The sequence below is a fragment of the Tyto alba genome, unplaced genomic scaffold (assembly GCF_018691265.1).
Source record: "Tyto alba isolate M040663 unplaced genomic scaffold, T.alba_DEE_v4.0 Super-Scaffold_26, whole genome shotgun sequence".
Lineage (NCBI taxonomy): Eukaryota > Metazoa > Chordata > Aves > Strigiformes > Tytonidae > Tyto > Tyto alba.
Window position 1 is genome coordinate 6,341,009 of NW_024881300.1, and position 144,179 is coordinate 6,485,187.

Here is a 144,179-nt window from a genome sequence, read left to right on the forward strand (position 1 = left end):
CCTTGAACCCTTCCAGGGAGGGGGCAGCCACAGCTGCTCTGGGCAACCTCTGCCAGCGTCTCAGCCACCCTCACAGAGAAGAATTTCTTCCTTATATCTGATCTAAATATACCTTCTTTCAGTTTAAAACCATTACTGCTCCTCCTATCCCCACACCCCCAATGAAGAGTCCCTCCCCACCTTTCCTGCCCCCCCTTTAAGCCCTGGGAGGCCGCTGGAAGGTCTCCCCAGACCCTTCTCTTCTCCAGGCTGACCCCCCCCAACTCTCTCAGCCCGGCCTCCCAGGGGAGCTGCTCCAGCCCCCCCAGCATCTCCGTGGCCTCCTCTGGCCCCGCTCGAGCAGCTCCGTGTCCTTCTGCTGTTGGGGGCCCCCGAGCTGGCCCCAGCACTGCAGGGGGGTCTCCCCAGAGCGGAGCAGAGGGGGAGAATCCCCTCCCTGGCCCTGCTGCCCCCCCTGCTCTGGCTGCAGCCCAGGACACGGGTGGTTTCTGCGCTGTGAGCGCACGTAGCTGGCTCGCTGTGTTTTCCATCTACTGTGTTGCTTCCTTATGCCCCCAGTACCTGCTGAGGAGTTGGCCTCTATATGTCCTGACCAAATGAAGTCTTGAGAACAGTGGGACAACCCTGAGCAGTTGTGGGCAACCTCAGCGGTCACCAAGGTTACCTTGTCTTTCAAGTTTGGGCTGTGAAAAAGAAGTGGAAAAACAAAGTGAAGTGTGATAGCTTATAAAACTCTGCCAACATTGAACTTTATTTGTTTTCTAACAAAATTAGAGTGGCTTTGCTTGCATAAATATTTGAGTCACCTCATTTAATATTTGCCTACTTACTTTTATGGCCTGAAGTATCCCTGTACTAAAAAGGCAAGTTGTGGGTTTGCAAAATATTTTCAACTTGTTTAAGAAAAATGTTGTAGAGGAGAGTATTTCACTTACTGTCTTTTAGGACTGAGCTTGCAAAGCCTCCTACCATCTCTCTTATGCAAGGAATCCTGCTGTAGAATAATCATGGTGAGTATTTTAGAGAAGTCATGATGAGATTAAATGTACCTGTTGGTCTGGTTGGAGAGCACTGCTAGTGAATGTGGAGTGGTCCAGGTTGCCTGCACAGGCTTCTCTTGTTCTGTACCATGTTTCCAACAGAAGTTTTTAAAGGAGACGGGAGGCCTAACTGACAAGCTTAACTTCACTTTTTTTATTTGTTCTAGTGTGTCATTCCTTCTTCTTTTGCTAATGATTGTTTAACATCATTATAAAGTCTAATATATTAGGAGAGATGCCACTATAATACTCCTGGAAATGAGAGAAAATTAGAAGCAGGACAGGAGAAATGAATGGTGGTAAATGTATTTAAAAAGATGTTCGAGAATGCTCCCCGCATCTAAAATGACTGATCCTCTGAGAGGTTTTCTGTGTCCCTTGCTATGGTCTGAGAATATGTGCCACATTTTGATCCTTTTGGGACTTCTGCAGCTTTCCAGCCATGTAATAGGTACTTGAAGAATCCTGCCCCAGATAGTCTCTCTCTCACATACTGAGTTTTCACTAATTTTGATCCTCAAGAACTACTTAAAGTCCAGAAGTAATGAGATAGACTTTGTGTTAGTAAAATGAGATGGAGCTGACTGACAGTGGTGAGGCACTGTGTGTTGGGAAGGAGCTTGGAAACCAGGCTCCGTTCAGTAAGTTAGGATGTTAGGGTGCTTCTCTTTCCTTCATTCAAAGCCTATAGGCAGGTTTCTTTCCCACAAATAATAGCACAAAGCACAGAAGCCTTTTGTAACTTGTCTGCTGTTAGGTCTAACCAAAAAGTCTCCTGAGTCTTAATAAAGGTTACAGTCATCCTCAGTGCAGTTTAGTTTTGCAATAAAGGCTGGTGCATTTCAGCAGCTTTTGAGTTTCCCAAAGATAGGCTTTGCCTGAGCAAGGAGACATGGGATCCATGGAAGACAGGGCATCATTTAGTCTTCATCTTGAGGAGTGGTGGGATTTTTCCACACCACCTTAGAATTTGTTATGGTGGGTTATGTCTTCAGAAAAACTAATTTATATGTCTCAAGTAGAAAGTGGATCATAAGTGCCCTCTCTTTTTACACAAAGCCACTGCTGTCAGCACACAAGGCAAATCCAGGGAGGTTTCTGTTTTCCATTTACCGTACTTTTCAATTGATTGGTCAGTGGTGTGTATCCTTTTTCAGTTTCTTTATTCCGTCTCTTTCAGACTTGGAATATCATTGCCTGAAATCCTGAGGGTAACATTATAGATTTCTTTTTCTTTCATGCAGAGACCTTTAAATACACAGCATACCTGAATTGCCCCTCCATCTAGCCTTAATTCAGTCTGGGTGTGTAGCCCAAATCACAGACTGAACACTATAATATTCCTTCTTTACACAATTTAAAGGGTTGGACGAAGAAGGGGACAATCCCTGTCGTAGGTGTGCATAATAAATATAGCATGACTAGAGACGTAAGAATGGGAGAATATCTTGATATGAGGTGTTATAACTAAGCTAGGTTTATAATTAAATCAAAATTGCATAAAGAAAGAAAAGCTCTAAAAAACATGAGGACCATGGAAAGGTATGGATGGAAAATAAAATAAGAGATTTTCAAAGCTAAAGCTTTGTAGCTAGAGAATTATACCTGCCATCCAGTGTGTATATTTATTTGAGATAAATAAAATAGTAGTTGAGACTGCTGAAATGCATATATCAATCATCTGTAAGATAAAGCTGGTGGGAAAGATTGAAAGATTACAGAACAAAGAGAAGAGTGTAAGCAAAAGGAACAAAATAAAAGAAGTTTGTGCAAAGGGATAAGATAAACAAGAGATTTGCTGAATACAAAAGAAACCAGATCACTGGAGAAAGCAGTAGAGTTTGAAACATTGCAGAGGTAACTTACCTTTGGTTGAGAGAGATATATTTTTCAGATGTTAAATGTTTTGACTCAGTTTTCTCAATGAAGATAAGGATCATACAAATAAGAGACACACAGAAACAGAAGAATAATAAGGAATAATGTAGACTCTGAATACTGACAAAATCCAGGAGTTTAAAAAACCAACCCAGATTTCTGTGAGAAGTTAAATCACTCAGAAGGAGACATGAAGATGCTGACCATGTCATGGGAAATAATGGCTGGCTGGAAGTGCCTGATGACTTGAAGTATAGTCAAAGACTTTTAATTCCTGGCAGATTTTAAGTCATGACAGATGTTTTGGATATTCTGTGGTTACAAGAGAATAGTTTTGCACGTAGCAGCTTTGCACATAGCAGTTTCCATTATCCTTTTGTACTATGTGCTTTTTTTTCTAGTTTACTGTAGAGAGGGCACCAAAATGGGACCAAGTTGAGGCTGATGCAGAGGAGCAGTGGTGAGAGGCCACATCCTCATTCTATTTAAGCAGGGTATTTAATGATAAATTTAACAATAGAGCAGTCGAAGAGGAGAAAGAATCTGCCAAAGCAAGGTCTCCCAGTGCTTTGCTAGTGCTTGTCTTCATCACACCTGTGCCGCTTTTGGCTGGGGTAGAGTTAATTTTCTTCACAGTCGCTGGCATGGGGCTGTGTTCTGGATCTGTGCTGAAAACAGCACTGATAACACAGGGACGTTTGGTTCCTGCTGAGCCGTGCTCACACAGAGTCAAGGCCTTTCCTGCTCCTCACCCCACCCGAGGGGCCGGGGGGGCACAAGGAGCTGGGAGGGGACACAGCCAGGACAGCCGACCCCAACTGACCGAGGGACATCCCAGACCGTACGGCGTCATGCTCAGCATATAGAGCCGGGGGGAGAAGGAGGAAGGGGGGATGTTTGGAGCGATGGCGTTTGTCTTCCCAAGTCACCGTGACAGGTGGTGGAGCCCGGCTGTCCTGGGGGTGGCCGAGCACCCACCCGCCCAGGGGAAGCTGGGAATTAATTCCTTGGTTTGCTTTGCTCGCGTGTGTGGCTTTTGCTTTACCTATTGAACCGTCTTTATCTCATGATGACAAAACGAGCTTTCTCACTTTTACTCTTCTGATTGTCTTCCCCATCCTTCTGCAGGGGAAGTGAGCAAGTGGCTGTGTGGGGCTTAGTTGATGGCTGGGGTTAAACCGTGACAATACCATACATAATCTAGTCCAAATTCTTCCATTACAAATACAGTATGAACAATTAGACATATGGAGTTTCTGTACAAGCAATTTTGGGTTGTATACACTCTTAAGTAGTATGTATCCTAATCATCATCATCCCCTATAGTTCCAAACACTAGGTATATGTAAATCCTCCCTAGAAGGAGAAAACACAAAGATATACAATGACATTTTTAGCTGGAAGTAGGGGTAATTTTCAGAAGCTGACTTAAAAGTCTGAGAAAACACAATGAACAGTACTTAGGAGAATATGAAAGATCATGAGTTCACAATCAAGTAAAGAATGTATAAAATATGCTTTCAAAGACAGCACAAAGCAATGGACAGCAGTAAGACTGAAGAGTTTTCAACAACAAAAGAATGAGCAACAAAAAGAATCACAGCAAACATTGGAATGCAAATACAGAGGCTTCATGTAGTCTGATGTTGGTGAGAGATGACAGTATTTGGTAATGCTCAAAAAACCCGCCTCTGGTTTTAGTTATTTTAAAAAATGTTATTGTACAAACAGACAAGGTTCAAACCTGATGCTAGTATGGTACAAGGGCAGAAAGACCTTTGTTATGTGTTAAAGTTAGAGAAAACAGGTCTGTAGAAGAGAGGAAATTAAGAGGTCATCTCATTGAGTCAGAGATAATTCTGAAGGGAAGAGGCAGGATAAATGCTACCAGGTTAGCTGAACTCTTATGAGATGCAAGGAAAAAAGGAGCGTGAACTAAAAGAAATGGACGGCAAAAATACTTAGTTGGAATTTCTTACACAAATAGGGAGCAAGTGCATATAGAAAATATTTCACTAATGGCAACAAGAGGAAGAAATAATTGAAACAGTAATTTAAAGGCTTAGTGTATCTAAAGTTTAAAAAACATAGACATTTAACATTAGCATTTAGTGAGCTGTTTTCTTTGCAAATAATTATGCATAATCTTTTTGCAAGGCAGCTCTATTTTAATAAATAGTAAAAGAAGGCAGAAGAACTTTGAAATAGAAATTCTAATTTAGAGGTGGTTATAACTCAGGTTATTGGAAATTTTTCTGCACTGATTCCCCAGCAACACAAGTATGTTGTGTGGAAAGAGGGAATGAAAATTACTTCACTAAATATATTTTTGTGTCTATTATTTACCCTTTTTGAAAACACGTATAGCAAAAGGAATTGTGTCATCAGAGGAGTTGTTTTCTTTTAAAATAATAAAAATATAATTTTACATCTGTGCAGAGGAGTACACAAATGCATACACCAACTAAAATGCAACTCAGGAATTTGCCTGTTGTAGCTCTGAAGAAAAATTGTGAGAGCACTTCAGGTATGGGTGCTTCCTGAGAACCGCCCTTTTTAACCAGCAGCTCCCCTTATGCTTCAGCCATGGTCCTCTTCTGTAGCACAGCCCTTAATGGAAAAGCATTAACTGAAATGTTAAGTAAAAAGGACACACATGCAATTTTTTTTTTACCAGAGACAAACAAACTCCTGTTCAAATGGCAAAATGGAGAATTCTGTTTGTAGTTGCCACAAACTAACATGTGCTATACTTGTTGTTATACTTAGGAGTCACTCAAAAGCCCAGATGAGGCTGTAGCATCATGCCTGGAAATGGGAGCCTTTCCACCAGAGTAATGATGGATTGTCAGATTCACTCTATCAGATAGAAATCTTAATCTTGAATTACTGAAGCTCAGGTATCATGCAAGACCACTTCTATTTATCCAAAGGTGACCGTCTGTATAGAAGCTGTCAGTAGAGGTCTCTATGGTCTGCTGAAACCCAGATCTACCATTTTTCTTTGAGGATATGAAGATGGGCAAAAATGTAAATTAGTAGTAAATGATGAAACAAATTGAAGAGTGGAGAGTGGCATATGATTATAAAGATGATTGAATATTGAATTGCTGTATACTGAAGCAGTTGGGAACATTGATTACTATGGATTTTAGATATTAGAGGGGGAGCATCCACTATCCAGGACGTGTTTCTAGTATGTGTGCTTGAGAAATTCAAATATATATGCATAACCCTGAAAAGAACTACAGACTCATAACCACTCCTGAAACATGCCTAGATTGGGTTTTGCTTCACTAAGCTCATAGAAAATATAGGATTTTCCTCCTCCTTCTCAGGCAAAGAGGGTCCCAAATTGGTTCAAATCCCGGTAATCCAGCCTGAACGAAATATTCCTGAAAAGAGGGAGTACACTGTCTGCAGGACAGATCTATGCTGGGGCTGCCGCTTTTACAGGCACATCCAATCTGGCTTTAAATTAGGTTGCTCAGCTAGTAATGTAGCCACTGCAGCACAGAGCTGGCATAGGGCAAGCTGTTTACCCAGTTTTTCAGCCATGGAACAACATTCACATCAGTGAATGCAGTGGAGACATACCCAGAATAAGAATGTGATTTATTCTTTCAATGTGAGAAGCAGCTATATGTTCAACAAAGGCTTTCCTTAGACTAATGGCCAAAGTAGGCCCCAGTGCAGCTCCTCTATAGACTGAGAAGAAAGGATTGTTTGTTGAGGCCCAACTGTCCCCAAAAACCAGTCTGCTGAGTGGATTCCGTCATGTATGAGTTCTCTGCTCACTTCATTGTCACGGGTGTTTCCGCAAGCCTGCCATGCACGGCATAACTGGGGAATTTACTACAGCAGTTGCTGATAGAGCAAATAATTCAAAGTCCTGTCACAGCTTGAAAAGAACAGATGACTACTATAAACCAGTTTAATATATATAAGATATTGTTTACCAGTGGAATACAGGACAATGTGATTTTATATAGAACCTCTCATTCTCAAGGAATGGCAAAGCATTTAATGAAGGAATGAGTTAGAGTTGTGGTTGTTCAGTCCAGAGCATGGCTAGTTTAGTGTTTCAATGAAAAATCATTATGTGCGCAGCAGTAGCTCACAGGGCCGTGGCCAGTAAGGGCTGTCGTGCTGAGACAGGGGACACTGGCCCTGACACTGTCTTTGTCCTCTTGAACTGTTTGTGGTATTGCTTACCCTCTCCTTGGATGGGAACCAGAGGAAGAAAGAAGGAAACTTTTGTTGATTCTTAGCATTTCCCCAATGCTAGTGACAATAACTTTGACTGTGTGGCACCTTTAATAGTTAATTGTAAGGGCTGCAATTGGGTGAGCCCTTGTTTGTGTGTAGGAATTCTGTTCTCCACAGCTATTTTCTTGGTCAGCATATGCCTCCTGTATTCTTGGGAAGCAAGTATGTGCTCTCCTGTTCCAGCATGGGTAGCTACCCTTCCTGAGTAGTTGAAACAGCCAAGGAGTAAAAGTATACCATTTGCTTTCCAGGGAGACTTGGCTGCAGCTGAATTTGAAAGCCATTTATGTATCTACTTAATGTAAACTAATGCTCCTGAAAATTGCTTTTTAAACCCAATTTATAACTGTCATAGTTTAAACCCAGCCGGCTGCCAAACACCACACAGCCGCTCGCTTGCTCTCCCCTGCCTGTAGGTGGCGGAGAGAATTGGAGGGATAAAGATAAGGAGACTTGTAGGTTGAGGTAAAAACAATTTAATAATTAAAATAAAATAAAATAAAAGTAATAATGATAGTAATAATAGAATATACAAACGAGTGATGCACAACGTGACTGCTCACCACCCACTGCCCGATGCCCAGCCAAGTCCTGGATAGTGATCCCAGAGGGGAGAAAATCCCCAAACCACAATCCTGGAAGAGCACAAGATTCCTGGCCCACCCTCATCTATATGCTGAGCATGGTGTTACATGATATGGAATATTTCACTGGCCAGTTTGGGTCCAGTGCTCTGGCCATGCTCCCTCCCATCTTCTTGTATACCTGTACACTAGCAGGACGTGAGAAGTTGAAAAGTCCTTGATTTCTTAGCAACAGCTGAAATCATCAGTGTATTATCAACATTCTTCTCATACCAAATCCCATAACGAATCCAAAACACAGCACTATTCTAGCTACTAAGAAGAAAAATTATCTCTATCCCAGCCGAAACCAGGACAATAATATCACTCATTTTGGATGCTACTCATTTCCAGCATTTTGGAATACTGTTTTTCTTTGCATACCTCTAGCACTGAATCTTGGATGTAACACTGCTGCATTCTTTGCTTTTCTTAATATTCAGCTTAGGCTATCGTTATGGAAAAGCAAGTCCACTCTTCCCAGCAACGATATGTGTCTCACCAATGTAATGCAAGGACATTCAAGCATGTGATGCAGAACAAATGGTTGTGCTTGCACAACCAGCTTGCATGTTTGAACTGCACATTAGCATGGGTTTTGTGCTTGCACAATTTTCAGTAAACTTGGCTGGAAGTGTAGGATGGGAGTAGTTGCTCTAAAGTAAATGTGATCAGCTGAAGGAAGTAGCATAATCTGGGAAGATTGCAGAAGGGAAAAAAAGCATGTGTTCAGTTGTCTTAGGTGAAGCTTTGTTATAAAGCTTGTGCTAGAGCAGAGACCAGTCCAAAGGGGCTAGAACTGCTGAGCCAGAAGATCACACTGCTCATGTGACACAGCAAATGATTTTCCTCTGTTCTGCTGCCTGCCATCTCTGAATAGCCCATGCAAGTTTTCCATTACTGGGGGAAATTTATTTAGTTGGACTAATATTATTCTTCTTCTGTCTGTAAATAACACCAAGGCAGCACTGAAATTGCAGCTTTTAACCTTTGAGATCTATATGGCCTGAAAACAATGGAAATTGCTTTGTCTTATGCTGTTGTCATCAGGAATTCTCAAATCACTCTCCTTAGTCTGCAGCTGAGAGTACAGTTTTTATAATGCTCTGGGAACCTGAACCACCGTGTGGGTTAAACAACGCCTACCAAAGCTTGCTGAGCAGATGCACAGCCTCAGATGTTGCAGGCTCATCTCTGAATTGCAAGTGCATCATGAGTTTCGCTCTGTGGCAAATGAGACAGAACTCCAGGAGCCGTTTTTCTGCCCATGGCTGGCCACTGGTATCCCTCTACGGGCACTTTGGCTTTATGGAAGCAGCACTCTCTAGGCAGGTAAATGTTGGGTTTCTGATGAAGGTAGCTGGAGGCAGAGTGTCATTCCAGAATGCCCTGTAGTTTCTCTTAGTGTGCATCTCAGCACAGGCTTGTGCCCAGCCTTTATGAGATTCTGACTTGGTTTTTGTCACATGCATGATATCCTGTGCAGGCACTGGCAACATGCAGCTGGCAGGACACAAAGGTGCCATGGCACCATGGGCAGGAACGGCTGGAATATGATGGCAAAATCCAAAAAGTCTGGAAAGACCTGAGTGGAGGATTTCTCAAGGGACAGGAAAGAATTTATGGAAGTCACTAGCTACCTACAGTAACTGCTTTGGAGCTGCTGGAGTCTTAGTGCATTATTAATGTGGGGCATTGAGTGTCTTTCTTCAGTGACAGTTTTCTGGTAATTATTTAAATACAAATAAAAATAAAATAAGGAAAATTGTCCATTCCAATTTTTCTAATAGTTCCACTCACTGATTGTTCAGGCAGCTCGCAGGTGTCTAGGAGCTTTGTCTTGAATAAATACGTAACAACAGAATATTTGCAGTACTGTTTTCCCCATTTAAAACATCATATATTGATGCTGTAATAAAGCAAGTGTAGGGGAGCTAATAGATTTTTCCTGAGAGCCCTGAATTTGCTCTGCCTGGAATGATAAACTTTTTAAGCTGAATTACCACAAATGCTTCAAGGAGTGAGTTTCAGGACAAATATTAAACATGTTAATTTTAAGTTGCTTGTTGGAGAATATTAATTTAGAACTTATTCTGAATGGATAAAAATGAGATTTTGCAGAAGATGATCAATTATTTCCACTTATCCCTCACAAAGAAGAGAACTATACATGCTGATTGCCAGGGCCAGTACAAGCCAACAAAAGAAACCCAGTCTGGGCATTTCGCAATAGATATTTGTATAAATACTCACAATTTATAGGCCAGTAAGGTCTCATGCTTGGAGCATGAGACATGTTAATGGATCCCCAGCTTTGCTCTCCCTGTTCCAGCCCATGCATGTCACGCAGCAGTGCCTCAGCCCCTCTCCAGCCCTGGGTATTTTCTGGCCCACGCATGGTGTGCGGAGCCCCAGAGCAGGACAGAGCTCATGACTTCATGCTCCACAAGAGCAGAATTTCTTCTGGTTGGACTCAGATCTCAGAAGGCCACTTGTTGTGCAGGTCTTCCTCAAATGTGGTTTGTCGTACAGGGCCTCACAGATCAGTACTTAGAAATGTGAGTGGTCTGGTTTCAATCCATGGAACAAATACAGATCTTTTGAGAAGGTAATACTCTTAAGGGCTCTGATTCAATCAAACACTTAAGCATATCCCTACTTTCAGCCATGTGGGCCATTTAGTTATTAATGATACATACCTCTAGAAAAAAACACAAGTTGTTCATGACATTTCTTGAACAGAAAGGGAGACTGTGTTCATCAGCTTCTTTTCTGCTGGAAATTATTCATTCAGGTCACCCTTTTCCTGTAGAAGTACGGGAGCAGGAGTGAGTCATGCTGCGTCCCTACGGGGGTGGAGTGGCTGAATGTGGGAGAGTGGGTGAGAGGGTGGGGAAGGAAAGAGTTGCTGTACCCTCATGCTCCATGTGCCCAAGGCACCGCATCGGTCGCGGTCCTCCATGTCGGGGTACGGCACGGGGGCTGCATTCACACGCTCCTGTTGCTGGCTCAGCCCCGATGCCTCCTCCTGTGTCAGTCTGGTTTCCCAGTACCTCTCTGTGACTGTTTTGCCTGCCTTCCCTCCACTGTCCCATGGCATGGGTGGCCCTCGGTGTCCCTGGGGACATGCCCTTCACCCCCCAGGCACTGCAGGTAGGGCTGCCCGCTCTGTCCCCCACGCAGTTCACTATGGGCGAAAGAGAAACTTGCAGAGCCGAGGCCTCGGGTGCTGCGAAGAGCCTTGCATTTAACTCAGCAGCTGGATGGATGTCATTGAAAGTGAGAGAAGAGGTTCTCTAAACAGGTTATGGAAAAATCCTTGTGAAACAATACCTGTTGTAGGAACGGCTTTCAGTGAGATACAAACGCCTTATCCTTTCATTTCTGCAGTGGTTCTGAGTTGCTTCATTAATAACAGACTTGTTTTGGAGAGTGACAAGATGGGAACCAGCACTGTAATTACACACTGCTCTTTTTGTGAAGACTGCCATAAAAACAACTGTGTGTTCTCATTACATCCAAAGGCAAGCAGTGAAACAAATTTCTAACACCTTGCCCTCCATTACATCTGAACACTGTTCCAGAATGACATGAATCATTCAAAAGTGAAAATGTAACCCATAGAAATGTTATCCAGTGGGCTTCATACAAAAGAAGGCATTTTTACTTGCCTAATTAAAGGAGAATGAAAAAAAAAATGTATATTTTTGGCAGTAGTTTTGGAAGTACATTACTTTTTTCTCAAAAGTCAGATCATCATAGCACGAACAATTTACAAAAGAAAAATGTTTCCTTTTCCTGGAGCTGGGTAATTAAAAACTTTCTCCCTGATCAATTCACCAAACACCGAAGGAGACATTCCATGGCTCTTTAGTACCTGGAATGCCACATTTTCTTTTCAGTTGAAAAACTGTATTACAGTGAACTAACATACACACAGCTTACCTGTGCTCTTTAAATAAAGCAGCGATAATCTTTATTATTGCAGTCTTGACTTTGTTTCAACATGCTTTTTAATGCAAATTTCCTAATCTAACTTGTAAAACATTTAATATTTAGAATATAGTCCTTTAAGATCCATCAAAAGAGGCAAAGCTGCATAACAATGCCTGGTGCTGGAGCATTGTGAGCCTGCTACAAAGGAATGAGGTGATTCTTTCTTTCAGGTCAGAAGGTCAGGCTTCACTGCATTAATTTTGCTGAGTCTCTTTGTTATTTATAACAAACAAGGTCATTTATTTTCATTTCCTTGTTTCTAATTGCATGCATCTCCTTTGGAGTATGAACTCAGTAAACAGGTGGCTGAAATGCTGGGGAAAATGCTTGAAGCTGTTCCAGAAAAAAAGGGCATGTCCCACACTGGTAAAGCAATTTGATGAGTTAGAGATTTAGTCATAGCAGGATGTGCACCTGCTTGAAAGCAAACACGCTTCTCTTTGGCACACACAGATACATGCAAATTAAAAGAGATTATTTCACTCTGAATGGTGGGTTGATATTTGATCAAATTTAACATTGTATATTTTAAATAAAGCCTTGGTGTATATTAGTGAAATACAATCTCTTTTCAGCTGCTTTTGATTTTTTCCACTTCTCTTTGATGAGTATTACAAATGAATGATATTTCTTCACTAGCTGAGCCTACAAAAAGAGTATGTCTCCGGAGGAGAACTTTATCAGAGAATCTTTATGATGAGAACTACCTCCATACACTGAAAAAAATGGAATAATGAAAAGCTAGGATGTTTGACTGACAAGGAATAAACCAGATCTTAAATTTTTAATTCTAAAACGAATTCCCACAAATTAAAGGGCATTCATTGGAGTGATAGTAATATGTCTTTTTAATCCAGTAAGACCCATGTTTCCAGGCAGCCCAAACAGAACTCTTAAATATATTCATGGGCAGCTTTTGCATAGGTGGTTATTGAATTTGCATTTGAAAATACATGCACTATATGGCTAAATCTGTGGCTGCTTTGTCCTGAAATATGAGATACATTATTGACTACCTTGATTTTAGGAACGGTTTAGAATATAGCAGGAAGCAGAAATTGTCTGGCATGACTGAGATTTTGTTGTTGATAACTGAGAGTGGGTCCAGGGTTGAATCCATAAGGAAAGTGGAGGGAGCTTTTTCAGCAAGATTTTCTCTTTCCCCAAAGAATGGGAGGCACCATGCCCTATGTCCATAGGCTCTGCAGCGAGCTCTGGGGCTTAAGCAACTGTCTCTGAGCAAGGGGAAAATGTGGGAGGAAAGCTGGAGAGATGGACGTGCCATTCCAAGGGACAATTGTTTTGTCCATTTTCTAAGATTGGGCATATGAGGGGCGTTTGGAGGAGGCTCTGCAAGGTCATGTATCCCCCTGCTCTCCCTGTCATTTGTCTGCAGATTATTTCCTAAGAGTGGGCCAGAGAAGGCAATTTAGTTGTAAGGATTATGCTACAGCTTTCATTGTTTAGGATGCATACTGTAGCCTTTCTATGAGAAGATTACTGTCCCAGGCTTTTCTTTCCATGCACAGGAAAATCCACTTCGTAATTTCAGGGAGAAAACATCTTTAAATGGTATGTTGGAGAAAAGAAAATATTTTGTATCTCTAAAAAAAGATAAAAATCCAAAACCTTTCTTCAGCAAAATATTTGTTTCTTGAATGTAATTATAAATGTCATTGTACATTCTTCCTGACTTCAATGCTTATCTTGAAGAGTTCAGTGAAAATAAATTGTTTTCATGAAAGCAGAGAAGCCATTTGATAAACACACTGTCTCAGAAAATTGTTCCTGAAGCAGAGGTCGTTCTCTCACTTTAAAAGAAAGAGAATATGTTTTAGAAAACAAGCCAGGCAGCAGAAATAAGCATTTTTTGTTTCAGTCAATTCATTTTAAAAAGCAATGTGTAAATCACATGGAAAATTCTGCATTGATTAGTTTGACTGCTGTAGAACCCTGGAATAAATGGAGTTGAAATGGGCTTATATCAAAGAACATTGCATTTAGTAGCAAGTCAGAGTGTTGTTTTAGTACTGATTTTTTTAGATTTGGTTTTGTGATCAAATGTTTTATTAAATATTAGCCATTCATGGAAATGAGGGCTGATTCCTTAAGAACAGCTTGGCACATACTGTTTATGAGCTTGGGGAAATAGTCTAGAGAACTGGATGAAATCTGTCTTCAGCTTTGCAGTATTGAAAACCCGGTCCATTGAAGCATCAAAAAAGAGAGCTCAACTCTCTAAACTGAACGTAAGTCTCCTGAATAAACGTGTAGCAGTTTGTTTTGGAGATGATATTGCAGTCCCTAGATCACCCTTCTAGAGGTCTGTTTGTTAATTTTTAATCTGATGAATTTATGTATGTGTCTATTACTATGACTGAAGTAATTTATTACTAAGTACTACAAGTACTTATAAAATAGTGGTTTGGGGTTTTTTTAATTCTCAGCTAGAATTATGCTCCTTTTAATACCAGATTTATTAATATGCTTTCAGAAGACTGCATCATTAATTAGGAGGCCTATAGGATAACTAATGCGTCCCTTGGAAGACTACTCCCAGTTATTGTATGGATCTGATCTATCCAAATAAAGCTGTATGTCTACAGTCCTATCAAAAGTACCTGGCACTGATCACTAATTAGTTTATGTTGTAACTTGTGCTGGTAGAAGGTGACATTAATATCACAGCAAGTCACTGTGACATTTGAAAGGGGCATGAGACCAACAAATAATGACTTTTATTTTTTAAGGCACAACTGTAAAACTATACATGTCCTTTCACCTTAATCTTGGCAGTGTCTCATCAAGTCCTTCAGTGGCTTCCAAGCGATGACCAAAAGCCCGTCCCTTCCACACTCACCAACAAAAGATGTGCTGTGGAGTCACTGAGAGTACAGACAACCGCTTCCATGGCTCCCGGGGACAGCCAGGGCACGGCTGCTCACACCTCCCCCTGGCACCACGCAGCTCTCCAGGGTAAGTGTGCCCCCTCCTTGGGGAAACACGGTGCTATTGCATTAAATCCACAAAATCACAGAAAGGTATTTTCTTGAGCACTCCAGGAGCATCACCACATCCTTCTTTAGAGGCTTCATAATGAAACGTGTGCACCTGAAATATATCAGGGGTCATATAGCTATATGCTGTACGTTTCAAATAATTACCTAATAGAACATTGGATGAAATTAAAACTGAAAAACATGTATGAGTGAATCTGGTGCAGATACAAGGATTAGTTGTAACCTTTCTCACCTGGAAATACTCTTCACCATATCTCACTAAGACTTTTCAGATACATTTCATTAAAATAATTCTTTCAGTAATTAGATTTGGTTCTACTGTAAAATAAAAGCTTCTGCCTATCAAATTCCTCTAGACTAATACAGAAATTTAAACAAGAACTTGGATTTCTCATGATGAGCATGTTTTTCCTTCTGTAGATATTGTCCTTGTAAATTCCCTTTAAAAAGCAGATGTCAGCAGCTTTTCCCCCCCCACACCCCTTTTTAACCATTCTTTTACTTTAAATTCTACAAATGTATGAATGTGGAGAGGGCTGGAGGGAAAAAAAAAAAAAAAACAAACACAAACATACCACACAGCTTCCACAGCTTTTTATATCAACAGATGATATGAATGCGATATATACATATATATATATAAACACACACACATACATATACACACAGCTATCTCTAACCAAGTTTCCCTGTCTTGGTTTAAAATGGCATCCCTGGAAGAAAGGAATACTTTGCAACAATTTCTTAGTTTCAGTTAAAGCTTTTATTCTTTAATGCTAATCTAGAAAGGATGCCATTCCAGTCATTGTTCTCTTAAAGAAGTCAATTTTTATATTACTGGACAGTTCCTTTTCTGTTTTCAGTACTGCAATCAGTTTGTTTTTCAACGTGGTCTTTATCTCACAATAACTGTATACTAGTATGTCAGGATACTGTAACAGTGCAGTCAATAGCAACAGGATATTCACTCTGCCAAAAAGTAATCCTATATTGTCCATTACGCACAGGTTATTTTGGAGGATTGTGGAATACTTTCTTTAAAGTGGCAGAAACCTTTTTGCTGTAACATAGTTCAACAGTATAAGTGGTTGTCTCTGCTCTGTAAACAACTCAAATACATTTTTTTTTTTTTTTCTGCTAGAATATGGTTAAAATTGTCACATGTGAGTTGAAGTGGTAAAATACTTCAGGTAAGATAAGAGACTTCAGCAATCCACAGAAACATCAAAGCAGGCACATGTAAATGTTTGAAAAGTTTAATAATTTTGTTTTTCCCAGTTTCACAAAGTAATCCATTTCCTGACTTGGGTCTAAAAGAAATAGAATGTTCACAAACCAAGATCTTCCAGTTGTGATTTTTTTTTTCCTGCAACACTCCATGCTTGTATTTTGAAACAATGATTTGTTATTTTTAAGGAATAATTATTAGAAATACTTTTTTTTAAAAAAAAATCCTTTGATCTATAGTTTTCTAGATGCAGCAACTGAGACAAAGAGAAGGTAAATGATCATCTGGCAGACAAGCACTAGACTCCAGCTCCCCCGATTATTTGGCTGCTCCCATCTGCTGGCTGACATTCCCTCCTTTACTGCAGGAAACGTGGTCAGTGACTAATAAGTGTTTATTGATCTCTGCTTGAGATACTCGCTGAGAAATGTAGATATCAATGAATATTTGATCTGAATTAATGCTAAGAACAAAAGTTTTTTTCTTTACTGCCTCATTTATATAGGATATTCATGCCTGCATGATCACTTACAAATGCCAGCTGACTACAATCTGATGAGAAGGGGACTTCAGTGAGATAAACTCTAATGAATTAATATGCTGTTAATTGTACTTTTTCTTAGTCAAAATTTACTGGTGTAGTTGTTTCTTTGAGGGGTAAGTCAAAATATTATTGATTCTCAGCAGCTGTACTTGATAAGTAGAATATAGGTCTAATTCAAAGCCCATTGCAATCAATTAAAGGGACTTCCTATTGATTCTAGGAGGCTTTAGATTATTTTCTAAACCAAACCTGCTTGGTGCTCTGTCTGTCTTTTCTGCTCCTGTATTCCATGCTTTTTGTTTTGTGCCCTTTCATCCTCCACGTGTTCTCTGGGGGGGACAGGGCTAAGGTGCTGTACTTTAACAGGTGACATTTGGGATGGTGTCTTCCTCCATCTTCTCTTGTTCTTCCCAGTTCTTACAGGAGCTAATAGACATGGACGCTGCACTGTGAAAATGAAAGCCAGGTCTTTTGTGATGTTGATTCTGCATTGAAAAACTGGAGCGAAGTGTCTCTGTCCAGCCTTGGTTCATTCAACCTTTTCCCCGCCCTTATCCCTCATGTTCCTGCCCCCTCTCATGTTTGCTGCCTGTGCCAGTGAGGGGACTGTCCGGCCCGGAACGTGGGGGCAGCCGAGTTGCAGTATCTGGGGAAGACTTGGCTGGCCATCGCAACATTTGGGTGTTGGGGAGCTGGTGTCTCTGCTCATATCTCTGAGTTTTCTTCGTGACTCCGCTATTTGCTGGAGTAAACCTCCTCCCAGTGCCTTTGACTTCTGTAGAGTTAAAAGAAAGAAAACGTTACTGAGCCTCTGGTACTGCATCTGTGTTACAGACAGGGAGACTGACATGGGGTTTGCAAAGCAGTTTGCAGAGGCTGTAAGGGTACCAGTTAAAGAAAAAGCAAATAAGCCATAACCATTAAAGACATTCTCTTGCTATGTCCTGGTACAAAGAAAAGGAATCCCAGGCTTGTGTGGGAATCAGCTACACTGGAACATTAGTATTTACCTGTGCAAGCTGAAAGGTTTCTGGGCAGCAGTGAGAATTCGTGCGTGCACACTCTCAAGTTTGTATATGACTGATTCACTCCAGTACAGTTTCTGCTCTTACATCAGAAAAGCAGTTTGAGTGTTCTTAATGGCTTTTAAAATTGAATTGTGATGATGAGTCAGAAGAAAGTATAGCTGAAGATGGAACAAAGTCAGAGTTTGTGTGTTACTGCCTGAATCATAATTGTTGGCATCAGTAGACATACATTCAAATCTTTATGGAACAGTGTTTTTCAAAAAGTTTCTTTGAAATCATGGCTACCCAGAACCAGGGAAATTACTGGAGTACTTCACTTACTGTAGATAGATGCTTACTTCTATTAAACCAGTAGAGAAGAAGGGAATACTTACTCAAAATTGCAAATACTTCATACTTCCAACTGCTCTGAAATATATAAAAAAAAAAAAAAAGTTGATTTCCAAAGCCATGGTTTTACTGAAGGGCCTTAAAGAGAATAGCTTGTGAGAAGAACTTTTTGGTATGTACAGAAAGATATAAATACTTCGGCTCATATTCCATCTTAAATGTCCTCCTGAGATAAATACATTGTTACTAACGAAGACATTTGATGTCATAAATATGGATTTAAAGTGTAGCAGAGATTCCTCATGTTTACTTATTTAATAAACTACATTGAAGAGGTGTTGATAAAAGAAAAGACACACTTGCCTAAGTTTTTTAGTGTGTAAAATTCTCTCTGGCACAATGTCACGTAAAACCTAATATTTTGTTCAAAAAGAAAAACAAATTAGCATATATATCCCAGTTTCTCTTCTGTTTTTCTTTAAGTCATCCATTAATTTCACCGCAGTCTTACTAGTTCTGCAAAAGACTTAATTTGGGCACTCATCAATGTTGCGAAAGCTAGGTTATAGTCAGGAACTGGACCTTTTTTGACTGGAAATGTCACCAAATTTCTGTGGATTAGTTTCATAATTGTATAAATAGACAGTAATTCAAAACTTTTCACCAAATAATATTTTGGGGATAAGTGTTTTGCCTATCTTATATATATATATATATATATATATAAATATATATATATATATATATAAATTCTGACTTACTCTATTTCAATTTTACATTAACTTCCTGTGCCAGTGATGTCCAGATGGAATATTCTGGGGTCTTCCTGTTCTACCTGTTCTTTTATTTCCGGAAGAATCTGTGTTTTAAGCAGTATATTCCATCAGAATACTTAAAAATCTTCATTATTTACATCACCATTATTAGCTTATCTTCTACATTTCAGACTTGCATTTCAGAGGCAGCAGCTGCCCACCCGCCACGGCACCTTGCCTGATTCTGTCGGCCACCGCCGGTGCCACAGGCTGGTGCTCGGGGCCGTGGGGTGGGAGGTGTTCTGGGCTGCTCAGGCTGGGGGTCCCCGCTCAGGCTGGGGGTCCCTGCTCGGGCTGGGGGTCCCCGCTCAGGCTGGGGGTCCCTGCTTGGGCTGGGGGTCCCCACTCGGGCTGGGGGTCCCCGCTTAGGCTGGGGGTCCCTGCTCGGGCTGGGGGTCCCTGCTCGGGCTGGGGGTCCCTGCTCGGGCTTGGGGTCCCTGCTTAGGCTGGGAGTTCCTGCTCAGGCTGGGGGTGCCTGCTCGGCCTAGGGGTGCCTGCTCAGGCTGGGGGTCCCCGCTCAGCCTGGGGGTGCCTGCTCAGCCAGCCCCTCACCAGCCAGGGCAGGAACTGGGCAGCAGCCCTGGCGCATCACAGGCCACGTGCTGCCCAGAAGCCGTGTCTTGTGTAGGTCTGCAGCCTTTCAGAGGCTCCTCTCAATATGGCAACGGTACCAAACCCTAAACTTGGAATCATTTGCTGTTCATTCCTCACTGAAGCAATTTCCCTCTGAATTCAATGGGAATATGCTTCCAGGTTTCATTAAAAGTGTGGAGAATCAGAGCAAGGCAGTCTGGAAACACCTGTATTTATAGATCAGAGCACCTCAGAACTTGGTGCCAGTGATCTGTTCCTATACCTGAGAATCTGCTTATTCTAACACGTACACTTGGGCTTACAGAAAGGTTTGTCACCCACTGAATGAAACAAAGCAGATATTACTTTATTTATCTCTGTAGAGATGAGTTTGCTGTGCCTATATGCTACCACTTTTCCGTCACTGCTTTGGAAGCATGCTCTAATGCAATGTTGCATTCTGAAACAGATTCAATACCTTTTTATTTATGAACAATTTGTTTCTCTCAGGAGCAAAAATAGTTTTTGCCCCCGATACGGGGTGTGCCTGTGTGAACAACTCTGCGCTGTATGTTCCTCAACCATTTCCCTCCTAGCAAGAGTAGATTTTGCAGTTTTTTCCCTTTGGTTAAAAATGGTTGACACAATGATTATGAAATTGGATCAGGTATCTGACAGAATATGCCTGTTTTCTTCTCTACTGATACATTCACCTAGAAATCAACTTTCTGAAGAAATGTAAGTGCTCTCTATAAATACCAATGTATATCTGTGCTATGTTTAATTCTGCTCTTAGTGCAAAATGTCACTTTAGGGATCTTTCTTTGCTTCAAACTGTGACACTTCAGGATCAGTATCCTGAATAAGGGTGATCTGGTGTCTTCTATGTTAGCAGGAGCTACTTGTGCCACCACAAATATTGAAAACAAGATTTCTAGGAATGGAGTTGGAAAGATGTTCCCTTCCTACTTGCAGCTTTTGCATGTGTTACAGTTTACTCCCAGTCTATCTAGACAGTGCAAAATCATGCCTGGGCGTGAAGCGTGGGGTGCCAAGCTCCCGTGGCCAGCCTCAGCCCAAAGGGAGCGCGGCCCCGGCCCGGCCGGTCTGTCCTCAGCGGGCACAGCAGAGATGCAGAGCGCTCCAGAGAAGGTCTTGCTGCTGCCGTACCGTTAAACCGGGTATGCTTGTGTTGTTGCTACTTTGGGACCAAATGGAGTAAACTTAAAGACAGTCTGGGGTGGATTTCCAGTTATGTTGTAACTGCACTGGAACCAGCCTTAGACCTGAGAGGCAATTCTCTCCCTGTCAGAGCCTTGAGACAGGGGCATATTTTCAACCTTCTTCCTCGCACCTTGTCTTCAGGGCACAAGTCGTGAGGTTAAATGGCCTTTGTACTGCTTTAGTGTTTCCTCCAAAAGTTCTGGAGCAGGATTTTGGGTCAGGAAAGCTCCAGGCAGGGTCGCAGATACAGCTGTGCAGCGCCTGTGACTGACTAAACAAGCTTGGCTTATCGGTGGATTGCTTTGTTTCAGCATCCAGTGACTCTGAGAGTTCAAGGGGGTTTCTGCGAGGCAGGCTGCTGTGTTTTAAAGTCCTGCTCTAGACAGTATGTTAGGAAGCGCTCCTTCCTCTGCCATCAACCTGACGCAGCAAGGCAGCGGTGCCGATCAATAAAGTGCATTACAAAAAAAAAAAAAAAAAAAAAAAAAACAAACAAACAAAAAAGAGAAATGGTGGGAGCGGTTAAAGTTCCTCACCTCGCACCCTCCGGCGGAACGGCCGGCCGTGGGCAGGGCGGGCTGCCGCCCCCGGCCCCAGCCCGGCCCCGAGCAGCGGCGCGGCCCCGGCAGCGGCCGCGGGGGGCGGCAGCGGGCGGCGGCGGGGCGGGGAGGGGCGCGGGCCCCGGTCGCTCCTCCCGGGGAGCGGTGCCAGCGCGGCGCCGGCTCTTTCGGCACTTCGCCCCGCAGCCCTGTTGCACCGACTCCGGGGCAGCGGCCCCCTCCCCGGCAGCCGCGGGGCGGCCCTGACATCGCCGTGCCCCGCTCCCCCGGCCCCGCGGGCGGGCGGCGGCGGCGGCCCGGCACCCTCCACTCCCCCCCCCCCCCCCCCCCCCCGCCTTTGTCGGTGGCGCGGGCAGCCTGCGGCGGTCGGTCGGTCCGTCCGTCCGTCCGTCCGCGCCGGGCGCGTGGCTCCTTTGTGTACAGCAGCTGCTCCTGAATGCGGAGGCAAAGCCCGTGGCTTGGCACTGAGCTTTTAAAAAACAACAGCCCTCCCTCCCTCCCTCCCTGTCTCTCCCCTGCCCTCCCTCCTCCCCTCCCCTCCTCCCGCCGAGGCGGACGGGCACCCACCTGGGCTCCGCCGCCCACCTCTCCTCTCCTCTCCCGTCTTCTCCTCTCCTCCTTGTTTACCTGCACTTTTCCGCCGCCTCTTTCCCCCGCTGTCCCCCGCCGCCTCCCGGCCCTCGCTCGTCCCCGCTCCCGGGGAAGGCTCGGCTCCCCGCACCTCCCCTCCCTCTCTCCCTCCCTCTCTCCCTCCCTCGGCGCGTTGCCCGCGCCCCAGCCCCGGGGAAGGCACCTGAAGGTGGATCTATTAAACCTCCCGGCGGTCTCTCCAAGTGCACTTCTTGGACCAAAGCACCGGCATGGATGTAAGATTTTACCCGGCTGCGGCGGGCAGCTCGCTTCCCGGAGACCCCTCCAACCTGGACTTTGCCCAGTGTTTGGGTTACTACAACTACAACAAGGTGATTATTCCCGCGTGTGTTAATTCCTTCGTGCTGCTGCTGCCAGGGCCGGTTCCCGGGGAGCCGGAGTTTGGGCTCCGTCGGGGCGGGGATGCTCGGGGCTGGGGGATGCCCGGCGCGGCGGGGTGCGCCCGCGGGTCTCCGCGGGGCCGTGGGGAGCCCGTCCCCGGGAAGTTGGCGGCGGCGGGGCCGGAGCAGCGGGAGCGGAGCGGCCGGGCCGGGCTCCCGGCTCCCGCCGGCGGGGCTCGCCCCAGGGGCCCCGCCCGCTGCCTCGGCCCGGCGCTTGGGCCGTTCCGCTCGAGTTCGGAACCCCGAGAGACCCGCCGGCAGCTCCGGGACGCGAGTCCCTCTCCCCGCGGGCGGGGAACAAAAGGCGGCCGCCCCCACCGCGCAGCGCCCGCGGCCCCGGCCCCGGCCCGCCCCGCCGCTCCCTGGGCCGCGGCCGCCCGCGCAGAGCCCGCGGGAGCGCGGGCGTCCCTGCGAGGGAGGGGAAGGGACGGCTCCCCCCGCTCCGCTCCGCTCCGCTCGGCTCCTTCGGATGATTCCGGCTCTGGCGTGGCCAGTCTCTCACTAAAGGAACGTGCCAAACGGGAGGATTATCTAAAAGTACATCAGCTGCTAGCACGGGAAGATAACAAACGTTTTGATTTGACGAGGATTGTCAGAGAAGTTGCAGTACCACTTCTATCTCTTCGCACCTTCTCTGCGGCGTGTGTAGTTTACGGAGTAAACGTTACGGTCAGAAGCAATAGTCATTTCCCAGGGGCTACCTTCGTTTACAGAAATAGGTTTTAATAACACGGGGATGATTTGTTTCACAAAGTACCCAAATCTGGGAAAGGCAAAGTTAAGAATGACACTGTGACTCACGCTATTTTGAAAAAGACTTAGCTGTTTGCACTGTGATGTGTCAATAGCACATTGAGCTATTAGCACTGGGCCCTCACACATGCACATAAAGATCCCTTTCACACTGTGTTTTTCCTGGTGCTATGTTTGTCCAACCTCTGGGGCCTTTTGTGAGGCACTGTGTGAGATGCTGGGGAAAAGAAGGGTGCTGCACAAAGTCTAAGCTGATGTTAAAACCTGAGGTTTTAGAATCCTTTCCAAATGAGTAGATGAAGTTTGATGAGATGCAAAGATCACTTGCAGAGAGAGAAATAACGCGGGCTTGAGTGAAGAGACTCAGTAGCTGAAGAAAACTTTCTCCCAGAGAAACTGCCTCTAAAGAGATGTCATGAGCGTACTTCTCTGTTGCTCTTTAGGATAATCTCCGTCCCGGCTGCTGGGATGCTCAAGTTTGTCGGTCCCGGCGGGGCGGCTGCGTGCCTCGCCGGCGGGCAGCGATGCTGGCGCTGCGGAGCGTGCCCAGCCCTGCCCGGCGCATGCTCCCCGTGCCCCGGCGCTCGGCACGCTGCTTTGTTAGTACTTCATATAGAAAGACACGGGAGCATGAATTAAAGATGAAATGTCAACCTGAACTTTGAAGGCGGCTAAGGACTTCAGGAGCTCTGAAAGGCGTAGTAAATGTTCGCTGTTGTGTGACACGCCAACTAATTTTGGAAAGTTGCAATGCTTACTGCCAAACGGCATGCTTACTCTAAATTTCACTTATTCAGGGACTTTAGTGTGTTATGCATGGTATGCGTTCTTTCAGGCTCTGTTACAGGTTATTCTGGGTTCTCTCTTTTTTTTTTTTTTTTTTAATGGCCAAAATCTTTAATTTCTTCTGAAAACCAGCAGTTTATTGTGTCCATTAACTTGCTGTAAATGCCCAGTTATATATAACCTTTTGACTGTATTTCCCTTCATCATACAATGAGAACAGAGCACGCATTCAGAAAAAGTCAAAAGTAACTAACTTCTGACCTATTCAAAAATGCATTTCAGTTGCTGTGCTCCTGAACATAATTTTGGCAAGTATCTTGTAGGCCAGGCTTCCAATCTGCAGCAGAAAATATTTTAATTAACAGAGTACAGCTCATGATGCCTGTGTGTTATAATAGATATCTTTGTATGCAAAAGGCCTGATCCTGAGCAGACCGACACACGCGGAACTGTGTTGCTGTTGCTGTGAGCTCGTCTTTGGCTCAGCTGGGAAGGCAGCAACGTGGTGTACAGGTGTTTCAAGGACAGAAGAGGAATTTGTGAATGAGTTCCTAGAAAGGAAGATTTTAGCTATGTTAATCTAATCTCCTTTTCTGCATTGTTTATAATCTGTAACTATAAAAATCATTATGATTGTGGGGTTTTTTTTAGATATTCTGAAGAAAGAGTACACTTATTTTGAAATCATCCCTCCCTCCCTTGCTTTCCATCCATTCTGTCCTTTTCCCTGTGTTCCAAAGGAAAATAAATGATTACTCTGTTAGGCAGTGAGATGACCAGAAGGCATAGAAAAAAAGAGTTGAAATATTTACCCCGCTGAAGTAAATGGGAGAACTGTTATTGATTTCACTGGGGACAGTATTTCACCTCAAGTCCTTCTGAAACTCATTTGAGTATCCTGCCCACTCATCCGTGCCTGCTTCATTGTTAGGAGCTGAATCCGTATTCTCCTTGTGACAGTGACATTACTTGTCACAACCGCCGGGAAGCAGGAAGTGTGATGGCAAGAGTAAACATGCTGCGTGGCTGTATACACGTGCAAAAGCAGAATTATTTCTGTGAAAATATTCTCGGGATCATTAAGACAGTCAACGGCATATGGCCTACCTGTGGAAAACTGTGTCTTGTGTTGCAGTTTCTAACAGTGTTGACCATAAAGCCTTTTAGTGTAAATACATTTCACCCTGTGAGAATGCTGCCTTCCACCTGCGCGCGTTAAACAGCTTTTCCCCGGGGCTGCCCAGTTTTTTCCCTGTTGCAGGTACGGCGCTGGCAGGAGTGTGGCAGGCTGGCCCCTGGATCCCCAGGCCAGACTCGGGGTCTCGGGCTGCGGCCCTGTGAGTGGGGGGCTGGTGGCCACACGTGCTTGGGAGCTGGCCTGGCCCTGCCTGCAGGGACCCTTCAGGTGGATTCCTTCTCCACAACTGCTTGCTAAGAGCAGTGTCGTGCTTTTGAAACTGGTTGTCAATACTGGATAAGTAGACCTGAGGGTAAGGGATGTCATCTTGTTGTTTTTTTTTTTTTTTTGGGGGGGAGAGGGAGCATTGGTTTTGAGGATATGAAAACGAACTGATGTACATAAATATCCCTGCCATTAGCTGTAGTATGGTAGTTTCTAGAAGATTCCAGCTTTGGATTATTTTTGTTGAGATGGTGTGCAGCATGGTAAACACAGGTAAAGAACAAAAAAGGAAATAAAGACACAGAAATATGGTGATTTGTCCAAGGTTACACAGTCAGTCACTGACATAATCAGGGCCACGACCAAGGTATTCTGAGATTCAGTCCAGTGGTTTATGCTGAATCTCATTTACTCTAATAGGATTACTTACATGTTTAAAGTAAAGCATGTGCTTAAGTGCTTTGCTGGATCAGGGCCATATTTGATAAGTTTTCAGTGCTGGTGTGAGAGTACATAACTTGACCCTGCATGTGTCTGCTTGGTGGTGGTTCTGGAGAACAGTGATCCACCTCTGCTTTGTGGAATTGCACAAGTGAAGTCATGGTCTGCCTGTTTCTAGAAGACTCCTGCTGCGGTGTACTAAAAAAAAATTCACCAAAAAGTAGCTATAAAAATTACAGGAAGTTGAAAGAGACCAGCTGTTGTAAAATGTTCTGCTTCTGTTTTGAGCCCTTTTATGGTTCTGCAGATGGAGAATGATTTTGGACATTCGCTATAGTTGAGTAGTTTTTTCTAAACAAACTTTTTCATTTATTGAGTGACTTACATGTCTCGTACTAAAAATATTTAAGGAACTACTATTCATCATAGCAAATACCTTTTTTTTTTTTTTTTTTTTATTAAAGGAACCATAATTCTTATAATACAATTTGAAAAACGAAAGAGAAAACTCCAAAACCTAAACACGTACAGCTCAGTGCTTGAGTTATCATTATATTAAATTCCAGAATCCTTACTTCATTATTTAGCTGTCTACATTTTATAATGTTTATCTCTTCTACACAGATTGTCCTTGAAGGATACAAATTTCAAACATACATACTTTAATTTAGGCACTAGCATTACATATGTGAATGTCAGAGCTTGATGTTTTTGGCTGAAATATTTTGCATTTTACAAAGGAAGCTCAGGAAGGTTATCTTGTTCCTCCAGAGGTAAAGCAAAGACAGCAGTAGTTTAGTAGCATGCTAAACCGGGACTATAAGTCATTCCTATTAGTGTGTGTTTTTAGGAAAAAATGGATTACAGTTATGCAAACGATTGAAAATTACTCTTGCAAATTCAGTGTGGCTATATGTGCATAGGTTTTTCTTTCATATAGCAGATGGTGAGAGACAATGGGTGCACGTATGCTGCTCAGATAGAAAGCTCCATGCTCCCTCATCATCTGTCCTGCATATATGGTAGTTTACATCTGGGCTCTGCTCTGCTGCAGTGGGGGTAGTCTCTGGTGACTGGAAGCTGGTGCATGCTGGGGTCATGCGTGTACCCACAGGCTGACCATGACAGAGGTGGCCCCAGGTGATGGGAGAGAGCCAGAAACCACCAAGGAGCTCCCACAAAGTAGAGAGTAGAGGTGCGTGTGCATAAGCAGACACAAATGTGGGTCTTGCTGGAGACAATTTAAGTAAGGGATTGGGAACTTTCTGTTGCAGTATCAACTCCGTAAATGCCATTTTATCATTATTATTCCCCATTGATCTTCTGGCACATGTGGCAAATGTGCTGAACTGCTTCTTTCCCAGAACAGCCCTCCCCTGCCTCTGATATCTCAAAACCTCAGGACTATTTAGACAACTACTTCTGGGGAGCAAAAAAGGTCCCAAAATATTTGGCTGTCCAATTCAGCGCTAGAAAAGTTGGACAGGATTCCCAGTGCTTGGAAGAGGACATGCAATGATCAGATGACTATATCTACAAGAATACAAATTATAATTTGTATCATCACCATGGCTTGCATTATGCTGTTTTTCAGGAGCAATCATCCTACAGGTTTCATGAGGTACTTGGAGAGCTAGATGTGAAAGGAAACCCCCATATATCAAAGGCAGGAACTGTGCACTAACCTACACTGTATAGTGATGACATAATTAGATTGTGCTGTGTATGATTTTTCTGTTGCTCAAATAATGCAGCTCCTGTACTGAATGTACCATTTGTTATCAAGACTTAAGGATTTGGTTGTATACAAAGTATGCTTAGAAGCGAAGTCAATTTTTAAGAATGTTTTTTAGATATTTTCATTACAAAAGAGTACAGTTGTATTAGTAAGATACTTGTAATAATGTACAGCAATATATGATGAGTTTGAGTTTAATGCTTAGAGGTAATCTGAAGTATTTACTGTATGTATGGAAACAATTAGTGGGTGTGTTTAAAAATAATTATAGTTTGTAGCAATCACAACTCTGATGTGTGCATGCCATGGACATGGACACCCACTTACACCCCTGGCTCTAGAGTAAGGAAATACTGACTAAATCCACTGGGATGACAAGAGCCTCATTCCCATAGCACCGCCTGCATCAAACGTACTTCACACAGAGGTACCATGTCCAGGCTAACCCTATAATGAATTAGTATGAATTTCTAATAAAATCTAAAATAGAAACACAGGAAATAACAGCTTATATTCTTTGGCAGATGCTTGAGATGAGAGTAGCTTGCGTCGACTGTAAGTTAGTTGTGTGATTCATTTGTTGCAGTTTTGTGCAGCGTCTGGCAAAGTGAGGCCAATCAAACTGTGACCTTTGGGTTGTGCTGCAGGCTTTTATTAAATTTAAAGTTAATACATGCCTATATATTTGTTGAATTCTGACACTCTCTAAAAACCTAACTAATGCTATTGAATGATGATAATCTAATTTAAGAAGAGAAGAATTTGTACAGCACTAATCCTACCTTTTTATCTGTAATCACATTTCTACTGCCATAAAATTGAGTACTGTTGTACAGACCTAATGGCAGGGTTGAATCTTCAAATGCTTCAAACTCTTATCTGATAGCCGTCTTCTATACTGTTACCTGTCTGTGTGATGTATTTATAGAGTGCCAGTCACCATAGTATCTTTGCGATGATTGCTACCAAAATTGAGAACTCTGAGGTGAAAATCTAATCAGGACTTTAGATAACAATGTCACACAAGAGCCTTCTGGTCTTTGCCACTATGCTGCGTTCAGATGAAGACTTTGATGAGATCATGCTTGCTGCTGCGTTATTCATTATTTATTTTTGTAATAAGATTTCTATTTCATATCTTTTCCACTGCATGTTAGCACATGTCAAACCAATCCAAATTCTGTTTTTGAATGTATTCTCTCCGTTTGTGCCTGAAACAATATATTGGAACATACAGGCATTACGGAGGTGCTGAACCAGCAAAACCAAGAGGGGAGGCTGTCGTTATACAACTGTTTCTGCCACAGGTACCTTGGGTATCCAAACAGATGTTTTCATGAAATTTTTCAGACACTTCGTGGTAATGGCAGACAGGCTGAAAATACTGTTTTCATCACATCAAAAATAACTGAGTTTTGAGCAGAGTGCTAGAGATATGATTGACCAGTGCTTGCAGACTCAGTTCTGTTGGAAAAGGTGTGCTACTAAAAGTAGGCAATATTAGTTTATTATTGGAAATGAAAAATGTTTTAAACGAGCTGTACATCTAGTTTTCAGTTTGTTTGTATGGTTCATGTGCCAGCTGTTGGTATTGGTGTTTTCTGTTTACTTCTACATGGCCAGTTTAACCAGCAGCCCATGTTTTGTTGAAAAGCCCTGTGTAAGTATCAAGAGGGAAAAGAAAAGCAGACCATTCTAAAAACTGCAAGCTGTATCCCTTAATATCCCTTTAAGTTTGATTAAAAAGAAAAAAAAAAAAAAATCATGGGTGGAAATCTACTATTTTTTTTTTTTTTCTTTTCCCCCTGGCACTTATATCTCAGCTTTGTTTATGCTCGTTGGAGACTGATTCAATGTGGGCATCTTTTACTTACTTATATGGGCATTAGATCAGGCCTGCCCTTGGCATTTCATGGGAGAAATTGTTACCAATTCAATGTTTTATTTTTGCTGTTGTAAAGTTATAGCCCTTCTTACTGTCTGGGTCACTACGACCATATATATCATCATTTCTGGCCAAAGACTTGTGAGAGTTAAGACAAAATCCTAGGGAAAAGAGTGGGTTGTGACATAGTGAAGTTAAAAATGAAGGGTGCGTTGAGATGACATGCCAGGATTTGGACTGGCGGCCTCTGAAGTTAGGGAAATGTTGTCTTCTGCTTTTTTTAAATTACTTTTTTTTTGTGATGGTTGTTGGCATGACCTTATCTGCTACTGGCTGAGATGAGAGCTGCAGAGGCAATAGCATGGGTATCTCCTCACTTTCTTCATCTACTTTACAAAGTATGTAATTGATGATTATGTAAAATCATTATGTTAAAGCAGAGTATTACTTGAACCAGACAAATTTACACTTGTATTTTCTTTTCTCTGTATTTAATATTCTGAAGAGTTCTGATCAACCAGGCAACCTAACAAAAGGTTGCAAATATATAAAATTACCAGTATGGTAGGATTAGTGGAAAATGAAGTCTGCATGCAGATATTTTTGGTCACTTAAGTGAGTTGTCTTCATCTCTCCATTTGGTTTTCCTAAGAAAAATTTTCAGGAGGAACTATTCTATGTTTAGGACTCAAAGTGGATATAGTCTACATTGTAATTCTGTATACAGTTAATATGAGAGAAATTAGATAGGGACCTAAAAATGAAATAGTTTGATATGCAAATTAAGAAAGTATTAATTTTTTGGTTTGGGGGTGTTTTTTTGGTTTGGTTTGGTTTCTTTTGAAAGGAACCCATGCATGGAAACAACCTGAGGTGTATGAATCATCCTTTCTATCCCAGTGGGACAAATCCTATATTTAAAATCATTGAATTATATAAAGGTTTGTAGGTTCAGGACATATTTAAACACCTCAGTATTGATTAACTGTCTAATTTTGACATGAAAAATTGTGTTAAAACCATGTAAAATCTATTCCTGAATAGTGGAGTAGCTTATTTTCAGAGCAGATCATATTTATCTGCTCTTCTTTTTATGCTACTCTCTTTGTAGTCATATGGCTTATACAAATAGTTGAATTTTGAATGGTTCAGGATACTATATTTCAGTATTAGTTTGTTATTAATAAAAGTGATTTTGTTAAACTGTACTTTTATCAGCAAACTTGTTTACTGATAAAGGATTAGCCGTCCTCTATTTTTTAAAGCAATTTGCTTTCTTAAATAAATAAAAATTTGATTAGGCATGGGAAAATAGTCATTCTGTTTGCTTTAGTATGTTAATGCTGTTGCTTTTGTGGGTTCTTGGTAAGCGTGTGGATGAAATGATGGCAATAATAGGTGGTCATGTAAATATGGGGATATCACGGTATTGATTTGTTCTAGTGAAAAAGACAGCCTACTCTAACATGTGACAAAATAAACAGAATTTTACAATATAGAACTGTAAGTAAAAATAAGACTGCTCTCAAGACTGTACACTGGACATACCACAAAAGTAAATACATTGTGAGGTGGAAACATGAAAGCTTAATTTAGATTTGCACTACGAAGTAACCATTAAAGTAAATATGTTTATACCTGTGTGACTTTCTGTTTGTGGTTTTCTTAGAGTGTCCAGTAACTGTGTTTTAAATGATAAAATGAAGTAATTTGTATCAGTTTGTTTTGTCCTGGCGAATAATTTACAAGTGCAAGATATTATTAAATAAAGAGATTTAACAGATGCTTCTGCTGTCCTTTCCTTCTGACATTTTAAAAACCTACTTAAAGTTATTTTTATGCTTCCATGGTGGTGCAACTGAGACCCAAGGAGTGCATGTGGAGTGGTAAATCAGATGTTATGTCATACAAAGCAGCCTGGCTCCTAAATGGTGGCTTGCATCGTTGCTTCTGTGATAGAGATCTACCTGTTGTTTATGACATAGCAGAAATGCTGGTAAGGAAAACCACCCTTGTTTTGTTCTCATACATTTGTCTAAGTCTTTTTTAACATAATAGCTTTGTGCTGGGAGCTGGGATGATGTTTGTGAAGTGGATAGGGTATTGCATGGCTTGTTGAAAATATGTCATTATTGTTCCAAGGATTTGACAAGCCGTACATACATGCATTCTCAGTTCTGATGGTTGTCTTACCTTGGTCTTTTTAAAGTAATGCTTGAATCAGGTGTATGCATCAGTGGCGTTAGTGAGGTGTTTCAGTACCCTATGCTCTTCCAGTTGTCATACCTTACTAGGATGATGATTTGCTTCCAGAATTGTGCCTTTGTGGAATTGGCTTTGTGGGTGCCTGTTCTGTGAGGACATCCTCAGAGTGTGCTCTGCATCAGCACATTGCTTGGGCGGCTTTCGCATGTCCCCTGGGCTCTGCTGCCTGCCCTGAAATTCTTGGAGCCACCCACAACTGGGACAGAATTTCAGTTGATGCGCAGCTCTGACTGAACAAGGTGAAAGGCAGGCAGTGTAATCTAGGGCTAAATATAACTCAGAGAGATGAATCAAAGTTCATGTGAAGGGAAAACATAGTAGTTCTGTTGAGTAAATACCTACTCAAGTAGGCAAACCAATAGCACCAGTATTTTGCATACACAGATTTCTGGTATGTCCAGTGTACAGTTTAGAGATCAATCTTGATCTTCTACCTGAAATTCTTCTCATAAAACAGCTATAAAATTGTATTGTGAGCTTCTGTGTTTATTTTGCCCGAATCTGCAACCATAGCTTGCCCAGTTCAAGTAGCAAACTGTTTTTCTAAATTTAGTTGTCAAACAACTTGTTTTTCTCTCTTTGTTAGAAAGTGTTTGAGTAAGGATGGCAAAGATTGGCTTTGACTTCTATCAGCACAAATATATTGCTGGCAATAACATATCATACAAGTATGCTGCCTATCTTCCTGTATTCTTGTCTCTAGTAAATAGCAGTTTTTCAAGGAAGGTCTCAGAATTTGCCCTTTTCTTAATAGTCTGGCAAAGTTTAGATAACAGAAAAGCATCCCAATTCTTCACTTGATAATGTATTAAAGGGGTTTTTTTTGAGCTTTGTGTTGATTTTTGTAAAGAAATTTGGCAGCTGTTACTTGTAATACATGTAACTAATGAATGTTGAATCAAAAATGTGACTCTTGTACAGTTACACATTTTTAAAGAGCAGACAATGTGTATTGGTCTGCATCAGTTGTAACAGTGTTCCACTGCTTGGAAAATGTGGGGAGAGGCTATTTGCAGCTGTACAGTGTACATAAATCAGGAGATGTACATCTTCTTTGGAGATCATGGGGCTCCTTATCATTGCTAGCAACTTTTCACTTGCTAATTAACTGAATTCCACTAGAGTGTTCTCTGCATTATATTCCATGTTATTTGTGTGTTTATGCAGAATTATTTCTAAATAAAAGTTTTTAAGGTTATTCCATCATGAGGCATAAGTGAGAGACAGTGATGATAAAGAGCTTGATTCATAATATGACTAACTGCAGGTGAACATGATGTTGTTATGCCTCATTCTCAGTGTTTCTGTGACTCAAAAATTATAATAAACTCCATTAAAATACCAATTTACATCAATAGAGTATTTAAAATGCATATGAAAATATAAAATCTAGAAACCATAAGAATATAACAGCTTTCCGTATAATTTTAGATTATATAAAGTATCTGTAGATCTTCTGTGTTTCATTTATTGTCTGCATGGGTGAGAACTGATATCAAACATACACCTTGCTTTCTGCCCCCTAGATGTAATCTTTTTCTTTTAAAATAAATGTGAAAGTCAAAAAGAAGGAGAAATTTTCCATGGAGGAAAATCAATTCTGGTCCTTCAGAATCATGAACTCAGATTGATACTTCGCAGCTACAGTGAGTACGAGCAACGTACCACAAATCTGGCACAGAATTTTGACAGTGAGAAGTCTTTAATCTCCTACTTCTTTTTAACTACAGTTTTTCCAGCTATTCTTGTTTTGTTGCGTCTTACTGTTTTACTTCATCTTCCACACTGCTGTGGTAGAAAGCAGTAATCATTACATTCTCTGTTGCCAAAGGAAATGGTCATTTGTTAATTTAGAAAGAGAATAGAGAAATGACTCTGAAACACCTTAATGAGAAAGAGGAAATGGTGGCTAGGGAGCACTGCTAAATATTTACAATTTGAGGATCAAGTGTTTTCAGTCTGCCTGAGTTCCTAAACTTCCTGCAGCTCTGGGTGTTGTTTGTTTTCTGTTGAGGCTTTTTTTTTTTTGGGGGGGGGGGGGAGGGCGGGGAGGAGAGGAGGAAGAGGGAAAGAAGAGAATGAAAATACGTGTTATTCACACTTAAAGATTTCCTATATTTTGGAGAACTGATCTTTGGTTCTCATGTGATCAAAAGAAAGGGACGGGTTCATCTGCTTCTCCAGTCAGTTGGCTTATGGCACCTAAGCAAAGGAGCTCCGATCTGCAGCCTCTTTCTGAAACTCTAGTTGCCAGGGATCTTTAAATGTAGAAATAAGAAATAAGATTTTAGATGATGTAGCTCCGTATGTACACTAGAGCAAGGCCAGTTGCTTTATTGATCCCAACTACTTAAGTTTTCCCTGTGAAGATGATTTATGTTTATCTTAAAAAAAAATCCCACAATCACTGAGACAAACTACAGTTCATGTAAGAACTGATTTAAAACGTACGCAACCTTTTCTTTGTCATCCTTACTTTCTAAAATCTTCTATGGATTCAAAAGAAATGGGTGCAATCCTGCTCTTGCACATAGGAATATACTCTTTTTGAAGAGGAGGGATGCTTCTGCTTTTGAATTGAGCTTCATAATCTTGCTGGAAAAAAATCAGCTCAGAGAATGTATTTTGTAGTAGTTTCTTGGGCACTGAACCATTCATTTCCTAAAAGGATAAAGCCACTTCTTTGTACCTGCTGACAAAACAAAGGAATCAGTACTGATAATATGTTATGTGGGGACAGGCTGTAATGTTGGTAAGCGTTACTCTGGCTGCTGAAAAGCACCACTTCTGTCTGGCCTCTCATCCTTACCAGAAGCAGCACATCTGCCTCACTGGAAATCATAAAAATGGTCTCCAGTTGGTTTTGTCTGCACTTCTACTAAATAAATGAATCATTGTTATGTTTTCTTCAGCTTAGATACCAAGCGAAAATGAAGCAAAATGCTACATTTAGCTGTTTCAAGTTGAGAAGGTCTAGATAATCTTCATCTTTGAAGTGTGTGAAAGAAGTGACACATAAAATTGCAGATCTGGCAGCAAAGATTTTTTTTTTTTTTAAATAAATATCTTACAGTTGGAGAATTTATCTTTCTTAAGAAAAGAAGACATAAGAGACCTTAAGTGTCTATGCTTTAACAATAATACTAGAAACAGCAGGGTGAGACAGAAGACAGTGTTGGTACAAGCGTGGCTGTATAAACACTGGCTGTAGGCTTAGACTGGGAATAAGCAGAAAGCCTTTGCCTTTCCAGAGGAGTAAGGTGCCAGAGTAGCCTTCCCCTAATAGTGGGGACAAAGGAGCAGTAGTCTCTGTTAAGGCTTTGAGTTTATGCTAAATATACTGTGGTTGACTGAAACAGGGACCCTGGGGTTGATCCTACTTTTAATCTTGTTTAATGTGGTTCTTTTAGTCTTTATGTTTACATTCCTAAAGATATGATATTGAAGTTGTGTTATGTGCTCTGGGATCCCAAGTGAGTGTCTGATTTGGACAAGGCAATCATAGATGTGGTAGTTCCTTACAGACTCAACAATGATTTTGGAGTTATGAATAACAGCTAGTAAAGAAAATTAATGTCTGAAGTCCAATTTTATAGTGGAAAACTATTATGAATGAGATTTATAGATGCTGGGGAGTTACCTGGTATCTGTGAACATGGAGAGATCACTTAGTTCTTCCTTCAGAAATGACATGCTTTTCCTTGGTGGTGGTGAGGAGGCAAAGGCCTTTAAGTGTCTGAAAGAGGTGATGGAAAAATCCATATCTAAAAGTTTGGCAGTCTGTAGAAGTGTGGTATCAAATTATTAGATGGTTTGTTTTGATGTGGGTGTTTTGCAAATGCACATCAGATAATCATCTGCTTCCTTACCTCTACGGTCTGCTAACTAGTAACTGCCTCAGTTCCAAGTTTCTAAAAATATTCTGGTCTCATGGATCTGAATGAGAACTTAATTCTCAAAAAGCACTTGGACAGTGGAACTAAACAGCCCTTCAAGGAGGTGTATGAAACTCTTGCAAAAATTTGGAGTGCAAAAATTTGCAGATCATCTTAGTATCCATTTGTGTTCATGAGCAATGAAAGTCTGTTTCTCTTCTCCAGAGGTCATTAAAATTGAAAATTATGATAGTGAATTTCTTTAATTTGCCTTTAATCCACGAAGACAAAGTATGTAGTCTTGTTTGTGTAAAAAGTTCTGTCTGCCAGCACTGTTGTAAGTATTCCAGCCTGGGAAGGAGCAGCTACTCCAACTATGTGGTTCTTTGAAGATACACTCCTCCACCCCAAGTTTGGACGTTTAATTACTCATAGCCTGACCTGATTTGTTTGTGTGGCAAAGGGAAAACTCCAATTCCCTCACACAGTTTGTATTTTCTGTCACTGTAGAATATCGCTTCTTAATTTTTAAATTTAAATGTTGACAGTACTAGTTGGTTTCATATATATGATAAAAGTGGAATTACAGTAGAGTAAATTAAGAATTAGAGTTAAATTATGGATTACTAGTTAATATCAAAGGTACGTAGGTACAGTATAATTCCATTCTTTCAATCTTTCCTTCAAAAGTCCAGTTTATAATCCTATTTAGGTAGCAAATTGATGCATTTATACAGCTCCATATATCATAGAGTATTTGTGCTTGCAGACATAGTGATGAAATACATATTTTTGGCTAGAGTTGCAGGGATACTTCTATCTTCGCTTAACTTTGTTAATTCAGTAAATTAATTTAACAGGAATTCAGTTCTGAAAGAGGTCTTGTATCAGTTTTCTGTAAGCAAATTAGAAGTTTTTGAAAATGCAGCATTCCCAGGAAATATGCTTCATGTTTTATCCTGTGATGTTAATTTGTATCTGATTTTAGTCCAGTGTACAAAAATAACAATATCATTTCTTACCTACTTGTACAAGGAAATTTCTACTGTCCTCTATGATGATGATTGTTATTGTTATTATTATCTCTGTATAATTTCTCTTATGATTTTTTTTTTTATATTTACTTTTCCTGGCATATTATATGATAGAAAAATATAGGTGGCATGTTTGCTCATTTTAAACAAAGATTATCTGGTGATTTCCTGAGACAGTCTTCTGGTTGAAGTATATAAAATTGAAACCTCCTCCAACTCGTTTTCTTTGAAAAGTTGCATTAAATAAGAATAAAACAGAGCAGAAGTTGTATGTCAACAGACACTATCTAGAGAATTCTTCCAACTTGGGTGGAATCAGTTCAGTTATTTTTTACAGAGGAGATGGCCTGATGTGTGATACAATAGTCAAAGACCTGGTAAATCATAGATCTTTTTGAAAGGCTATCATTTGTATCACTGAACATAGTAGGCCGTTGTTTTTGGAAGCAATCATTTGGTTGAACTGGTTTTGAGTCTCAGACTCAGGAAATCTGTAGCTTAATTTCAGAAGTACATAAAAATTTAAGAAGGAGTAAATATCTGCAAGTTCCGAGGTCTTAAGAATTGGTTGGCTCTTTCTGGACACCAGTAACCTCATTTTCAGAGGTCTGAGTATTTGCATTTGCAGCATGATTTCCTGGGAATTACTGAACTCTGAAATGTACTGTGATGATCTGCTGCTTGATTATAAGGCAGGTTGAGGTCAAAAATCTTATTGTCAAGTTTCATTGGTGCTATTTCTTAATATGTCTTGGGACAGGCACATAATTTTGTGCAATTAAAATATGATTAAAAACCAGTATACAATTTTTTAAAGATGGTTCTGGGTTTGTCTTTTTTTGAAGTGTGTGTTCATTTGTTGTTGAAGTTAACTTTGAAGCAAGTGGCTACAGCAGGTATAAAAGTTTTTTTCAAAGCCTTAATTATCTGAAGTAATGATTCTTCCTACTTCAGCTGCTTAATACTAACAATAGGATTTTATTTGTTTATGTTTGTGCATCAAATTGGTAATTAAGTATTTTATCTGGATGAAAAAATGATTAAAAAAATATTTTTCTTGTAAAGTGGACTTTAATAAAGGGGCTGGGGGGATCTGTGGGGCTCTTCTAGCACCACAGAACCCTGAATCTCAGTGTCAGTGCATTTATCCTTGGCCTAATGTATCAAAAACTTCTTATGGTGTACTGGTTTGAGAGATATGGGCTGGGGTCTGACTGGTCAGGAAGCAGATCTGTTGAAAGGGACCAGTGTGCCCTGGTGGATAGTAACATAATTGAACAATCTGGAATGAGTTCATGGAGGGCCAGGAACTTGGTCAGTCTCTGGCACACTTGCCCTGTGAGCGGAGGCTCAGGGAATGGGACTTGAACAACCTGGAGAAGGGAGGACTTCAGGAGACTTGACAGCATCCCCAGTACCTGCGAGGAGACGGAGCCAGGCTCTTCACAGCGGATGAGAGGCAACAGGCATAAGTTGAAATGAGAGGTTCAGATTGTATGTGAGGGGGGAAAAAATCACTTTGAGGATAAGGGGGTATTGGAACACATTTCCCCAAAAGGTTGTCTCTATCGTTGATGATTTTAAAGATCTGACTCAAGAAAAGCCCCAGGCAAGCATTTCCTGAATTCAGTGGGGCTTGTGCTTTGAAGCAGAGGTTGGATGGAAGATCTCCTGATGTCCCTTCCAACCTGAACGATCCTATGATTGAACAAGGTGATTGAGTGGCAAAGATTAATTTGATCCTCCCTGTACTGATCTATAAAAATGTGGATGTGAAGGAGTGGCATTGTTTTACCCTTGGCCTGGAAGGTCCATGCAGTGGGAGAACCAAGCACTGGTTTCATATCCAGGGTAGCTATCTTAACTCTTGGTGGAGAGTCTGCTTTCCAGTTGAAGAGCTGGGATGGGAATCCCAGTTGTGCAGGGTGTGAATGTGTGTACTGGTGTGAGTGAGCTGATAACTGTGATCTGTCTAGAACAAAGGGATTTAATACAGCCAGCTGGATACCTCTCCCTTTGCAGTTGCATGTTAACTCACGACATCCCGACAGAAGTTATTTTTATATGTAATCCATGTAATCTTGCTGTAAGGGATTGCTAGTTAGAGTCCATCAGTTTGGTTTGGCAGAGTAACAGTGTAGGGAACAATGGTGTGTAAAACTGTTTCTTTCAAACTCCACTCAATATGAAATACGTCACGGGTACCTGTTAGCTTTCTATATATGTGATTGGGCTGTTGCTTCTATAATTAAGTTTTATAGTTCCTTCTTCCTTCTTCAGAATTATAGTGACATGATAATTCAATTTTTATTCTTTATAGTACACTTTAGAAAAATTAATCCAGAGGAAGGTAGTTCAAGCACCAGAATTTCTTATAAACCCTGTTATTTTTGAAAAAGAAAAACAAATCACTGTAGTTTAGCACAACTTTGGAGATCTAAAGTAGTTTTCCTAGAAAATAAAACTTTGTTGTCTACAACATTAACAGAAGAATGTTTCTTGAAGGAAGCCTTTAACTTAAGTAAGTATTAATTACTGCATTCTTCATTTCTTCTTCCTCTCTAATTTGAATCCAGCCGTTGGTTACGTGGTGGCTAAAGTGCCCATGTGTGAGAGGAATGGGGAATACTGTGAACTTTAAAATCATAGATAAAATAATTTGATACTTTTTAAAGTCCTTGTTCCAACCTAAATCTTTGTGGTATGTAATGGTACCCAAAATGCTTGCATGTGGTAGGGTATTTTGGATTCTACATTTAAGGCACTAGAAAAGAATCTGACTTTCAGAGGGTGGATATTATAGTTATGAAAATGAAGCCCTTTAAAATGTCATATGTCCATGTCCAAACCCCTCCCCCTAATCACTTTCTGTATTGTAATAAATTAAGCATTGACTGTTCAGTGCAATCTGAGACTAGGAAGTGTGAGAATCATCATGGTAGTGATTCAGATCAGTAGTACAAGAGAGTAGCCTAATCAGATTGTTTTGTTTGGGGATGGGGGGCAGGTGGGACGGGATAAGACCCAAACACTAAAATTGAAAAGAACTCATGATTGTCTTGCAAAACCAAAGATTTCACTGTCATTGAGATCTACTCCAAACATTGAAAGGAGTAGTAGGTTGAAAAGAAAGTATCACCACTTTTAGTACATTTCAAAGCAGCTTTTAAATTTTTTATTAAAATATTTTATAATCACATCAATTTATTAATGAGAAACAGTTAGCTTTTCCAGCTTTAGAAACATCAGTCATACAAGTTCTAGAGAACATGGATCAGGATTTCTTACATATGGCAAAAACATGGTGCTACCCTTCTGGAAATGGAGCTTTCCCTGTGTTCTTTTGTATTAGTTAATAGAAACCCTCCTTGAAAAAGGATACTCATCAAAGAATGTTTTATGAAACAGAAAAACAGTACTCATAAACCCCCTTGGATTCCAAGAGTTATTACATTTTACATCATATACAGCTTATTTTTCCAGATGCCACAGTTCAAAATAATGTATTTTTAATACTACTTGTAGAATTCTACAGATTCATAATAGCACGTGACATGTTAATATCCTCTGTGGCATCCTACTGGTCATATCCAACTGTGATAAACAGTTGTATATGCTATAAAAGTGATATCTATTATAAAAATAAAGATAATGCAAAAGGATACAAACAATCCCTTAAATTTGTAAAGACTGTTACAAATCTTGAATGTTAATTTGAGGGAAAAAGTACATGCTAATACTAAGTTTATGCCTTCAGTTAATAGTCCTTTATTCCTTCAGGAAAAAAAAAAAAATCAAGCAGCTATACTTTAAATGAGTTTAATGAACTGCAAAGACTGACATTTTCACTATAAAAGTCACACTTCATTTAATGAAGTAGTTAAATATTGATGCTATATTAAAATACAGGCTGAATAAAAATGGCAATATGGTTTCCAAAATATGAACTTGAGATGTTTTTTTCTTGTTATATTGAAAATTTCATGAACTGAGAAAAGGGAAATACAGCAGAATATCTCCATAATAAACACAAAGCACTTTGTTGAAATAACATTAAAGTTGAAAGACACAAACCCGTAAAAGCAAGGAAATTAAGTCACTGTACTCTTAACTCAGCCTCTTTGTGGTTAAACGCTGAATCTCTTAAACAAATGGATCCAACATTATCACCATTCAATGTGCAATATTTTCTAAAATTCTTGAAAATGAAGACAGATTGTAACCCCATGCTACAGGTGGCACATAAAAGACCTAGCCATGTGTTTACCCAGGATGAATAGTTATATCATGATATTGTTTGATCTTAATTCAAAGTAATTGTGTTTTAAGTGCTATGATTTCAATAGCAATGTTCTGGAAAAGTTATGTTGCCTGTGTTGTGGCCTCCGCACATTTCTATTGATACAATTTGAATTTTCAACTTCGTTTTTGTGTTTGCACTTTGACCATAACAACATAGTATTGACAGTAGATGAAGGAGTATTGCTGACAAATGTGGCTGAGGTTTTTTCCAGCTCTAACACCTATATGATGGTAAAGGGCAAAGAAAACAAGAATGAATCTTGCCATAGATGTGAATGAGAACAATGATTGAGTGATGATATGATCGGCTTCACTGTGATGGATTGAATTATGTTGTGCTGTACTTCATAAAGCTGTACTAATTCTGACATCAGGCTTCTGTGTATAGTAAAACACTGAGGATGACGTCTTTGGCCCATTGAAGTCAATGGCAAAACTCCCATTAATTTCAGCTGTCTGTGATTTCATTCTCAGTGGCTGACTTGTAAAACAATGGCAAATTGATTTAGTACATTTTTTTTTTCCCTTGGGAAAGATCTCTGCTCCATGTAAAATGATTTGTCTTTTGACTTTCATGCTCTTACACCGAAAATATCAATTTTAATTCAGGATAAATACAGTCAGATTTCTTTCCCATACCTATTATCATATAAACAGCAAAGATGATGGAAGGAAATGGAGCTGTTTTGAAAGTGGTAGGTTGTATACACAGTTACATACGCAATTACTAATAGAAACCAATGATATGGAATGCAGCTTTCCTGTGGAAGACTATCAAATCATTCTATAACTAGCAGCTATCAGTTGTGGTCTCTGCATGTGTTGATGGAAAAGTGGTTTAGGTGTCTGGTTTTTTTTGTCTTATATGCAAACAGTTTTTCTTTACAACAACAAAAAATAAAACATTGGAATCTGAAGAACTAATTAGAAAGATGTATTTGTATTTGGAAGATATGCAGTATTTGTGTTCAGGATAGTGATCCTCAAAATTCTTCATAAGATGCTAGATCAGCATCTATTTGCATAGTTACATTTCCTGGTCTTTTGCCACAGCAAGCACTGAAATGATCTACTTAACAGAACATAACATTTTGTAGGGTATTATGTAAAATCATCAAAATTTACCTAGAATTAATAGAGCGTTAAAGAATTTCTTCCATTATTCCAGAAAAAGGAAGAAAATGGATGTCAAATATATGTTCATGCTATTCATTGTCCTAACCTAGTTCAGGTTCTGCAATAGTCATGGCTCTTGGTTGCTGATCTGCTTTCTGCATAAGGCAGTGTTCCCCTGAAGAGGATAAAGCATAACCGAAAGACAAACACTTGGTGACATGTTTAGCAACCTGTGTCCTTATGTAGGTAAATATTTAAGGAAAGAATTGCAAAAAGTAGCTGAAAAAGGTATTTCTATGTTGCAAATACTCAATAGTTACATATTAGAATGCTACTATTAAAATAGTAGCAGTGCTGCTGTCTTTAACAGTAGTATAGGGAAAATGTTTTATTAAACACTAATTTCACTAGTTATTTAAGAAGTAGCTGGCTTTGCACACATTAATCTCTTTTTCTTTTTAATTCAAGGTTGATGGTCTAGGTCTTACACATTGTATTTATGAATAGGGCACTCAATAACTATGCAAAATATCTATTTCTCCCATGGGAATCTGTGCTTTGATATATTCTGATCCTTATTAAATTTAAACAGGATCAAATTTATACAGCTTTGGCAGAGATTTATTAAAATACACTGAGTGGACAGCTTGTGGGAGTGCAGTGTGCTGTAATAACATATGCCTCTTACCAGAGAATAGTAATTATTGAGAATCAAATAAATCTGTAGGAGGTTAAGTATATATGGAAAAGATATCAATTATAGTTTTCTACAACCAGACAGAAGTACTGTCTGAAGATATGTTGCTGTATAAGGAAATGAACCACCCTTAAAAACCCCTAAATATTCAAAATGTCATTTACCAACAAAGCTAATATTCATCTAGTCTTCAAAAAATGGTAATGACATTTGCTCAGTAGCATTAAATTAATTGTTTAGTGCTCTTCATCTGCATAAGCAGCTATTCACATTTATACTAAAGATTTATTAAATGTAATTGAAAATGATGTTTGTTACAAAGTTTTGTAAATTTATTTTCTTAATTAGAATTATCATGTCCTTGGAAAGGAAAATACAGACTAATGGTTGCAGATTAACCAAAGAATTTTTTTTAAAGTTAGAATTATATTATATAATGTCCATCATTTATCCAAAGTTCAGCAGCGATCTGTTTAAGATTAGATACTTTAGCCTTTTAAACTATTGTATGTAGTAATTTCACTGGTGAAAGAATTGAAAAATGTAAGTGGGTCCATAAAAGCAATAACTTCTGGCATAGTTGTAGTTCAGATGAAGCTTCTATATTTTATGATATAATTCTTTGGAATTTCAAAGCTTCAGACATGTGAAAATGAAAATTTTGTCACTAAACAGGAAGAAAAAGACAAACAATCAGTGGGTAGGTGGGAGGGCAACAACATATATCCTATCCCTGTCTTCACTGCTCCTGGCAAAAAGATACAGGGTAGGACAGGTGGGCTTGGAGGAATGCATTCAGGTTTGTGAATCTTGCGGAGGTGGTTGTCTTGTGTTCTCGGGGAACATAGCAGAGACACTTGGGTGGTTCTGTGTCTTCCATGGTTTGGATCTTACAAACAAACTTTCTTTGGAAGGCCAAAAAAAGAGGTCTCTTCAGACACCACACTGGTTCCTTCAGTTACATATGGAGTTTGCTAACTTGTTTTCCATCAGTCTTCTCTACTGATTGTTTCAACGTAAAATAGATTTGGTTTTGAAGCAGCAGTTAAAAATATGTCATTTTTGTTCTGTAGTAATTTGTAATAAGTCATTATTATGATTTTTATGGGTTAGAGATGTCTGAAAGTTAACAGTGTCCACAAAGACTATCTGTTATGTATGTACATGAGTGTGATTCAGCTCTAATGTGACCTTCGGACCCTGGGCTTTGCTAGAAATGCTTTAAGTGAGTAGGACTTCATTTGGAACATCCTATTTGCGTTTCCCCCTGTGGCATGAAAGGAATGGAGGAATTTCAGCAGGAAATATATTTCTTATGGCTTATTGTATTAATAAAGTGACTTTTTAAAGAAAATGCATTTAGGTAGAGATTATATTTGATTTAAAACTAGTACCATCAGAATTCCTCTGCATTTTATTATGAACATCTAGTGAAAGCTGTCTAGTTTCTTTGTAAGTGTGTAAAAGATACTACTTTTGGTAAAAGTCTTTATGCTTGAACAAATGTGTCTTTTTAAAAAAAATCACCGATTCACATGGACGTGAATGCGATACAAGTCTAGTTCACTCCTTATCAAATTGGTGGCATTTTTTTTATTAGTCTTTTGATCTGTTATTCTTCTTTTGTCCTATCATTCCACATATAGTTCAAGATTTTTCTAAATAAAGTAATGAAACCTGATTACTTCAAGCTAGCAAGTGTATTCTCTTAAAATAACATATGTTCCGTTTCTCTCCTTTATTATGAGAAAAGAAATACTTTGTATTTGTTAAAATAAAAGTCAGGGCATTTGGGTTCCAATCCCATTTCAGTTATTACATTGCTGTATGACCTTGGGCAAGCCATTTATTGTGTCTGTCCCTCACTGACTTTTTCTATGAAAATAGAGATGATAATATATAGGGACCTCCTGGTAGTTATCTGAAGCTTAATTCATTGCTATCTGTGGAGGGCTCTGGGAGACCTGCCTAGGCATTACTGCAGACATTTCTATACATTTATGCATATTGTAACTGTGGGCAATATATGTTGTTCTATATGAAGTATATATGTATATACAATGTGTCAGCATGTTTCAATACCATCCTGTATAATTATAGTTTATATTAATGAGTCATTTTGTGATGCTATTGGCATTTTTGTTTCCATTTATGATTATAGTAGAATAAAGATGTAAGAAGTAGGAGCAAATTCTTTTTCTTAAATCCACAGGTGTTTTGACTCAGAATGTCTCTTTCTGTGGGTGTCAGGAATATTTTTTTTTTTAAAGTAGTTACAATATACATATGGATTTTAATTTATATGGGGGTTAATAAAAAGTGCATCATTACACTAAAAAGAGGAATTGCAAAGTCAAATCACTAGAATGGCAGTCTGCTTACATCATTATGCAGATAGTAATACTGTAGGGAAGGTAGCTGCTCGATTGTCCTAAATTTTCATGTTTAAGGCTAGATGAATCAAGTAATTGTGGAATAAAACTGGGACTCTGCTGTCCTGCAGTTCTAAGAAAATCTTCATCTCATCTGTTAAATATTTCTAGGCCATGCTTTTCATCTTTTAAACCAATTAAAGAAAATACAATGTTTTGCAACTGATTACTGTTGTGTTTTCTAGGAAATATATTAATTTCCTTTGGTCCAATATAAATTGAGGAGTCCTTTGTTTATAAACAGACACAAGACAGTTTCCAGTTTAAGCACAGGAAATTTATTATTAAAAACGATAGCTTTATTTGTTGATGGAGACTAGCCACATTATGCTGGTTTGTGTTTACTTTTATTAAATCTGATATGTTATAGAAAAATTGTAAACCTTCTGGGATTTTATGTATTGTATAAGTACGGTCATCTTTTGAAATTATTTCCTCTTTTAATGTCTCAAATCAAATGTATCAAAACAAGATATTAATTCATAATGAAAGTTTATTCATTCATTACAATAAATCAAGTTGGCACAGTGGCTTATAAAAGATCATCATCTATACTGGTATCTTCAGGGTAAAACAATCTTACTGCTTCTTACTCTGAATTGCTGCTACCGTTTCTTTGCTTTACTACAGGCCCTAATAGAGGAAGATTCTTGACTGTATGGAGGGAATTATTAACTATTAAAAAAAAAAATGTTTTTCGTTTTTAGTAAAATTTTCTCTTGACTGCAGTAGTTGGATGTTTTGTATAATGCAACAATAAATTTTGTTTGCAGTTGTAAAACAATTTATGTAATAGTTATGTCATGGTTTTTGTGCATGTTCTACCAGACAGTGTAAGCTAAAGGTAGTAGCCTTGTAGTATTTGAAGACAGCTAAGTAATTGATCTAAAATGTAAGTGGCTGTGACATTCTAAAAACACTGACTTTCTCTTGAATTATGTCTATTTCCTCTTAGAATTGCATTGTTTAATTAATAATGCTCAGATAGTAAAAGTTTAAATTTGAAGATAACATATGATCTACAAGATATTAATTGCACTGAAGATAACATGCTAATTAAAAGATTCATGCACAGTTGTTTAAGTTTAGCAGTGTGCATTGAAATATTTGGAATAGAAACCTAATTATAATCTAGTATCTGAATGCTGTATTTTTGTAAAGGTAGCATCTTTGTGCTTTCTGATTTTCTTTTCCTGAGGAAGAATTCTTTGTGCAATGTTCCTTTTGCAATTAAGGTATTTTGATAAAAAAACAGGCATCGTAAGCCAATGATTTAGAGCAGTATAAGTAGTTCTACATTGAGTATTAGTTCCGAATGCAGTTGCAAAGATTGTGTCAAAACAAGTGTATTTAAAGTCACAGTTCAGAAGAGAAACAAAATGTAAACCTCTTGTGTCTTTAAAACAAGGAAGTTGTTTTTACCCGTTAGATGCTTCATTTTTAGATAGAAGAATGACGCATAATATAAGCTAGGCAGTTGATAAAAGTCTTAAATATTAGTGCCTACAGTTTTTGTGGCGATCTGGAATCTGTCTCTCTTAGGTTAACCTTTGTCTCATTCTCTTAGCAAAAATGGAAAGGAGAAAAATGCAACTACTGTGGCTCTCCTATGATTTATTCTATTGCAGTACAATTTTCTAGCACAGCAGTTCCTACCATTCCTTCCTCTGTCCTTGGCAACCTTTTGGAAGTTTCAGTGTCACCTTATCTAGCTCACAGGAGTGAAGCAAAAGCTTTTAGCTCTGGAAAGCGTTGGTTTTCATCTACAGGAAGGCTGCATGGCAGTGCTGGCTTCAGGCTCGGTAAGACTGGTCTGCCACTTGTGCCATGAGTAATATAAATAAATAGCATATATGATGCAAGTGTCATAGTTTAAGATGCAAAGATTATCTCACATAGAACATTCATGACTTTTTATGTGTTCTCCATGCAGGGCTATGCAGTGGAAATATACTTTTACCTACTTCCCAGATTAAAATGAAACCAGCAATTTCACACAAGAATAAAACTAGATTTAATGGTAGTGAAGTGGGTTCTGAATTCTTACCTGCATGGAGGAATGGCTCTGGACATTGACTGTGATCTAACACCAGCGTTAACATCCATTATTTGTTGGCTCGGAGGGAGCAGCCATTCTTAAGATCTATAAACCGTTTATAAAATTCACTAACTCAAAGTGCAGAGGCAGTATCACTTCTATTTTAAATCATCAAGGTGAATAATGGAAAAAAGTCTCTGTACAAGAGAATTAAGCAAATATTTAAAGAGCATAAATCTTCAGCCTTGACTTTCTCCATTGCTACCATAGGCAGCAGCAGCAGTTGCTTCTGTGTAGTTATATGCATGAGTAGGGGGAGGTATTGAGTTGCACATTAATACTACATATACAGCTGAAATAGCATCATATCACTAATATTCCGCATTGTACAGTCATCTCCTTGTACTAAGAAAAAGAAGAAAGAAGCCTTAAATTATTTGAGTCAGCCAGATGAGTTACCAGAATAAAATCCGTAAGTCACTTCTTATGAGTGGTTGTTTCATTCTGTGATTCTATAGTGCCATATTATTCACCAAATAATATTTCTGTCATTTAGAAATCTAAATGGTTTAGAAGTTTATACCCTAGTGTGTAGGACTGAGGTCTAGACAGAAAGTGTCTAAATCCAAAAGTATGAGCTTTAAAAATCTCTGCTTCAGTGTTCTTTGCCCTAAAGCCAATAGGAACCCGTGATTTTTCTCAGAAGGTAGAAGTTCCTGTGTTTCTACAGGTAGCCAACAATGCCACTATTCTGCAGAAAGTCTGGTAAGGAGAAGACCACAGCTTGGTAAGACCTAGATCAAAGAGAAACTTTGGGATCGTGAATCCTACTTTCATTCAGCACCATAGCCCATGTTGTGGAACTTGGATGCCTTCAAGTTATATGCAGGCAAGAATCAAAGGACAGTGTTTTGCAGATCTAGCCCTAAGTCGATGGAAGGGGACTTTGTGATTTAAATGTGGCACTGTTGCACTAAAGGAGCAAACAAATGCCAGGGTATCTCCAAAGAAAGACTACTACATCTCAACTCAGCCTGTAACTATGTGGCTTTCTCTTGGTTTTGGTTGTCTAACAAATGTTACATAACAAAAGTAGAAGCAAATATAAAGAATTAGTTTCTAATCAGCAATTTTTTGTAAGTAGAGACTGTATGAATATTACTACTTTTTTTTTTTTTTTTCTTTTTTTGCCTCCTTAATTTGGTACCCAACTGGATATTAACATGCAACCTGGTGATTAAGTTTTTGAGCCTGTTTTATCCTTTACCCTTATAGATTTTAGTGCTTTTGGCTTATGCTCTTTGCCTTTGGAAGAACAGTCCTTTAAGTTTTCCTACTTATATTTTAGTGTTACCTAAAATCTATATCCTGTGATGTTAGTAGTTTTATTGTGTCTGTTAGACACTCAGGGCCAAGAATTACAGAGAAGTAACTTGATCAAGGCCATGTGTACTCAGGTGGCAGAGTTAGGAACTGTACATATCTTTCCTTAGCTGTAATTCCATCCTTCCTTTCCTAGTGAGTGTTTCCTAGTAAGATGCAGAAACGTATAGGTAACTCCCTTGAGACTGTTACATGTATATCAGTGACTTCCAGGGAAGAAATTAAAAAGCTGCATTGGACTGTAATCAGTAAAATTCCCCAGGCTGGTTACAGTTCCCTGGGCTCAGGAGACTGCACTGTAGCATTAAAACTATTTCCCCCTGCCCCTTGGCACAGGTTGGGTTTTCCTAGGTTACTCCATTTGTGTGTCTGAGGCCTTTCTAACTCTTCAGGGAATCATGTTCAAGAAATAAATAAAAGATTCTGTCTTCCAAGAGTAGTGATTCCAAATCATCCCTAACAGATGTGAGAATAACTTCTTGTGCCAGAAAAATAAAAAAATTCACAGGAATATGTTCCTGTTGGTTATTGCTCAGGGATAGAGACACTTTCAGATTTGATTCTAAATGAAATGACAGATACTATTGTTTAAAAAAAGCTCAAAATGAGCATACATAGACACAGATTTAAGTTAGAAAAGTTATGTAGAGTTTTTCATAGGGTATTTGTACTTTTAGTAAAGTGCTTTTACTTGTACTGGACATTGTTTAGGTGCTCTTAAATTTCTTTTTCTCTTCTGCTTTCGAGAATAGACTTTACCATCCAATATGGTGCAAATTAATTTCCTCCAAAATAAAAAGATATCTGAACTACCAGCTATTTGCTTAAGCAGTAAAAGACAAAGACATTACCCTTTGAATAATCAAGTTTTCTGCTCATATTTTTTTCTTATGTAGACTTCAGAATAGACTAAGCCCTATAAGAAAGGTAATGTTTAGGAATGTTTTCCTGAAAAAAAAAAACCTGAAACGTGTGTTCTGTATCACATTACATTAAATTATTTTATTTGCATTCAAAATACTGCTTTTTTCAAGACAGCTTATTTGTAGCACCTGGATTTTTTAAAATAAAGAATTCACTTTTCATAGTCAATAACATCTCAGGCCTTTTCAGCCTGTAGATGTCTGGGTAATAAAAACTTGGTATGGTTGGTCCTTCAGCTCAGTGAATTCCAGAATTCTCCATTACTCAGGCTATATATTTTTTAGCATAGTGTGGTTCCATGTAAGAAAATGATCTTCTGTACACTACTTAACCACCTTCACTACAGAAATGAGTTTAATGTTCTTCGGAACAGAACCCTGAAAGTGCTTATTTGGGTGGAATGGGCTGAATTGTCCTATCACATTGAAGTGATGGTTAGTACATTGCCCCGTGGTGTGACAACTTCTGGGCTTTGGAAATACAGCCTTTAGGGCAGTTTATCTAGCTGTAGCAACAGCAGAAGTTAGGACAGTTTTGTAAAAGCTCGGTCTTTCAGTATTTCACAGAGGTTATTTCATTGTAACAGAGGTTCACAGCAGAAAATCTGGAAGATGATGCTGCAAGGAGTTATTGTCTTGGCAAGTCATAAACATGTTTTGGTTCAAAGCTGGTGAGTGTGCTGTGTGGAGACACCAGTTGAACTCCACGTTAACAGAATATTGAAGAGACAAAGGAACTTTTCTAGCACCTTTTGATCAGCTCCCTCTAAAGCAAAGTGCTGTTAAGAGTATTACTGAAAATAATAAGTCAGTGGCACTGTCCTGGAAATGATCATCAGAACAGCATGTGAAGTCAGAAGTATTATTGCCAGTGTAATAGGTGTTAGGTAGAGAAAAAAATTCTGTCTGAGAACAGTTTAAACAAGCTGTAACAAGAACTAAGGCAGATTAAACTACTACACTAAATGAGGAAGAGATGCTCAATGAAATTATATCCTGAGGACATGTGTCAGATGCAAATATATTACTGCCTGTACAGGAGAGCAGTGTGTTGTTTTTTAAAATTTTATTTAAGTGTAATAAACAGTTGGTATAACTAACTTGTCTGATGATTCAGGGCTGTTTACCAGGGAGAAAAAAACCCCAGAACTTGAATTTTCAAGTACCATAGTTAGAACTCAGCTGTGTAGACCACAGAAGCTGTGTACGTGGAATACAGTCATTGCTACTCTTGGGGAGAGTAGCAGTGTCTTCCTGCAAGTAGTTGAAACAGTGGACAAACAATTGTCAAAATCTAGGCTGCTCTAAGCCATACCTGTGAATGAGACTGATGCAGACCATCTGAAATCACTCTTCCCCATAGCCCGAGTTGTTCCAAGCATACTGAACTGTACTTGGAAAGAATTCTTTCCTTTGCAGAAACTGGAAACATGCTAGGTAAAACTCTCATGAAAGTCAATGACTTTCTAGGCATGGTGCTATGAAGTGCTTAAATTTTGAACCTGTGCATTGAAGCCTTTCCTTGCAAGTTTTTTTTATTGATGCACATTTCATAACTGAATGGGCTCAGTATCACAATGCGATATCACTGTATTTGTTAAAAGAATCAATGTGTAAAAGTCCAATTTTGAACAAGGGAAGGCTGTAGCTGTGGATACATAATGGTTTGAAAGTCCAAGCCTGCATTGTGTGTGCAGTCTGTTCTGATGGCAAGTGTTATTGTTCACTAGGTGATTAGTTGGCCTTCTACCTTGAAGGCCTTCTTTTTAATGTTATAGTCACTATTAAATGATCTCCTAATCGCTATTTCTGATGCCCTGCTAGTATAGCAAGCAGCTCTATAGTCCACTTAAAATATAAATGAGTTTTCTGTGATTTTTCTCCTTGATGTCAGCTCGTGGTATCATAATGAAAAAGAGAAAGAGAAAAACCACGACAGCTTAAGTTTTCTACTACTTTGTACTGAATAGTGCTTAAAAAGTTTTACAAAAGAGACAGGAAAACTTACAAAGCCCTCATGAAAACTTATTTCTTTATTTATGCTTGATTTTTTTTTTTTCCTACTGGAATAGCTGCATCAGGAGGGGAGTTCAAGGGTCTTAAATTTTTATGTCTTCTCTAACAGTAAGAATGTATCTCTGAATTTTGTGGAATTATTGTAATAACATCAGACCTTGTAAAAAATTTCAGATTTTTGCTATTGTTACAACCACTGCTAATGAAAATGTCCATTAAAATGCCACAAATATTTTAAATACATATTCATGCTGTGTTTGAAATCCTGCACATCATTTCCTAAACTAAGCCATTAGCATTGATATATACTGTTATTTTGCAAATCTTTACTTTGGCAATTTGTACATGTCAAATTTAACCACTGCATGGTACCTATATAGAGTAATAAAACCATGTGAGTTTAGTGCTGTCTATACACTCAGCTCTCAGTACCTTTTGGCTGTTGATAACAATCATGCTGCTAGATATGTTTTTCACTGTATAATGCAGAACACAGGTCACTATTGGTAAACCTATTCTAATCATGGCTTCTCAGAACACAAATCCATTAACCTGTAGTGATAACCCTGCTGCAAAGAGTCGACACAAACAATGCTGCACTATAAATTATAGAGTTCATGGCTGAACTGCATTTAAAAGGGCATTCTGAATAAAGTTAAGAAAGTAATGTAGAAGAAAAGTGAATGAAATTTGAGTTGCCTGCCATCAAGGTACAACTGCTCACTGAACTTTCTACTTGGAGAAAAGCTAATTCCAACTAGAATATTACTAATATGCATACTAATATATGCATAGCGTAACTCAAGCTATATAGAATACTTCTGCTTCTTTTTTCTAAAGGTGTTTAGCAAATACTTTTACAGGTTGCTTCAGTGTCACTCAGTCTTGAAGACTTGAAGAGCCACTTCATCATCAAGAGCCACAGAATAATTCTGGCATGACAGATGATAGTGATGGTAAAGCTGACATTATCATAACACATCGTCATCACTTTTGATGAAATGTTCCGCAGCAAACATCAGCTAGCTGAGGTGAAAATCTGCTTCACTTCTTGTTCAACTCCACTTCCTGAAGTATCTGTTGTTTGCTTGGTTTTTTAACCCTCTTAAGTCTTTAGTATATAGGGATCCTCCTATACATATTTGTTTGGCTTCTTGAAAGCAGATGAAATGATTGCTTTTTTCCCTTAATTGGTTCTTCTGAGACCTAAGGGTAGTATCTCTGACACACGTTCTTAGACTTTTGTATAACATTATATCTCTTGCTATATGTATGATCATCTTTGGGACTGTGCTGAGACCTCTCATTTTTACTCTTTTCAACAAGTTCCTTGGAAACTGCCTCAGGCCTCTCTTTTTCATTGCTTACTGTTTTGATTCTTCTAGCTCCCAATCTCGGCAAAACAATTGTTTTAATCTTATTGGAATCAGGCTTCATGCCGGAACTGAATTCAGTAAAATATTGATGTCACTGTCATCTTGTATCTAGAGACTCCATTTAGAGCAGTTTATTTCATTATTAACTAGATATTAATCTTTCGGAAGAAGTCACCTCGGACAAAGAGAATGGGTAGATAATGGACATGCGGCTTATTTTGAGAACCACTGGACCTACAAGCTGATCTTTCCAAGTTGCTTTATATTGAGAATCAACTGTCTGCAGCAGCCATAGACTGAACTACACGTGAAAACCACTTGTGAAGTTTTTTAACCTCTCTGTCATCGCAGAGGCATTCGTTCCTTCTTGAGAAGAATCTGTTCATACAAAGAAAATGGCCAAGGCCTGTGTCATCAGTGAAAGAAATGTGACAAACTTTGAACTTGGAATCAATACAGAAATCTTCAGCATCTCAGACAAACAAGTAAGGGAGAATGCATTTTTTTTCCTTCCAAAGACAGGCTCAGTGTGTATTGGTAAGGGCATCTGCAGTCACAGATACTAATGCAGATAATACTAATATAACATAATACTGGATTGGCTCAGATGAAACCTCATGCTACCGATGGCTTTCTTGTGAATTGTCCACTGTCTTGTAAAAGTCTGATGAAAATGTTGTCAGGGATTGTTGTGTGATTGCTGTAATGCTGATGTAAGAATATATAATTACAATTAAAAAGAAGCTCTGATTGGCATTCCAGCTCATAGACAAGCATTCCTTATGTTGTGCAGGGAAATGCACCACCATATCAGCGATTACTTAGTTATTCCCTGTAATCTGTTCTGTAGTCAAGAAATTAATGTACCTACTCTAAATACAGCTACGCCAGGTCTTGAATTTTAAATTGCACATCTGTTAATAATTTTTCTTGTCTGCACTTCTGGAAATGTTTTCAGTATTTCAGCATAGTTTCTGATACTTGTAGAAACCTGTAGAGTAATGACAGAAAATAAGATGTTCCATGTTTTTCCCTTGAAGTCAGATACTGTTTGAATGCTTTTAAAAAGAAAAATTAAAAATTTGGTGCTTAGCATGACTGAAGTATCTGTTCATGAAAGAACTCTATTTGATTTGTATAAAAGAAGTCTCTGGTTATTTTCTGGTGATCATAGTGAAATCCATCTTACCTCTGTATCATACGTACATATTTTCTTTTTGATTCTGCAGTCTTTACTTGCATTCAGCAATGTTTTCCTGGATGAGTAAGTCCCTGGTGTGCTTAGCAGCTGTATGGAACCACTCATGTAAGACCTGATCAACATGAAAAAGGGTTGAAGAACTTACTGCATAAAAGAAATCTATGTGGGTGTATTTTAATTGCTGCATTACCATGACAGTCTACAATATTTATAATTCTAAAGACTTTTTTGAAAAAAGAAAGATAAATGGCTTGTGTGCAATAGAAAAACAGAGTTGATATATCAGATGTTTATCAGATAAACATTGTAGATATATCCTAATGAAGGTATTGTAATTGCATGAACGTCTGAGATAGTTTTAATGTCAAAAGCTTAACGCCTTTTGGTGCCTTTAGCCTTTCTGATTTCCCTAAGTGATCATAAAGTTATAAACAGTCTTTCTAGGAGGTCTCTAAGAATCCTGTTAGGAGCTTTTTATTATACTGGCAACTTCATATTGAATTGGTATTCATTTTCACTATTACAGAATAATCAAATCAGTGCTGTTATTATTGTACTGTTGAAAAAGAAAATAATGGGGATGTAATGTAAAACTGCTAATGTGATGAAGCACTCTTATTATGTTAGGTTAAGAATGCTATGGCTGCTTGTTCCAGCTTGCTTCAAGCAGTGATAGAGGGGGGAAATGGACGGTGTTTCATTTGTGGCAAGAGGTTATGTACATTCTCATTTCAATGTGTAATTGTCTTTTGATGGCCAAAAGGGTGATTGCTTTGTCCACTTGTGCTTTCAGCCAGGCTGTGTTGTTGGTTCCGGACTGTAAGAACACTACTGTTCCTACTGTCATACATACGGTGCTGCGATCTCCCTTTTTAATCATGACTAGCATCTGATGGTTCTCTCTTCAGGAGAAATGGCTCATATATTCTTTTATGTTCATCTGAGCTTTCTTCCAAAAGGGAATAGAGCTTTTAGAGTACATTGTTAGAAAGTACAACAAGCCCCCTGAAGGTTCAAATCTGACAGGGATGTTAGGAGGCAGGTCAAGTGACTGCCTAATGAAGATGAATGGAGAAAATTGCTGGTACAAGAATCACGTGGTGGGCGCTTAGCCCAGGTTGCTGAAAGTGTGATGGAATCTCATGGCTTCATTTATCAGTGTCATATTTGGGCTAAAAGTGAGCAGTATTGTTCTCATTTCTTCCAGATGGATAGGTCAACTTTAATATTTATTGCTCTTGTAGAACATTTGTTTGATGTATTTCCATTAGCTAGGCAATAATAGAAAAGCAGTGGAGAGAAACATAAAACAGCTCCCTTCCTCTTCAGCTGAAATATGGCATACACTAATGTGTAAATATTTCTAAGATTGTCACTGCTTTTTTTTTTTTTAATTTTTTCTTTTAAATTTGATGACATGGTCATATATATTAAGGAATTTTATAAAAATAATGGAAAATCCACATCAAGGAAATATGAAATATTTGACTTTTGGTGTGTGATTGTTAATCTTCTAACTTTTCATGAGTTCATAGTGCCTTTCAGGAGTGGCTTTTCTTAAGAATGTCAACTTTAAAAATATATATATATAGAGAGAGAGAGAGAAGACACAATTAGGCTGTATATGAAGGACTGTTACAGTACTGGAAGTGTTTTAGTAAAATAACTTACATTTTTGGATTTCTAAAATGGAATATGAAGATGTTTGTTTCTGTCATCTTTTTTTTATTCATTTCTGTCATCGCTAATTACTTTTCTGTGATGGGAAAAGACCACTTAATCTAGGTTGATGTAAAATTTTAAATCAAGGATCTAATCATTACAAAATGGTGGCTTGTAGCTAATAGTGGTAACCCCTGGTTACTGTTTATTAACTGATTTTTTTCCATTTATAGGAATCAGGTTCAAGGTGTTTGACATATATTATTTTATACTGTGGAAGGAAACTTAGCTGTTTGTGAAGCAGGTGTTGTGTTAAGTGCAGTGCAAACATCCCAGCCATATGTTTCTATAATTTAAATTAATTTGGTACAGTCATACTGTTAATCTTTAGTGACTTGTTGATTGGCATTTTGCAGACATATTTCTGGAAGGCTCCCAATACCATTTTCTGTAGCCTTTCTGGCAGTAGCAGAGAGTAACATTTCCACAAATTGGAATCTTGTACAGCTCTGGGAAGGGAGCCAAGATTTAAATTAGACAATAACCTCTGCTCTGTATATAGCTTCTATTCTTCAGCTGTAGGGAAAGTGATTTGTTTAATACAGTCAGCTCTGTAGCATATAATAGACTGATATATGAGTCACTCCTTGGCAATGTGTGTTTCTTAAATTTATATAGATTGAACAACTAGTTGGTAATGTACTTAGTTACAGTTGTGCAAACAATAACTATTAGCAGAGCTGAACAGACCTAGAAAAAATTGCGTTTGCTTAGTGTTTGCTAAGGATTCTGCAGAACTGTTGGATTTTAGAATAATCCTTGTCTTCAGGTGCAGAGGAAACAATTTCATAAACATGAGTATTGTTTGAGCTTTGGAAAATCAATAATAAAGCTTTTATATCACAGTTTAATGTTTCTTACATTTTGTATGTGGACACGAGCACAGAATGTTCATTAAAAATTAAACTTAGCATCAGTCTGTGTTGTAGCTACACAATTAGGTTGCAGCTCCTTTTGTTTTGCCCTTGTATATTTTTTTCCCTCTTCATGTTAAAATCTGTTGCTGTCAATTGATATCTGTGAATGCAAAGAATTCTTTTCTTTCCAAACAGCAAGGATCGTTTCTTAAAAGGAGATCTCTTTACACCATTCGGTTCATGTTTATTTAAAAGCTTAAAATCATTAGACCAAATCTCACTTTTTGTCCAACAGAAAATTGATTTTGTTAACAAAAATGGTGTGGGCCTGAAAGAGAATATTCAGAAATATGCAAATAAGTAGAGATAGAAATCTGTTTGAGCAGCTGAACAAAGCAATCAAATTTTCCCATTGAAAGTTTTTTTAGCTTCACTGTGAACATTTTTGAACAGAATTATAAACTGCTGTTAGTTAAATACTTCTTTTTATAGGGAAAAGGGGATTCTTTTTAAGTAGAACTATTTTTACTACTCTCTTTTTTTCTGCCAGGTCTTATATTTACAAAATAAAGCACATTGTAAATATTGAACAATGCACAGATATATTTCCTAACAGTTTATAGTATGCTGCATACTCTGGGTGGGTTCCAAACAGCAGTTAGTATAAATGATATGCCAATCAAAATTATTTTTGCAACTATAACCTGTTATGATACAGTCGCTTATCTGAGGCGTCAACTTGATATAAGCCAGATCTCTTTTCTTAAGCTTTAACTCTTACATGTATAATTTCTCTTGTCCTGAGCTAATCCTGTTTCTGTCCCGTAAGCTTCCCAGTAGTGCACGGCAGCAAAGCGTAATTCATCTACTGTCTATATAAATGTTAATCATCACTGCTTCCATTAAGTCATGTGCATTTTATTCCTTAGGAGTGAATTGTATACAGAATATCTGACATACTTCAGTCTGTAAATAAGATTTTTAAATGTCCAGCATGTCCCTTCCAGGCCAGTTTTCTAATAATTCAGTTTTTGTGTAATAGCTGACTTTTTGAAAAAAGTTCCCTGTAGTCACCTATTAGTAAATAAATACATGGTTTCATAATGTGCCAGGTTTGTCATTATAGCTAGCTTAAGGAGTTTCTTCCTCCACTCTTTGTTCCTGCCCCAGATGAAAAAGAAACTTCAGTTGCATTTACCTCCCCAAGTCCTAATGAGTTCAGTGTTTCATTTTTGCAGTGGGACCTCACAAACAGTTGTATCAGCATAAGGAAAGGGGTACTGAATTATAGAGTGAATAACTAAATAAGCAATTGGGTGGAGGTTTGAAGCATGGTGCACAAGATCTCCTCTGGAACATGAGGTCACTTAATGATGTGGCTGCAGGTGGCGGTGCTGACATTGTGACTTTGAGTCACTGGAATGTCCTTTAGTTTGGTTCCCACTGCTGCTGATAGCTGAAATGGAATCCTGCATGTAACCATTTTATGGAAGCTGGAGATGCTGTAAATCTCCTTCATTGTTGTTGATGATCATTCTAAATGTTGACAACTGTTTAGATGACCAGGGAGCTTCTGGTGTGAGGGGAATGTGTGAAACTGCCATTTTTAGATTCTGATAATAAAAAAAAACATTAATGAGGTTGAAGCACTGTGATATTCACAAGCTGAACACCATTCTATATCTCTGAAGGAGACAGAGGTTACTGAGCCAGCAACATGGGTTTGGCTTCTGAGCAGGTGAAGAGACAAGGAGCCTGACTTTCCCCAAATTTATGTTTATGGAGCAAAACGTAGGAGGATTAAATACAGTAGAAAGGGAATTTGCATTTGAGAATGGTGAAGGGTTTATAGAGACTTGTCATGTTCACAGAGATTGGGTATTCTTTCAATTTAGTGTTCTGTTTATGAAGCATTTAGTGTATACTTCTCTGTAAGGAATGCAATCAATACATGCACCCTCACTCACTTCTTACGCCCTTTTCACACATGCATGGTTAAGTATTACAACATGGCAGAAACTTTTTTCTTATCTCAGAAGATGATATATTTATATGCTGACATGAAAGTTGATAGCCCTTTTAGTTTTTTTATAGTAGCTAGTTTAGCTACAAATGATATTCCAGTTACTGGAATACAGCACACAACCACCACCACCGTCAGAGTCAAGTGGTACAGCATGATTTATGCTGGCAAATAACCTATCACTGTTTTTATCCGTGGTAAGTACCACTGCAGATTTCTGGTTTTCCTAGATGACCATTACACAAATTATTGTTTGCATTTTGATTTTGAGAGATGTGTGGATTTTTTATTTTGGGGTGTGTGTGTGTATATGTATATATAAATATATATATGTAAGCAGAGCTGTTTCTTATATACAGTGGTTTGTATATGCGGCTGGATGAAAATGAAATTGTGATGTTGGAATAGATTTCTGTGTCACTTGTAATCTGTCATTGTTGGTTTCAGCGAGGGTAAGGAAGGTCCCACACAGAGATGTATAAAGGATCATCGTGGTATGTTACCCAGAGTTTCCCATGAATGAATGTGAGCTTGGACATGGACAACTGTTTCACGCAGTTGTGAAGGCAAAAAGATAAGGTTGTATGGGAGACAAAGGAAAAAGACCTTTCTCTGTAGAACTAGTAGTGGTCTGGAATTATAAGATTAATTTAAATTTCATACTCTTAGAAGCTATCCATTTTTTCAAAATATGAAAAAAATGATGTTTATATGAATGTGTATGTGAATATATATGCTTTGAATTGCTTCTAGATGCTCTCAAAATCGTGTTTTACAAGATATCACAAACTTCTAAATCAGTTTTCTTTTAATTTTTAATACCTTTCCTTTGCAACGTGTTATTATTTGCTCAAAGTTTATTTCAATCTCTTTTATCTTATCAGTTTTCAGTTTAACTTTTCCTTATCTATCTGATAAGCTAATTTTTATTACTCTTACTATACTTTTCTATGGACCTTTCTTCTACCCTTTCTCTGCCTCCTAGTACCCAACACTTGTACATCATTTTATAACACTTGTATAGAATTTTATTCCCCTCAAAACCAAACTATATATATCATATTTGACAACTCAGCTCTCACATTAAAATACATATGTATATATATTTATGTTGTTCTTAAGTTTTGAAAATACCATTGGGCAACCTTGTTTTGATTAGCAAAGGAAATCTCTTTCACTGGAGACCTGTTGTAATAGTTCCAGGGCAGATCAAGCAAGTAATTACAGGCAAAACCATTATCTTGAGGATGGTTTGGTTTGGGTTTGGGGTTTTTTAAGTGTAAAAATCACCGGACAGTAAAATATGATCAGAAACAATTCTAGACACTTATAGTAATGAAATTAAGGTAATGATTTATAATACCATTTAGTTTTTACTGTGACCAATTAGTTATTTCTCCACCCTTGGTGGGTATTTTTCCTCTTTTGTTGGCAATAGAGCTGCCAGAACATCCCATGCTGTTCCTCTGTTCCTGCCTTCTTCATTGCATTCACACTAACAGTGTGCAGGGTCTCCCAATTCAGGTAGAAAAAAGTGACTGAGAAATTCTATAGTAGAGCAAAATCTCCCCAGTTTTGCAGACAATGAATCAACCAACCTTGTGGATTTCTTGTGCTTTGTTCTTACTGTGAACATATAATGCAATTTTCATGTTTCATGTTCCCTTTCATGGTTTTGGATTGTTTCACTTGCTCACCAAACCTGGACATGACATTAGTAGTTCTCAACTCTTGGGAAACTTTGATGTCACAGAAACATAATCTGTGCTGTAAAACTTGGCTAAAGTAATTATGGGATCCAAAATATAATATAGTAATTATATGGCTTTAGCCCCGGGCATTAAAAAAACAAACAAACAAACAAACAAACAAACAAAAAACAACCAACAAGTATATACAATTTTCTGAGAGTGCACTGAGTCCATGTCTCACTTCTACTACACTTCTGATCTCTGGGAGATTTTATATTTTAAAAGTAAGAAGGAATGATATGTTTCAAGATATAAAATAAAAATGAGAGAAATTTGCAGTAGTTTGCAGCTAGTTATAACAGGAATCTGCCTGCCAGGAGCACACGGTTATGGTACAAAGTATTATTTGGTTCCATCAGAATGGTTTCTGTATCAAAAATATTGTCTCAGAGACACCCAAAGAAGTCTTTCTGTAGAGTTCAGATCACCATCGTGCCATCAGCTGGTAAGGACAATTTGAGTGTTACATGAATATAAGCTTGTGACTTTTCCCATCTGGCTTCCAATTATTAACCTGGCTTGCAATTGAGAGGTACTCCTGGGAATATCATGCATAGCTTCGGAACATTCAGACAAAGGAAGTTCATGGGAAGATTACAGCTAATTCATATGTCTAGTTTGACTAAATCCGATTATTTTAAATTTAACTTCTTGCACATCTTTGGTGTGAATAGCATAAGACACTGAATTGTCTCAGTCCGCTAAATTAGGAGAATATTTTCAGAGCATGAGTTTTGAGCAGTGGAACAGCCTGGAAGGAGAAATGCCACTAGGATCGGGTGTCTTTTATACTTCAAGAAAAAAAATTCAAGAATTTGCATGTATCAATGCTCGGGCTTGCTTACATCAAGACATGGAGGGTAGTACTTGATTATTCAAGAGAGCTTTTATTGCCATTTTTAGTCTTATAGTAAAAAACATTGTTTTTTCTATGGCATCTCAAAATTACAAAGAGAAATTACATTACTGAGATGACTGGTGGGCTTTTAATTCTAAGGCTGATTAGTTGTTAGTATTTTGAAACATCAGTGCTGAAAATCACCTGAAGACTTGAGAGGCCTGGATTTCATATGGTGCTAGACATTTCCAGCCCTGGATATGTGAGGCTATTGGTCAAGTTGCATTTGAAATAAGATTATAAACAGAGCAACCTGATTTTTCTTAGCTGTCATTAATTTGCTTAATATAAGATTTCACTATTTTAACATTAGGATTTTCATGTTTTGTTTTGTTGTTGTTTTTTTTTTTTTTTTTTTTTTATTACAGGGAATGAAAATTTTGAGTGAAGCTTTATTCATTTCACTCGTCATAAACAGAATTTGCCATGTACCCTTTGTGTGTCCTCAAGTCTCAACAGAACTTCAGGGGCCGCAACCAATATCAGAAGTAATTTCTGTGCCCACTTACAAGAAGAAATACAGTGACCCAATTAAGTGAAGAAAATGCTAGACTGTAGTAATGGATAAAAATGCAATTAAAGTAGGTTACTCACCTACAAAATAAAGTTTCTGCTGTCTAAAATGTAGCCTTTAGGTTGGAATGAAATAGTGGGAAGCTAAAGATAGATAAATTAAGCCTGATTAGTCTCAGTGGCATAGATTAAGAATACAAAATAGCATAAGGGGTTATTCCACTCTTAAATTTAATTCTCCTCTACTGTTATACCAGAGCATTGCATCCAATTCAATCTTGTGTGTTTAAATAAAGTTAGTCATTGCTGAAGAATCTCCAGAGGCCTCCTTACTGTGGGATTTGTAATCCAGCCCCAACTAAAAATAGTGGAGAAACCCTCCAGGTTTAAGATTGATGTAAGATAAACAGGAGGAAGCAATGTGTTATGTGCCTGTTTCTAAAATGCATCTATAATCTATATTATATCGACGCACGTAATTTTTCCAAATTGGAATACATCTTCACCTGAGGAAAATTCCCAGATTTTGTTCTTGTCAGCAATTTTCTTGTACAACCCCTGTTCTTACAAGGTTAGCATATGAAATCCTTGAGCCTCATCGGTGCTTCCCTGTTGTTCCCACACAGAAGGGCATTGCTTACTGCATGCTGAAGCTCAGAGCTTTGGTTGAGGGTGACCATCACTGACTAGCGCTGGAGTGGGGGTATTTCAGGGTGGCTTTTCTGTGTTTCTCATTTGGATATGTGTGTAAGAAGAGCAGAGTTACATCCTACAGGCTGTCTTTGCAATAGATGGCTTGCTTTGTACAGTCTTGCATATAATGAAGTAGAGTTAATACAGACTTTAAAAAAATGATATTTTTCTATTTGTTTATGACTAGTATTTCTAAAGTGGAAAGTATTTAATTTCAGGAAAAATCACAGGAACCCATGGTATCAACATGACTGAGAGTTGAGATATTTAAGATATTATGCATGTACTGATTTTATCCTGAAAGGGTCTTGACTGATCCTCCATTATGATTATTATAAAATGTCTACATCTGCTTCACCCTTTCTCTATCAATTTTATATTTAAAACTTAGTATAATTTGCTAGTGTAGTAGAGCTGAATCACAATCTAGAATGGAATTTACAATTTTCACTGGAGTGAGTGAAATTTGATATAAGATTCTAAGAAAAGCTACTACAGCCCAATTGCAGTATAATCACATCATTTCAAATTTGTGTGAGAAAATGTTACGGCAATCTTTAATATAATGATATAAAACTATTTCTTGGGTTTCTAAGAATAAAAATCTGTCATTATGTTAAGAAATGCTTAGATTCAATGCTTAGACAGTTTATATAAAATAAATGGAGAAGGGGGTGTATGAACACCTTGGTTGTATGAACTTAATGCCTTGAAGAGAAAGGTGAAGCAGAAATGTTCATACGGCAAAAATAGTTCTGTATTTATGCATTCCCCCCCCCCCAAAAAAAAAAAAAAAGAACAACTCACAATAATATAAAAATATTCCTTACAGCAGTTAAAAATAAACTGTTAAACTGTTAGAGGTAAAAGGATGCTCAAATAGAGCTGTAGAGTTATTCGCTGAGGAGGGAGTTGAAGAAGGGCCCTTAATCGTGACCTTGGTGTGTTAGGGCAGGAGGGGCATGGTGCTGCGCGCTCTCAGGACCTCGCTGGCTTTCAGGTCCCGTGTGTGCTGGCAGACTCCTGTCCCCGCACGGGGCACGGGCTAGTGGTCCCCAGTCATGACACCAGGTGCTAGCATCGGTGCTCCCACCACAATGCGAAGGGGCAGCCCCAGGATCAGGCCCACATGTTTGGTTTGGGTCTTTCTTGCAAGTTGTTCTGCAGTACCATGTGTATGTGGTGAGGCCATTCTGAGAGGCTGAGATTCTTCCTTTTGGTAAATGTTGTGGAGAATAGAGACATTTCCCCCCGCCCTGGGCTGTGGAAAGGGAGAAACTGTGCTTTACCTTTGCTTCAGTTCTTTAGAGCAGTTGTGGAAAAAAGCATAATTTAACCACCATCTGTCCTCTGGTGTCATCAGAAATAAGATCTTACATATAATTTGAGCTGCTTAGAGAAATATAACTCATAAAACACATACTTTGAATGGATGCCGTGAAACTGCATATTTGAGAAGACCTTTCTCATGTGGAATCCAAATTGCTACAAAGTCGTAGAAAAATATATATATCAACAAGACACCTAGCCATATAAGTTACTCTTGCATTTTAGCAATATATTTCTTCTATGACATTTATGTCTAATCTGGTTTATTCCAGCAACAAGTATGTGCTCATGAGAGTGATGATGAAAATAATTTCATAGTTCATCACTGCACACATCTCTAGGTTAGAAAGCAAAGCAAGAAAATATGTCCTTTAAGTATTCATATATTCATATATTTTTAAACAAGTACTTAAACTACAGTGGCCTCTCCTTGGCTTTGTTACTGAATGTGTTTATCTTAACATTTGGTCTCTTCCCATATTTTAAGCTTCAGGCAACCATAGGATGTGCTGATAGTGAATGTACTTCAGAACTCTTCAAAGAAACATCTATAAATCTTGTGGAGTCTTTTTTTTTTTTACATGAAATTTAGGGGGTTGGTCTAAGTTTGATATTTTTATTAGCCTTGTAAAGAGGTAGAATAGTCTTTGTATATGTAGGTGGATGCAGAGATATACCCAGAATCCATATTTTATTCTCCTTTTTACTACATTTGAAGGCAATGTGAGTGGAACGGAAAATTTGTTCTTGTCTACAAAGTGCCATAATGGTAAATTGAAACTCTTTGAACATGTGACAGCAAAATATTTGGTATGTTTGTCTTGGAGAGAACTCTCAAGCTTCAGACTAATTTAGTAACACCTCAGTCTTGTATTAATATTAGGACCAGGACTGTACTTTGGACCATCTTTCAATATTTACGCATTTGAATATGGAATAAGTAGCATTAAAAATCTGGCATATATTGAATTGCCTTGACTGTCTGTCAACAGAATAATAATACTGTGCATATTCATACAAAGTTACTTCTTGCATATAAAAACTTTTATAGACTGTATCCTTCTTAAGAGATCTGAAAATGTCCAACACGAGACCATTAAATATTCCTTTCATTACTGTTCCTAAGACTCGCATAATATCACACTTTGCAAAATACCATTCAGTTACTGTTTTGGCCATGGAATTCACTGAAGGAGTTCCTATTAAAGAGTTTGGCTGGAATTAGAGAGATTAAGTCAATGCTTTTTACTGTTATTGTCGAAGTTTTTAATTGCTGGCTGAAAGCTTTTAAAGTAACTTCAAATGTTTTCATTCTAATTGTTTACCTAAGACTTTTAAATCTGTACTATCTGCAAACAGTGTGTCTGATGGAGATTTGAGGATATATTAATAAAATATAAATGTCTATTTAGGATCTTGCTCAAGTATTTTATCCCACTAAGTTTTTTTTGGCTCTAAGTGAAGAATAGAGCATGTGTATGCATACATTCATATGTATGCATAGACACACATATATAAACATATGTGTAACAATTAGAGGGGCAGATCTTTAAAGCTCAAAAATTGGAATCTAAATGGTCCCCTGAATTAAAGGCTTTTAAGATTTTAAATATCAATAGACTGTCAAATGTATGATTGTACAGATACTTATGTACAGATTCAATAATTAATGAACCACTAATGAAATTATTAATTTGACTCAAATTCAGCATTGGGGATGTGACTGCAAAACTGGGTACTTAGATACATTTATTTTAACATTTTGTACTCCTGTCTGTTGTTGGCTAGTGGCTCATCAGTGATGTGTTCTTAAGCAAATTAAGCTTTCTGGTATGAAATCCCATATAGGAAATCCTTTTGTTTCCAACAGGGCCTGCGTTTCTTTCTGATTATTGCAGAATCCTGATATATGGTGTGTTAGAAAATCCTGATGTAGAAGAAAGAGAGAAGTAACTGTCATGTGGTAAAGTTCTGGTGGCCAAAGTCACCAAGGGTAATGCTTCCTGGGTTGTTTTTCACACATACATTAAGATCTTTCCTAGAAAATTTGTAGTCAAAGCGTAGCAGGAAATGAAACCACTTTCAGAAGATATTATCTCATGGAAATAAGAATAATACTGTAATCTGTCTCAGAAAGCTGATTTCTATTGTACTGTCCTATAATAATCAGTAATCATAAATTTGCTGTAAGAATATGAATGGAAATCTCAAGTATAAACTTGGCATATATAATACATGTTACCTAGTGGTCTAGTACTTAATGAAATTCTTAAAAAATTTTATCTTTTGCTGACAGAAGCATTGTCTCTGTGCATGTATCTGTGCCCTTGAGCACATACACACGTAGTGGTTTGATCTTTGATGTAACTGGGGTACATTATCTGCTTACTGACGTGTGGTCAAAGGCTGACCGAAATGGACGGCCTTTTGATGGCATCTGGCCCAACTCTCCATCTCCTTTTTACTCAGTGACTCAATCTTTAACCTTCAATAGCTGTGTGTTGTCTATGGTAAATAATACTTCCTACATCTGGCAGTACGTGATATTTCTTCCAAAATGTTAGCATCCTTCCAGAGAAGTACAGAAATTTTTATGGGTAGCTATGTAGTGTCAAAATTGAGGATAACATTTTGCATTTATTCTGAGATAAAATTACTTCTTTATTTACAATGTTTTAAAATTCTGGGTTTAAAAGATGCTTCGTTCACTTATAACAATATAAATCCTTAACAACTTTAGTGGTATTGCAACTGGGAACCAGCTACTAGAATCTGCCTCATTGTTTCCAGTAGCAAAAATAAAACAGAATACTTGTATTTTATAAAATAATACAAATGCCACCTACTGCTTCTGAAGTATTGAAGCTGTCATGAAGGACTTGCTCTTCCAGAAAAGAACACACTGCTCCTGCTATGAACACATCATACTTAAAAGTAAAGCCTCGACAGAGATTAGCTGGATATCCATCTAGAACAGAAATGAATGGAGAATTCTTGTCTCTTATTTTTACATTAATGAGAAAATAAATTGTGTTTTCAGATGAGAAAAAAAAAATATTTAATTTTATACATCTGGTGAGGACACTGATGTTCATAGATGGTGATAGTTGATACTATTTAAAAAAAAAAAAATCCCTCTCTCCCAACCCTCCTCCCACTCCATCTACTTCTGTTGCCAGAATAATTTTAGTGTATATTGTTTTGTTTGGAGTAATCAGGCTGAAGTAGCATTAGTCCAGCTTCTCATCTTTTAATTACAGACAGTTTATTGTCTATGCTGTCCCACTTTCTGCATGGTTCCCCACCAGCCAGCTAGACTTAGCAATCTCCATTAATTTAATTTGGCATTTCATTCAATCAGACAGGCTGTGAACATGATGAATTTTTTTTTTTTTAAATAACACAATGCTCGTTCTTAATTGATGTCCTTATCAGACATTGTATTTGCCAGAGCTGTAATTATTGGTCAGGCAGCAAAATCAAATCTGCCCAAATGCAGTGAAGATGTTTTTCAGTGAAATTATTAAGATACAGTACGTAGACCTGCAAAGTAATTTAGTTTTGGTCTGTAATTACATCTTTTGGGATCGTTATCTTTCTTTTTACTCATAAGGATAGTGTAACCTCAGAGGAATTAATTTGCCAAATATGAAGATAGAACTGAGATCCTTGCCATAATATATATTTGTGCAAGTAGATATTATTCTATATAAAAACTATAAGCATGCTCACACCGTAAAAGAGTGATTTTATTCATGGCCATATTTTTAAAAATAAGGCCTCCAATTTTATTTCAGAAATACTGTAATTGTGATCAGTTGAGGCTGCCATTTTCCATAAGGAATACAATGGCATCAGAAATAATAGTATTTGGATGTGTAACTATCTAAAATACATATGTAAGCAGATATGTAATGCTGTGACAGAACTAGTTTAGGGCTAGTTCTGCAGGCAGTAGTTCAGAATCAAGCCAGTGAGAATTTTGTCTGGAGGTACTATCCTGAGAAACTTTAAATGTGTATTTTGACTAAATATTAACCAATAATTATGAAAGGACTGTTAGTGTCATGATAATTAAGTCTGAATTGTGTTTTGCAGTAAGGGTAGGGATAGGGCTTTCTTTAATTAAAAAAAAAAAAGGGGGGGAGGAGAGTGGATTCTATAATAAAACTATGATTTTTTTTTTTATTTAGTCTCAGATATATGATGCCTTTGTGTACAGAATTGCAATCATTCCTTTTAAGCAAAATGTAAGTCTCTGGGTTAGTTATGAGAAGATGATAAAATGTATTTAATTCCTGTTCTGGATGTATTTTGTTTTAATTTTTAATTTAGGACATTTAGTCACATTCCATGGTTTTGGTCATATTCTGTGCTAGAACAATAACCCTTCCAATGGTTTCTTCTTCCTTGTGGTTGCACTAGTAAATTAAGCAGCAATATAATAAAAATAATAATTTGGAAAATCTAATATATTTGCCTGATTAATTTTACTGTTGAACATAAAAATACTAGTATTTTAAAAATTCATTTTTGTTCCATTGAGATGCTCAGGTAAAAGTCTGGGCTTCTCTATGTCTGGTTTTGAGTTACTTATGTATTTTCTGTATTTACATTTTTCAGGAAATGAATAGTGGGTGTGAGTTGTAATGTTTTTTAGATTAGAGTTGCACCACAATTGAGTGGATTTAAAGACAGAAATGTAGAAAGTTGTAATAAATACTATTGGCTGAATGTTGTAAGTAAAATAATATCTCCATTAAAATCAGTGACAAAATTTCCCTTAACTTTTATAGGTTCAAAATGTTATTGTGTGTGTCCATAACACCTTCAAAATTAGTTCTTGACTTCACTTTTTATGCTTTTTTAAATATTATGGGGTTTGTGGTGTAAACTTCTCATTTGGTTGTTTTATTTCTTGCTGTGGCTTTTGTCTCATCACAGTTGCAAAAGAAGAGCATAGACAATAGCCACTATTTAACCTTTTAAGATTTTCTTAAGAATTTTTTCAGTAGGAATTCAGACTCTGTGGACATTTAATTACTGATTTTGACCCTGAACTGCCACAGTTTTCTGTGACATTCACCATATCAGACTTCTTTCTTGAAACAACTGTTCATTAGTCTCAGGTTTCATAACCAGCTGATTTGTAAGATCTGGTGAGTGCAAAGGGTAGCTGGAAAGCCCAAGTAGCACTGTGCTGTGCTGATTCAAGGTGGCTAATCCCTTGATTTGCAAACAGGCATCATAATGTCTGGTCTAGGAGGTTTGGTCTATGATAACACGCAGTCTGTAGAAGTGGGGTAGTGATACAGTTTTTATATCCCCAATCCTGGGCTGGAATTGGTGTGGTTTTCATTAGGGCATGTGCTGGGGAAGGAGTAGAGGGCATTAATTTTCCCTTAGCATTTCAAATACACACCCTTTCTAGAAAAGACGAATAAGGCTAGATGTTGAGCTTCTGGGTTTTTGTTAGTCAAAGCTAAGAGAAGATCTTCAACAAGATATTTTAGAAATAATCAATGTTCTTGACGTTCTTTATACAAGGTATTAGTAAGCAAATGTTCAGTCTCATTACAGTCCTCACGTCGGTTCTTACAGATTTCAGGAGGACCAAGATTGAAGTGCCCTCACAACATAAAAGAGTAGAGGGAGTGAACTGTCTTAGTTTTAATGCAGTGATTTGCATGAAGAGTGAAAGCTGTGATTCACAACAAGTTCAGGAGAGGTTTTGTTTGTTTGCATTCTATTTCATGAAATCAGCATATGTGTGTGGTTTCCGTTGGGTTGCTGTGGCAGTAAGTTGTAGTACTGACGCTTAATATAGTTATCAAAACTTAAGATGGAGTTTGAACTCCTGAAATCAAAGGAAACAAATAGTAGCTTGTAATGCAATGGTACGTGTTGCCAAAAGAAGCTGAAAAGACTTTATTCTTTCGTAGTTACACAGTGAAGATGCTCTGAGATCTTTAGATGCAAAAGTTTATTGCTATGGCTAAGTAATTTGCAAAGCATCCCAACACTAGCATGAAACAAAAAGGTAGCTGAAGTAGGTGCTGCATCTTACTCTCTCTGGTGGGACCCCACAGGAGCATACCTGGGCAGACCAAATTGCTGGATCACACCTTTAATTTGAATGCCTGCTGTCAACTACAGCGGTGCTCTGAGATGTTTGAGGGGTCTGAGCAAGGGATCCTTTAAAAAATAAATGGAGAAAAATGTTGACTGCAACAAGAGTCATTTCACAAAAAAACATCTTTCCAAAATTATTTTACCAAAATAGACAAGAACCCCTTGTTCTATTTAGAATGATTTATAACTGTTCCCAGCTGATCACAAAGTGTTTCTAAATTAAAAGCCATTAATTATAGCCTTATATAGATACAAAGATATGCGAGAAGTGCTTTGTAATTCCAGCTCTGCACTTCAGGTGAGAGCTTTTTAAATTACTTGGACCATTGGAGCCACCTGCTTGACTAAATGCTGAGGGCCCTGTGTTTCAGTACTCATCAGTGCATTGCAGTGTTAACATTGTTACTGATTTTTCTCATTTCTCCAGGGCAAATACTAATTAATGGATACAATTCACAGCTGATTAGCTGTAGTTTCTTCAGTAATTACATTCGCAGACTAACTGTTCAGAAGAGGATTTCTAACCCAGTTCTTATTTCACTCTAAGCTTAATTTGTTTTTTGAATTGTTTAGGTCCTTAAGATAATAACCATTTTATTTTCTTTTGTTGTTATAGGTACCATTAGATAATAAGGAAGTTTAATCTTAGAAATACTCACCAATAATTATTGTGTGCCTTCAATGGATTTCTAATTCACAGACAAAAAATAAATTTAAATAATACTAGTTATGATCCATACTAACAAAAGCCTAAAGATGACAGGTTCTGACATCAGTGCCTGAATCATACACAAAAGGCTCTTAAATATTGTAGATCAAGAACAGGATGAATCTAAGGATATGTACTTGTAACTTTTAGCTTTGACATTCCTCGTTACATTGTTTGCTTCCATAGTCTTGATAAAATGGAAAATTATGTTGTCACTTTCCCCTTTATTTTACTTTAATAAAAGGAAAAGGAAGAAAACCGCTTGGCAATCAGAACAGCAGTAGCTGTGGTGTGAGGAATCCGTGTAGATCAAAACAATGTAGAATTTTACTCTTCAAGGTAAAAATCAGCTACATTTCCATTTTGAGTCACTGGAGCCCCTAGGATGCTAAGCTCATTAAAATAGGCTAGGGTTTGTTCCCACTTATTTATCCAATGTTAGCGCTATACTTGCCTACTGTACCTTTGTACTTAGGTATAATCTGAAAACTTGATCTCTTTTTTTGTTTTGTTATGTGGAAAGAACAGTTCTATTGGATCCATTTGTGTTTTTCATGTAAATCCTTCTTAGTTTGCCACTGACATGAAAAAAAATCTATCCTGTCGATCTCACTGTTGAGGTGAAGTACTATGCTTTTGTGCAACAAATCCACACACAAATACTTATGTGCCAAAACAGTAATTTGAATGTGCAATTTTATTTGAATTTTTTCATCTCCCAAAATGGGTGACATCTGGGCTTTTAAAAAATGGATGACATTACTTGAGTATCTGCATAGCTGGGGATAACAGAGTTTTAATAGCTATGAGGCAGCCTACATATTGTGTTAAGGCCTCTGTTGCTTAACATGTGTTATAGGTTGAAAGATTTAGCATGTTAAGTACACAAGTGGAATTTCATATTTCAGAATGAGGAATATCATCTCATATTCCTTCCTCCCCATGATTGTCTTCTGATTTTGTTGATGTTCTGTTTTGTCAATCAAACAATTCATCAGGTACACAAGGCTCCAATTCTTTGTGTCCATCTTCCTTTTTTCGTCCTCTATCACTATAGTTTCCTCCTCTTCTTTCTTTTCTCTGCCTTTTAACATTTGGTCTTATTTTCAGAAATGGATTTTGGAGTTTTCAGTGAGAAAGCCTTTCTTGAAAGGATCACCCTGGCCCCTCCACTGCTCTGGGATGCTGGAGAAACTGAAGAGAGTCAGGGTCTGAAACACTTCCATGCTAAAAACGGTCAGACACTAAGTACTGCAGTAGCAAATTGAGCTGCAGCAAAGTGTTTTTCCTTTCAGGACAGGTTCAGCTGCTCTGAAAGCACAACAGAGTTTCTTGCTTAGAAAGAACAATGTATGCAAGTGCATGGTTATCCATCCTCATGCACTTGTTGCAGAGCTTATGCTGATGGTGGTGGTGTTTCTGGTTGGGAGGATGGGGAGGGAGGGGAAGGGAGGTCTACTGAGATCTGGCAGGATAAAACAAAGCCTTTCTTTGCTTTACAGAACTCAAAAATGGGAGTTAAAGGAAGAATGCTTAGTGTAGCTTTAGCAGCAGTGGTATGTTAGGGCATTGGACGGACAGCACCGGGACCTTTCTCTCGTTTGACACTCTTACTTTGCAATGTGCACTGTGCCTGATAATAGAAATATGAAAGCCTGTGATTTAGTGTTTTAGTGGTAGCTGCTTCTTGAAGGAGCAGGAGAAGGTATCTGTTCCTTGAAGCAAATACTCCAACATGCCTGCCTGCTCCAGGAACGCATACAGAAACAGTTGCCAGACTACCTGCTTTCTGGAAGTGCTGTTTAAGGAATAAGGTGCACTAAGTGCCAATTAACTAAATGCTGATAATCTCTTTCTTTTCTATGCTCAGTCTGTAAAAGAAAAAAGTACTTATCTTCATCAACAAATGCTCATACTTGAGACTTTGGAGGAAATGACACTGGCATCTGAGAGGATCCTTTCAGATGACTCATGGGTGAGAGGAGTTGCACTTCAGTGGGAGCAAGTGAGCACTCAGCCCACTCCACCCTGGGTAAATCTCAAGGTCTCAGTGTCATACAGTTTCTCTGATTTGCGAAATCTTCGGGTGTTAATATTCACTTGGGACATGGGAGCTCAACTGGGTTGAAAGACAAAGGGGGATTGTTTGACTTTTTAATTTTGTGGAAATAATGGGATTTTAAGAACAACGTTGCAGATTCTCATTCTTCCTCTTACTGACCTTCATCTCTTTAAAACCAGGTCTATTTGGAATAGTAATAAACCAGCTACTTCCAGCTGCAGCTATCCTCTGGATCACGATCATCTGCAGAAATACTATAATGCATGTCAGGAAAGATGTAGTAGAGTTGAAATGTCTTTTCTGGAGAATAGTCTCTTTCTAATGGACATTCAATTTCCAAAGTCACCTCTAGGTCTGTGAGGTGGCTTTGTGACATGGACAAAGAAGGTTGAAAAGTTACTCTTGGATATCTTCCAGGTACAGACCTGGGAATGCAGAGTATGTAATAATAACAATAACATTGAATCCAGTCTGGTTCTGACTTCAAAGAACATCTGCAAAATTACATCTTATCTGTTTGTTGTTTTGCTTTTGTTGTTTTTTTCCAACTTTTTTTTTCTGCCAGAGATGGGGTAAAGAAAAGTTTATCATGGCATACATTAAAATCCAAATATTTATTTTTCTTTCAGTTTGGAAACAATAACAACTACATGAACATGGCAGAGGCAAATAATGCATTTCTTGCTGCAAATGAGGTAGATTTTTTTTCTTTTTTTATCTATGCTCATATTCTGCTGTTTGCTGTGATAATTTAACAGACTTTGAATGAAGAGTGAAGTGCCGAATTTCTGTGTGTTTTATGGAGCACAAAATAAAGACTGTAATGAGAAAGAAAATAACCTGACAGCTCTCCATTACTAGTCAATTTAGCTGTCCATAAGGCTGTTACTTACATAGCATGTCAATAGAAACAAATCTGCTTTATGTATGAAAAAAATTATAAACAGAAGGAAACAAATAAAAAGCACAGTAGGTGTACACTTTGAAAGCAAGCTTAGTAATAGTCATTACTAGCTAATGTGCTAATTTCCGTTATAGATATAAACATTTTAATTTGGGTTCTTAATACTCATGTAAGTTAGAAAACGAAAACCAACTTTGTTGCCTGAAGTGTATGTGATGCCTGAAGGAAGCTTCTGACCAGGATCAAGAACAAACCCAGGGCCCAGGCTGGTGGAGGCTGGCTGGGATGTATTGGTGACATATTTAATCACTGCCTTGGAGAACAGACACAGGAGAAGGGTATGGCAGCCACAGGCTCTATGTATTTGTGACAGTGGTGCTGCCTTACAGCCAGTTAATAGACTATCAATGTGATAATACTGACCCCAGCTCCAGACAGAAGCACCTTTTGCTTGTCAATAAAAAACAACAGCTCTTATTCCAAAGGGAAAGATGCAAAGTTCAAGATGCACTGTCTGGTAACACGCCTAGCAATATGGAGAACAAGAACTAAGTATTTATATAGGGTGCATGCCATAAATGGTCTTCCCAACATGAGGAAAGGTTAGAAAACTGGGCAGCCTTGATTTTATGTATTGTAAGTGGTGATTCAGTCTCAGGTATTCTTGTGTTCTTTTTAAAAAAAGCGATCTCAGAGAAAATAAGTAGAAAGGTGTAACAATAAATATGAAGGTTAGAATTAAGAGTCGTATTTTATGAATCATTTATACAGTGGTCACCATCTCTTTTTACCCAGCAAGACTGCTTAGATAAGGGAATATTGTTTGGCACTAGCTCCAGTGTTATTTGTGATAATGAACACAAACCCCATCTGTAATGACAACATGATGTTTCTTTCTGTAGAATTTCTTTCCTACATTTGAATCAAACATTGATGAAAGCTCTGCTGCCAGCAGCTGTTCAGAGACAATTTAATTCCAGCTGTGATAATTCACCGTGTCAGACATTGGCTGTTATATGTTGATACAACAGTTCTCCAGATTTGCATTTTTATCAAAAGGAACAAATGTTTTGAACATTTCAGTACAGATGGCATTTAACCATGCACACATTTTTTTTTTTTTTTTCAATGTGTAAGATATAAATATTTGAAAAGTTAATAACTTTAAAAAATGTGATTGGTAAGATAAATCCCACAAATGTTATACCATCTTTTGGTCATAACAGCACCTTTCTGCAATCCCAAATTGCATACTATTCAGGCTCTTTTTACAGACTGAATAGCCCAGCGATTTGGATTTAAGACTACTTCACTAAAGGGCTTGCTTTCTTCTTAGGTTACATCTATTTTATCCTCAGTCTTAGGTCTGTTATATGTTTTTTAAAAAAGATATATACATATTTAGACAAGTTATATTGTGGGAATTAAATTCACATTTAAAAAATGTTACAGTATTATTAATTTACTCTCCCATTCGTTTTAAGCTACAAGTATTAAGATGAATGCTACTTTTCTAAGTAAAGTACTGTATTATTATCTAGCTGTGTTATATATTTATACTGGTGTCCTAGAGTTATTCTTCTAGATGGGGAAAAACGATCCAGTTGCTATAATTGCTACTATCTCATAAATATGTCGACAGGTTCAAACATACTATAATAATACTGATTTCACTGAATGCTTTTGCTTGATCAAGGAATAAAAATACGATTGTTAGTGTTCACATTAAAGCATGAAACTAACTTTGCAATTACTGTATTACAATGTATTTAATTATAGTTTTTTTACATTAACATGAATGTAGCTTTCTTGCTATGATTTTGGGCATGAGCACTGCTGAGCTAGAAGCCCATTTTATTCCTGTAAATAACGCCTTAAGAGTGCAATCCTAGAGCACATTGAGGCTTAGAAGCCACACATTTGCTTTATGTTTTCTGTCTCTAAGTCATGATTACTATGACCCATTTTAAAGCACCTTAAATATTTATTGAAATAATATTTCAAGTGTTAATTACAGTGGTAATGAAAACAGCCAAATGCCACATATCAAGAATGAGTGTTTATCCGTATTGTTAATGTGATATGTTAGATTTCATTAAGCAGTAATGGGGTAGCAAATGAGTCACAAATTACAGTTGCATCTGTTACTAGACCACATTAGTGCCAAAATAACTGCAAATGCAGCCATAGGGTTATGTTCATTAGCCAACCACTTCTCCCGGCCAATCCATCCTTTGTGTTTGTGAACTACAGGATCCACAGGAAAAAATTTCACACCTTTTGTAATATAGAGCAGCGGGGAAGTCGAACATCTCCCTAATCCAGGCCCAGCTTTCACATCCAGAATTGAGTTGCAGTCTTGCAGTTGGAGCGAGATGGGTAGTCTCAGCAGACTCCGACGGTACTGCAGACTGCAGCAATCTGGGACCTCATCATTTCTGGTGTGAGACCAATAATGACAGCTGACAGGTTCTATATGCAAGCAAAGGTTTTTCTTGTGTTTCAGTTTCCATCTTCTCTCAAGCGGTTATTAATTTATATCATCATTAACAGTTTGAAGGATGACAATTTGCAGCAGTTAATGAGATCTTTCACTGAACTTATCATTTTTAAATTAACTGGCATTAAGTCACTCTTTCAAACAATGTAAATAATACATAAAACAATCCCCCCCCTCCCCCTTGAATCCTGAACTAATGCAAACAAACAAATCCCAGAGCAGCCTTGCATGTCCAGAACAAGACAAAAGTGCCTATTTTAGGATTGCCAACTGCCCAATTTGATCGAGACGGTCCTGATTTGGGTAGATTTAAAATGGCCTAATTTCAAGCACTGAATTTCTATTATTAAGTAGCAGTGGACCTGAAATAATATATGAAAGTTCATTTAACTCGGAAGAAACTTGAATAAGCATAGCTCATTTGTTTCCCAAATAAAAGTCAGCAATGTTGAAGCCAGATACAGACTCTACTTGAATAAAGATTATCTTTGACAGACACATGCACACGTACAAACACGCACAAACCCTGAAGATAACTGGCAGTAAATGTTTTGCCCAAGGCATCTTAACAGGTGTCTAGTTCGTAACAAACCTACTGTTCAAACAAAGCTGGCTTGCTTCAGAAAGCACTGGAAGCTGCTATAATCACTCTCACTCTTTTATACGTGTGTCTCCTCCAAATTACAGCCCTTGTTTTAAAAGGGTGCATTGTACTTTTGGGATGGAAAAGAAAAGAAGTGAAGACCAGAATTATAATATTTCATATTTATTGGTGGATAAAAAGGAAACAAAATATGTGAAATGGTCAGTGCAGAATTAGTGTTGTGTGCGTGCTACAAAATTGTCAGTATTTTATGAAGCATGAGAGTAATGTAAGCTGTTTGTGCTATTTTACTAACGTATCAATAAAGTGGCAATTTGTTATACAGCCAAATCCAATGTAGCTGATATTCAGCCTAACAACAAAGACAGATGTTACTAATTAAGTACGCATTAAAAAACTGTTAATACTGATACTCCATTAAAGCCATATGATAATGAGACTTAAATCTTTAATCAGAATGATCCACAAACCTCTTCAATATATGAAACTTGAAAATTTTGTTGCGTATAGAATTTGCATTTGAGAACGAAACAAGATTTGGACTGCTGGTTGGAGGTGGTTGCCAAGAGCAGTGTGCCATAACATGGTTTGCCTTGTCCTGTCCTTTTCTAGCAGACGTTCCATACGCCAAGCCTTGGGGACGAGGAGTTTGAAATCCCACCCATTACCCCCCCTCCTGAGTCAGACCCTGCACTGGGAATGGCAGATATACTGCTGCCCTTCCAGGGCCTTGGTGATCAGCTGCCTGCACAAGGAAATGAATTTACGCCTCAGTTTCCCCCCCAGAGCTTGGATCTTCCCTCTATTACAATATCCCGAAATCTCATGGAACAAGACGGCCTCATCCACAGCAATGGATTGCATATGGTAGGTCCGGTTCTTTGTGTGTTTCTGTTGCCCAATATTGTCTGTCAAAGCATAGCAATGTTGATTTGTGTCATCTAACAGTTTTAATTGACCTCTCAGAAGATCCGTATGAAATTATAGCCTGACCAAGCATTTGTTTATGATCTGTATCCTGTGCAAGCATATTCTGTATGAATGATGACACATGTTGTTGGTGTCACACAGCAAACAATGATATGCTCTTATTCAGTTCTCTAAGGCAGTTGGCAAATAGTTAAGGGTTTAATATTGGTGGATTCAGGAAGATAAACATGGTTGTTAATGTACAGCGCAGTGCTATACTGTGTGTGAACAGATCTCTTGTGAAGGAGCAGTCAGGCTTCATAAAGGCAGAATTTTAATTTTGGGAATGGACTTAGAAGCCCATAGCCATTGGCATCATGTGTATCCCAAGTGCTGCTAAAGTTCAGGAAAGTGTTACACAGTTGATACTGACATAGTGTTGGCCAGGGTGAAACTAAAGCATTTAGAAGTAATTGCTTGTCTGTATTTCAAATATAGGACACACATCTGACAGCCATCAGGATATTTTGAAAATGCAGCATTGACAGTAGCTCAGAAGGGGAGCCAGACACTGTATGCCAGCAGTAAAACCCCATGTATTTCCCTACGTGCTCGATATTCCATGGGCTAGATCTTTATAATTTTTTTTTTATAAATATTTTATAAATTTTTTTTATAAATCTTTTATAATTTTTTTTTTTTTTAACTTATAGTAGAACTGGTAGGGGTGTATTACCTTGACCATACTCAGAAATACAGGGCCATAAAAAGACTTCATTCTGTCCAGTTCTCTTGCCGACCGTAGAGGCTGGGGCAGGTTGTGCCTGTGTTCTGATTCCAGCTGGGATACAGTTAATTTTTCTTCTTAGTAGCTAGAATAGTGCTGTGTTTTGGATTCAGTATGGGATTTGGTATGAGAAGAATGCTGATAAAACGCTGATGTTTTCAATTGTTGCTAAAAGATCAAGGACTCTCCACCTCCTCATGTGCAGGTGCACAAGAAGCTGTGAGGGAACATGGCCAGAGCACCAGACCCAAACTGGACAGTGAAACATTCCATGTCATGTAACATCATGTTCAGTATAGGAAGGAGGGGTGGCAAGGAAGGAGGGAGGTCTCTCTCACTTCCAGGGTTACGATTGCGGGATCCTGTTATTTTGGGATCCCTAGCTGGGAATGGGCTGGGTATCAGTCGGTGGGCGGTGAGCAATCGCATTGTGCATTGTTTGATACTTTCTATTATTGTTATTGTGTTATTCTGTTTCAGTTACTAAACTGTTTTCATCTCAACCTGTGAGTCTCCCTTCACCCCTCCAATTCTCTGCCCCATCCCCGGGGCTGGGGAACGCGAGCGAGCAGCTGTGGGGTGTTTGGCTGCCGCTCGGGTTTAAACCGGACAGCCTGTTCTCCTGTTCCTGGGCTGTTTCCGAGCTGTCCGGAATGGGGAGGGGCAATCGGGGTGTGGGGAAGGTCTGAGTGGCGGGACTGTTAGGCTAATTTCAGTGATCATTCCTCATAATTAGAACAGTCAAACCCAGGGCTGTATGGAGTCTTCCCCAGAATCTATCCACACTGTATGGCTGTGATCTCCGTGGGAGGGTGTATGGGGCAGTTTCCACTTTCTTTTTGTATTTCCTTTTCAGATTTGGGGGATCTCCCTGCTTGGGTTTCTCTCAGCTTTGTGCAATAACATTCATACTCACAGTGATGAGACGCAGCCCTGTGTCAGTTTATCATACTTAGCATTTTAAACTCAGTGGTTACAATTAGAATTAGTTTCTGTATTGCTTACTGAAGACAGAGAGAATGTTTACCTTGAACAGATATTTTATATCAACTGTGCTTTTTCTGATTAGCTGTTTTATCTAAGACCTTTTGCTAAACTTGGTGTAGTGAAAATACAGATTTACTGCTGGGCTATAATAGAGGTCATTGTGTTGTCATGTTATGATTTCATGTAAATCTTTTTTTCTTTTTTATCGTTCTGGCAAGCAAAAATTAATTAAAGATTTACAGATCAACACGCAGCAAATGCTTCTCTGGAATTCTGCAGGCTGCTGGCTTCATTGCAAATTTTAATATTTCCTTGGAGGTCATGAAGAGTAGCTAGCACTAATACAGAATTAAGCACTAACAGCTCGCTACTTAGGAGGTACAGAATTCAGTAAATCCACAGACACAAAGCAGGGACTGCCTAAAACAGGCCTTGAAGGATATGATACTTCTTTTCAGATCTCATTTTGCATGTGATTTTGTATGCACTGGGTATGTTGGGTGAGTACTAAAGAAAGATCAGATTAATAAAACCCGAGAATCAGGAATGTTATGCTTGAAAAAATAAAAGTAATGGAGCGTGTGTACACTGAATACAATGAAACTTGCTCGGAAATATGTAATAAATATCATGAGCTGGATCAGGGTTGTGTTAGGTATATGAGTATCCCCCCAATGCTATCAAGTGGTTTGTAACCTGACCCAGTTTTGCCTTCTAATTTTGCATCATTTCACTGAATGTGATTCTTCCATGAGTAAATGCTGTCACCTTAACAGTTCCAACCAGAAGAGGCCTCCTGGTTAGACATGTCTCACCTCTTCTTCCACTGGAGGCTTTACATCTTTTTGTTTTGTTCTTTTCTAGACCATGCAATGTGGAAATAAATGACATAGTTTACATTGACTTCAGTGGTAGGAGTTTGTTCCCGTATATATCAAAGAGAAGATCTAGAGAAGCTCCTGCTGCCTTATCCCAGTAGTCCAGTGGTATCTTCTAGGGTGACTGCCAGTTCAAAGCGGTGGGTTGGGAACTTGGGTGTAGTTTTGCTGCAGAGAATTGAGGAATTGTGTGATTTGATATGGAGGAGCCACATAGGGAGGTTTGTGTGTCAGACTCTTCCCCACAACTGCTTGATTTGTTTTACACTGTGAGATGGAATGGCCCCTCCACTATATTTTAGTCAGTAGTCTTTTTCTCTTCTGCTTATAAATGCTGAGTAGCTTCAGGAAGTTTAAAAATATTAACAGAGGGTCCTTGCGTAGGTTTCCCCTGAACTCAGATATCTCTCTTTAGTACTCAAATTTTCCAGCAGTTAATCTGTATTTCAAAAATAGAAAACGAAAACGTTATATCATGTTTTATGTGAAAAATGTGCACTTTATTAAACTGGTAAATATTTATTAATAATATTAGAATTCATCTTTAAATTAGACATTTCATGAATTACCTTGCCTTGGAGCTATAAAAACTTTATTGCAGCAATAAAAAAAATGTAAAGGAGGCATTTTGACTATGAAATTTCATTTCACGGTCAATTGAATTTACTATATCTGAAAGAACTAAAGATGGGGTTGTAAAATAATTATGATGTTCGTATACACTTACAGAACAATGTTCTTATACAACGATACTAGGATAGTCTTATTTAAAGTCTGTATTAGTAGTGTATTGCTAATCACTAAAGCTTCTTTAACTGAATACAAACTTAAATTATTTTAATATGAACTACATTGAGTTTATTGGTTATCTTGTGAAGCATTAGAGTGCTTTACTGTAAGCAATATTTAATTTAGATAAATGTAGTCCTCCCTGTTGAAAAGTCCGGTAGAAGAATTTCACCTTGAAGAAATGTCATGAGATTTTAAATCACAAATGTTGAAAAAATAAAATGGTCTTGGGCAGAATTATGATTAATACTGTGTGTCTTTGGCTTTTTTCTATGTACTACCTGACATGTTCACCTATAAACTTGAATGCAGAATCGCCAGAGGCATGGTTAAAAATAGGTTATGTCAAGGTTTTCCTATGTCTCCCTTAGGGTATGGCGTTGGCTAGCTACCTTGTAATACTTCTGCAAGTATCTCACATATTTCCCACAGGAAGACAGAAAAAAATAAAATTTCTTTTTAACATATTCTTTGTGTATTATTATATTGAAAAAATAATTCACACTGCAAGAAAGGTATTTATTCTCAGCATGAAGGTGGCCTAGCAATTATTATAAGATTGAATTGATGAATTAGCAAATGTTCGTACTATTAAGATATATATATACTTTGGAAAGAGTGACAATTTGTCACAATGCTGATTAACTTCATTATTATTGGCAACAAATGCAACACATTTATTTACATTTAAAAACATACAACAATGACAAAAAGAGGGGATAAAATGGAGGCAGTTTCATTAATTTTAATAATACACAAAATCCTGATGTTCAAAAATGAGTCACTGAAAAATGGAGTGTTGGTGTACATTTAACTTCAAAGAACACATGGATTTACATGATGCAAATATTATCCCTATAAATACTTGAATATAGATAATTGGAAATCAACAGTGATATCCTCATTAAAAATCAACCCCCAATATTTTGTATTAATGCTCCATTTTCTGTTGAGCTGCCCATAGAAAAATTATTTTAATCTGCAAACTGTGGCAATTCTATGAAACTACAACTTGTGCTCCTGAGGGTTCCTTTTTTTAACACCTCTCTATAATCTGCCCAGCCTGCTGAGTAGCATTGACATCAGTAGTACATCAATTTCAGAAAGTGGATTATTTTTACTAGACAGCTATTGTGACATATTGGGTCAGTCATAAATGAAAGATATTCATGCAAGCATGCAATACTTGTAATGAAGTCTCACTCTGACCTTCTGTATGATTGATTCTGTAATTTAGTTTTCTCAGGCAGTGCCTGAAATGAAATGAAATCATGTTGAACAAGTTTTGAATACCCACAGTGCACCAGGAGAAGAAAAATCTGCAGCCCCAGAGGCTTGAGAGAGAGCAGCTGAACGATTTATCTCCATGCTATTATAGCCTTTGCCAGCATTCAACATTTCTTTTTTTTTTTTTTTTTTTTTCTTATTTGGCTTAAGTACTTAATTCTGCAGGTAGCTGTAAATGGGAAAATAAAATGCTGTTCAGATTTAAAATGACAGGACAGGAGTATGTGCAGGGGACTGATAAAATATCTTGAATAGAACTGACCTTTCATGTAGCTGAAAGTTACTGGGGGATTCATCCTCATAATTACCATATAGATTATTTTTATTTCTTTCCTGCAATGAAACATTTCAGAGAGCAGTAGTGCTGATTGAATGAAAATTGAACTTGTTAACATTCTTTTCAGCTTAGCCTGTTGTACATAACAGAAGGTTAGCTTTGATGAATTTCAAAATTCTCTTTCTGATATCTAAGAAACAGACAGTAAAATAATTGTCTCTTTCAGTCTGTTTTTTTTTTTTTCTTTTATTCAAAAAAGTACAGATGTTACAAAAACAGACTGATAATTTTACATATAATGCTCCCGATATTACTTATGCTGCTAGAGAAAATGTGTTTCCTATTTGATGAAGATTTGAGCTTGTTTATAATTGTTGCAGTGCTGCCAGTACATTCAGGATTCTGCACAGATAAGGCTAATTCATAGTGGAATATGCTCATCTTTAATTACATTACTACTTAGGAGTGGCAGTGTGCTCAAATCAAAGACATGATGGTGACTATTGCTTTTATTTCAAGAAGAGACTTTTAAAATAAACAGCTCAATGGTGTGGCTTTAAAGAGCTGAGTTGCAAATTTGAGCTTATTAAAGGCTGCATATAACAGATTATTAATGTTTCAGAACAGTGGTGCCTTTTACTTAAAGGTCTCAATCTTTTTTCTTTTTTAGTAATTTCAATTCCCAGATTGCTAATTAACTTTAAATTAATAGATTAACAGAATATTGCAAGAATAAAAGCTAAACAAGTTGCTTTAAAATTGGCAAAAGACAGTTATTTCACTACTCACCTGACTGCATGCCTCTAATTTATATGTTTAATTTTCCTTTACAGTGAAACTTATTTGTAAATCTCTCTTTTAATAACCTCTGTAATCTCCTATCTAGAGAGAATGGTGTAGGTTTTCAATTAATACAATGTTATAACAACATTGTTTAATGTGTTGCAGATGAAACAGTTATTTCATGGGTCATTAATATGTTTAACGCCTGGAACGGTCTATTAAAACAAGCCCTTGTTATTATTATGAACATGTTTATTGTCATCTTTAATACAAAACACATAACTAAATCCGGAAGGTTATAATTATTCATTTATAGGAGTAACAGCTATTCTTACTAGGAAAAGATGTTATCTTCACAGTTTTCTTATTTCTATTTTTTCTTTGATTACTACAGTGGATTACTAAACTCCAGTTTAAAATCAACAGTGTTAGTCTGGTTTCTGTTGAACTTTTCCGGCAGAAATGGTAGCTGTTATCACCACTATTTTTAGCAATTTGTGGTACCAGGAAAAATTAATCTCAAAATTAAGTAATAGCAAATTAAATGAAGCTCTGGTGGCTCAGATCAGTGACATTTGGCCATACGCAGAGCCTTTCAAATGGTGGTGGACGCTTTGTAAAATTAGACCTTTAGGACTCAGTTGGGATTTTGCAGCTCTGGTGCCTGCTATCAGCTCAGCGCTGTCACAGTCTGGTTTCTGCCCACAGATCTGAGCTCTGTGCTTTGCTGATGAACTTTCAAGGCTTTACAGAGTAATTTTTTTCTGATAAGTGTGTAGTTAAATATATTTTTATTTTACGTCTAATGCCATAGTTGTGCATTCTTTAGTTGCCTTTCAGAGCGCATGTGTGCACAGCTCGTGGGGACTTGGGGGGAGGTGGATAATGGGCTGAAAACCCTGGAGGCAACAGACAGCAGTGGCTTCTGAGCGGGAGCTACATGCTACGACTTTAACATCATATGAAGACGGTGCTAGCCTGATGATGTACTAAATAATAGGGTTTTAATAGTGTGTAGATTTTCATGTCCTCAGTGACATTGTAATACTTTGTGTGGATAACAGTCATTTTTTCTGAGACATGCTCTTCCCTCCTTTCTCATCGAGACAGACACAATGGGCCATCTGTTAATGAGCTATTGTGGTTGGAGAAGCAAACATATTCTGGTGTTCTTTTCAAAAATAGGCAACTTGTAGTAACTGCAAGAAAGACCATAGGAAACAAAGTGGCAGCAGTTGCCAAATACACTGAATAGCAGGTACTGCTAGTGTTAAAAAAAAAAAAAAAAAAAAAAAAAAAAAAGAAAAATGGTACAAGTAGGTTATTACCTATTGAGATACATGAGGGACTTCCGCACAAAAGAAGAGAAACACAGTAACATTGGCAGAACAGTCCAGGAAAAAAAGACTGTGACTATTTTATGTTGATAATGCCTAAATCAAGATCCATCCTCTCCAGAAAATATTGTGAGGTGCCATATGAATATGTGGAAAATGATACACCCCACTGGGAAAGCTGTCAGGAATTGGAGCAGAAGCTGAATCTCTGATATTCCTAAGAACTGAGCTCAGAAGGAACACAGACGTATGTGACCGTGGACACCAGCTGTGCATTAAGCCTGGGCCATGGTTTAAACTGTTCTGCTTCCTCTAAACATTAAAGTTTAAACTCTAAAATCAGGTGCTGCTTTCTTAAGCTACCAAATGAGGCAGATGCTACAGCTGGTCTGGATGTGTTGTACCTGGCCAAAGGCTTTGTTGAGTCCAGCCACCCTTCATTCTTGGGTCAATTGAAAACTGCTTTTGAAATTTCTGCTATTCTCTGCTGTTACCACCTGTGTGTCCCCCTGGACATCTTACCCAATACTCAGCTCCTACTTCAAATTCTCAAGCTATAAAGAAATGCTAAATCGCTATAGGTTTAAAATTTTTCTATGTTGTCAGGTAGCTGGAAAAAAATGTACTGGCTCTGGTAATGAAAAAGATAATGAGACCTACTTTTCTGTCTTGCTTTAAAAACCACCACCAAACAAACAAAGAAAACCCGAACAAAACCCCCCCAACCTCCCCTCCCCAGCCCCAAGAAAAAAATACACCACTCCCCCTCCCCAGAGCAACACTTGTAGCAATTTTTAAAGAAACAAATGCCATGTAACCCCCAAGTCTATCTCTCCAAATTTCTTGCACAATTTTTGTTACCTTTGATAATGTTTGTTAGTTGTCATGCTTCCTTGCAGTCTCTCTCCACGTTGCTTACTGCATAGTAACGACCTGTGAAGTCTGCCTTTGATTTGGTATCTGAAGCGCCTGAAGTTGCAGAGGTTGTAACAAAACTGCTAACAGCATTTATCTGACATTCTGGGACTTAATTTTAACTATCCAGGATTTGTTTGCAATGTGCTTTCACTGTTTGCATACAGCAGACCTAAGCTTGTACTGCTAATTTGGAGAGAAGCTCCTCATGCCAACAGACTCATCAGATCAGAGCCCAGATCTGTGATCTGAGTCACACATGTATTGTGATCATGCTGTTGGGTACCTTGTCCAAAAGGAGTGTGATTCAATATGCTTTAAAGTATGGTAGACGTTTGGGGAGAAGAGAGTGGAGAATCTGTTTTTAAATGTCTCTACAAAATGATGTAAAAATTAAATTATAAAGAAGTTGTGAATTAGGTGATGCTAAAGCATCAGTAGCAGCACTGTGGTTGGGTGGAGGGCTGTAGCAAGCCCATGGTGCTGCCCGTCTGCCAGAGCAGAAGGACTCAGGGGCAACAGAGGCAACCAGGAGGCGTTACCCCTTCAGCCCCCTTTGGGGACTGCATGAGGAACCTACGGGGTCACAGGAAAGTAAATGGGCAAGAAGAAAGTTCCCAAAGAGCAAATGCTTCATGCTAGAGCAGTGGTGCATCTTGAGTAAGAATGATAAGCATTTCAGAGAAAAGTTGTTGTCTCTTAGTTGGGTAGTTGTGTGATCTTGGCCTGGCTGTGAGCTTTTAGTATTTCTTCACCCGAGATAGCTGAGCGTGCTGTGAGTGAGCTGGTACAGTAGAGGCCACAGAGCAGTGTTGCTGAGGTGCCAAGTCCCGGGACGCGGTGCGGTGCTGGTCTGGCAGGTGCCCAGGCTGGCTGGCCCAGTCCCTTGGCACCTTCTTGCTTGGAATCCCATCTCTGAGGGGGTGCTGCACTGCCTGGTGTCGGTGTGCTCCTAATCCCCAAATGTGGTTCCATAGAAGAAGTGGTTTTAACTTGTGATTTGGCGGTCTCACAGCACTCTTACCACCCCTGTAACAGGTCAGGCTGTCTGCTCTGAAGCTGCACAGAGGAGTATGAGGAGCACCAGGCATGCGAGGCGTCACTGCAAACGTGGTTGCAGGTCAGACCCCAGAGAAGAGCAAGGGACAGTAAATAAGAATGATGCTGATAAAACATGCTAAACTACCTTGGAGGTTGCAGTCATATAAGAAAACTCTATCATATAGCAGGAGATGAATTTCTAGAGACATCTGAGATTGCCAGAACAAAAGGAGATAGTTGCTCAGTTTTGAGGAATAATTCAGTGGGCCCTCATGTTTGTTGGGTTTGGGTTTGTTTGGTTGTTGTTTTTTTGTTTGTTTGTTTTTTTATTTTCATGTCTCTTCTCTGACTTATATGCTCTGTCTGAACTGAAAAGAGTCATTTGAATGTAGTGGGACTGGAGGAGCACACAGACCAAAAAATTGCATATTCTTCATGTTCTTCAGGCAGCAGAATGTACATAAACCTTCTGTCACAAACCGTTCTTTTAGATCCAGCTGCAGACATAATTTTTTTCTGAACCAACATGTACTGTTTGCTGTAGCTTTTATTTGGGAATTAAATTAGGTAAGGTTTTCTTTTCTACAGAGACATGAAGCAAAACATGGGAGTTTTCTCATTGCCAGAGAAAAGAAGCTGCTGCTTGTAGTGGATCTTCTGATAACTGCAGTGTGACAGATCTATTACTGATGGCACTATCTGAGGAGGGGAGAGGAAGGACACTTCTTCAGTGGTGGCAGTACCAAGTGCAACTGTTTTGTATTCTATTAAGTAAGGATTTAATCTCTGACAGAGAAAAGCATCCTGTTAGTTTGATTTGTTTTGATTGGCAGCAAATTCCAATCTTGTAAAAATTTAGATTAATGGATTCTTTTATCTATACTTTACTTGTGGAGAAAAAGAGTATTGAGGATTTCTTCTAGAGATATGCTGACTTGCCCAAAAGTAAAGGGAGTAATTTACGGACAGGGACAACTGAGTATTTCCCTCTTTATATTGCAGTGCATTTGCTTCAACTTAAATATATCCTTTAAAATATTACATCAGCTTATGTTACATTGACAGTGACAAATTCCTAAGGCAATAGAATATATAATGTTTTAAGTCAGCTTCTGAAACCAGGGCACAGTGAACATAACCATAAATGTTCAGTTTTGCATAGTTATTTTTGTTGGCAGATTTCTCACTTTCTCAGAAAACTAGCTCATGCAGTATAGGGTCAGATCCCAGCCCTGCATCTTCCTGTAGGCACTTCCATGGGCTCAGTCCTGACATGGCTAGAGTCTTACTGGAGGTGTTGCCTATTTAAATGATTGAAGGCTGTAGACATTGATTTTAATCAAGACTTCAGTGTTACTCAAAATGTTCTAAAAAGTATTTTCCTAGTTCTGTTTAAAAATATCACGTTGAATTTTCCTAGAGATTCAAATTATATCAGGGTAGAAATCCAGGATAATGCTATTGTATGTAAATGATTCTTAAAATGCAGGGTAAGTGGAAATTAGGGCATCTCTCGATGTAATGGCTGGATGCATTTATCTGTCAAAATAAATACTAGATGTATTAACTACTGGATGCTTAATGTCTTGATAACAGAAGAACAAACTGTCTTTTATTACCTTAATTTTTCCCTTAGTGTACTCAATGGTATGTTTCACTTTTACTGGCTCAGGTACAGTAATTGTTGAAAAGCATCTTTGATAATACTGTATAAATTAAAGCACGGGAGTTCACACATTCCTCTATTTAAGTCTCATTACTCAGTTGTTTGCTTTATAGTGACTGTTGAGGAACTGGTATTTTATCAATTTTTGAGAACTTACTCTTAGAAATCAAAGTAAAATAAGCTATGTATTTGGAACATGCTGAGAGATGTGTCCTTTGGCGATATGACTAAATATTACTTCTTTGGCATGACTGTCTAAATAGATTAGAATAGTTGAGAGTAGGATAGTTTGATGGGTGGATATCCGTACGGTTCCTTTGATGAGGCCTTCTATGCATCACATGCTGAATGTCTTATAATGTGTGCTGTTGGAGCCATGCAAGAGAGTGGTAATAGAAAGCCTATATGCCTAGATACAGTCACTATAAAGGTGTTTTGAGAAGGGGGAAAGATTCTGGACCATATTTTGCTTTTTTTTTTTTTTAATCCATGTGTGTAATTGAAGAGACCAGAGAGGTGGCTGACATTACCCTCAGTAACTCTCTATACCTTAGGGTTTTTTGTAGCACTCCTGTAGGGTAACGAGAGGTCTGAGACGAAGTTATTTCAGTCTGCAGAGGAATCACATAAGCTATTTCTCTTTGGTTTTCCATTTCACACATTATGTCCTTGTTTGATTATCATGCTGAGTAAACCAGTGGTTGAGTTTTGCCTGACTTGTGTTAAAATCATCAAGTTTTGCCTAGCCTCAATCCAAGGCTGTAAAGCAGATCAGACTCAATCAAAACTTGCTTCGGTCCGCTTGAGAAGTTCATGAATTTTTGTCAGAACTAATCTGTCATTTTTGCACAATGTTACAAAAATCCTGAATGCCTATAATACTTGTGTATCACATTTACTTCTGCTTAAGTTTATGTAAAAGAGTTTGTGATATTCTCTAAAATTTTCACAGTATTCTCAGTGGATTGTTTTGAATACATGAGCTTTTCAGTTTTCGTATAGTAATGTAATTAGGATGTCATGTGGATGTTTTAGTGCACTTGTATTTCTATGCATGCTCCTGATATAAGATGGTTTTTGGTGTTAAAAATTTATTTGATAAACGCATACATAATGAAATGGTACTGATCCTTTTGGTGTTCAGTATTGGTCTTTGCAGTATAAGGGAAAAAATAAGATTTAAGATAATTGATGGAAATTTTGGGGTTTTTTTGATTATAGATTACTCCTTAAAAGATTTTGTTTGCTCAGGAGCTATGTACAAATGCTGTGGACTTTAACACTGCTATTGACTAGCTCCTCTACCTTCTTCTTACTTGCCAAACCACAGTACAAACCTAAAAAATGTTTTATGTTTCCTTGACTGAAAGCTATTCTATAGGGACCACAGGTTGTTGATGTCCACAAGAAAGTACCACAAAGTGAAAAATGAAATTCCCATTCCTTTCTTTGTGATTTTTTTAAAAAAATATTTATTAGCCATATAACTTAAATTCAAAGTGCAGAAAATACGTTGTTTGTTGTTATCATATGCACGTATGATGAAATGATAAGAGATAGGAAATGTTATAAAATATTTTCTTTTATATATAATATGTCTTAACTGTTTGGTGCTAGATAGCCAGTTACAAAATATTGCTGTTTCCACCTTTAGCTTTTATGGAAGTTTTTAAGATAAAAAAAAAAAAGCTTAAAACATTAGGAAAATATATAGAAAAGAAAAACTGGTATTTAATAAATGGATGTAAAAAACCACACAAGCATCAAATAGTGTCAGAAAAAGGGACAGTTAAGAATTCATGGGCTTGTGTATAAAATTAGATTCTGGGTCAGTGCAAGTCAGGAGAATTTAGTCTCAATAAAATCATAGATGCAACCAAAATGACAAGACTTAGAGTGAATGGTTTGTAACCTATGTCATCACATTCTGTGGCCTCGGTGTAAAGGCCAGAAAGGCCAGTATTGTGTATCAATAAAGAACAAAATCTAGCCTTATAGGTGTAGAACACCTCCAAGAAAGTACTGCCTGCAAAATAATGAAGAAAGTTAATTTCTATGAGACGGTCATTCTAATGATCTCCACCTTTGCTTTGCCAGCTGAATTTTTCTTCATACAATAAAGTAATGTCTGTAAACTAAAATGAATGGAGTAACATGCAGAAAGTGATATCCTTTTACAAAAGACTTTGAATGACTTCCAGATGCCAATGCCAATACAAGTCACAATCAAAGTGACCCTATAGTTAATGGTAGTAAATTTTCACAGAAAGATGCCCTGAAGCAAATGGATATTTCAGCCAATAAGTCTGATGTTTTGATCTTTCTGAATCAAGTGCTTTACTTTTGGCACATGCATTCATCTCTAAGGAACTACACTCCTTTACTGAAAATATTAAAAGCATTTAAGAAGTAGGAAAAGCAGTGTGGTATAGTATGGATGATGAGCCAAGCTGGCAATGGCTTGGAAGGTATGGGGAAAGTGAGAGTGAGACCTAGTGTATAGGATCATGAGTTTGTGGGGTTAACTTCAGCTGTACTGGGTCCAGGTGCCATACTACGTGTACTTTTATGCTAAGAAGGACTTCTTTTTTTCTGTATAGGCTTCAGCAGAAAGACACGAGTGCCAAATTCAGAATTAATATGATTTATTGCTACAGGGAAGCAGTGTGCTGCAGCACTTGTACATAAGATGGATGAGGCAGGGTGTGCATCTTCTCTAACACGTGTATTGCTTCTTTGTACAGCTGCACTTGTCCCATCTAAGAAAAAGCTTTCAGGATCACAGAGTCACTGTCTCTTTCGAGGGGAGAGTTGTAAAAAGTAGGAGGAAAGTCACTTGGGCTAAATGTGCCTCCATGCTGACACAGATTTTTGAAAATTCGTTTGGGCTTATCCATGCTTTAATAAGAAAGCAGTGGGAAGGTGAAACTGCATTGTGGAAGTCTGGTGGACTGTACGCTGGGTGCCCAGCATTGCTGTTTTGTTCTGTGTCATTTCATTAAGGATCATTGCACCTGCTATTAATTGCTATGTAGGTTATTAATAATGAAAGAGTTTTCAAAATCTAGTTTATTTCTCTTGTTTCTGTCCGTTCCAACAATGGCTATAGATTAATCATGTTGCTGAATCAATTTGTGATCTATTTATTCTCTTCACTTATTAACTGTTCTAAAAATCTTCTTTTCTGTTTTAATGTTCCTTCATTGTGTATTGATATGTGTGGTTAAAAATAAGAAAACTGAGTTGCTCATAGGCAGATTCCAGTTGACTTTACCTTCACGGTCTTTCTTCTTTTTATTTTCAAATGTGGTAAATGTTGGGCAGATGTAGATGAGGACATAGTCTGTGCCCTCAAGAAAGAGTAGAAACAAAGCCATGAAAGCACTTGAGTTTCTGAGACATGAAATACAAAAAAAATAAAGTCAGTGATTGGTACGTAGCTTGCTACTTCTACATGTGTTTGTTGGATTAAAGATAAAAATGTGTAGTTTGGTGCAGTACTTGCAAACAAGGATTTTTAGGAGTGATTAGGATTACTCAAATGGTTCTCCAGCATGCTGCAGTGTCTGCACTCGAGAGCTGGCAGGGCAGTGTTCTTTGTTTAAAACAACTTTAAAATCCCACTCAAAAAGAATTGTCTTATACCAACTACTGTTACTAGTAACAGCTAAGAATAATTGAGTGTCAGTAAAGGAAGATGCTTTTCCTTATCTCTCTATATATATCCCCACCCCCCCTCCACCTGCCCTGGATTTGTTTACTTTCTGCATTTGACAGCAGTTTGTGTCTTCTCAGTTGCAATGTTTTCCCTGTATTGTCAGCCAGCCTGTTTCCCTGTTGTTTATGTGGGTACTTCACACTACATCAAGAGAAGAAATGTTTGAAAAAGGGGAAATTAAATTTTTACTCCACAAAAAAAACACCCACAGGTGGGGGAGAAGTAAAATCTGGGGCAAGTGTGGTAACTGTTGCTGCATATAATTTATTAATAATGCACTTAATTCATTAAAAAGAAATGAAACAATCTGCAAGTTGACAGTGTCAGTTCTGTAAACCTGTGAAAAAAATCTATATGTGATAATGCTATATGGTAACTGCTAATGACTAAGTAATATTTCAATCTCTTTTAGGATCAGAGTCACACACAAGTTTCCCAATATCGCCAGGATCACTCTCTGATTATGAGATCTATTGTCCATATGACTGATGCTGCTCATTCGGGAATTATGCCTCCTTCTCAGCTAACCACCATTAACCAGTCTCAGCTAAGTGCACAGCTGGGGCTAAATTTAGGAGGCACTAATTTGCCACACACTTCTCCCTCCCCTCCTGCAAGTAAATCAGCCACTCCTTCCCCATCCAGCTCTATAAATGAAGAAGATGCAGATGAATCAAATAGAGTAAGTTATTCCATGCACTGTAGTAAGGTTTACATGTCTATATGCTGTAATTTCCTGAATGTGGCAATATCATCTCAGCTGCAGTGTGGTCATGTAAGGTACAAATGTTACAGTATAGTGGAATATGATTAATTTGCTGTTTAGCTTCTTTACTTAAGAAGTTTCCATAATATGTTCATAATAATAAATGTAAGAATATACATACTCACATATATATATTTGGTCTAATACATTCATAATTAATTTCAGATTTTATAGATCTGGTGAATCTCTTTACTCATCAACTTTGGACAGTTTTGTCATTTTGGTATTCTCTGGGGTCATATAAAACATAGACGCATTTAGATAGAAATAAAATAAGCACTCTTCTGACTCTAAGTTTAGTTAATTTACATTTTGCTTTAAATAAAACTGTTATAAAAGGAAAATTTTATCAACAAAATAAAGCATAAATGTTCTTATAGCACAAATGTTCTTATAGCAATGTATTTAAAGGGCCTAATTTAGACTGTACCATGAAAGGTTTTCTCATTAACTTAATGGAAATTGTGCATATGGAAAGATCATTGTACAGGATCCTCAGAATATCAGAGTAAAATGAATGTCTTAGAGTTATATTTAGTGCCACTTTATCCCCTCGTTGCAATAACCTGTGCATAGTTCAACACAAGAGGGTACAGGACGTGAGGCGTACGCAGGGGCCGGAGGTTCCCCTTAGTCCCGCGTGTGGTGCTCGGGGGTTCCCCGTCCCAGGGGAAAGAGGGAGGTGTGGGGTCAGACCAGGGCTGGCAGTGACCCGGGGTACTGGAGGTACCTGGGGGGCAGGGGGGGTGTTTGCTGCAGGTGGATACAAACTGCAGAGTAGCTGCCACTTTTTGCCCAAAGGGTGGGATTTTTAACCCCTGACCCGTGTCTAAATTGGCAGTCTAAGTCTGGGAATCGGGAAATGCCTCCAAGCTCTTGCCTTTTGAGTCTCTGCTGCTGAAATTACATCTTAATGGAAAAACATAGATTGGCTATTCAAAATATACGCTAGATTAAATCTTTTTTTTTTTTTTTTTTTAATACAAATTAGCATTGAGGTGTACTTTTTCAGGTCAAGCTCCTTGGATTTGACTATCTGAGCCGTGCTTACAATGAGCGGTAACTATTCATGCATTTAGTTCCAGTAGATCTGATGAGATTAAGCTGAGACTAAGTACTCGTTGGTAGGTGAAACGCTTGCACAACAGGACTCTACGAAATGTTGTCTACAGAGTAGCTTTATCCATATATTGTTAAGACAGACTGTCGATATTTTTTTGGAATTAATCTGATTTATTTCATGCATATATTGACTGTTCTTGTTATTACCGTTTCTTAGGCTACTGGAGAAAAAAGAGCTGCCCCAGATTCTGGCAAGAAGCCCAAGACTCCAAAGAAGAAGAAAAAGAAAGATCCCAATGAGCCACAAAAGCCAGTGTCAGCATATGCCCTTTTCTTCAGGGATACACAAGCTGCCATTAAAGGGCAGAACCCGAATGCCACATTTGGAGAGGTTTCAAAAATAGTGGCATCTATGTGGGACAGTTTAGGAGAAGAACAAAAACAGGTAAAAAATTGATGCAGGGTTGTCTCACGAGAAGTAAAATAGTAATCCTTGTAAAAAATCCTACCTCTGCTCTGAGTGGACCACACTACTTGCTGATGTAGCCCTCTTACTCTGTAGAGCAACATTGATTTTTGAACTTACTGAAGACCTGGCATCTAACCAGCATTTTGTTATAAGAGTCAGTAGGTAGTACTAAATGGCTGTATTTGTCTTTAAATTTTAAAAAGGGCAGTTTGTAAAAAAAGCTCAGGTGATATTGTCCTAGAGTCCTGTTAAGGCCATCTTTTGATGATTCCTTTTCAAAGCTCTTGTTTCCTATTAATCAGAAGTTAGAAGAGAAAAGGGGAAGGTACAGCACATTTACCATTTTCCTTTGATCTGCCTTATGAATTTCTTACAAAGCGTGTTGATTTCCAACCTTTGAAGCCAATCCTCTGTGCCTCATTACAATGTCATATGTGAAATGTTATCTCCAACTCAAACTTGGTACAGAATGATGAGTTTTGTTCTTCCTTGAGGGTTATTCTTCTTTCTATACACATGTAACTCCTACACACGAACTGAAGGAAAAAAATTAAAATCCTTTGAGGCTTTTTGCCTCTTGATACTCCATGTAGCTCCCAGTAACAGTTAATGGAAGTTGAGATGGAAGAGTAGATTCCCGCATAGGACACCCTCTGGCAAGATATGTATGATACTTGTTTGCGAAGTACATTTGGAAACTTTTAGTCTGATCTAACAGATGATGGTGAACATGAATTAAAGGTGAACTTTAAATTTACCAATGACTAGAAATACAGATCAGTTAATTTTTGCCTAACTGTTCCTGTTTAACTCAATGGTATTCTCTCGTATTGGCTTTGGGAAAGTGAATTGTCCAAGTTATAAGAACTACCTTTTCTGAAAGTATAAAGATTTTTTTAATAGTTCGAATATTTGTTTTAAAAAAAATACTACATAGGCATTTTTTGCTATTTTATATTATTGCAGATACTTTTCAGCATCTGAAATACTCAGTCTTCTAATTATCCTTGTTACTTAGAGTCATTAAAATACAATTTCCTGGGGAGGTAAAGTGTGCATAGGTAGTCTTGTCAAACAGTTGGCTGCTGCTTTATCAGCTTTTTTTATTCATGATAAATCAACATAAATTGTGGTGCAATTCCAGTGAGTAGACCTGAAAGTCTGTAACCACCTGCAAGAATATTTAGGTCTTTCAGGAAAGAAAAAGCACATCTAACAGTAGAATGTTTTCAGGTTTTTTGGTTTGTGTTTTTTGTTTCTTTGCAAGTGATTTTGACAGCATTCTGGCAAAAACATCTTAATAATTGAATCTAGTGAAATTGTGGTCTCTTTTTAATAGGTATATAAAAGAAAAACTGAAGCTGCCAAAAAAGAATACCTAAAGGCACTTGCTGCCTATAGAGCAAGCCTTGTTTCTAAGGTAAGCCTAATAATACCTTCAATGTAATGCAAATTAGCTTTTGGCAATGGTATTTAAATACTGGGGGTGGGGGTCTGGTGTTACACAAAATAAAAGTAGAATCCTAAGATTTCTGTAATACCAAATCTACAAGATATTGTTCTGCTGCTTGAACCTGGTTAGTCTCTGAAAAAAAAAAATAAAAAAAATCTCTCTGATGACACAGTAATGACTACCAAACAATAACTTTGTAAATGTACATATTCCTTTATCTATGGAAGCAAAATAATGCACTTCACTACAGAAGTAAAATTCAGTCATGAAAAATATACTGATCTTTTGACATTAATATTTGCAAGATATTCGCAGAGTTTTGTTTTTCCTCAAGTGCTATTTCTCAAAAGACAGACTTGCTTTGCATGGAGCTGGAGAGCACTTATTGTATGACAAAGCTTAAGTATTTCTTGCAGGTGAGGGGAAAAAAATGTGTGATGGTTCTGAATTTGGAGAGTGCTTACAAATGGACTAGCTGGCAGTGAGCCACATAGAGTATTTTAGTGCATCCCAAGTTAAAATAAAACTTGTGAAGAAAACAAAGCTCTGTTCTCTTATTTGAGAATTTACCTTCCTAACTAGCAGCACTACACTGGTTGTAGACCTGTTGCATCTGAATACCATAAATGGAAATATGCTTACGGACACCTAAAATATGGATAAAAAATAATCAACATGGTTATTTCTCTAATAATATTTCATAAAGATCAGTTACAAAATTATCTTTGATCAGAAGAGTGCAACAGAAGAAAGTGATATCTAACTCCTGAGAATATTTATTTGAATGTACAACTGCAGAGCATTACTAAATCACACAGAATTAATGATTAAAAATACAACAGCAGAAATTACATTCATTCTTGAAAGCTGGAAGATTTCTTATCCTTGTGTTGAGAAGCTGGATTTTTCTGTTGTATTTAAGACTCAGATAATATTCTCAAAGCCTTTAGTATCATAATGCTAAGTTCAATGCCAGCTGAAATTCTAAATACATTTGAGAGAATTTGTCAGTCCTAAATTCCCTTTTCAAAATCATCAGAAATTATATTTTCTCTCCAAATCTGTGGGACGTCAGCTGACAAGTAACTTGTGGGAAACTGTGCGTGGAATTTACACTCTAAGTCCAGTATTCATCTCATCTCCTCTAATTTAAGACATTCTCAATGTAGCTTTTTCATCCAAGGTGGTTGCTGAGAGTAGGGATGGAATAGACATTTCTGCAGCACGGTTTGACACATTCTAAGGTAAATGTCTAAAACGTGTCAGCTAACTGTGCTGGAAGAGAGTTTTTCTCTCTGTTGTCTTTAGATAGGGATTCTAGACAGGTATTCTACATGTCGTGTAAAATGCAGATGTGTAAAACTATGAAAGGCAAACCCTACCTTTGGTGCTTCAATATATCTAATGTAAACATACACAGTATTTTTAAATATACCTAATGAAACTATGCCTTCAGAGCACCAGAACACCTAATTTATGACAATAGGCCTCTTTGGACTGTAGTTTTCCTGCAGGTGTGTCTCATCAGAAACCTCCAGGACACTGGAAGTAGGCAGGATTCCCGAAGCAGGGCACCCCACCGCTGCAGCTGTACCCCTTCCAATGTATTCAGCTGTGCACCTCCAGAGTGTTCCCTTAGGCTTGTGTCTGTTGTAGATACCTAGGTCTTGATGCCTTAGGTACAAAGAACTACAATAAGCAATTTTTAAAAGTTGTTTGAGAAGTTTTGTTATTTGTTCACTACTCTAATGCCATGGTAACTGGTGCAAGGGGATATGCTTCTGCTCAGATTTGTCTCCCAAAGAACAGGGGGTTTTTTGAAAACATATGAATATAGAAAGTACTGGGCCCTTTTTAGTTCTTTTAGCCACAAAATGTACGTGACGTTTGTGACTTCCTGATGTTGAACAAGGGCATGGATTAGTTTTTTATCCAAGTAAGAATTGGAGGTACTGTATACAAAGACAGATGAAGAGGTGATATAGTGGCTCAGTGGATCAGTGATCTTTTTTACGATACTGATTGATCTTTTCTGATAGAAAACAAAATATGAAAAAGTCTTCCCCAGTGGCTGTGACTTTTATTTCCATGTAAACAGTACCAATGTTTTTTCTGTTAAAAATACCATTAATTTATTTTCCAAACACAGGCTGCTGCAGAATCTGCTGAGGCCCAGACAATTCGTTCTGTCCAGCAAACGTTGGCATCCACAAATTTGTCTTCCTCCCTCATTCTGAATACTTCCCTTTCTCAACATGCAACAGTATCGGCATCTCCTCAAACTCTTCAGCAGTCCCTTCCCAGAGCAATTGCTCCAAAACCTTTAACCATGAGACTGCCAATGAATCAGATTGTAGCTTCTGTTACTGTTGCACCAAACATGCCAACAAACGTTGCAGCTCCATTGATAAGCTCTATGGGAACAAATATGGTGGCAACGCCATCTTCATCTCAAGTCAGTCCCTCCATGCAAAGCCAGCAGCACCAGATACAGCAGCTCCAGCAGCAGCAGATGCAGCAGATGCAACAGCAGCAACTACATCAGCATCAAATGCATCAGCAAATACAGCAACAAATGCAACAACAGCATTTTCAGCACCACATGCAACAACATTTGCAGCAGCAGCAGCATCTTCAGCAGCAAATTAATCAACAGCAACTACAACAGCAACTGCAGCACATACAGCTTCAGCAAATGCAACAGCAGCAAATGCAGCATATGCAACACCAGTCACAGCCTTCTCCTCAGCAGCATTCTCCAGTAGCCTCTCAGATCACTTCTCCCATCCCTGCCATTGGGAGCCCTCAGCCAGCACCTCAGCAGCACCAGTCACAAATACAATCTCAGACACAGACTCAAGTATTATCGCAGGTCAGTATTTTCTGAAGATAAATGATCTTGCAACATGGCTTTGTGTTGATGGAGGGGGTAGGGGTAAACCATATTTGGCTGAAAACTGTAAATTGTTGATGGTAGTTATGCAGGGATGCATAACAGATCGAATGATCCTCTAAAGTGTCTATTAGATAGGCAATAAAGAACTACAATGTAGCTGTGTATCATCTTTTAGCTGACTATAAATCATTTTGTTTAAAAAAAAAAAAAAAAAAAGCTGTGCTCTTTTTCATGTGTTGCCTTTTTAATTTATTTAAGCTTTACCTACAATATGTGAATCAAATGGCCTAATAAATACCTGGACCTTATGACTGCAAAATGGCCTTTCAGAGTTATGTGATATAACCCTTCTTTCTCTAAAAGTGAATAATGCACTTCAAGGCAGTATGAACTCATGAAGCCCTTAAAGCACAGTTGTAACTACCTGTAAAATGATGATTGGATTTCATACAATCATACTTGTATGACATGAGTTAGTTGATGGCATTTTTTGTCATGAAAAAATAGAGTAAATCACAGATTTTTGCCAAAGCTCTTAATTTTTTTCTCTCCTAAATGTCTTCAGAAAAACAAATGCAAGTAACTGAACTTAAATGTTTGACCCAACCTTTCACTTCATTTCTTCAAATAAACCTACCATAGTTTGTAAGAAAATATATATTGACATTTACCCTCTTACGTTAATTCCAGTTGCAGAACAAATGTGAATATTATATTCTGTGTCGAAGTGATGAGTTTCAGATTTAATACACTGTATTTTTAAAAGGGAAATGCACTTAAATAAAGCTGTTATTACAGAAAGCTAAGATGAAAAATGCAAGAGTTTTTAATATGCTGTAAAACCCGTAGAATATTTAAATGAAACTCCACAACCGAATAATCAATGTAAATATTTTCTTTAAAAGTTGTAAGTTTTCATATCATGTGTTGTAAAGTTTTCATAAATGAGGCTTTAATGTAAACACTGGTAACATGAATTATTAATTGCTACATTGCTTATTGTGTTTTTATGCTGTTTTATACTTTTTTATGAGTTATGATAGCAGCAATTAAGTTGTTTGTATTTTGCTTATCTAAAATAAATGCTTTTATCTTGCTATAGAATAAACACATTTCAGTAAAATTGATGAGCCATAAGTCTTTGATAGAAAAAACAGAAATGTTTCCTTACACAAATGCTTTCCTGGAAAATTTATTTAACTTTTTGGCTTTTTATCAGACATACTGGGTAAGCAGATACCAATCGGAACCAAGACCAGCTCTTGTGTCCATTACGATGCACAACTGAAGAGTCGTGTACAACTTCTCTGATGTTTCTGTGACTTCAGAGAGAGAAAGCAGGTGGTAGAGTTACAAAGCATTAGTGGTACCCTGTGTTACATTTATCTGCAGGAACAGGATAGTGAACCAGTCTCCCAGCAGTTGTGTTCAGAGTTGCAAATAAGCGCAAATTGTGTTTTTCTTTGTATCTTTGAATTTCAGATGTAAATGCAACTACTGCTGTGGACTTCCCATCTACAAGCCTCCAATTCAGATTCAGGCTGATCCTAAGTTGTCTGACTTTTATTTTATCATAATAGTAGGACATGATAATGGTGGGATGGAGAGGGCAGGTATTTCATATGAAGGATTTGGAAACAGTCACATCCAATGTGTTGTCAGGTTATTAGTGCTGTTCATATATTTTCACTCTGGACAGAAAGGAGAAATCCTTTATTTTCTTCTTTTCCTTCTTTGCCTGCAATGTCTGTGCTGTGAGTGCAATCTGACCACTATCCCCAGTTGTCTTGCATGATTAATTACAGCATCTGTCCTGTCAGAAGCTATAATGAAGAGGTCTTGATAAAAATTGCAAATTACCACTGGCAACAATCTTAAACTGCTTATGATAAAATGAAAATTAAAAACAGCAAGTGTCAAACCTGAACAGAATCCTAATCCTGTTTGAGGCGGTGTCCATGGCTACCACACTCAGACCACAACCAAAAAATAATGGAATATAGATCCCCAAAAAGTTGCAGCCAGACTTGAGGGAAAAGGTACTATACCATGTGAGTTTATTAATAATGAATTCAGCTTTCAATATTTCATCGTCCTCAGGTACTCTGTTTATTATGTACAAATATTGAACAGCAAGAGATTCTAATTATAAATTTATAGATTTCTTGGAGCAGAAAAAATCATGTATAAATTGAAGCTTTTCATAATAGGTGTTAGTTGACAGCTACCCATGGTCCTAATAGCCTTAGTATGATCTCTAATAATGTCTGGGATGGAGGATGTTTATTTCAAGCATCCTGCTCGCATTCAAAATGGCACGAAAGAGGCTGGTTGGGAGAGATTTTTGTGTGTGTCAGTTTTAACCAATGTTACATAACAAAGGGAACCATTTTATAGTCGTTTTGAAACCTTTAGACAAATGTCTTCAGAAATAATTGCTAAACTGCATGTGACAGTAATTGTGTATTAGTTCTATAATTGTCATTTTGAAGACCTATGAAGTATCGTTGGAAAAATGTCACTAGCGATAAGAGTTAATTACAACTGAAGTCTGTTTTCAACTATTTGCAGCGAGAAGCAGGTGTTATTACACTCATTAAATGGTTTCATAAATCCTGGGTTTTATCACATTTGATTAAGAGCTGCTGAACTACTGATGGTCAATTCCAGGAAAAATAGTTTTAATTACTGCAGCTAAAAAAAAATAATCATCAAGTGGGACTGTACATTTTAAATATCAAAATTTGAATCTTGAAAAACTGGAGCATCCCCCTGCTTGCTAGAAAATTATATTTTACATTACCCACAATAGCATATTGCAGAACATCTTGTGTTTCAAACTGTGCAAGTTGGTGTTCGTATTCCCTAAGTCTAAGTGAATAACTTTGCTATCATAGGTCATAAATAAAACTGTTAATTTAAATCATTTAATATGCAGCTTATACTGGAAAAATGCAGTATCCGTATGATTTCAGTGTTTTGCACAGTTTAAAGAATGTTTTCCTTCATATCATTTACAGGCATTTAACTGCTCCCCTCTTTTCCCAAGGTTTCAGATGCTTTATCACCTCGGTTAACCACATTCTACTTTCACATTAACCCAGGTTGACACATGATGAAAGAACATAAGGAGGTTTAATTTTTAGCTGACACAGGGTCATTAGTTTCTAACTTGGAGAACAAAGCCTTTAAATACCTCTATGCAACATAATCTCAATTTTATATTATCACCTGACCATTGTGGTTTGCAGGACAGATGGATTAAATATCTCAAGTTTAACCAGAAGTCTTGCACTGACTCTTTTCAATGGGGATTGGCTATTTGAATGGCTCCTTTTCCATTTCTCACTTCATGGAGTATTTTGCAGCACTGGACTTCATTCTAACCTTTCCCTCCCCCCTTTGTTTGGCTTTTGTTTTGCAACAGCTGTTATTATCGTTTTTGGTCAGCTGTGATTGCTGGAGGCAAAATAGGACCAGATGGTGTTTTGCTATGCATGAATGGCGAGTTAGAGGAGTTTAGATTGAATAGGCCAAGTTTGAATGGTGTCTATGCACCACCTGCCCTCTTCAGCAGCAGCATACACATCATAGGAGCATGATCTGTCTCAGACCTACTAGAATTGGATGGGAATGGAGAGAGCCTCGTTGGATTTTCTCCATATTTATTGATCTTCCATGCACTAACAGCATAATGCAGTACACAGTCAATTTGAGTTAATTGGATATGACACAGCATGTACATGTAATCTATCACTGTAGTCTCCTGGTACACTTTAGATTTTGCTGCCACAAGAACATGCAGTATTAGCCTGCATTAATAGGCTAAGTGGATGGAAGTAAAACAGGATCATTGTGTAGGGCTTGATTTAACAAAATATACTGTAGTTTTAAAATTACACCCTTGAAACTGCCAGAGATGCAGTTAAATGTGAACATTTTGGATTTGATAGACTGGACTGAGTATTTGGGCACAGAACAAAATATACCTCATTCCCATACTTTTCTGAGAGGTTTGCCAGTGAAATTGAAATGAACAGTTGACTAAAAAGTAGGGAACAGCATCAGTAGTGATGAGCTGGTGCTGTTCAGAAAGGGGCATGTGTTCACGTGGAGGAATCTACTTGGTAGCAGAAGGAATATTATATTAAGCAAGTTCTGATTACCAGCTTCTAAAACACTGACATGAAATTAGGCATCCAAATTGTGTTTAGAGTAGCAAAGGGCCACTTTGGTCTCCTGAAAGTTGTCATAGATGTAGAATTTAAATGTTACAGAAATTTTAGATCTGTTGTATCCTCCGTTAAGGTTGACTGAAAGGCATTGGGTATTCAAGAGTTGTATGTCTGAATGTTATGGAATAAAATACATATGTTACAAATAATGAATAAAATATATAACAATCACATATAATACATAAATTACTTGAATTTTTATATCAATTGGATGTTTAAAAGCCTGCTTATGTATGTAACTGGGGGTTGCGATCATGCTCTGCCTAAGTTGGCAGGAGCTGCTTACTCCATGTCTTTGTCTGTGGTGTCAGGTAGCTGAGTGAGCTACTTTATTATGAAAATTGCATTCAACTGAAAAAATGCTAAATATTTTCAAGTGCCTGTGGGAAAATCTAGTTTTGTATTAAAGGATTTGGTTCTTAAAGTCACCAAGAAGTTAATGCTTCTCAGGTGCATCTGAGGGAGAGAGTTTTTGATTATAACACTAAAATCTTTCAGAAAATAATGTATTGCTTTGAATGAGCTGTTCTGACACTTCAGTAGGCTACGCTGGAGATTTATAATGTACTCTGTTTACCTCAGTTAAAAAGTAGAAGTGGTATTTTAAATAGTGGTTTTTCATCCAAGTTCTTGAAGCATTAACATCTTCAGCCCCCACACAAACCAAAGTAGTGCAGAGTTTTCTTACAAGGTTTGAAATGAAATGTATTTTACTCTTCTAGGTAAAAAAAAAAAAGTTGAACAGATAATTATACTTGATGTGTAGTAGTTATATGGGCATTTCCTACAGGTATCACTTATCACTTTCCCCTCTGGGAGTATCTTTATTGATACAGCCACCTTTGGTCTATTATTTTTTCCAAACTGGAGTTGTTACATTACTTTGACTCTGCTGCTCTAATTGAAACAGAAAGGCTTTGATCCAGCAAATCACTTAAAATGAGTGGATAATTCATGTATATAAGTAGTAATTTCATTAAAGTGACTACTCATATGCGCCGTTATACAGTTGCTCAAGTGCGTTCGTAGAGCAGGGGTCTAATTGCAAAACGTTGTATTTGTTTTCCAAACAATTCCAAGTAGCAATAATAAGAATAATCAGAACCTAAAAGTAACATAACCTAACAAATTTTCTGCATTTTTTTTTATTAAATTCTATCCTAAACAAGTCACAGGTCTGATTTTCAAGTACCGGTATCTAACCTTTGTGCTGGTTCAGTGACAACATATCATCATAAATGTGTAAAGAATTAACCACCTGCCTGGTGATTTGTATACTCAGTCATTTCAATAAGTTTCTACTGTGCACATGCCTGAAAACCTGTACCTGGATCAGCAGTCACAGCTCTTGACTGAGCAGATGCCTTGACCAAATATTTATATTTACAAAACAGAGGAGTAAAAGCAGGCAAACAAAGCACTATTATACTTACTGGCAATATTTGTGAAACCGAAAGGGTATAGTTACTGCAGCCTGGTTTATTTTTAATACTATATCCCATTGTGTACTGATAACAACCATACATATTGCATTAGCATAAAGTACATAAATAATAAATCCCATGTGTTATACTTTTCTTACTGGTGGTTATAGGTGCTTAATTTTGGAATTGGTTTTGGTGTTTCACAAATCATGAGAATTGACCATACAGCATGCATATTTAAAAAATACTAAGAAGCTGTACCATTGCTTAATTTATTTTTTGGTCCTCATTTTGGAAGTGATGAATATTCTGTGTCTGAAAATCACAGCTCACTTTTGAAAATTCTGCCATATCAACTGTTGATCAGGGGATTCTCACTGCTGCACCGATGTATGTGTGTATATATAAGCATAAACTGATAGTCATGAGCAATCCATGTATGTGTTCCAGCCTCATATGAAGGCACCTTTCCCCATGTGCCCTTAGCATGGGGCAGTGAGCATTTTGCTGTTGACTTCAGTGGTACCGAACCAAACATCTGTGGAGCTGTACTGTGGCAACAACAATTCCCTGTTCCTCCCAGCTGCTTCTCACTTTTCCTATTGTCCCTTTTCACTTTTCTCTCTGCTTTGCTAATCACAGTAGCAGCTAGGGCTTACTTGCCCCATGCCAGCTCTTGCACTCTGCTTCTACCAGCTCACCATCTATGGAAAGCTCCTCCTGAGGAGCTTCTCCTCTTCCAGGCCCTCTTCTTGTTCCTCCTATTCCTGATGATCACATGGAAATTAATAAATTGTTCACATACATGATGCATGTTTGTTTAAATAAGGAGATGTCCAGATGTGTGTGCTTAATTTTATGTAGAAAATGCCTAGTATATGTAAATATATGTAAATATGAGGCATGCGTTTGGGGATTTTTGGGGTAATATTCTAGGTGCTTTGCAGCATGGGCTGCCGAAGAGTTTGGTTATTGCTTAGCATACTGTGGCACTGGTAGAATATAGATTAAGCTAGTAATAATTATCATCCTTGTATAAACAGAATTTCTCCCTTATAATATTGTGGCGGATAAATCTGTAAGTGTTTTGGTCATTTACAGCAGATAGCATATTACAGCAGATCTTGAGCTCCTGGTGGAATACACATAATTCCAAGTGTTAATTTAGAGATGTGTGTGTTTCTATAAGGAATGAACAGCCTTTCTTTTTCCCTTCCTTTTTTTTTTTTTTTTTTTTTTAATCCCAATACAAATGAACTCTTTATTCTTCAATTCAGAAAATGGCCAGAGCTTGGTAGCAGGCTTAGACAAATTAAATGTCTTTGAACAAAAATAGCAATAAAAATGTAATATTTTCACATTCACTTCTGTTGAAGTCCACTGAACCTGTGCTTGGCTTTAAACCCAAGCCTGAGTTTGTTCTCATTTTCAAAGCTGCTGATCAACAAAAATTAATTGATACATGATTCTGCCTCTCTGCTAGTCCAGCTGCACAACAGACAGACCCCCTTTGGGAACCTGTGCCAGGCGCAGTGCCCGCAGCACAGCTGATGGACACGGCAGGCAGTGGGGGTGAGTCCGTCAGTGCAGGCTCCATTCTCAAATCATTTCACATCATTTTAGTCTTAAAAGGCAATGCAAGATCTAACTGATCATTTCAAAGGGAGCAAAATCAACCAGTGATGGATCACTGCATCGTCTTGGCCCTGTTGCGATCGGTTGCATAACTTCAGTTGCTTTAGTGGGGCAGGAGATTGCTTCTATGCCATTAGGCCCAGTTCTCTGCATAAGTAACTCTACCGAGCACCAGACCTATTAAAAATAAAACCAAATTTTCAGTGTACTCAGGTCGAAATAAGAGGTCATGAGGCCTGTAGAAATAATCCCAGTGATTTCACGGGACTTTGGGCCAAGGTTTAGCTGAAGATGGGCACAAAAATGCAGCCATTATGAGCATGCTTGTAATTTTTTCAAATAATGGAGGAATAGTTCTCGCAGAAAGAGAGAGAATTTGAAGGAGAGGCAAGAACAGCAATTTTCCTTCTGAACTGAGAAAATGAAAACTGTTGGTTATGTGTTGCTATCACAGAAAAGTGTTTCTATCCAGGCTCAATGCATCAGCATGTAAACAACTTCCACTGAAATCTGCAAAGTGACTGTGCAGAGCATCTGGGAAAATATTTGTGATTTAAATGCATTAAGCAAAATGAAATGTTATTTGACTTTGGTTAATCAATAACAGAGGAGAAATGTAACACTTTAGTTTGATTAACCTTCTGACATGCAACACAAAGTCAATGAAATCAGAAATACTTTGTTCTTTTTTTAAATTTGCATAAATTATAGTGGGGTTTCATTTCTGGGAGTGTGGTTTTTTTTCCCTATCGTTATCTGTATATTTTATCTGAAGTTTGTTTGTTGCTTTAGAACAACGTATTTGTCCACTGTAGACAGAATACGCACTTTGTTCAATTCCTTACTTGAGGTCAAATTCTCTTGAGGAGAACAAGTATGAGTTGTGTAGCTGTCAAAAGAGGGTTTAGTGCTTGACCCTAAGAAGCATTCAAAGCCCAGATCTCTCCTTTTTTATTGCTTTTCATTTTCATTGTTTGTACTTTATACTTAAGAAGGGGCCTCTGCAGAGGGGAATGCCCCTGCTTTGGTATTCACAACTAGTAGCCTTCTACTGAAACACCTCAAAAGCTTTTCATGACAAGAATTTGGAAACCACTGCTCTGTGTCAACCGCTGGTGCATAATCATCCTCGCACAGGGAGGGGTTGGGGCAGGATGTGGGGGTGCACGCGCGGACAGAGCCCAGGGAGGACGGCACGGAGTCAGGGATGCAGGGCATATGCATAAATGTTCTTGCAATAAACAGAAGGGACTGGAGGTATGTAAGCCTGGACGCAATGAAGCGGGCGTGTGAATCCAAAAGGGTAAGTTGCTGAATTAATGTAGATTAGAGGAAGATGCAGACAATAGCTGTTTAACTGGATGCTCACTGAAAAGTTGACGATGCACTTTTATATATCTGTGCCCAAACAGAAGTTGTGTCTTCCATTCTCTACAGATGGTATTTATAGAGTGTACACAAACTCAGTGTCAGAAATAGCTGTGAAAAAGCCCAAGAATTTGTATAATTATTCACGATTACTATTGTGTAATTGGAAAGCGTAAGTATTACATTACTTTTTATTTTATAGAACTACAGTGCAATTATACTTGGTAATAACTGTTAACAGTATGAGGTACCTTATTTGTAAAAAATGCAAAATACTTGTATTATTCCTAACTGAACATGAGGTTTTGAGTTTTGGCTAACATACAAATGTAGTAAAGGTGGATTTCAAGTCCTTTCCTTCCTGGTTGGCAAGACTGCTGGCCTTATCTTTTTTATCTTGGGTACTGACTCAGTTCTCCAGGCCCATTCCAAGGGAGCCAGGAGCACATGAGGACCAAACAAACAGATGGACTGAGATAACACAAACCTGAGCAGTGCAGGAAGGTCACCCTTTTGGAGAGTTACACAATTCTTGTGGGAGCCTGTCTGTGGCAGAGCCATGGCTCTCGTGGGGTAATTCCAGATGCTGCTGGGTGGGAGCTGCCTGAGCCCTCCCCTCTGCTGGTGAAGGCATGAAATAGAAGTAATCTTAGGAAAAGGAAATTACTAGATATTTTCTCATCTACATATCTTGGGATAGACTACATACCCTATGTATTCTGGGATAATTTGCACCCTTAAGAAACCCTGACAAGGAGCAGTCACTGCCCTACTCAGAGCAAAGACTCCAAACAGGCATTCGCATGGGGAAGCATGTTTTTAATTACACAGCTCTCCAGCCAGCATCTGGGAGCCAAGGAAATGCAAGGGTACATGAGCCCTCTGTATCAGCATCATCTGGTTCAGCAAGCCAGAAGTATTTCACATAGTACTCTCGACAGAGAACACAGGAAAGTAAAAGTTGAATAAGTCAATAAACCATCCAAAGAAGAAGTAAACCAGCTTTCAGGTTATTTGAGGGTACCAAAAAATTAAAAAAAAAAAAAACAAAATATCAGAATTATGGACTGCATGTGCAGCAAAAATGCCTCCAGAATTGTATTTTTTGCTTGTAATATTCAACTGGGAATAACATGACATGCTTGCAGGGGCCCTGCAGGGCGCAGTGCACATGTAGACACTATCCAAGGTATGTTCTTGAGGGCAAATGTTACTTTCTGTTTGTTACCACTGGTTCAGTACTCTCATTTTTATGCAGACTTGAGGCCACATCATTAGTCTCTGATGCCTGTTCTCAGCAGCCAGCTGGTCCCAGCCAAGCGATATCGATGGTAAGCTGACTTTCAGGATCATCACAGGGATATGAGGGATCCTCCCCTGCGGAATGGGGCGTGTGGGCTCGTGCTGGGCCTGCCGTGGGTTAAGGGCATTTTGACTGCTGGCTGCATTGGGCCTGGGGGAGTAGGAAGGTGCACTTAGAGGTGCACTCGCTTTGCAGGCCTCCTCTGGCACTTACCGGGGAGGCCATTTCCAGCTGTCTTGCTAACTTTAGCCTCTCCTGTCAGTTCTGCCTGAGCAGGGCGTTACGGGAAAGAACAACTTGTCTGAACTAGAAAGGTCTGTCTGTTGCACTGGTGCTCGAGGGTGCTGGTGGCCTCCGGGGCCCGGCTGGCAAGGAGGGGCTCTGCTGTCAGGGCCGCACTGGCTGCGGAGCGGGCACCCCAGCGAGACTCCAAGCTGCAAGCTCCGCAGCAGAAAGAAACTAGTGATGGTGGGTGACTTGTTTTTTTTGTTTTTTTTTTTTTGCCTTCAAACGCCTTCACTAGAGGATCCAGAGCTCCAGCCAACATGAATTTATTGGAAAGGGCTGGTTTAATGCACATACAGAAAACGTTATGTGTCCCCTGGAAGATTAAAAGCCTGGGGAGGAGAAGGAGGGACAGGAGAGAGATGATTTCCAGCCTGTAATCCTGCATGTCTGATTTTTTGATGTTTTTCTATTTCTGCTGCAAAGCATTGGATGTTGCAACATCTTGGGGTCAAGGACAGTTTGCTCTTGGGATAGTAGATACTGTAATGTGGCACGGATCTGTCCAGTGGTCTGATCTGTTTCAGTGGCTGCAGAAAAATAGTTGCTAACAAGGATATGAAGAGAAAGGTGGGACTCAGTGTGATTGATTGGAAATGCTGACAAAAAGAAAGCAGTTCCAAGGGGTTCACTGCCACCTTCCCTGTTGCTGTACTATGGTGAGTGAGACGAGAAGTGTTACTAAATAGACATTCAACTGGCTGATTTTGTGACAGATGTGGGGACTGGGATTGAGTATGGGGCACTAATCCCTGCCGGCTGGCCTAATTATATTTTAGCTCTTACTGTGTAGTGCAAAAACATGTGTTCAAGCCTACTGATATTCAGATGATACTGATTCAACATGTATTTAGATGTAGAAATCTTCTTAAATTTCATAGATTTTAATTACAGAAAAATAATAAACACTAATAAAAGCCCAGATCAAATCAAACCATTCTAAATCTCCCGCAGGCATCAATGGTGTCTGTCACCCTTTGAACCTGGAGATAAGTTAATAATATCTGTGGCCCATCAAGAGACCATTTCTAGTTGCCAACGTCCTGACTCTACCTTGTTCTTGGATTCAATGACTCTTAAGCACATGCTTAAAAGTTAAGCTCCTTATGAAGTATGTTCCTGAGTAGGAAACATAATTAAGAGTTAAGAACAGTAGAAAAGCCTGTAAGTGCTCATAATCCATCTCATCTTTCTCCAGACTTTGGAAATTGAAATAATAAGAATTCTCAAAGAATTTATGTTTTATTTTTATTTTGAGGTTTTTTTTGGTTCTGTTAAGAATTTCACTCTATAAAAAAGAAGTGAGAAGAAAAGTTTGTTACAGAGGTTTTTGTTAAAACTGAAGCAGCAGATTAAATAGGTGACTTCGTGAAAAGCTGAAGCAGGTCGCTATTATTCTTGGTGATTAATTAAAGTCTGGGATGTTTAAGTGCTGATAACTGCACCTGTTTCTTTAAAACATCCTCCTGGGTTTCCTATGTGGAAAAGAACATGGTGAGTGGCTGATCGTCTGCAGCTCAAGGCAAATACTGCTGCGACTGAGATTTGCTGGTCAGGTACTGAAAGAAACCAAGTTCTTGGAGCAGAGTAGAGAGATGATTCTCCTGTGAATTAATCAGCACTTGAATAAAGATTCATTAACCCATTACAGTATATAGCATTTCCATCCTATGGTTTTAGTTTAGTGCCAGTAGGGCTTTAGCCATCACCTCTTGAAATCACTTGTAAAGCTCTCAATGGCTTTGGTGCTACTGGACCAAATCCTGACAGAGCAGCTTCAATACTTTTATTAAGTAAAAAAATTATTATAACTCAGAGCTGTGCTTAAACGCCTGCTGTGAGTGAGGTGAAAGCTGCTTTTGCTCAGAGCCCAGTGCAGTCCTCTTTAACTTTACAGCCCTTCATGAACTATCATGAGCAATACTGAGCTTGGGGAAAAATTAGGTATGTATTTGATGTTAAAAGAGTTGATATTGTTTCCCCTTGATGTATGAGTTGATTCATGTGAGTGCACTGTCTCTCTTTCCACACCTAAGCAATTAAGTAACTAGTCATTATAAAAAAAGATGCTGCCTCCACCATCCCAACATTTGGTTACAAAACAAAATCAATATTGCTGGGCTTTTTTGTCTTCACATACTGTTGGGATCAGATTCTCTTCCCTATTTTTTTTTTCCCACTTTTGGTCCATATACATCTCTTTAAAGCAATACAAGTTTGCTTAAAAAAAAAAAAAAAAAAAAAAAGAAAAAAGAAAAACAAACAACAGCATAAGCCAAAAACAACTGTGTTCATTGAAGTGTTTTGTACATCATAGCTGCTACTTACCATTCTTACTCATCTAGCCTTTATAGAGAAAGCCTGTCTTGATATCTTGAAGGCACTTTTAATGAGTACACATCATGAATTTTCCAACTGCTTTTAGATTGAAAATGATTTCCTTTCTATTTGTCACAGAATCATGTTATTTTGCATTTTAAAAGGTTCTTGCACACCTCCCTGGCACCTGTATTGTAAGTGATTATTGGCTGTTGTAGTTTGAAAATGAAAGTTGGTAGAATTTACTTCAAGGCTGTTCAACTAAATAAAAAAGTTAATTTTTGCTTAAAATAAAAATAGAGAACAAAACTGCCATAGAGCTACTGTACTCTCAGCTAAAGACCTGCAAAGCACCCCTACTGCCATCCCATTGTTCCTGAAAAACAGATAATCAAACTGTCGGACTCCTCATGACAGAATGCTAAAAGTTTATGTGGGTTCAAAGGTTAGACTCGTCAAACTCATCAAGAAAAATCCATTCAGGTTTATTCAACACAAAGACATCATTTCTCATTTGTAAAGACCCCTAGATAAAATTTGTTGAAGGCTGGAAGGCAATCTGGGAAAATACTATGTTGTGCATGTCTTGTGCTTACCCACGTCCCAGAGCAGCTGGATTTGGACACTGGAGAATGGGCTGGGTAAACCTTTGCTATGCCTATTTTTAGGTCTTATGGTTAAAAGACTAATTTTAAAACCACTGCAAAGGTTGCTCTGGCTTTGGGAACTTTCAGAATGGGGAAGGCAAAATTGAGTTTCATGAACAAAATCTGTATGCAAAATCTGTGAAAATGGGAGACTAACTGGGAAAATTTAATATATTGAGTTGTTAGGCTTTTCCAAGCCTTAGGCCTAATTGTCAAGCACTGAAAAGTAACTATTAGTTTTCTTTCTTTATCAAACTGTAAGTACATTAGGAGTATTGCCTTATTTTAATTTTCAAATATTACTAAAGTTGAATACACTCAGCTTTGACCTAACCCTTCTCTGCTGAACTGACCAAGTAACTCTCAGTTTCAATGGGAACAGATGGGGGCTCCTGCCTTTAAGACCATGGTTGCTGTTTGATCTTCACTAATTGGGTGACTTTCCTGACCTTCACAATTCAGTATAAGACAATAGTGCATATTTTGGTCATAACCTTGTAAAACTTCAGTTCGCATTTAAAAATATTTGGAGTGAAGAGTAATAGTGAACTTTCACTACCCATATTAAATAGATAATTAAGAATATGAATATTAAGAAGCTCAGTTTAAAGAGCTACTGATTGATTTGCTGCAACTTACTGTGAACTAGGTCTGCAAGGAGGAAACAGGATTACAATTTAAAGACTGTAGTTTAATGTGTTAGAATTTGTACCATTTCCCATTCTCATTACATTTGCAGTAATAAAGCACTTCTGTCACTCAGTTTAGCAATTACTAGGGTAAAAGAGATTTATCTTTTCTGTTGTTAGTTATTTTGACAATAATACAGTCAATTCCAGAAAGCAGGCAAAACCATTACTACTTTTAATGTAGGTTGATGACATGCTTTACTGTCTGGGCAAACATGGCATAGAGTGGTAAAAACCATGTCCCATGGATGGAAGGAAATTAAAATCTTGCTTCTATGGTTTAACAAAACGAAGCAAGAAATGTGCTGGAGAGCAGCATGCTTCCCACGGTGACCCCTGGAGAGTGCAAATCCTTCCAGCATTGCAGGGGTGACAGAGTGAAAGGCTGCTGGTTTTCAGTGGTGTGGTTGCTTACACTTTGAGCATTTTTGAAGTGTTCCCACTCCAAATCCAGTTGGGCGGGTTTGTGGTCAGACCACTAATAGAGGTCTTTGAAAGGATTCCTTGAAATGGGAGGCTTGGTAGACTCCTGGCAGTTCTCCGGGTTTAAACAATTTAATGCTGATGCCTGATGCCTAACACCTAGGATCTAACATACAGTCTGCTCAGTGTTCATATTTAAGGACAAATTTGCAGACAGGGAGTGGAGAAATGACTTGTTTTTTAGCTAGCTATCACATATGGCTGTTCAGTTTTTGTATGAGGTCTTTACAGAGAGATCTAAGACTTGTTTTCCAAAACTCACCAGCAGAGAATATGATGGCAGTTCTTATTAGGAAACAAACACAGCTCTATTTATGCAGAAAAGCTGTCTGTTCATTAATGATCTTATGTAGGTAATAGCTAGCAGTAGTGATGGTAATTCATTGCTTGGAACACATTTACCCAAAATACTTGCATTTATTTTCAGAGAAGATGACATATACTGACTTGTTCAATACAGATATAAAGAAATATTTGTTGTGTTTTACAGAACAACTGTCTTTATTCTCTCTTTTCCTTTGTCCCTTGAGCTTTAGAGTATGACTATTTAATTAAAGATTGAATGAGAGACCAAGTTTAATTTTTTCTAAACAATAAACTCCAACATATTCAACAATGTCTCATGCCTTCCTGGCATTTTGACGTACGCCTGCAGCAGAGACTCTATTGAATTTGGTATGTGACTAAAATCTAACAAAGAACACTGTCTACTGAACTCTAAATCTGCTTGGTTAAATCACTCAATGTGCTGTACAAGTTGTACAGCTGAAACTGAAAATAAGCAGAGCCCTTGCAAAAAAAGGCCAAGAAGAAGCTTAGCTAAAATTCTCAAGACACGACTTAGGAGCTTTGGGGTAGTTTTGACAGTACAGATACCAATGAAATTATCACTTTCTATGATTTCATCTTATTTCTTTTTTCTTGTTACTTATTACTAGTCCATTACAACTTACATTAAAACTGGGAGAAATGTGTTTGGTTGCATCCTTACAACCAATTGCCACAATAATGGTTATTTGGGTAAATACATTATTGCAGTAAGAACCCTGTCTGACTGGAACACAGAATTGGCTCAGCACTGACATCCATACAGTTAAGGCAATAAATTCTTCTTGTGTAGAATATAAAATAAAAGCACTTAAATGAAAAATAGAAGTCCTCTTTTGCATCTCCAGTACATTTGTCTGTCACACTGTACTCTGCATGGGAGACACTTCCATATATTGGCACATTTTAAATAATAAATAAAAATAACTGTAAGTACATTACCACATTTAAATAACAAATAATGAAAATAGGAGGCAACATCCACTGAACTTTGAGAGATCTATAAAGACTAAATTTCATGCTACATAGGGCCTAGAGGAATGGGCAAAAGAAGATGAGGATACTCTTAGAAATCTGGTGAAATGCTGTTTGTTATAGATCCTGGGCTAAGGATTTGTCTTTGGTCAAACTTTGTTGAAAGCAGTGATTGGAAATAAAAAGTGAGGATATTTATGAGCTGTTTAATACAATAATCTGAAGCCACGTTAAATCTAAATGACCTGTTCCACATGGAGATTACACCCTGAATTATATTGGGGCAGTTATAATGAAAATAGCAGGTATCCTATTGCTTCTTGGTCAATTACGATAGCTAATGAAGGAAGCCATTTTTTTTTATTACAATTTAATTACCCAAGATTGTTCAGTACTCTTGCAGCATCTGTTTTTCTGCAAGGGCCTACTTTTGGACCCAAATTCTTTACAAGTAGGTCACCTAGAGCACAAAGATCATGATCCAGCACTGTGCATATGAACTTCTGTACCCAGAAGGATGGGAGGTGAGCCCCAAGGCCAGGGATTGCAATTGCATCCTCTTGTGTTTTAGACTGGAACTCTTGCATCTACCTCAGAGCTGAAGTCATCCCACATCCTCACTCTTTGCCAGAGCCGTGTTTCTCAGCACTGTGTTTCTCAGCACCATGTTTCTTTCTACCAATGACCATGACCACCACCAGCAGGATGATGGGATTAATATAAATACATTTTCTGGTTTCAGGCTGTGACTTCTGAACACGTGTAAAGTCAGTTGCCTTAACTGATGAAGAAAGACTTTCTCTAAGTACTTTCCCTGGGTGGCTGTCTTGACCTCCCTTTCTGTTCCTGTACCCCAGCCGAAATGCTCAAGCTGTTCTATTAGCCTGAGTACTCCCAGCCTGGTGAGATCTAGCCCAAACACAGGGGACCCAGCTCTTAGAACTGGGATGTCAGGATACCACAAGAACGCTTCACTGCACACTGTAGCCTTGGCATATTAATTGCAAAGTATCTGTATGGCTCACTGTGCAGTAAATAACTGTGGTACTGAGATGCACTCCTGCTACCAGAAGACATCAGCTCGATAAATTAATTATTGAGTAAAACTCTACAGTCAGACTAGGTAATCACAGTGATCCCTTCTGGCCTTAAAATCTATTATCTTAATTCTCGTTTACCTTAAGGCCATTTTACCCCCCTCTAGCAATATAAATGGACCTTAGGGTTTGAATATTTATATCCCCTTTGAGGTATCTTTATGTTGCCAGAGTGATGCCTCAGTAACCTTTGTGTGAATGAGAATGAGGAGCTCCAAGTCCCTCTATTGCCAAGTTGGAAGTTGGCTCAGGGGCTGGGGTTTTGCTTGTTTCTGTAGTTTTCCTTGTCTGATCAATACACATAGACTTTTTGGGAGTCCTTGTTTCAATATTTTATTATCATTGATTCATGTAACTTTGCTTATGCCTCTTGTGCTGGGGATTGACTCATTAGTGACATGACCAATAGATCCACCTGCCTTTGGCATTGTGTCAAATCAAGGTGTGTACACATTTCCCAGATGTGATGTGAAATAATACCAACCTGTGGAGAAATGAAAAGAAACCAAACAGTAGATCTAAAATGGTCTGGGCTATAAGCTTGGAAATTAACCTTAATGGCCCACAGCTGAACATCTGATGTCTCTGTAGTGTTGGTAAATCTCAGCTAGTGCAATCTGGGTGGCACCAGGAGCTCAGTGTGAGAGTGGAACTGCTTGACCTAAGGGCTACCTATTAATGTTATTGTGGCTGTACCTCCAAGATTGGTTTTCTGCATTAAAACTGACAATAGGATGATTCTGATGAGCAACACATAACAGGCACACTCTAGTAGCAACCTCATCTTTCTTGTGGTCTAAACATGATCTAATAATAAACAAAAATTCATGGTGTGTGCTTAGATTAGATGAACATCTGCTCACTAATCTGTTTTTAAACTGCATAGTGGCTCTTCCCTTTAAGCTTTTCACTTGGATAAAAAGATAGTAAAGAAGAAAAAAAAAAAAAAAAAAAAAAAAAAAACAAAGGAGAAATTCAGATGCTCCGGATTCCTGCTGGATAAACACCAGCATTCAGTTCTTTCTGGAGCACAGAACACTGGTGCCTGCATGGAGCCCTGTGCACAGCTAATGTCGACCCAAATGCCTCCTACAGAGAAGGGCTCTTTTTGTTCCACTGGGTATTGAAGGCAGTGTCACAAGCCATGACTTACGGCAGAAGAAAAGCAGACACCCGAGGACAGACTCCTCTGTTGCATAATTCCACAGCTGAGAAATGTGCCAGGGAATGCAGAATTACGACTGAGACTTTTCCAGCTTTCCTTCTAGTTGTCTTCATGACCCAGTAGCAAATTGCGACAGCTGGAAGTGAGGGAAAAATGGAGCTTTATTGATTTCCAGACTAGTCATATGGCCTTCAGCAATTATTCTAAGAAGTGAGAACTGGTCCTTTTAATGTATCTGTTGCAAATCTGTGGACTTGGTCTGCATATCTGTCACAATTGTTCTCTTAGTCCCAGAGTGCTCCTGGGGGTCTCTGGATGGTAAATGCCTCCAAGATCTTCTCAATTGCAAATTCACAACTGCAGCTACTTCCTGCAAGTGTCCAAACCATCACTCTGCCTCCTCAGTACAAGGAATAGCAAAGTGGGACAAGCTGAGCTTAAAACTGCAAAAAAAGTACCATTAATTTTCAACCCCAAAGTGGAAGATGTTTGAGGCAAGTGTCAGGGAATAACTTTTGTTGCTCTTGATTTTGGGTTGGTTTTCCATTTTTTTTTTGAAATATGGGAACTGTCAGCATGTCCGTGCTAGGTTATATCCCCATATAGTCCCACTGCTCCCTCTGCCCATGACTGTTGGGGGCAGTTGATTGCAGCATGGTCTGGCCACCCCAGTTTGGGGACTGTTGTGGGGTCCTGAGCTGACTCTGCTTGAAGTGGCATGCAGGGCTCAGCAGACAGGGACTATCGATCACCCAGCAGCACCCAGCCCTATTGCACAAGTGCCTTAATGAGGCAACGGGCTCCTTAGACCTTACTGCTTTGGATTACACCATGTCGCCTTCTGTTACGCTGCGTGAAGCCCTAAGCTGGGCTGACATGGTGTAACTCAGGGGACCTTGATGTGAAATGACATTACATGATGTAGTGTGTGAGAAAATCAAAGTTTTTCTCTCCTGAAATTGTGTACTCACTCCTCATTTCCACAGCAGCCATGCAGTCCAGCTTTCTGCAGGTGATCGGCAGGATAGGTGTTTAGAAGAACTGGGATATGTTCATTAAGCAATTTCAAATCTCATTAGCAAATTTTCCTAAAGTGATAATGCAGTGGCAATATTAGCCTTATTAATCCAATATGAAAGTCACTCTCATGACAGAGAAAAGTGCCAATTAAAGCCTTTAATTTTGTACAGGCTAACAGCACATGCACCAGTGTGTTCTTAGTGAAACAATACAGAATTTTAATCTCTCAGAATCAGTTCAAAGCTTTGGAGTACAGTGAATTAATGCCAATGGAAACAGTTTTAAGTTTCATTTTTACCTTCATAACAGCAGCTAGTACTTACTCAAATCAAGAACTGTTTGGTTTAAAGAACCCCACAAAACTAAATAAAACCCCAAAAGTTTTCATTTAAGCCTGACAGGCAGAAGAGATTTGTGATGTTGTATAGCTCCAGATAAAAGCAGCATCTAGAACTGTGATCAGTTGCCAGGACGACTAACCACTGCCACACACTCAGTCCTGCTGACTGCAATGGGGAAATCAAAGTGTGTGATGGATCAGATCAACCATCAGCCTTGGTAGCAAAATAAAATAGCAGGGCTATGGTGATTTCTGGATTATGCTCATACTTGGTCAATACTTGATCTGAAAAGAAAAATATAGGGCCATCATCTATTTCTAATTTCATCTCAAGATCTTAAAGCTTTTTGTAAGGAGATGAATTACAAAATATGTCTAGAAGTTATACATTTTACAAGCCACTGTCCTTCATCTTGCTCAGTCATTTTGATCATGGTATGAAATCTGTTTTGTAGACTACACCATCTAAATCCCACTTGAAATCAGAAACTATGTCTCACCCTATGACTGATTGCAGGGGGCGGAGGGGATAGGTGCAGGGCAGTGCTTGCCCTTCTCCCATCTCCCAGCTGGTCCCATCCTGGTGGGTCACAGCGAGACGGACCAGCCCTGTCAGCAAATAGGTGAACCCCCTCTGCCACAGCATGCTTGTTCATGCTGTCCTTCGTGCAGATGTCTTGCCATAAACTTAAGCTTGTATACAAGCAGATACTTTGAGGAAGGTACAAAATCAACTGTACTTAATTCCAGGCTCAGTTCTATGTCCTCTCCACATAGGGAGCATCAGCTGGTGCTGAGGCAAGATGCAGAGCTGCACTGGGTCTGAGGTGAGGTCAGTAATTAATTCCAGCAGCAGCTACTGTTACAGACAAGGACTGGTGAATGAATTTAATTAGGTGCTGGTTTCTCTTTACTATTTCATCATTTAGTGCGAGTGCATAGTGGTTTGTAAAAAGATCAATAGGGTAGGGTTTTAATTACTTAGAGAACATTATTTACATTATTTATCCCATGGTCAGTCAGGTGGACTGTGTTTATAAAAGGGGCTTGGAAGTTAAAGGGTTGGTGCTACTGCAGCTCCAGTGAGGCTGGTTAACCACTCATTGTGTAAGGGATGCTGCTCACGTGAGTAAGTGCTCTGCAGTTTTGTCAAGAGATGTAGATAAATGCTTCCCAGAAGTAATCAATTTCTTTACTTTCATACTGCATAAAGAGTTTCTAACTTTAAAGACTCTTTTCATGAATGGGAAAATATGAAATCAATTCCATTTATCTGAATGAATCTTTCAGCAAGCTCAGGGTTTAGTGTGGGGGCACTGCAGGCAAAATGTAACAAATGCAGTAACATAAAAGTGATTAAAACATGATGAGCAAGGTTATAGAGATAAAAAATGAGAGGGAAAGAGTTGGAAAAGTGAAAACAAGAAATCTGTGTGATACTAAAGGCTTTGTCTATTTTTCATGTTTACTTCTTCTGTGTTCATAATTTTTTGGTCCATCATCAATCACTGTCAATTTGAAAAAGTGCTATACTTAGGGTCATTTATCCAGGGCTATTGGAGGCTAAAATTATGCATTTTCAGTCAAATATACATGAATAAAGACTGTCATTTCTGATTAATGACATGTGACTTCAGTGTCTTACAGAATCATCTTGCCATCCAAGCTTTACAAAAAGGTTATTATGTAAGGCCTTTTCCATAATATATCTACTTTTCCTCTAAGAACACTGCAGAAGCCATTTCACTCACATTAAATCAGCGCTGGTATCCCTTATTATGCTGGTGGTAATTGCTCCACAGATTTTGAGATTGCCAGAATAAGTAAATTTTTGTGGGTCTTGAAATTACATTACTGAGGATGGTTACCAGGCTTGTGGTTTTGGTGCTGTTTCATAGTTTGCTTTTTATTTTAGTTGGAAGAGAAAGCCTAGTCTTTTATTAGGGAAAAAAAAAAAAATCTATATAAAACACTAATATCATGCAATGTATTAAAAAAAATGCCACACATTGCATTTCAACATTAATTACTGTTTTTCATGATTCACCATTTCCCTTATCTCCCTGTGCATAATTCAGCCCCTATATGCATTTTTCTAAGAAAGGAGAATGAGTGAGAGTTTAGGAACTTAAGGGAAATGTCCCAAAATGAGAGAAAGGGGGTGAGCAGGGAAATGAGGGGAGAGGCACCCCTGCCAGTGCCTTTAAGAACTTCCCCACAGACACTTTGTGCCTATGTTGGTGCTCACGGGGAAGATCTCGTGGCTGCCTCTGAAGCAGTGCCGGGAAGCACAGACCACAGCGTGCCATATGTTCTGTTACAGCCGCTCAGCTACTTCTCACTCCTGTAAGCGTATATAGCAACCATCATACAGGCTGCCTCCTTTCAAAGCTGTTTTTTTTTTTTTTTTTCACTCCAGGACAGATCATCCTTCTTGCAGGAAAGCTTTGCTTTGAGGGGAAAGTGAGAGAGCTTCTCTGCTGTTTTGCCTCCCGTTGCTTGTGGCAGAGGCAGAGCTTAGGGTATTGGAGCCTCTGGGTACCCCCAGGTTTCTGCAGGGAAACCCCCTGTGTTGCTGCATCACTGCAAGGGCCCCTCTCTTCATCTCTTCCTGCTACCAACAACAACAACGTTAGTGGTTGCAGCCCTCCAAATTCCCATTTCTACAGCAGATGTGACAGTGGTTAGGCCATATAACCTTTTTTCCTGGTACTGTTGCTGCTAACAAATGCTGCTCTATCAAGGCTCCCAGGTCCATTGCTGCTGGCATGCCTCTTGCAGGCCTGGGACTCCATATTGCCACTACCTGCTAACCATGAAAAAACCTGTGGTATAGCTCTGTGTGTCTCTGCACACAGTAATAAAAACAGACTTGGGATAATCCAGTAGAAAGGCCTAGCAGCTGGGTGAATCGATACTTATCATGTCATGTCAGAACAGAGCTATTGGTCCAGACTCTCCCCTTGAAACCTAGTTTTACTACTTCTTGCTCTTTTTATTATGGTTCATAAAATGAATCTGTAATTCATATGAATTCCATACAATGAATGAGAGGAATGGCAATAGAAAGGAGTATAAAAGCTAACATATGAAAAATCTTTTTTTTTTTTTTAAAAAATAAATAATTCTTTCTCTAAAGCATATAATTTTTTTATGTTTCCCAAGAAGATTGTTTAATTTTGTGTTGTTGTGTAGGTGCACAACACTTTTTACACTTCTACCTTTCTATTTTGCTTGTTCAGATTACTTTAACTTTCTTCAGAATGTCCTTTGACCCAAATGGAAACATATTTTTTTAGAATAAATGTTGAGATAGACAGAATGCTCCTTGGGAACTGTATTTCCAGCCCCGTGAGGTGCCACTGTTGGTGAGCATGCTATGAGCTGAGTACTGTCCCTTGGAAATTAAGTGATTCCTCATCTATGACAAAAAAAACACATTGGAAGAAGCAAATAGCTTTGGGGTGGGATGAGTTTGAAGCCCACAGAATATCCAGGAGGCTCTGTTAGCTAATCTCTTAATTGCTCTTTTTGTTTCTAGATGCTTCTTTTGTAAAAGCCTTCTGTTCTGTTTCCTGCAATGTTTGAAAATTTGCTAAGGTGCCATTCTTCACTTCCCCCTCTCAATCCAATTGAAGGTTCAAGTATTATCACTGTATGTTGCAAATTTTGTCATTATCCAAATGGTCAAAAAGTCTAGGTTTAAAGGAAGCTTCCCTAAACCCCGAACAACAGTTTTTCTGAAACTAAAATGTTATTTTCTTCCATTTCTTTTGTATTTATTGTTCCTGGTACTGTTAGTACAGAAAGACTCCTGCATTTGGCGGTGATGATTTACATAGTGTATAGTGGTTAAGAGCTACAGACATGGCCAACGAGCTAATTCAATAATCCCTCACCTTCTGCTAAGTGATGTGCTATGGGAACATGTTTGTACAGGTCCTAAATAGCTGCAGAACATGAGGTCATGAAGTGTTCTTTTGCTAGGACGTAGCAGCAGCTCCAGGGGTGGACATGCATTTTGAGAGATCCGCTATGTAGTAACTACCTCAAGACTTTGGATACTGTCACCACTAAAATTTATAACTGTATTTCTTGTGAATTAGCCTACTTGATGTTCATTGAATCAAAATTTGTTAGTATATGTACATGTGTGTTAATGTCTGTGATATGTGCGCACACAAACACGTATGTCTATTATACGGATTAGTGTTCAATTATTAGCAGTATTAATGGATAAATTTACCAACTGCAAAAAGAGATAGTGCTCAAAATGTCTTTCCAGGAAAATAAATTACATGAAAGAGGAGAAAATAAGAACAAGAAGAAAAACCCAAGATCACAAGCTAAAAGAAAAAGATTTTGGGTGATCAACAGACAACAGTAAGAGTAGTGAGGAATGTACAAAACCTCCTATTTGCATTGCACAGTGCAACATTGTGCTATTTTATGTTTTTTTTTTCTCTGCAAATCAAGTGGTATCCAGAATCATGGCATGATATAGTTGAATCGACTCTCATCCATTATGTTTAAAGACCACAACACAGGGCACCTGTAATATAGGACTGTACATATTTCTTGTAGTTCTGATACTATTAAAGCTACTTAAGTGTCATGACATGTTTATTTATGAGATCATCAAAGCCACTTAATAACTTTCTCTTGGTTACTTGTTTACATCTGTGTAATACAGAGCCAGATTGTGCAGCCCGCAGTCACATCAGTGAGCACTTACTCATACAAGTTGTGCCACTGACATAAGGATTTCACAATCTGGACCATAATGTATCAAAATACAAGAGGCCAAGATCTTATCACTTACAATCATGTAAATCTAGCATTAATCCATTTAAGCTTCAAGGTAGGTACCTAGATATAAATCAGTGAAATTTCGTTGCCTTCAGTATTTGAGTCAGTGGAGCTACTCAGATTTACACTGAGAAGATCAAGCCCATTAGATTTGCAATTTAGAAATGCATTCGCTCCACTGAATGTATAAACGTTAGGATAGCTGAAATTAACATCACCACAAAAAAGATAATTTTCAACACTGGCTATTTAAAATAACTCTTTGCACAATATAAACAAAGAGAATTATGTCAGAGTTAGAAGCAAGAAGGTTTAAGAGTCACATATGTCTTAACCTTTACACTGGCTATGAGTACATCAGTTCCTACAAGATGAACTGCATTATAAAGTAAATAGATCTGCTTTAAAGAAAGGTCAGGACACATGTTCTGCTAAAATCTAATTTCAGTCTATTGCCCTATAACCTACTGCTCTCTGGAATACAACAGATATAATAGTAAAGAGCCTGCATTTAATTATCTGTGATATAAAGCCTCTTTATCCTCCTGAGACTATTCACAAGAATAATAGAAGGTATTCTCAAAATACTGTATTTGCTTCTGTATAGTGAGTGCATTCTGTTTCAACTGTCTTTCCTGCTTTCTGGAAATATTATTCTAGCACCTCATGTACCCTTAATCCAATGTTATATTACTTTTATATCCTGGAAGACTAGATTGTTTTACAGATGCAAGCAAACTGTGTTAGCTAGTGGTAGGTTCCTGTGAGTGTATTAAGAGAAAGCTTTGCTCATCATCCTTGTGCATTAACCATTTGCTGCTGCCTGTTTTAAGATGAATTACATTAGATTTCACTGACCTAATAATAACATTAATTTTGCCTGATATAAGCCAGAACTTTAAAGTGAAGGGTACTTGCCACAATCTCAGTTTTAGCCTGACAGAGAAACACCTAAAGATAATGTGTAGACTTAAATAAAAGAATAATTAAGATGGGCTTAGTCATGTTATAACTGATGTGCCATGCAGTCCTAATTTTACATATCATTTAGAAAGGAGGTAGTTGGTAAGTTAGCTTTTAATGGTGATCATTCAAGCACCTGACTGAAATGTTTAAAAAATTTTCAGGAAACAAAAGAGAAAAACACCTGTCTAGGGCTTAGGTCTAAATGACGAAATTTTTTTCTCATGTTTGTCACTGCATATATCATTGCAAACAAGCATGTACAAATTATATTTTAAACTGATATCAGCTGGCCTAATTACTGAATAAATTAGAGTAACCACCAAAATACAACAGCTGTGGATCAGGCTTGAAGGGGCCACAGCAATCCATTCCACCTGGGTCCCAGGAAGGACTGTCCTGGAGGATGCTTTGAAAGTAAACTCCCCCTAAGAATTAGCATTTTATCAGAGTTTAAGAGATTTTTAATTTGAGTTTTGCAGATGGGTAAGGATCAGTTGCCTATAGTTTGACTGCAGAAAATGACTGAGCTGACCACATTTATAGTGCACACTTCTGCCTCCCTTCCTCTATCCATCAACAACTCCACTATCTTAAGATGATTGTTCGATATATAGGTGAATTAAAATTTCATATATTTATATATATATTTCTCTGGAGTCTTTTCCATGGAACACAGTGATAGTCATTTAAGGTAGTATTCTGTCATCATTTGGAACTCATTTTTCCCATTGAAGTCCAGGGTGTTCTGTGAAAAGAAAGAAAATGATGGAAAAGGAAAGGAAAAAGGATGGCTCCTAAAGCTATCCCAGGAAAATTAATAGCCTGAATTCCTACATCTGTGAGTATCTTGGGAATTGGATGGGAAATGCCTATGAAATTGTTATGTAAAAAGATGTGATGTTCTCTTTTCTTATGAAATGTCTTACTGTGTTAGTGTCTTGTTGGAACATGCTGCTTTGGTAGTTTATGGCAGGAGCTCCTTGTAAGAAGCACATCACTTCTGGTATTGTCGCACAGTTGATGTTGCATCCATCAAGGTCCTCCCTGCTGCCAATCCCCCAGTAGCTGAAGCACATGGATGGTCTTGCAAGAACCATATGATTAAATGTTTTGCTATAGGCTCTGCCAGGCACTGCATGGTGATAAGCTGAATAGCACTCTTTGAAGCTTTCAAGAAAAAAAAAAAAAAAAAAAAAAAGTATTTACCTTTACCTTTTTTTTTTTTTTTTTTTTTTTTTTTTTTATGTCAATTGTTTCAGTCCTGCTGCTTATCAGTTTCCTGGCCACATATCTCCAAAAGGCCTTCACACCTGGAGAAAAGCCTCAATACAAAATGAGTTACTGGGCCACTGGTAAGTGCAGATCTATTTTTTTATTTTTTCCTGTGTCTCTTTCTGGGATCACCACCGGGCCTATTTTCAGTCTGGGATTGCTCTAGTGTGGTTCCTTTGTGGAGGAAAAGGGCTGAGATGACCCGTTGGGGGAACTCTGAGCAAACTCCCTTGTGGGCATTTTCTTGTCATATTAGGTAAATCCAGAGAACTGTTGCAATCTGATGCACTTCAGAAGTATAAAAGAAGTTAAGGAATACGACTGCTGGTGAAGCTGGTTTAATCATGCCCAAAGGAGAACAAGAAATTCCACCTAGAAGCAAGAAAAATGCCTCTAATTCTTCTTTAGGGAGCATCTATGTAACTAACTTTCCTATTCCAATGCAATGAGACCTAGCAGTCTCTGCAGAGACTCCTGGTTTTACTGTTTCAAGTTTTCTTAGAAACCTTAATACCTCCACACAGGAGAGTTCCTTCTGGGGCATTAAAATACAGATCCCTAGGACCTCTCTTCTATTTCTTGCAAAATTAATGGTAATTACCAAGAATGATTAGCAGGTTCAGTGCTTATTAGTCTTACTTCTGAAAATTCTGAAACAAATGTTTTTTTTCTTCTACTGTAACTGATCATTTTAATTTCCCTTCTTCGTCTGTAATAAAAATTGACGTTAAAGGATGCCCAAGGCAGTGTAATGAGAAAATGAAATTAGTTTTTCAGTTGACTGGTCAAAAGCATTTTATACATGATAGTAAACAGTTTCTTTTACTCTTTTGCTTATGACATAATAAATGATAAAAATATTTTCTTGAAATAGATATTGCCCACTTTGCTACAGAGAGTTCAAGCTGGGATCTTTACCCATTCATGGGGTCATGTAACAACTCTGAGGAGTATCTGCCTTCTTGATCTGCTTTCCAGAATGTCTTGTGGGTTGTACACAGCAGTGGACCTCCACACTGAGCACAACCAAAAATTTAGGTCTGTTTTCTTCCTTCTTGAGGAATTTCTCAGAAATGCAGGGTCAGTTACACTGTGTAACCTAGGAGTAAATCTATGTCAAGGAATTTCAGAAGAGTGGCTCAGAATTTTATGTAGTATCCTTAAAGCCAAGCCAAACCCAAAATGGTTGCTGTTTCATTTGCAAACCATTGAGTAGGAGCACCACACAGCTAAGCAATCTCACTGCACTGGATAAGCCCCTTTCTTCCCCTCTATCTTTAAACTTGGGGAGGGGGGGGAAATTGTTTTTTTTAATGGTTTGCATAAATTCTAGATTATCAAACTGTCAACTGATTTCTGAGTCTGTATTGAGAATGTTTGCAGATAAGGGAGAAAAGAGCCTCAGATAGTTGCTCAGGGTTCAGTGAAAGTCTGCGACTACTTGGAGATCTACCCTGTTTCAGCTACCTACCTCTGCGTTCATATTTTGTGTGACTTGTAAAAGCTTTTTCTTCACAGAAGCTCTTTCTGAAGTGAACATATGAGACTCCTTGAATTGTTTAGATTGGTTTAGATTGATTATAGTGGCTTCTTCAAAGCAAGAAATCAAAGGAGGCTGGTAGTGAGATGAACACATAACATATTGATAAATGTAGTTACATATATGAAATGGGCAGGAAAAAGAGAGAAAAGCTGAGTTTTTCGCATATGATTCTTACAGTTCTTGACAGCTCAAACTCCCACATGCTTGAATAGTTCAATACTGGATTAGTGTGATGCCTGCTTGGTGGATCCTGTGGGGCATAGACTCAGCAAGAAACACATCATTCAGGATTTTGGGGACAGCTTGTAAACTGTCCAACACTACTGGCAATCCCACTCCAATCAAAGTCAAACTTAAAGATGGAATGAGTGGGGGGAAAGAGATGGTCTCTTATTTATGCTCCCATAATTTATGTTCTAAATTGTGATTAGTCCATTTCTGTAGAACAATGCCATTGAAAGCTTTATTTATAAAAGAATACAAACTGCATTTAGAGCATACTTAATAACAAAAGTAAGAGGGAAAAGCAGAATGAACATGTAAACACTGAACTGAAATCCTGATTATTTATTTTTACCGAAGCCCATGGCAAAACTGTCATTATATTTAATAAAGCCAGAAGGTTACCTATTAACGCCAGGACCTAATTTTTTTCTGTTTTTAGGAAAAAGGAAAATTATACCTAAAGTACATTTACAACATGTGTAAATGGCAAGTGATTATGTTGAATTATACCCTTTTGTTATGAAAAAAAAATATTCCATTGTTAAAATACTATTGAAACCTTTGGGATGTTAACAACCGCACCAGTAATATTAATATTCCTGTTAACATACTAATAGTACCACTTATATGCCAAGTAAGTTTTCACCTCAGTAATGAAGACTAAGGAACAAAGAACCTGTTTGCACATTCCTACTCATATACATTTTCCAACTGACAATACTAGGAGTGTTCATGAAACTGAAGATTGCATTTTTGGTAAGACTAGCTTAAGGTAAGATACACTGCATCTATACAATGAGTGAAAATCTTAAAATAAAATGTGGGTGTGTATATGGGTATGTACTAGAAACAGACACCTGACACTACAGTGTTCATGAATCCTGCAAACAAACCCAAGTCATAATGCAATAGGTAGAAAATGGATATCAAGATTCAAAATAAAGAATGGTATAAATTTATGTTGGAAAGACTTCTCAGGTGGTCACCTGCTCCAGTTCCTGAGGGCTGATCTACTATGCCAAAGTTGGCATTTTTTTTTTGACAGATGTTTTGAATCTGTCCTCAAAAACCTCAGAAGGGAGAACTGTTGTATCTGAGTCCTCAGGGGGTTGCCCAGTGCTCCCCACTGTAACTATCACACAATTCCTTTCCTCTGTGCCAATGTCTTCTACAGACTTTTGAAGAATACTGCTGATGTGCCCTCAGTGTTCTTTTTTTCTCTCGCTCTCTTTCTCTCTCTTTCCAGCTCTCTGCTAAACAGCTTAATTTTTCTTCTTGAAGTGAGTGCAATTCAAACCCAGCTCAGGTGCCACTTCTCAGCAGGATACTATAAGGGTAATTAAACAGCAGAAATGATTAACAAGGAATACAGTAATCTGTCCATTCCCTAACATCCTTAAATCACAGTGTATCTGCTGGTGCAAATGCAGACTACTTGGATGGATTATTGGGTGAGACATGGTGTCCTCTACTCTGCTCACAATTCAAAACTTGTTTGGAAATATTAGTTACAGATATTTCACAACTTCTAGGAAGCAGCTTACTTGCTACCCAGGTAACTGTGTCACTCTTCATGTATTTGTATGTGAGGAAGCCCCAGGAACATGAAAAGAAATGTCACGCTTACATCTGAGGTCCATTTTCCCTGCTGAATAATGGATATTTTTGTTTTCAGTGCATCCCTGATGGGATGGGGCTGTGCAGAGTCTGACCATAGCCATACTTCCTCAGATCTAAATCCAGACCTGAAAGGGTGCTTCCTTGTCTTGGCCCCAGCACAGACCTAGAGATGGTGGAGGAAGTCAGGAATATGAAATTTCAAATCAAGATAATGCAGTAAGACTGATTACCTAATTTATACCTTGAAATTTACTCAAACAAACTACAAATTAGTTATCTTTTGTAATTCCAGATATATTTCCTGAGAGCAATCTAATTTTGGAGGCAGTGAATGTTCCCTCTTAAATTTCTCAAGATTACATAATTATCCAGGAATTTCCTTCAGATACCCAGAAAACATTTTAGCAAACATGAACCCATATAGAGCTGTAAGTAAACCAGGAGTTGTTCCACAGATATTCCAGTTCTTTTTTCTCCAGTGATGAAAACTGGGTGAATTTCTGAGGAAAACATCAGTCATGCTATGTATTCCTTGCTTTTATAAGACCTTAAATAAACTCTAAGTTCCTGAAGGTTGGGTTGTTTTTTTTTTGTTTTTTTTCTGTGCAAAAAAGACAACTGTTTCCTAAATAATTTTAATGAAAATTAACAAATTGATATGTTAGCTTAAATAACATCTAACTTTGTTTACTATTTGATATCAAAATTTATTTTATATATCTTAAATCATATTCACAATAGGTTATAGAGAGATATCCCCAAATATTTTATTTCATTCAAGTGTTTGTCATAAATTAGATGACAACTTGAGTTAAGAATTTCACCTGGCTGCCCCTTCCTGGGGTATGCAGAAGAGGTCATGGTATCTCCCACATATCTGACTTTATATAATTTTCTAGGAAGCCCAAGGATAAGCAGTGACCTCCTTTTTATTTTAAAACTCAACTACAGAAAATAGAAATGAGGAAAGAAAAATTAAAACTTTTTCTGGAGAGGAAGCAACCACTTTTTGGCACTCAGTATTGCTTCTTCCTTTCCGGCTCAGCCCCCACTCATGTGTGGTGTCCATATGGATGAGGTTTATGGGTATATATGCTCTTCTAACATATCAAAATATTTACCTTGTGCATTTCAGTACAATATAATTAATTTTACTAACCTCTCATTCTTAGTAAGTGCCAGCTGTCTTTGGGTTTCCAAGGCACTCAGATCTGACAAGTGAGCTCTTGTGTTAGCACTGTGACAGTCAAAGGTCTATGTCAGGTCAGGACCTCTGGTCTGTGGGAGAGATAAACTGATTTAAAACTACCAGAGGAAAGAAGTAAAGGCAAAAATGGAATTTATAAAGCTTATGAAATGTCATGAGATGTGTTGCAGCCTTTCGGACAAATGCTGAATGCAGTTAACCTGGAGGAAAAGGAGGGAGATCAAAAGATCACCTGCTGCTAGAAAAAGACCTGGTGCTAAGGATGAGTGGGACATAACGAGATCTTTTTTAGCTGTATCAGCAATGATGCTTCAATTTCCTTGTAAGAGACTGGAAAAGCATAATTAGGAACATTTTTTATTTTCTTCTACAGATTCAGCTTGTGAGCTTTAGTACAATAAAAAATCCAGAAAAATAAGACCATCACATTTAATTTGAATTCACTGTATAAAATTTGTTAATATTTGTCTTTTTTTAGTTAAGTGGATAAATCACATAACTATTAAAAATTCAAGATATAAACCACAGTCAATTAAATGATAGCTGAGGTACTGTGGCAGACCTGATTAAATTGGTGTGTTATTAAAATTATGTATGCAACGTCCATGGAACAACATCTTGGATATGTGCTGTGGAATTTAAGAAGTTTGGTGAACTCCCAGCCCCACAGATGTGGCTTCCATGTGCTCGATACAAACCCTGAACCTTTGCACAGTCTGGTCTGAGTCCTGCAATTCGTCCCACCTACCTACAAGGATGATCTGCATCTTTTCGCATTTATTTGTATCAGCTGCCACTAAGGGAAACAGTAGGAGCCCCAAGTGGAAGGTGCTTAGGAGGTGCAGTTATCCCCCTTTCCTCATCAAAAGTTTGTGCCCTGAGGAAGCTCTCACTGGAGTCAGGGAAGGGCAACAACCTTTGAAATCAGTGCTTGTTTCATTTCAGAGTGGCATTTAGCCATGGACATTCAGGGGTTCACAAGCATGAGCACCACTTCATCTCTTCTCTGTTTTCCCCAGTAGGAAGCACTCACCACTACAGTTCAAATGTAACATATAAAATCTTCATGCAAATCCTGGAGTTAAGATTCAATTGGAAGATTCACGCTGGAACTAGGGTTTTTTCCAACTGTCAAATCTGGCACAATATTAAATATGTCACAGTAGAGTTAGTATTATCTCTTCTCAAATTCTTTTCCTAAGATTTTTTGATGTGAAAAAGTGAAACTATTAGGGAAAAGTGACCTAATTAAGAAAATGTGACTAAATTTGGGATCAATTTAGAATCAAATCAGAAATTAATTTATTGTATACATTGTAATAATAACTGTCTACCACCTTTTTCAGTTTTGAGACATCTGTTAACATCAGCAGGAAGAGTTATAATGCTGTGTAGTAAATCATTCTTGCAGGGTTTCCATCCACCTGAAAAAAATGATCAAAATAAGATCATTCTTTTTCCTTGTCTTTTCCTAATAAAATTTTACATATTTGTATTAGTAGAGAGACTGATTCTGCAAAATCTAAACTAAGTAAAATCTAAAGAAAATGCTTGTATTTTATGTTGTAACTAGACTCAGTAAAATCAATAGTTGTTCAATCTTCAAGCATTTTCTGAGATGTTTTATGATGGTGTTGTAAACTTTGCAGAATTTGTTTCTGAATGAATGCAAAAGATTATGATTTGGTCTTTTACTCTTCTGTAAGGTATTTGCACAGGAATAGATTTACTGGGAAATGCAACTCAAGAATTGCATAACTCACCATTTCTAAAGCAGATACAAGACTGTCACAGTTGTAGCATCTCCCCAGGTATACCACGCATGGATGGATTCTGTTTCTGCTCTACCAGCCTTTCCAGCATATACAAAGTAAAATTGCATTATCTTGGCACTTCCTATTTTAATTTCTGCATGGCTAGATTGCTTTTCTCCTCCATTTTTGTTAAGAAGGGCTGGAGTGGTACAGAGTTCTGCTAAGCTTTGCCAGGAGACGTTTCTTGCCTATCAAGAAAATTGGGCAAAAGCATGATCAGACAAGTGTGCACATTTGCCATCTTGCTCTGCTCTTGCAGCGCTGACTCCTTTGTCAGGGATAATAACATCAGGGAGATGACCTTGCAAGGTAAACCACACATTTATTTAGTCTCTAAGGTCTGCTAGCATGTTGGTTGAAGTATGATCTTTGTCAAGCCCAGAGATGTAATTACCCTGAGAGTTAATGATAATTGGTTTATTGAGTTTAATTGGATATCATTAAAAATACTGTCTTCTTATGCTGGAACTAAGACAATATTCTTCTAAAGGAAGAATGAGGATTCTTACTTTATCATTACTATATAACCTTAATTTTACATCATTATTTCACAACAAATTTTGGATGAACAAGGTCCACCATTGAGGACATTTTATTTTTAGTTCTGCCTGCTAGTCTCAACCTTTTTCCAAGTTTCGGACAAAGAACTTGATAAAATATTTGATGATATTGCTAAGGTTAATTACAATTTCAACTATGGCAAGAGACACGCTGTAAATGATTTAAAGAATAATAAAACTATAGAGGTCAAAAGAGCTGATAAAGGAGGTTTCAGTCATCATAATGAATAATGAGTTAGAATAATTAGACAGTTTTAGTAATGATTATCAGAAATTGACATGTGATCTCACTAAAGATTTTCAACTGCTCTTAGATAGAATTACTGATAAGGTTTTGAAAAAGAGGCATCTTATAATTAATAAGGGTATTTTCTGACATTGCTAGGCCTGCTACTCAGTATGGTATATATTATTTAAGGACACATAAGTTTAGACAGTCCTAGATAAAGATGGAGGTAGAGTTTTGGCTTTGGATGCAGAAGGTAGGAAAGCAACAATATTTGGCCTCATTTATTTCTAATTAAGACACCTATTAAAACAGCATAATCCTTTTCAGGGGTCACAGTAAAAAAAAACAAAAAAAAAAATAATTTCCTAAGACAACAGGAAAATCTTGGACATGTAGTCAGTTAGATAAGTTATGGTGGGGGAAATTTTGAGGAACTGTCCACAAAGTCCAACTCTTTTGTGCCACTTAGAAAGGCTTCAAAAAAAACTGTATTTTGTTCTGCTACTCTAATATTAAAAGGGATGGAGTGATCTGGACTTTCTTCTTTTCATTTAATTTCAGCTACAATAGGTCTTGACCAGATTCCTAAAACCCACTAATTTGCTAATAACGTGCACCTGGTTGCGATGGGGAGGACACCAGTAGCTTCTCTTTGAATATTGGCTAAATCTCAACACAAGTCATGCCGATTTAAAGTAATTTTCAGCATTTTAAAGAGAGAAAATTTGCAGAATTGGGTCCAAATGTACTAACATGTAGAAAATGAGACATATTTAGCTTCCCAACTATTCAGAGTATGAGATGCTGTAGTGTAATAAAGATAAGGATCACAGAGTGGAAATCCTTTCTAAAACTTAAATTAAGTCTTCTACTTAATACTAAAAATATATTAGTATTTAACTCCACTTTGTTTAGGTCTGTTTAGCTGGTTCCCATTAGTGACTCTGACTCATGGTTACTAAGGCAACTCCAGCATTGGAGGGAGGAATACAAAAAAAAATATTTATGTTATTTACTTAAATGTAAAGGCATTTCTTCTTAAAAGATTTTTTTAATATTAAGTATACTTAATAAAATTTCAATATAAAATTTATGTTATCAAACTTTCATTATACAAAATATGATAAATTCTGAATACTTTTTTTTTATATTTAAACTAGAGACAACATTAAACAACTTTTCTCCTGGATACATGGGACAAAGAATATTCATCTAAGTATAAACCAATATTTAATAGCAGAATTTAACAGGAATTTTAAAAGCATTTATGTGGGAATGCCTTTGCCTCTTATCCACTTCACCAGCCATACATAAACCTCTATCCTAAAACAAATGCTGGCATAACTGCCTTTTATCAGGCCATCAGGATTAGAGGCAGACAAAGCCCATGCTGGGAGAGCTGCTGTGCGAGGGTGCCCCTCTGCTTCTATCAGATGTTTGCAGGTGGGCCCTATAGAGTTGCTATTGAAGTCAGCTGAGTCTTATTTTGACTTCAGCTTAGTTTGGCTGATGGGAAGTTATAAAGAGGTTCATTGTAAAGCAGCAGTAAGAATTTCACTGTTAAGCTTGTTTTCCTATTTTCTAGCTGAAAGTTGGAAGGATTTGAAATTCATCCAGGGATTTGAAACTTCAGCAGTTTCTCTTCCTCTGGTATACTTCAACCAAGCAAAGAAAATTTTCAGGCTGTATTATGACCTTAATTCTTCCATATAACCCATTATCTGCTCATTATTGAGCTATAATAAACATGGAGTCCTTCAAGGACTTTTTTCTCCCCAAATCACTTTAAGAATGAATGCTAGCAATATTGAATCAAGGTCATATGGTCAAACAGAATAATTTCAGGGTAAGCAGAGTTTACTTTGAATTATGGCTGGCATCTTGAATAGATAGGTAAATTTAAAAAAAAAAAAAAAAAGCAAGGCTGGAGTTTATATCTAGGAGTAAGCTTAAAGTGGGATCCCATCAGTCATTAACTCTGTTTTTTTTATATGTATCTTATAGTAAAACTAGCTATAATAGCATTGTATGATTTCCTGGATAATATGTAGTATGATGAATTAGATTATACAAGTTAAGTGGTTATGTATGACTAGCAGCAGCAAAGAAGTTATATAAATAAACCAAAGTTCATTAAAATGTTAGCAAATATAAATAATCCAAGGTTAGCGAACATTGTTTCATTTTAAATTAATAAATATGCAAAGGTAATGTTTATAATTAAAGCTATAATTTATCTTCATGCTCTGCTTGTTTAATAACAGTGGTAACATAATGTTACATGTAGAAATGTAGTAATAGATTTGTTTAGCACTGACATTATAAACAAATGTCTCAGTCTATTTATTCTAAGTTATGATACAGATTCTTTTCACATGCATCTGATGGCCTTTAAACCATTTAAAATGAACTACATTAATGTAATCTAATCTTGATACTGAACATAACATTTCAGTTTGAATTATCCAGAATCCATGATCCATTTTATTACTCACAAAGCACTTTATACATTTATGATAATGGCAAACCTTGCTCTGTTATTTAAATCCCATTTCAGATGGGATTTTTTTATTATTTTATTTTTTAAAACATTTTTGGTAGTAAAATACAAATAAAGAAAAGTCAGTGCTCAGTAAGCCCTTTAACAAAGCAAACAATTCAGATTTTTATGACATTAGCAAATAATAAAGAAAAGATCTGACATTTACACTTGATGAAATTTTATGCTATAACGGAGATGAAGAAAATGGAATGGAAATCACACATGATAAAACCTGTCCATGAAATTCAGATGGGTCTTAAAAATAACCACGGCTAAATATTTTGGGAGCTCTCTTACTTCGTTGAGGTCTGTATTATTTTACTGGAAAAATCTGTCCTTAAAAGTCAGTTCTTCAACACATGCAAATACTCTGTTTAGTTGGAGTCATTCTGGTAAAATAATAATGAGAGACCTCAGGGGATTTATTCATGTAAGGAACAAAGCAAGGTAACATGGTATAGAAATATTAAAATAGAGGTTTGTAGGAATTGGAATTGATTTGGTACAGCAGTCACAAGAATTGGATTTAGTTTTCCTGAAAACTTCTGGAAAGTTTTCTTGGAATGTGCATTTAATTCAACTTGATTTTGAATTCAAAGTATATTTATAGTTGGTCTGGATTTTCAATTCATGTGCCTATGGCTGCATTTTCTGGTGTTAGAATAGTACTTGTGATACTAAGAGCAGTTATGTGTATTAACTTATTGCAGTTAATAATTTAATTAATTCACTCTTTTCCATAGATGAGATCAGCTGAGCCTAGAAAGAGCACACACAAGACCTAAACCTGAGGTAAGCAGCTACTAGGACCTTCCTTTAAATAATAACCTAAATTGATTAAATATCAGATTTATTTGACTAGACTTTGAAAGCACAGTTCAGGCTGTCTTTCCTCATCTACTTTGTTAGCATCATGATGACACAGAGCTGCAGAATCCGGTATCCAGTTCATACACAAAGCAGTGCCCTGCATGTTAAAGGAAGATGACTGCTATAGCCCAATATCATGAATCAGAGCTTATCTGATCAACCCACCAGTCTAAAATAAAAAAAAAAAAAAAAAAAAAAGACAATAAAACATTCACTGTCTGAATACTAAGGAATAAATTAAAAGAACATTGTGGATTTTATGGGCTTGCTGATATGTCATAAAAATAAGCCCCACAGTAATTGTGTATGCATAAGGCCATTATTAGTAAATTGCCAATTTTAAGAAAGCATTTTTAGAATTATGTCACTCACTCCTGTGGAAAGTTTATCTTTTGAAAACTTCACCTTCAGTGTCATACCCAGCAGAACTTAGTCCTTAATAGAAATAATGCATGAATATTTCTTTTCTCTTTGCATCTGCATATTAGCAAGGGATTTCAACAGAGACATGAAAGAATGAAATACAACTGATGTTGGGGGGGGTTGGGGGAGGGGAGAAAATCCTCATCACAAAGCTTAAATTTACTCTAAGTGTTTCCTAATAGTACAAAAATAACAAATGTGCAAAAGATCTAGTGAAGCATGGGATGAATAGAATTTCACAAAGCTGTAATGAGTAAGCAAATAGGTTATAAACAGGTAAATGTGATGGTGTTTAAAAAAATGGCATACAAGAAAGTAAGAGGCAGAAGTGTCAGAGTGTGTGATTTACATTGTGGCTTTCACTGAGATTTTGGTGTCCTGCATAGTGAGTCCCTGTAGGGGTTTCGAGGCATGCACACAGTGTTTGGCCAGGAAGAGCCATTAGATTTAACCACATAGGAGAATTAGGGGCCAGGAACTCCTGGCTCTTACTTTTCAGTCCCAAGACTGATTCTTTCAGTTTTATTGGTTGACTTATAACTGCTCAGAGGCACTTGTCTTGTCATAAGTGTGAAGTCAGTGAAACGTTATTTAATTATATTTAAAGAGTTTGGGTGGTATTGTTTAACTCATAACTATTAAGCATCTTTAAAATAAAGCATGCATTTTGTGTAACTTAATTGTCACTATTAGGACAGAACAAGAGAATATTTAGACCGCTATTTTTCAGATGTTTCATTATGACAAAAGGAAGGCCTCCTAAAAGGTTACTTTAAATACTGCGTTTAAGGACAAAAAAAAAAAGAACATTTTTATAAGAAGTTAAACAGCAGGTTTCAGCTGTATCATTCTCTTTAAATGATCTTTCATAATAGGAGACAAAACAAGAAAGGTACCCTCAGAAGTGGTACCACACTGTTTTCATGTTGATTGCAATAAGTGCTGAGAGTAGAGTACATTCTGTGTAAAATCAATGTCTGTGAGGGGGGAAAAAAAAAAAAAATGAAAAAAAAGCAGCACAAAGACTTTGGAATTTATCCTTTAAGTGCCTCTCTGGGAACAAAGCCATGCCCAGCAAGGGCAGGAGCAGCGGCCAGGAGGAAGGAGGTGGACAATAGAAAGGCTATCACAGGGTGAAAGGGGTAACGCAACAGGAAGAGCATCAGGAGGGAGCATCTTCATTAATTTTATCATGTATTTACTTTCCTAAATCTTCTTGTGTATTCACTCAACCTTGATCCCATTCTGTGATATCCTTGCAGATTTGTAGTAAACATCTCCCTTCAGGATAGTGAAAAAGAGATAAGCCTGAACTGTAAGAGAAAAAAAAAAACTAAAAAAAAAAACTAAAAAAAAAAAAGAAGGGAAGAAAGGAAAGCTTGATACAAAGCTATCATCACTGGTACTGTCTGATAGCACCTGAAACCGATAGTCACAAAACCCAGATACAATATAACCAAATTACTCCAATACTCTCTCACTAGAGAAATCTTTTTCCCTTTCTTCTTCAGAAAAACCTTTCCTCAGAATAATTATTAAGGCAGGCCTAGGGAACTGTGTTCATTTCAGAGCTTTCATTTTTAGAAAGACTGTTTAATATTTATATAAAGCTCATGTTAAGTTTATGCACCTGTCAAAATACTAAATTATATGATAGTGATTGCAAAATGAGCTATTTATCAGACAGATGTCTCTACCAAACCTGGAGTACATAGATATGGAGGGGCAGATCCCTCCCGCTACAGGGTAACGGTGCTTTATTTGCGACAACCTGCTGGGGAGGGGATGTGTTTAACCCCAGTGGCTCCGAAAGCTGCGTGGGTGAATGAGCTCTGCTGAAGAATGCCCTTTCCACCACAGCAGTTATAACACTAATAACTTTTTCTTGAACAAAGTCTTGTGAAGCACGAGTCACTATTCTGATATACAGCTTGCCTTCAGGTTTCCTACAATGTGCTTCTAAAGTTGCTTGGTTTTGGTATTGGGTGGCTTCTTTCTCCAGCTTTGGCCTTGGGAGTGAAAAAATAATGTGAGGATACATTCAAGTGGCCGACAGATGTTCTTACAAAATAATTTTATAATCAAGAGCATTGTAGAATAATGCTTAGAGGTGTTAATGTCTGACCTCAGCCAGCTGTAAATTCTAACTGAAATGTGCTGTTTGTTACAGCCGGGAATAGGTTGGGAAGCCTGGAGCCCGAGCGAAGGGGCAGAGCTCAAGTGAAAGGTCATAACAAGAGAGGATGGTGAGGTGACAAGTTGAGTAACACAGGGCATTACTAATACCACAACTCATAGGAAGTTTAAACAGTTTGCAATAACTTTCTCCAGATGTCTCTGAATTTATGCCTCCCATTTGCTGGGTTTTTCCAGTGTGTCCATTTGCCTTGGAGCCACCTAGAATGGCTGTGCCCCTGAGCTGTGCTGCTGAGGGATGTACGGTGCAGTGTCTTATTCTCATATGTAATGAACAGGTCCTGTGCACCAGAAACCTCTGCATGTACAAACCTGGATTATATGAAAAAACAAGTATGCTGGTCCTGGATCTTAGATGCTTGTGTCTGGCATCCAGGAAATGTAGCACCGTTCCTTCAACAAGGCTTCTTTTACAGTATCTCAAAGAAAAATTCAATGTCTCTGTGTACAAACTAGTCTTGTGCTGATTTAAAAAAAAAAAAAAAATGTTTATTTATGAAGAATAAGCTGCATGGGCTTCACTCTGCTTTGGAGAGAAATTCTTTGTAAATACAACTAAGACTCTGTAATCCCTGTTATAATAAACTCCACTGATCTGAACAGGTGTATATCACAGTTGCTGCTTTTCAGCAGCGCAGTGCTTCCTGCATGATCCACAGAGCAAAATTTCTCACACTGGGAGAAAAACAAGAAAAGGGAGAATGTAAAATAACTGAATTCCTCCCTCAAATGCAAATCCCTACCAGTTTGCTACTAAGCTTCCCTGAACGTCTGTGCACTCAGAAACCAAGAAGGAAACCAGCAGCCACTATCTGGCTGGCAAATCACCACCCATATTACCCAAAAAGCATGACAAAACCATGGTAAATATATGTTTGGAAGCATGCAGATTTTTTTAGTAAGTCTTCAAATTCAAAAGCCATTAGGGAATTTTGCACAAATTATTAAAATATCTTAGCAAAATAGAAAAAAAATATACTGCATGTCACTTGTGTGTACTACATATCTGTACTTATTCCAGTTACTTAATGCATATATTAACTACACTGGGGTGAGAAATAGTTTTTTACTCAGTTTGCATTTGTTTTGGTTCTGTGTGATGGATGATGAATTACCATGCTACTGATATACCTATGCAAAAATACAATGCAGTAGATGTCTAATTATGACCTGAAGTGAAAATGAATTATAACTCCTCTTGATACTTCTTATGATTTGCTGCATTATAAATAACAGTGATTTATTATTGTTTCACCTACTGCTCTGCTAGTGATGGATCATAATAGTAGATCATCATAATTTTGAAATCAGAACAGAGCTGTTTTTTCTTCCATATAATTCAATTTTAACTCCACTACTGAGGTTGTTGAGTATCACAATCAATCTACTTTACGTTATGTTTTATTAGGAAGAAGATATGTTAATATATTTGGTAGCTGTTCATTACTAACATCTGTTTATTAGACTTCTCTATTAAACTGTCCAACATACCTTTTGATGGTCTCATTATGCTTTCAACATCATCCACATGACAACAACCAAGAAAAACAGATGATCAAGGACCAGTATTGAAAAGGAAGACTTCCCCTTCTGTATGTGCTGTGTGCTGAAATCAAAATTGCTGTACCATTATTATAAATTTTCAGATCAATATGGTCTTAGCACCATAGTATTCAACAGTTCAATAAGACCCTTCTTTTATGCATTTGGTCCCCGGTAGCACTGTATATTCAGTTATTCCATATAGTGTCCACCTGTTAAACAGTTGGGCTGGGTCTCGTCCAGACAGTCCTCAAGCAGTGGGGCCTGGATGAGGACCTTCCCTTCTCCTCTACATGTCTTTTCATATGTTCACATCTGCAGTGGGAAGCCTCTCATGAAGCAGGAGCATCCCTGCCATAAATCCAGCCTGTGGTAGGTGCATGAAGGCTAAAGTAATTCTTACCTAAGGAAGTACATTTATATGCAACAGGTTCACAAAATATTTCCTTCAGAAGACTGAGTCTCCCTTCCTTGCTGCCACCAGATTCCCCTCACTTGGCTGTCATCATGCTCTGTTTTCTTTTTGGTGCTTCAGCAACCTGCATTCCCCTTCTTGCTAAGGGCCACGGCATGTCACCGCAGCAGATTCTATGTAGCTAATGAGTGGCTGAAGCGAGACTCTTACTGGCGGCCAATAAAAACTATATTTGAAATGAAGTCCCTTCCCCAGGGAGAAAACAGCCTTCTCCAGCTTCACTGAGAGCAAGAAGAGGAGCTGATAGATCTCTTGGTGGAGCATATCAGGCACCATTGGCCATTTCTGTGTTTGCTGTGCACAAACCCCTCATTGCTATCAGTGATGGACTTTTTCAACAGCGGTTGCCCCCATCTATAAATACATGGCTGTTTCTTTTAAAGATCTGTTTCATTTTAATAATCTTATTCATTTAGTCCGTGGCTGCATCCAAAACCCTCCAGCTGCTTCTGCAGCTTCCTTTGAAGTGGACTGTGCCAGAACAGCTCTCTAGAAAATAGCTGGCAGATTAATGCAGACTGGCTGCCAGAGATGTGGAGCTGGTCACGGGGGCTCTGTCTGGCTCGGTGGAGAGCAGAGGGGCCGCGGTGGACAGCCATTCGGTGGTCTGGCCGTCCAGTATGAACTGCAAAAGCATGAAGCAAGCCCTGCAGAAGCAGGTGTGACAGTGTCTGCAGGACAAGAGAGGAGGCGCTGGCTCATCTTTACCGAAGTACTAAACCTCAGCTGGTGTTAGGGGCTTGGGAAAAGGAGAGAGATACAGACAGCCAAAAGCACACAGTGTGAATGCTACTGAAAACTGATCTAGATGGCTTAATCTTTATTTTTAAAGTCTATGAATGAATCACTGAAACTCAGATAAATTATTTCAGCAGTTTGTTATTATCTTAGTGTAAAAAAGTAAAATGTTTGGGCTATCTCTGGCTTGACAATTAAGATTTTGATAGTTACTTTCTTTCTACATCCTGTGTTTGCTCATGAACAGACAGGGTGGGTTTGCTTGATTGTTTGAAATTATTTCTGTGAGCATATTGCAGTCCATAAAATGTTTTCAAATTATTTTCTGGCTGTTTGCATTTTGAAACTGGAGGTGTTCTGCCTGGACATAACACCACCTACAATTTCTCTGACATCCTATGTGGAGTAGTTATTTTTTAAATTTGGGCAAATGAATATTTATGATGCAAAGTGCATTTTCCCTGAATATTCTGCAACATCAGTTCAAAATATTTTTTATGACCGTGTCTACCATTAACTTGTAAATGTATGGAAAACAGGCACAAACGGAGTAATTGCGTGGCTGCATTCACTCAGTCCCTTTTGTAACAGTTTCTATCATCTAACAGCTATGGGGAGACTCTCTCTGAAAAGAGATAGATGGTGTCAGACCCGCTCCTCAGAAACAAGCCGCTGAGGTCCACTGCAAACCCACAGCGAGAACTGGCACTAAATTGCAGCTTTTTGAGAACCTGACAAAAGGAGGTGAGAATGGAGTGGGATAGGGTGTCCTAACTTCGTTACAAGGTGGCTCCTTCTGATTGCACCTGAATAAAATAGTAGGGCAAAAGAAAGTAGCTTGCATTGTGGTTGTCTGGTTTATGTGCATTGTAGATAATAAGACGTCACTCTGAAGCTACCTTTGGTGTATTCAGCAACTGCTAATTTCACTAAATGGCCATGAGAAGGGAGTAAATTAACCAGTCAATGTAGTTTCACTTTTGCTTTCCCATTATTATTTTTCTTAGACTTATACTTTGTATAGGTAGGGAAATGCATATGAAGTTGTATATCCAATTCTTGTTTATTGAAGAGCAAATAAATATGAGCATCTGAAAACTTTCACAAAAGCCAAACTTTAATGGACCTAAGAAATCTGGGAAGATATGAGTAAGTAAAAAGAAAAGAAAAAAACCAAAAAACCCTAGATGCATGACTGAAATGTTTATATACACAGTTTTAAAACTCTGGTTTTACAACTGAATAAATAACTCCTTGAGCAATAATTTATTTGCATGCTGTTAATTAGAAGCATAATTAATTTTTGTAGATTATAAATAATGGTGCACAAAAAGTCATTCCCAGCAGATCAAATGGAAATAATATAAACATTCTTAAAAAAACAAGAATAGCTTGCAATGAAACTGATTTAAATCAGTTATGTTTTTTTATGATGTCTTGTACTAATGAAAACTATAAATTTGTGTCTGAAGTTAGTAATTTATTGGTAAAATGCAAGGGTTCATTAATCATTCTGCTTTCTCTTATACTTGGCACATATGGAAGGAAAATCTCTATGTTTATCACTGCTTCAAATAAACAGTAGCATAAATAGATTATTCCCAACAGAAAGATTTTTCCCACACCCTAATCTCAGAGCAATCATTCACTGATCTAAATGAGCAGTTACTTAAACCGCTAAGAAGGGTTGCTAATTAGCTAAGGAAAACTAGGCTAGAGTATTTAATTTAAAAAAAAAACAAAACAAAACAAAACAAAAAAACAAAACAAAACAAATAAAAAAAAAAAAAAAAAAAAAGAACAAACCCAAAACACCACCATTTTTTCTCTGCTATCTTATTTCTAATGTTCTAATGTATTATTTACTTTCAGTATGCTCGAATGCTGTCTTCATGACAATATCAGACTTAAGTGTGTCTTCTCAGAAGGATGAGTTCTTACAAACTTCTCTACACTGAAGCCTTGATTTTGTAGCCTCCATTCAGCGGTGGTTGCACCTCTCACTTCCCAGATAATTTAGGTGTGTATTAGTGTAAAAATGAGAATGAATAGAAACCCACTTTGCCCTCTGCAATCAGGGAGGGTGGATCTCGGTCTGCCTGGACTCTAAACACTTTAAAACCTGTGAATGTTTTAGTTTTTCTGCAGATGTCTCATGTCTCCATGTCCAAATAGCTTCTAACAAGCTATATGCCTGAGAAAGAAGTATCTTTTAGCTTTTGATGCAAAACAGAATCTGCAGTGTGTGACACACAAATAATGTCAGAGGTCTGCCAGGCCTGTAGATAATGTCTCTGGCTAAAGAAAAGAAAAGCTGCTATGAAGTCAGATTATTCAGATTTATTAGATCTTCTCTGATGAGGACTCTTGGCATCCTGAGCGATGTCTTGCAGGCTTGCCCAGCAAAGATGCTCTGTTCACCATCAGATCCTGGCAGCCTCCTCTGATGATCTGGTCAGCTGTGGGGATAATTAGGTGGCACTCAGGAAACCTGAGGAAGGAAGGGTCATTCCTGGGCATGGACCTGTTTTCCACACTCCAGCAGTGCTGAGGAGGGAAGGATTGGGATTACAGTCACCTCTGGCATGGGATTATCCCAGTACATCTGGATATAAGTTAAATAGCTGTAGAAGGCCTTCTGCCATTAGATTTATGGCATCTCTGGTCATCCATAAGGGTAGAGTTTTGTGATTGAAGCATCACTTCATCTCAACAGCTTTGCAGTGCTAACTGTTCTGCTGCTGTCATGGAGTCATGCTGCTGTAAAACTGGTGCTGTGTCCTGGAGACATGGGTCGTCTTGTTTTTTTTGCTAACTGTTGTCTTCAGTACTGTGAGGTTCTGATAGTAGGCATGTGAAAAGGGACAATAATCAACACAAAATAAGGGTAACCCAACATTTTCATGGATTAGAAACTTGTTTCTCAACTTCTGGTTCCATTTTACTCACTTTATTCTGCCCTCTGACTTGCCAATGCTGAGGGATGTAAGGACGGGTCTTTTCTTGGAAAATATATGGACATTGTCAATAGTCAGCTAATGGATTCAGGCAAGTTTTCAGATTTTAAATTTATGTATTTATCCCATTAAAAATGAAATTACAGCGGGGAGATGCACTGTGCAACAACAGCACTATTACTGAATGGATGGAACATATTGGATATAGATGAAATTCTTGAACCGTCTTACACGCCATCTTGTTCTTTCATCCCTGCCTCTAATTTCATCAGACAAACAATGCTTTATAGAGCTGACCTCATCTAAGATATAGCTTATTTCCTCTTGATAAATTGTATTC

At 38.1% G+C, this 144,179-nt stretch overlaps 1 protein-coding gene and 1 long non-coding RNA gene across 4 annotated transcripts; one reads left to right on the plus strand and one right to left on the minus strand.

Annotated features, from left to right (window-relative positions):
- The first annotated feature begins 14,659 nt into the window (after positions 1-14,659).
- TOX3 (TOX high mobility group box family member 3) lies at positions 14,660-99,780 on the plus strand. Of its 3 annotated transcripts, XM_032998692.1 has the most exons (8): positions 14,660-14,782; positions 16,294-16,429; positions 73,141-73,206; positions 77,132-77,386; positions 92,306-92,575; positions 93,939-94,166; positions 95,530-95,610; positions 97,793-99,780. In XM_032998692.1, the coding sequence occupies exons 2-8, from the start codon at positions 16,331-16,333 to the stop codon at positions 98,528-98,530; spliced, it is 1,737 nt and encodes a 578-aa protein (XP_032854583.1). In that variant the 5' UTR covers positions 14,660-14,782; positions 16,294-16,330; the 3' UTR covers positions 98,531-99,780. The 3 variants fall into 3 exon arrangements, with proteins under 3 accessions (XP_032854583.1, XP_032854577.1, XP_032854589.1); XM_032998686.2 differs by lacking the exons at positions 14,660-14,782; positions 16,294-16,429 and adding an exon at positions 21,718-22,090; XM_032998698.2 differs by lacking the exons at positions 14,660-14,782; positions 16,294-16,429 and adding an exon at positions 21,718-22,090 and having other exon boundaries at positions 77,135-77,386.
- LOC116963113 lies at positions 16,423-21,122 on the minus strand. Its single transcript, XR_006165757.1, has 3 exons — positions 21,105-21,122; positions 18,001-18,034; positions 16,423-17,373 (listed from the first exon to the last, which is right to left on the minus strand). It is a non-coding gene; the product is annotated as an uncharacterized LOC116963113 (long non-coding RNA).
- Positions 99,781-144,179: the final 44,399 nt, after the last annotated feature.

Bases quoted from the DNA above. Each gene is read 5' to 3' on its own strand.
- TOX3 (XM_032998686.2), top strand. From the start codon at position 21,989: ATGGATGTAAGATTTTACCCGGCTGCGGCGGGCAGCTCGCTTCCCGGA. The intron at 22,091-73,140 runs GTGATTATTCCC...TTTTTCTTTCAG, and splicing joins GTTACTACAACTACAACAAG to TTTGGAAACAATAACAACTA. The intron at 94,167-95,529 runs GTAAAAAATTGA...TCTTTTTAATAG, and splicing joins TAGGAGAAGAACAAAAACAG to GTATATAAAAGAAAAACTGA.